The sequence below is a fragment of the Triticum urartu genome, chromosome 7 (assembly GCF_003073215.2).
Source record: "Triticum urartu cultivar G1812 chromosome 7, Tu2.1, whole genome shotgun sequence".
NCBI classification, from domain to species: domain Eukaryota; kingdom Viridiplantae; phylum Streptophyta; class Magnoliopsida; order Poales; family Poaceae; genus Triticum; species Triticum urartu.
Window position 1 is genome coordinate 588,485,142 of NC_053028.1, and position 144,179 is coordinate 588,629,320.

The window sequence follows — 144,179 nt, forward strand, 5'->3', positions numbered from 1 at the left end:
TTGGAAGGGATAACCGAGTTTGGAATAGCCGAGCTCTGCAGTTCTCCCATTGTGAATCCAGCTCGGAAGCGGGAAGTGACTTCTTGATCCTCTTCCATGGCATATATCCTCTTCAAATCGGCCTCCATCTCTTCCTTCGTGGCTGGCCCAAAGAGGCCAACATTGTTGTTTGTCATTGATCTCGGTGCCGGATGAGACACCCGGCTCTCCCCAACCGACTCTTGCGAAGACATCTTGCTATAATCTGTAGCAACAACAGCTCGAAACAAAAAACAGAGGATAATTGCGTGATACGGGAGTCAAAACCCCAGGGAGATTATATAATGAATTTTTACCGACCAGAATACGTGTCGTGTAAGAAAACGGAGTCCGGAGAGCACACGAGGTGCCCACGAGGTAGGGGGCGCGCCCAGTAGGGTAGGGCGTGCCCTCCACCCCCGTGGGGGCCTCGTGTCCTTCCCGGACTGCTTCTTATTTTTCTATTTTTCTAAATATTCCAAAACGGAGAAATATTGCCTTAAAAACTGTCTTGGAGTCGGTTTACTTACCATATCACATACCTATTCTTTTTTGGAGTTTGAAACGTTTCGGAAAGTGTCCCTTATGTATTCCTCCGGGGTTACGGTTTCAATAACATTGGTTTCAACATTTATGGGATTACCTGAGATATAATGTTTGATTCTTTGACCGTTCACCACCTTTAGATTTGTGCCTTCGAAGTTGTTGATTTTTATGGCACCGGAACGATAGACCTCCTCGATAACGTAAGGACCTTCCCATTTAGAGAGAAGTTTTCCTGCAAAAAATCTTAAACGAGAGTTGTATAGAATCACCTACATTAAACTCACCCTTTTGTATCCTTTTATCATGCCATCTTTTAACTTTTTCTTTAAACAATTTGGCATTTTTGTAGGCTTGGGTTCTCCATTCATCGAGTGAGCTAATATCAAATAACCTCTTCTCATCGGCAAGTTTAAAATCATAGTTGAGCTCTTTAATAGCACAATATGCCTTGTGTTCTAGTTCGAGAGGTAAGTGACATGCTTTTCCATAAACCATTTTATACGGAGATATACCCATAGGATTTTTATATGCAGTTCTATAGGCCCATAATGCATCATCAAGTTTCTTGGACCTATTCTTTCTAGACCTATTAACAGTCTTTTGCAAAATTAATTTGAGCTCTCTATTACTCAATTCTACTTGACCACTAGATTGAGGGTGATAAGGGGATGCAATTCTGTGATTAACATCATATTTAGCAAGAATTTTACGGAAAGCACCATGAATAAAATGTGAACCACCATCAGTCATTAAATATCTAGGGACTACAAATCTTGGAAAAACAACTTCTTTAAGCATTTTAATAGAAGTGTTATGATCAGCACTACTAGTTGGAATAGCTTCTACTCACTTAGTAACGTAATCAACAGCAACTAAAATATGTGTAAATCCATTAGAGGAAGGAAAAGGTCCCATATAGTCAAAGCCCCAAACATTAAATGGTTCAATAACGAGTGAATAGTTCATAGGCATTTCTTGACGTCTACTAATATTACCAATTCTTTGAGATTCATCACAAGATAAAACAAACTTACGGGCATCCTTGAAGAGAGTAGGCCAATAAATACCAGGTTGCAATACCTTATGTGCAGTTCTATCTCCAGCATGGTGTCCTCCATAAGCTTTGGAGTGACACTTGCGTAGGATATGTTCCTGTTCATGCTCAGGTACACAACGTCTAGTAACACAATCTGCTCCTTCTTTATAAAGATGTGTGTCATCCCAAAAGTAATGCCTCAAATCATAGAAGAACTTTTTGTTTTGCTGGTATGTGAAACTAGGTGGTATAAACTTAACAGCAATGTAATTAGCATAATCAGCATACGATGGAGCAGTATGAGAAGCATTTATGACATTTAATTGCTCATTAGGAAAGCTATCATCAATAGGTAGTGGGTTATCAAGCACATTTTCTAACCTAGACAAGTTGTCTGCAATGGGTTTCTCAGCTCCCTTTCTATCAACAATATGTAAGTCAAATTCTTGTAGCAAGAGAACCCATCTAACAAGTCTAGGTTTAGCATCTTTCTTTTCCATGAGATATTTAATAGCAGCATGATCAGTGTGAATAGTTACTTTAGAATCAATAATATAAGGTCTGAACTTATCACAAGCAAATACAACTTCTAAGAATTCTTTTTCAGTAGTAGCACAATTTCTTTGAGCATTGTCTAGGGTTTTACTAGCATATTGAATAACGTTCAATTTCTTATCCACTCTTTGCCCCAGAACAGCACGTACAGCATAATCACTAGCATCATACATAATTTCAAAGGGTAAATTCCAATCAGGTGGCTGAACAATAGGTGTAGAGATCAATGCTTTCTTAATTATTTCAAATGCTTCTACACACTCATCATCAAAGACAAATGGTATATCTTTTTGTAATAGATTAGTCAGAGGCCGAGAAATTTTTGAGAAGTCCTTAATGAACCTCCTATAAAATCCGGCGTGACCAAGGAAACTTCTTATACCTTTGATGTCCTTGGGACATGGCATCTTCTCAATAGCATCAATCTTGGCTTTATCAACATCAATACCTCTTTCAGAAACTTTATGCCCCAAGACAATACCTTCATTAACCATAAAGTGGCACTTTTCCCAATTCAAGACAAGATTAGTTTCTTCACATCTCTGCAAAACTCGATCAAGGTTGCTCAAGCAATCATCAAAAGAAGATCCATAGACGGAAAACTCGTCCATGAAAACCTCACAAATCTTTTCAAAAAAGTCATAGAATATAGCCATCATGCATCTTTTAAAGGTAGCAGGTGCATTACATAAACCAAAAGGCATACGCCTATAAGCAAAAGTACCAAAAGGGCAAGTAAAAGTAGTCTTTGATTGATCCTTGCCTGACACAGGTATTTGAGAGAAACTAGAATAACCATCTAGAAAGCAAAAATGTGTATGTTTGGATAATCTTTCTAGCATTTGATCGATAAAAGGTAAGGGGTAATGATCCTTTTTAGTGGCCTTATTTAATTTGCGGAAATCTATTACCATCCTATAACCTGTAATAATTCTTTGAGGAATCAATTCATCTTTATCATTAGGAACGATAGTAATACCTCCCTTCTTAGGGACACAATGGACAGGACTTACCCACTGACTATCAGCAGCAGGATAGATTATACCTGCCTCAAGGAGCTTTAGTATTTCCTTTCTTACCACTTCTTTCATTTTAGGATTTAGCCGTCGTTGATGATCACGAACTGGTTTAGCATCTTCTTCCAAATTTATTTTGTGTTGACATAGAGTGGGACTAATGCCCTTAAGATCATCAAGAGTATACCCAATAGCAGCACGATGCTTCTTCAGAGTTTTCAATAATCTCTCTTCCTCATGCTCTGAAAGGTTAGCACTAATAATAACAAGATATATCTTTTTCTCATCAAGATAAGCATATTTAAGAGTATCAGGCAACGGTTTAAGCTCAAACACGGGATCACCCTTGGGTGGAGGAGGATCCCCTAGGATTTCAAAAGGCAAATTGTGTTTCAGAATATGTTCCTATTTAAAGAATACTTCATCTATTTCCCTTCTTTCATCCATAAACATGTCATTTTCATGGTCTAGCAAATATTATTCTAAAGGATCACTAGGAGGCACGGCAATACAAGCAAGACCAATAATTTCATCCTTACTAGGTAATTCTTCTTCACGGTGTTGTCTACTAAATTTAGAGAAATTAAATTCATGAGTCATATCATCTAAACCGATAGTAAAAACATCCCTTTTGCAATCTATGGTAGCATTAACAGTGTTCAAGAAGGGTCTACCAAATATAATGGGACAAAAGCTATCTTGTGGGGAACCAAGGACAAGAAAATCAGCAGATATTTAGTTTTCCCACACAAGACTTCAACATCTCTAACAATTCCCGTTGGTGAAATAGTATCTCTATTGGCAAGTTTAATTGTGACATCAATATCTTCTAACTCAACATGTGCAATATCATGCATGATTTTTCTATATAGGCTAATAGGTATTGCACTAGCACTGGCACCCATATCACATAAGCCATGATAACAATGATCTCCTATTTTAACAGAAATAACAGGCATGCATACCACAGGTCTAGGTTTATCTTTAGCACAAGGTTTAGCAATTCTAGCAGTTTCATCACAGAAATAAATAACATGCCCATCAATATTATCAGCCAAGAGATCTTTAACAATAGCAATATTAGGTTCAACTTTAATTTGCTCAGAAGGTGTATAAGTTTTAATATTGCTTTTACGAACCATAGTTGAAGCTTTAGCACGATCCTTTATCCTAACAGGCAAAGATGGTTTCTCAACATAAGCAGTAGGAACAATAGGATCATTATAAGTGACAGTCTTTTCTTCAACTTTAATAGGTGCAGCTACTTTTACTTCTATGGGAGGATGATATTTAAACCACTTCTCCTTGGGGAGATCAACATGAGTAGCAAAAGATTCACATAAAGAAGCTACTATCTCAGAGTCAAGTCCATATTTAGCGCTAAATTTACGGAAAACATCGGTAAACATAAAAGATTTAACACAATCAAACCTAGGTGTCATACCTGACTCCTTACCTTTGTCGAGTTCCCAATCTTCAGAGTTGCGTTTAATTCTTTCCAATAAATCCCATTTGAATTCAATAGTCTTCATCATAAAAGAGCTAGCACAAGAAGTATCAAGCATGGTGCGATTGCTATCAGAAAGCCGAGCATAAAAATTTTGAATAATCATTTCTCTTGAGAGCTCATGATTGGGGCATGAATATAACATTGATTTAAGCCTCCCCCAAGCTTGAGCGATGCTTTCTCCTTCGCGAGGCCAAAAATTATATATATAATTGCGATCACGATGAACAAGATGCATAGGATAAAACTTCTGATGAAATTCCAATTTCAATCGTTTGTAGTTCCATGACCCCATATCATCACATAGCCTATACCATGTCGATGCATCTCCCTTCAAAGATAAAGGGAATACCTTCTTCTTAACAACATCTCCGGGTACACCTGCAAGCTTAAATAATCCACAAACTTCATCCACATATATTAGATGCTCATCAGGATGCTTTGTTCCATCTCCTAAAAAAGGATTAGCTAGCTGTTTTTCTATCATACCCGAAGGAATTTCAAAGCAGACATTTTCATTTTCAGTAGGTTCAGTAGGTTGTGGAGCAACTCTTTGCTCTACTGGTTGGGGTGAAGATACCCCGAACAAGCCCCTCAAAGGATTACTTTCCATAGTAACAAGTGATAGTAAATTTCAGCACACTATATAAATTTTTCCTTACCAAATTCCACCTACCAATTGTGCTTCACTCCTCGGAAACGGCGCCAGAAAAGAGTCTTGAGGACCCACAAGTATAGGGGATCTATCGTAGTCCTTTCGATAAGTAAGAGTGTCGAACCCAACGAGGAGCAGAAGGAAATGATAAGCGGTTTCCAGCAAGGTATTCTCTGCAAGTACTGAAATAAGTGGTAACAGATAGTTTTGTGATAGGATAATTTGTAACGAGCAACAAGTAACAAAAGTAAATAAAGTGCAGCAAGGCGGCCCAATCCTTTTTGTAGCAAAGGACAAGCCTAGACAAACTCTTATATAGAGAAAAGCGCTCCTGAGTACACATGGGAATATCGTCAAGCTAGTTTTCATCACGCTCATATGATTCGCGTTCGGTACTTTGATAAATTTGGTATGTGGGTGGACCGGTGCTTGGGTACTGTCCTTACTTGGACAAGTATCCCACTTATGATTAACCTCTATTGCAAGCATCCGCAACTACAAAAAAAGTATTAAGGTAAACCTAACCATAGCATGAAACATATGGATCCAAATCAGCCCCTTACAAAGCAACGCATAAACTAGGGTTTAAGCTTCTGTCACTCTAGCAACCCATCATCTACTTATTACTTCCCAATGCCTTCCTCTAGGCCAAAATAATGGTGAAGTGTCATGTAGTCGATGTTCACATAACACCACTAGAGGAGAGACAACATACATCTCATCAAAATATCGAATGAATACCAAATTCACATGACTACTAATAGCAAGACTTCTCCCATGTCCTCAGGAACAAACGTAACTACTCACAAAGCATATTCATGTTCATAATCAGAGGGGTATTAATATGCATATAGGATCTGAACATATGATCTTCCACCAATTAAACCAACTAGCATCAACTGCAAGGAGTAATTAACACTACTAGCAACCTACTAGCACCAATCCCGAACTTAGAGACAAGAATTGTATACAAGAGATGAACTGGTTTTTGAGAGGAGATGGTGCTGATGAAGATGATGATGGAGATTTCCCTCTCCCGATGAGAGGAGCATTGGTGATGACGATGGCGATGATTTCCCCCTCCCGGAGGGATGTTTCCCCGGTAGAACAGCTCCGCCGAAGCCCTAGATTGGTTCCGCCAAGGTTACGCCTCGTGGCGGCGGAGTTTCGTCCGAGAAGATGGCTTATGATTTTTTCCCATCGAAACACTTCATATAGCAAAAGATGGCCACCGGAGGGCCACCAGGGGGCCCACGAGGTAGGGGAGCGCGCCCCCCACCCTCGTGGGTAGGGTGTGGCCTACCTGGTGAACTTTTTCCGCTGAGTATTTTTTATATATTCTGAAAATGTCTTCCATGAAGTTTCAGGACTTTTGGAGCTATACAGAATATGTCTCTAATATTTGCTCCTTTTCCAGCCCAGAATCCCAGCTTCCGGCATTCTCCCTGTTTATGTAAACCTTGTAAAATAAGAGAGAATAGGCATAAGTATTGTGACATAATGTGTAATAATAGCCCATAATGCAATAAATATCTATATAAAAGCATGATGCAAAATGGTTGTATCATTAACTTTTGAGGTGGTTAAGATCAAAAGCCCATATCATGCTCTGTTTGGACGGCCGGCTTACGCCAAGTTCATGGCTCGGCCATGTTATGTATATCTGCAGCTCAAGATGCTGGGTTATAAAGGCACCATTACAGTACATGGAAGCTGAAAAAAAGTCCTGGAGTGTGAAGAAGGAGATGTCGCTTATGCTGAGTCTGTTTGTGCTACAGAGGAGTTAATGTTTTATAAAGATAATGTTGACCCGGCAGACATGACGTCTTTAAAAAAGCCAACTACGGAGCATGAACCGGTGTTGAAATTCAAGTCAGCTGATGACACCAAAACGGTTGATTTTGTGCCTGGCGACTCATCCAAGCAGTTCATCATCAGTGCCAACTTGGATCCAAAATAGGAAAGCACGCTCATCGAGTTCATCCGTTGGAACCGGGACATCTTTGCATGGAAACCTTCTGACATGCCGGGTGTCCCAAGAGAACTTGCTGAGCACACTCTTAATATTGATCCGAAATTTAAGCCGGTCAGGCAGTTTCTCCAACGTTTTAACGAGGAAAGGCACAAGGCCATTGGAGAAGAGGTGGCCCGGCTCTTGGCGGCCGGGTTCATCATTGTGGAAGTTTTTCACCCAGAGTGGTTGGCTAACCGGTGCTTGTACTCAAGAAGAACGACACCTGGCATATGTGTGTGGATTACACCGATTTGAACAAGGCTTGTCCGGCTGACCCTTTTGCTCTCCCTCGTATTGATCAGATCATTGATGCTACGGCAAGTTGCGAGCGTTTGAGTTTTTTGGATGCATACTCAGGTTATCATCAGATCAAGATGGCAGTTAAGGACCAGGAGAAAACAACTTTCATCACTCCGTTTGGAGTCTTCTTCTATGTGTCTATGCCTTTTGGGCTTAAAAGTGCCCAGGCGACTTATCAACGGAGTGTACATAATTGCGTTCACAATCAGATTGGGCGGAATGTTCATGCTTATGTGGATGATATAGTGGGGAAGTCCAGAAAGGAGGAAACCTTGGTAACAGATCTAAAGGAGACCTTTGATAACCTCCGGGTCTACAAGATGATGCTTAACCCGGCCAAGTGTGTTTTCGGAGTCCCAGCTGGCAAACTTTTGGGTTTTTTGGTGTCTAACAGAGGTATTGAGGCTAACCCAGAGAAGACCAAGGCAATCACATCTCTGGCTAAACCGGTGTGCATCAATGATGTTCAGCGGCGGGCGGGTCGCATCGCGGCCTTAAGCCGGTTAGGGGAGAAGGCGATGGCTTTGTATCAAATGATGAAAAAGGCGGATGACTTCGTCTAGAGTGATGTTGCTAACTCTGCTTTTGAGGATTTGAAGAAACAACTCGCTGAACCCCCGGTTCTTGCTGCTCCAGTTGAGAAAGAGCCATTGTTATTATATGTAGCTGCTAACTCACGAGCTGTTAGTGTGGCCATTGTGGTGGAATGCAAGGAGGCCGGCAAGGAACATCTGGTCCAACGGCCGGTTTATTACGACAGTGAGGTGCTGATTGAATCTAAACAAAGATATCCACATTGGGAGAAGCTCGTGTATGGGGTGTTCATGGCAAGCCGGAAGCTCAAACATTACTTTCAGGGTCACCCAATCACTGTGGTTAGCTCTGCTCCTTTGGGAGACATCATTCAAAATAGAGAAGCTACTGGACGAGTCGCCAAGTGGGCCATTGAACTTGGGTCTCATGGGTTGAAGTATGTGCCACGTACTGTGATCAAATCTCAAGCGCTGGTTGACTTTATTAATGACTGGATAGAGATGCAGATGCCAGAGGAGAAACCAGACAAGACATATTGGACGATTCACTTTGATGGGTCCAGACAGTTGGAAGGCTCGGGGCTGGAGTTGTTTTAACTTCCCCTCGAGGTGACAAGTTTTGTTATGTGTTGCAGTTGATGTTTTCTTGTACTAACAACGTAGCAGAATATGAAGCCTTGCTCCATGGTCTATGAATGGCTAAAGAAATGAGTCTGAGCCGGGTCCGGTGCCTTGGCGATTCAGATTTGGTGGCTCAACAGGTGTCAGGCAAGTGGGATTCCAAGGATCCTCTCATGGGGGCTTATCGCCATGAAGTTGATGCTGTTGCTGGACATTTTAAGCATTATAAAGTGGAACACATTGACCGAAGAAAGAATGAAGCGGCCGATGCCTTAAGCCGGCTAGGATCTCAGTGTAAGCCGGTGCCACCTAACAACTTTTTGGATGTTTTGCATAACCCATCTGTTAAGTTACCTACAGAGGATGATTTGGCTGTTCCTGACCCGGAGGCACAATTGGTGGCGGCTCTTCACGTCATCCCAGATTGGACAGTACCGTTCTTGGCTTACATGACCCAGGGCGAGTTGCCAGAGGATGAGACCCTGACCCAACAGATAACCCGGCGGTCCAAGTCAATGACGATTTCTGACGGAGAATTATACCATCGCAGCGTCACTTGAGCATTTCAGCGGTGTGTTTCTCCTGAAGAAGGCCAAGAAATACTTCGTGAGATCCATGAAGGGGATTGTGGTCATCACGCTGGGTCAAAATCTCTTGTGGCCAAACCTTTTCGTCATGGTTTTTACTGGTTGACGGCTCACGCTGATGCAGAAGATCTGGTCAGTAGATGTGATGGATGTCAAAAAATTTCACGACGAGCGCATGTGCCGGCTCAGGAATTGCGGATGATTCCAATCACTTGGCCGTTTGTAGTCTGGGGGCTTGACATGGTTGGACCTTTCAAAAGGTCGAAGGATAAAAAGACACATCTTTTAGTGGCAGTTGACAAACTCACAAAGTGGGTTGAGGCAGAGCCAGTGAGTAAGTGTGATGCAGCTACGGCGGTTCAGTTCATGAAAAAGGTGATTTTTCGATTTGGTTTTCCACACAGCATTATCACTGACAATGGCACTAATTTGTCCCAAGGGGCTATGGAGGAGCTTTGTCAAAGAGAGCACATTCGGCTGGATGTTTCTTCTGTAGCTCACCCTCAATCTAACGGGCAGGCTGAGAGAGCAAATCAGGAAATCTTAAAAGGGCTCAAGCCCCGGCTCATGGTTCCCTTACAACGGACGCCGGGTTGCTGGGAGAGGAGTTACCCTTAGTACTGTGGAGTATCAACACCACTCCTAATAGGTCCACGGGTTATACACCCTTCTTCATGGTTTATGGAGCGGAAGCGGTGCTGCCTAGTGACATCCGTCATGACTCGCCTCATGTGGAGGCTTATGTTGAAGCTAATAACGAACAAGCCAGACAGGATGCACTTGACTTGTTAGATGAGGAGAGAGACTTAGCAGCGGCTCAATCAACAATTTATCAATAGGACCTGCGCCGTTATCACAGCCGCCGGGTTAAGTCCAGGACCTTTCAAGAAGGTGACCTGGTGCTCCGGCTCATCCAGGATCTGTCAGATGCACACAAGCTATCCCCACCTTGGGAAGGACCCTTTGTGGTCAGCAAGAACTTAAACAACGGGTCATATTACCTCATTGACGTTCGAGAGCACAAAGACTCACGTAAATCGGAGGAGACCCGCTGGCCGTGGAATATTGCTCAACTTCGGCCATACTACACCTGAGCCACCGGCTCTCGTCATGTACATACTTTGACGTTGTATATACTATGATAAGTAATAAAGCAGGACCTCTATCCTTTTTTTCTATTCAAAGGTCATATATCTTTACTATTTTTCATGACTATTAAGGAGCTAATGATATCTGAATTTAGCTTAACATTTCTGGTCCGGCTTATGATCGTATTCGAATCTAGCTGTAAACCTCATGATCACTTCAGGTCTTCTTGTTCAAACATAGGTCATATTTGAACCAAAGAGAACGTAGCTGTCGTAACCCTCTTGATCGGCTCAGAGCCAAACTCACTAGGGGGCTTCTTGATCGTATCTGAATCATAGCTTAACCCCTTTCGGGTCTGACTTGTATCGCATTCGAATCAGGGTCATTAAAAACCTCTCAAGGTCATTTGCGGGCTTCCTGTTCAAATATAGGTCGTATTCGAACCAAAGAGAACATAGCTGTCGGTACCCTCTTGATCGGCGCAACGCCAAAGCCACTGGGGGCTATATGATCATATTCGAATCTTAGCTTAACCCCTTTGGTCCGGTTTACTGGTCGTATTCGAATCAGAAACCCGCCATTTTCAGTTACAAAGTTAATCTATATTGTTTGAAATTTGCTATGTGTCTTACTGGTCTTTATTGTTTCAAATTTAAAACGATCAGCACGGTTTTTTCACCGGCTTGATTATTTGACAGTAAGCCACCAAGGTATGATAGTCATCAGGCGTACAGAAGCATTAACTTCTCAAAAGGACTAGATCATCAACCTCATCACCCGGGTCATATAAACCGGTGGTCTAGAGGTAAAAGATACAGGTATAACTGTTATTTATGAATAGTTGTTTCTGTGTTAATCAAAGGTTGTTTCAACCTTGTTTATTTTCGCATCTGTTTCTGTTTCTTCTACTATGATAAACCATTGGTTATATACCGGTTGTTCTGACCCGTTCGGTGCTAAACCGCCAAGCCAGTTTTTTCTTGTTCTATAGGAAAAGAGCCGAAATATGATAGAGATAACCATAAGTGTGATGCATATATTGACATCAGGAAGCAAAGAGTCACACACGTCATCTTATGCACGATGGCATAGGCAAAATATGCAGTGGTTTCAAGCTAAATTTATTACAAGGCTTCAAAGAGCCCACAAGATGGTTATCACTCTTCCCTCGCCGGTTCACCTCCTTCTGCTGATTGGAAGCTGGGTTTGGACTAGTCAAAACCGTTCATGGCAATGAATTCTGCTTCTTCATCAATCAGGCCAGCCGGATCAACCTCCGGAGCAAACGTATGTTGACGAACCGGCGGGATTAGATCTGTCACCTTGTAAGAGGGAGTCTCCATCTTCTTATTCTCCAAATCAAAACCCAGCTGATATTTGTCAATATTGGTTTCATCTCCAAGAACAGTAGCTTGAGGTCGAACTCCCCTCACGCAGGCAATGAAGTCATCTTGCTCAAATAGAGACCCGTCTTCCTTCACAGTCGGGTACCCCCTCGCAACATCCACCGGGTCTAGATCTGGCACCCAGGCTTTGGAGCGGCTCAGGGCAGTCAAGGCTCCGGCTCTGGCACAGGATCGTTTGACCTCTTGAAACCTGGCGGGTAAGATTGACAGTTTTTTCAGAACATCGCTCAGCCGATTGGGTCCTTGGTTGGCAGGTGAGATGGTGGCAAGTGCTCATTGAGCGCCAGTGTACAATTGCTCCACCAAGGTATAAACCGCCTTCAGTTTGGTCACACTGTCTTGGCTCTGATTTTTGCTGCGTGGACCTATGAGTATTAAAACTAAGGCTCGGCGGCGACTTATATTTCAGGTCAGAAGAAGGTATAAAAGATCAGTACAGATGGCTTACCAAATATGGCGGAAACCATTTGAGACACCTGATTCTTTAAACCGGTCAGCTCCATGGTAACCTCCTCAAGAGCCGCTTCAGCTTTTTCGGCGCGTTGTGTCAGCAGCGTCTTTTCTTCAGCCCAGGATTTCTTTTTGGCAGTCAAGCTGGTTTTTCAATTTTTCTGTCTCAGCAAGACTCAATTGAAGGTTAGAATCAGCAGACTTGATTTCTGCCTCTTGATCCGCCAGCCGGGTCTTTGCCTCAGTTAATTGGGAACCCAATTCAGATAGGGCGTTCTACAAAACATACACAGGTGTGTCAAGGCTTAAACTAAAGTTCAAGATTCAAGTCGCAAGTACTTTGCACTACAATACCACTTGACACTTGGGGGCTAATGTCTGCCAAAACAATTTCTTATGACTCTAATATATTTCAAGTCCTAAGTACCTTACTAAGTAACATCACTTGGCACTTGGGGGCTAATGCATGATATTCAGAAAGTCTCTCAAGAATAAGCCGGATTACAATATTTGTTGGGTTCGGCAAAAGACAACTATGAAGTTAAAGTACTAGTTCATTTATGGTAAATTGAGCCAGCACTTGGGGACTACAGGTGAAGTTTACACTATTTTATTGGACTTTTGAAAGACTTAGAGAGAAAATATCCATCTATATCATAAAGTCTCCAGATCATTCAGGATCATCATCTGAAGACTTGGGGGCTGGCAGAGTATAAGTAAACCAGAGAACATACCTCATATTTCAACTATAGTTGCTTGACCATCTCAATCTCTGATTCACGGCTGGAATGAACATGGTTGAGATAGCCGGACAATATGTCATTATCATTCAGATGACTGTAGTGAGAGATATCAAAACACACTTTCTGTCTCTCCAGGGCTTCTTGTTTAGCAGTGTGCCGGGCTAACACAGTAGGAGTCCGCGGTTCAACATAACGGCTACCAGTGACCAGAACGTCATGATTAGAAGATGATGGCAGGTTAGCTGAACTGGATGGTCTGGCAGTAGAGGGGTTAACAACAGTATCATCAGCTGACGGCTCAGGAGGATCCAATTGAGCATTGGAAGCCGGGTCTTCTGGTGCTTCAGTTCGAGGGGGATAAGTTGGCATGGTCGGTTCTGGTGCAAGGACTGACGGGTCTTCTTCCGGTTTAGTCACGTTGGCCTTTTTGGACTTGGCTTGACCACTAAGAAAGAGGTTATGAGACAGTTAGTACAAAGAGGCAGTTGGAAAGACACGGAGGAAAGATGAATTTTTCCTTACCCAGGGGCAGTCTTGAAGGCCGGAAATTGAGTCTGAGATGAGTCGCCAGAAGAGCGAGAAACCTCCTGCAAAGGTAAAATAAGGTTAGTAATGCAAGAGAATAGACTCATTAATAAAAGCAGAGGATAAAGATAAAAGAGACCTCATTCTGACGTTTTTGAGGAGTTTGTTGTACAATGGAAGGCTGTTCATCGTCGTTCCGGGCCTGACGGTGGCTCTCATGTTGCTGTTTTTTCAAAAGAAAATGAGGGTCCAAATAAGCTAAATGGTGCAAAAACCTTACTTTCCGGGTTACCAGTCGAACTTTCTGTCTTGGCAAATGGGCTGAGTCGGAGGAAATAGTTACCTCTTCTTCTATGGCCTGACTGGCCCCCGTGTCGTCCTGGCAATAGTCAGTGTTAATAAAGATATAAAAAACTGGCCAAGGGAGTCAAGGGCTACCTCCGACTCAGAATCACCATCAAGTTTCAACAGGTCCTCAGCAGTGCTCTTTTTCTTCTTGGACCTCCGGTTCGTCTTCTTGGCAGCTATGGTGGCGACTCTGGCCTTCTTGGTGGCTTCATGATCATACTTGGCTTTCCAGAAGTCAGATTTGGCCTGTAAACAAGTAAAACAAGATGGAAGATCAGGCAAGCATTTAAAACTGCTGAGGAAAATACAAAGAGAAAGAGGTCAGGAGTTTTTTACCTCTGGCGCCGGGTTAAGTTTGCAGAAGGGTTTAAACCAACTTTAGTGCAGTCTTCATATTTGCCGTTCACCAGAAGGGTCGACATTGAAACAATATCTTCCTCAGTTAGTTGAATGGAACTGTGACGAAGAGATTCATCTGGGCCTCCACCACATTCATACATCAATTTGGATCGGCGGCTTAGAGGGATGACCCGCCACGCGACCCAGCAATGAGTCAAATCAACTCCGGTTAAGCCGTTCCCCAGTAAGGCATTAATCCTTTTAATTGATGGAACAAGCTTTTTGCGTTCAGTGGCAATGAGCTTGTGAGGGAGCACAAACTTGGAATCTAGACGATCCGCGCGATAACCCGACAGTGGCTTCTCATTGGCTGGTGAAGTGTCTTGACAGTAGAACCAGGTCTGATTCCAGTCTTTGGGATGACTCGGCAAGACTATTAGGGGGAAGACGGCCGGCTGTTAGCCCTCAGCCGGTCTGCCATCTATCAGCAGGGCCTGCGCCGCTACCACAGCCGGAAGGTCAAGCCAAGATCATTCCAAGAGCGCGATCTTGTGCTCCGGCTGATCCAGCGAACAGCCGGCCAGCACAAGCTCTCGGCCCCTTGGGAGGGCCCCTTCGTCATCAGCAGAGCTTTAGGCAACGACTCTTAATACCTAATCGACGCGCAGAAGCCGAAGGCACGAAAGAGAGACGACTTCGGCAAGCAGTCGGAACGACCATGGAATGCCAACCTCCTCCGAAGATTTTACAGTTGAAATACAGTATGTATCACGCTAACTTTTGTATTAAGTACGAGACAATAGGCCCCCCGAGGAGAGCTCGGGGACTGCCATCTTTTATCTATGAATGAAGAGTATCATGCTTATGACCTTGTCATTTCATTTACTTTTTTCATCTGGCACCGGGTTCGACTAGTCGGCCCGGGTACTGGCCGCCTTGCGTTATATTAGAAGTCCTACCCGCGGTCAGACAAGTAGTGTGCCGGCACCCAAGCCTTCTCTTGCCAAAAGTCGCAGTTCGAAGAACCGGCTGTCCGGCTGGCAACAGTTAAAGGCAGGAAAGGACGCCCACACGAAAAACGGCTAGGGACTAACCGACTAATATAACAAAAGCCGGTTTTTCTCCCACCACCGACCGACTACCAGAGTAGCCGGCTGGCCGGCTTCCATTCACCTCACTTCAGTCTAAAAAATCTCGAGTACTTACCTCCCCAAAGGGGAAGGCGGCAAAGGAAACAGCCTAAGGACAAAAAGCATACGTAAATAGAAGCCAAACACGCACACAATAATATTTACATAAAAGACCTTCAAAAGGCCAGCATTTAACATAGTTTGAATACACCCCCAGTGGGTGGAACTGCGCATGTTTAATAAAATTGTTCAAAAGGCAACAAGCAGGAAAAAACAAGGATGGCAGATTAAGCCAAGGGAGCGACTAGCGAGTCGGGCAGGTCAGTGGAGACGGCAGTGCCGGCTGGAGGAGTGGCCGGCTGGCGAACCTCGGCATGATCACCGCCTCCCGCAGAGGGCGCGCTAGCACACGCCTTGTTGCTGGAGGCACGATCGGGCTGAGGCTGGCTGGCTGCTTCACTGGCTGGCTCAACGTCTTCGCCCTCCTCTCCTTCGTTGTCTTCGCCTTCATCGCTGGAGGCGATCTCCTCTGCCGAGTCCTCACCCGCTGCCGGGTTCAGCCCGAACCACTCCTCCGGCTGGGCAACGCCGTCGTCATTAATTTCAGGAGCGAAGACGCTGATATCAGTGCACTCGGCGATCGTCGAGGCGCGCTGAGCGATAGCCGGCCGCACCTTCTCCAGCTCTTCGTCGGCCTCCAGCCGCCAGGTGCGCAGTTGGTCCAGGTTCAGCCCCGGATACCAGGCTCGGACGAACTCTAGCGCCCGCCCAGCTCCAAGCCGGGCTGCCGATGCCTTCCAGGCCTCGAAGCGGCCATCCGCAACCTCCAGCCAGTCGGCAGTCCGACTCGGGGTGCGGGGAATCGTCTCGCTTGGCCAGAGGGCGGCAAACACCTGCGCCCCGGCGCGCTGGAGGCGGCGGAGCATACGGTGAGCTGGCTGCAGCCGGGCTTGGACCGCCAAGAGTTGCTCCCCGAGCGTCCGGCCCGCGCCCGGCGCGATTTCAGCCCCTGCCTGCCGGCGCGCCTCACAGTGGGCCTCGATGGTTTGGGCGGCGAAGACGGAGTAGCCGGGAAAGTAGTCTGCACGGAGAACAAAAAGCAGCACAAGTCGGAATACAAATCAGGGATCAAGGGGCAAGCAAGGAGTGAAGAAGGTGGCTTACCATCGATCAGATCCTCGATACGATCGAAGCCCTCGCTCAATGCCTGCTTCGCCTCAGCCCAGCCCGCCGCTTCGGTCTCGAACTCGGCCCTCAGGGCGTTCTCGCTGTCCTGAGCTTCCTTCAGAGCTGACTTGTGGCTCTCCTCCTGGTCGGCCAACTTCTTGGCCAGGCGGGCACGCTCCAGGACCAAGGCGCTGTACTCGGCTTCCTTGGCACGAAGGGCGGCCTGGGCCCCGCTGAGCTGCTCCCTCAAGTCGGCATTGGCTCCTGCAAGCATGAAGACAGGAAAAAATTAATAAGGAAGAAGTCGTCAAGGAAGATCCAACCCGGCTGCTCAGCAGTCGGCCCGAATTTCGGGGACTACACCCAGTGGGTGCGCTGACGTGCCCCCACAGGAGATGAACAAAACAAAGCATGCACTCCGGCTGCTGGTCAGATCCTTGGTTCAACGACCCAGCTCCTGAGCCTGGGAGTTGAAGGCGGCAGCGCGGAGGTTATGATACTCCTGGAAAATCAGACAGGAGGCGAGAATAAGATAGTCGTCAAGGAAGATCCGACCCGACTGCTCAGCAGTCGGCCCAAATCTCGGGGACTACACCCAGCGGGTGCGCTGACGCGCCCCCACAGAAGAAATCAAAGAACAAAACAACCCAGGACAGAAGACTCACCCGGATGACGGCCCACGTCGCAAGGAACTCTTGGGTGTATTGCTGCAGCGAGGCGGCCTGAGCTTGAAGCCGGCTCCGGACCTCCTGGGCCGCCGCGTTCAGCTTGCCCGTCGCCCCGCTGGGGGTCCACTCGGACGCGCTGGTGCTGGCCGCCTCCAGGGCCTCCGCTGCCTAGCCGGCGCCCGCAACTTGGTGCGGTTCCGGCGCGGAGGCGCCACCCCCTGTGCGCCGGCGCAATGCTGGCTGCACCTCGAGGCCGGCCCCTGCCTCCGGCTCGCCCTCGGCCGGCTGCTCTGGCACCGCAGCCGATTGGCCGCCTTGGCCCGCTCCAGTCGGCGCTGCCTGCGGCGCCCCCTCCACGAAGATCATGGAGCCCTCCCTCTTCTCCATCACCGGCGGGTCTTGGTCGACCTCCTCCGACGGGGGCACTGGGATGACGGGGGTCACGGCACGAAGGGGAACGACGAGCAGCGGAGGCCGGTTGTGCGAGGCCTCCACATCCGTCTCCGTGGCTGCCGCCTCCGCCCGGGCCTTGGCGGCCACCTCAGCCTGCTCCTTCGCCGCCTGGGCGGTCCTTCGCTCCGCCGCCTCCCGCTCCTCCCGCTCCTCCCGTGCGTTCCGCTCCGTGGCCTCCCTAAGGTCGGGGCGGGGATCCACGCGGCGGGAGCCTGAAGACCCTCCAGTCGGCCCGACTACGGAGCCGCCGGGACCCCACTCAAGGGAAAGCGGTGCCCTGTCCGGCGAGCCAAGAAAGGTTTAGAAGAGTTTCGGTCGAAAGGGATAACAAAAAGTATATATACGAGGCATTCGACGACTTACGCCGAGATCGTCTGCGGCTGTTTTACCGCCTTGCGGAAGCGGGCCACCTTCACGGCCGCCTCATCCCACTTGGTCGCCACCGTGGGAGCCTTGGATTTCTTCGGCCGGCTGCCGAAGAGGATCGACGCGGCCCGACGCTTCTGCACGCCGCCGCAGGCAGCCGGCGCGGCGGACGAGCCCGCACCTTGATGATCAAGCGCCGGCTGGCGGCGCGGGGCGACTTCGACCTCGACATCGTCCGGCCAGTCCTCGAAGCCGGCCCCGAGCCCCGCGCCTCCGGCCTCGTCGCTTTCCCCCACGATGGCGTCTTCCATGGCGGCCGCTCCCACGTCCGGATCGTCGGCATCGTCCGCCGTGTGGTCGTGGAGGAGCTGGCGCTCTACCCCTGCGGCCCCGGTCGTCGACGGAAGAAGAGAGTTCTGCTAAGGGCAAACCGAATGATCAGAGGCCGGCTATCATGAGGCCGTCTACCAAAGGAAGAAAGGAAGGAAAAACTTACGGCAGGCGGAGGGTTGGCGCGGGAATATGGCTCCTTGCCATATCGCCAATCCTCGGCGAGCTTGCAGTTGGAGATGTAGTTCACCATGTAAGACACCTCTGCATGAGGCATCTCCCTGGTGCTCAGCCGGCACGGGTCGCAGCGACCGCTCATCTGACAGATCATGTGAGGCCTGCCTTGGAGGGGAAGTACCCGGCGCTCCACGAAGGCGGCCACCAAGTCGGCTCCGGTCAGGCCCTCCGACTGGATCATCACCCGAAGCCGGCAGACGGCTGCGTTATGGCCTGAGACAACGACCTGGCCCGGTAGCTCCACGAAGGTCGCCTCCCAGCCGGCGGGCCAGCTACATAAGCCGGCAGGTTGACGTAGTCGCCATGCTGGGCGACGTTCTTCACGTAAAAGTAAGACTTCTGCCAGAGTTTCACCGACTGGATCAGCGGGATGGGCGGGAACGGGTTGTTCTCGCCCGTCCGCCTCATGGCAATATAGGCCCCGCAGGGGGCGGGCACGCCCGCGACAATGGTGTCGAGCTTGCTCTGGAAGAATTCCCCCCAGAGCTCGAGCGTGGGGAGGACCCCGAGGAAGCCCTCGCACAGGGTGACGACGGCCGACAGCAGCATCACCGCGTTGGGCGTGAGGTGATGCGGCTGGAGGTGGTAGAATTCGAGGAATGCTCGAAGGAATCCGCTCGCCGGGAGGCCGAAGCCGCGCAGGAAGTGCAAGCGGAAGATCACCCGCTCGCCCTCCTCCGGTGCCGGCGAAATCTCCCTCGTCGGCGCTTGATGAACCCGCACGAAGTTCTCGCCCGGCAGGCGCCGTGTCCGGCGGAGGGACTCGACGTGGTCTTCATGGACGTTAGAGCCATCCCACGAGCTTGAGAGCGCCATGGGAGCAACGCGGTGAAGAGCAAGACGATGCGACGGCGGAACGGCGCAGCAATGGGTGGCAGCGGCGGCGGAAAGAAGAAGGAAGGCGAGGAGGGGTGGAGCGAGGGAGAGCGTGCGAGCCTCTGCCGCTCCCTCTCCTCCCCTACTTATAGACCGGCGCGGCGGAGCCGAGGAGGCGCAGCGTGGGGGAACATGGGGATCAACTGCGCCCACTCCCCCATGTCCCGCGATTATTGCGCCCTGGAGACGTAATAAAATCGCCGCGGGAAGGCGAGCGGTCCGCGTGGGCCGCAGAAGATCCGCGCTCAGGCTGAGGCCTAGGAGTGGCAGGCCCGGGCCTGTGGCAGCGTCCCGTCGCGCGCATGCACTGGCAGGATGTCCTTGCCACGTGGCCCGCGGGATGGCCTGCGGTCAGCTCGCAGGTCGACCGCGCTCCAGCCTACGAGAAACGGGGCTTTCCGAAGACGGCGCACAAGCACAACCGACCCCTCAGGGTAGCAAGCTGACCGAGCTTCTCGTCCCTTTGTCAGTTTCGAAGCTCGCCAGCTTCGGGGACTACTGTCGGAGGAAATAACCATGGGTAGCCAAGCCGGCTCCCCCTGGCCCTTCTGAAAAAATTATTACGAGCCCATCCGGCCCTCAAGAATCCAAGACATGGGGCCGCCTTCCCCTCGCCGGCTGTTTCCCAGGACGACTATCGGAAGGTGTCCCGACTTTAGCCTTCATGAAAAAAGTCACGGGAGGGCCGGCTCCGAGGAGCCGGCTCCGAGAAGGCCGCCTCCAAGAAGCCGGCTCCCATAAAGCGGTCAAGATCGTACCCTCGAAGTCTGCACCCACATAACGGCGATGTGACAGGGCATGGCTACAGTAAAGCTTGCCACCCCCGAATCTCGGAGCACGCCTGGCACAGTGCGCCGTACGGGTGGCCATGACCCGTCCGGCGTGGCACTGTTGCCACGATGACCCTGATGTCATCCACGACGGGCCGCCAGAGTGGCCCACGGGCGGTGGGCCCCTTCAGGCAGAGAGACACCCGAAGGCGGCCCGGCCTCCCCCAGTCGGCCCAAGACAGAGCCGGCTCTCCACAGCCGGTTTTCCACCCCCTCGAAGGGGACGCCCCATTAAGGAGACAAGACGCGGTGAGGCTACAGTGATCACCCGCCGGACGGCGGCACTGTAGCCACGCCCACCTCGGCGAAGCCTTCATCACCAGGATTGAGCAACAGTAACCAGCCGCCGACAAGGCCCTGGACAGTGGGGCCTGCCTGTCGACCAAGGAGCCGCCAGCCGGCGGGACCCACCAGTCGGCGGGCCCCAGCACCCGGCGCAGAAGCCGGCGAGTGTAGACACAGACGGCTGGGCCCCGCACCCAGCTGGATTACCATTGTATCCCCCGGGGGTGGGCCTATATAAACCCTCCGGGACACCCATGCAAAGGGTTGATCCCTGCTAGTTTTAAACACCACATAGGGAGGAGAAGAGAGCGGGCAGAGCCCTTCTTCCTCCCCTCGCCAAATAGCTCAAGGAGCATCGCGTAGCTACTTGTTCATCTAGTGATCATGCAGAGACCCCACAGAACAGCAGTAGGGGTGTTATCTCCATGGAGAGCCCCGAAGCTGGGTAAGATTTGTCGGCGTGCATGTCTTCGCCTCATCCCGCTTCCAGGCACCGGCGACGTCTTACTGGCTCCCACAATGATAAGCCACCCGTTGGCATATGTCGCACCTACCACCCGACAACCAGCGCTGCTTTGGGCGGCTGGAGCAAGAAGACCAGAGGTTGAAAAACACTACGACCGTTGGATGGACATCGTACGGTCTGTCGAGCTAGAATCATGCATATTGACTAAGTTGACAAAGCCCTTCGTCCCCGTCAACTTAGTAGGCCCACTATACTGGGTCCCAGCTAGTAGGGGGAGTATTCATTTTTTTTTGTGTAATAAGGAGGCACTTCCTTGTGTGCGAAGATATAGCTGGTGGGTCCGAGCTGTCAGCGGTGGTAACATTTTTTTTGCGAAATACAGAGGCCGTTTCGGTGGGTCCCAGATGTCAGGTGGAGGAAATCATTATTTTGCGCGTAATAAGGAGGCATTTCCTTGCGTGCGGCCGTGGACCCAGCTGTCAGCCTCTCCACGTAAAGTCCACTTCAGATGCATGTCGGTCGTTGACCACGCTGACCACGCCACGCCGAGAGCACCAGGGCGGTGGACGACGGCGAGTCCTAGGAAGGGAACGACACGGAGGCAGGGAAGACTCGGCCGTTGTTTTTGTTTCCCACGCGGAGGGGAGTACGACTGTACGAGGGTTTACTGGTTCATCTGCCGTCGCCGGAGAATAACACCAGGTGTGGGTGAGTAGAGGGATGGCTAGGCCAGCGATGGGAGTACGGTGGGGCGGTGAGGCCTGCGCGGCAGCACAGCCGGCCGCAGGGAGGAGGGAGCAGGCAGTCCCGCCGGCGCTTGTTTGAGTGGCTCGTGCAGGAAGAGCAGAGATTGAAGAAGCACGACGGCCGTTGGATGGACATCCAATAGTATACAGGCCATCTGTGGAAAAGCCTCAAATCTGTGGAAAACAGCATACAACCCATCTGCCATTATTTCAAATAATTTTCAGCCCATTTGCTAATTCTTACGGGTTTTCTTGGAGCCCATATTCTTTATGTTAGCATTACAGCCCATATTGTGGCCACGGTTAAAAAATTATATGAAATTTTGCATATGTTGGTGCGGTCTGAACTGTTTTTAATCCCGAAATTTCGAGTCACATTCAGACTGATTTTAAAAATAAATGCATATCAATATAAAATCCAATAAATTGTCCACGCATAAAAATCAATGCAATTTAAAATCTCGAAATGAAAAAAAGATATTTGAAAATAATTGTTGGTTTGATGTGTTTTAAAAATGTACATCCCATTTCTCATTAATGATAGGCCATTTTCTCGGCCAGACGAATGAAGGTCTCCTCGTCTTGAAAGATTTCCAGCCCAATAGGCCTGATAAAGCGACTTACTTGACAAATCACAAAAGAACTGGGCTAGCCATTTTCAGAAAGAAAAAAAACTACTGGGCTGGTCTGTGGTAAACATAAAAGAAAAGGCTGTCTAGACAGGCCAGAGTGTCCCGCACAGCCCAGTTGACACCCTTCTTCCGTCTCAAAAACAAATTAGATAAATGCCACTCCAATTATGGTGATTCATAAAAATGCCACTGCAATTTCCAAACATTGAAAAATGCCACTAGAAATGGCATGAAATGGCATTTTTCAAAGCTTGGAAATTGCAGTGGCATTTCTCGGTTACACCAGATTTGGAGTGGCATTTATCAAATTAACCCAAAACAAAAATAACTGGGCGAGCTGCTGGTTCCCTAGTGTCAGCCGCTCGTTGTGCAATTCTATCGTTTATTGACTACGTTGACAATGGCATGGGACCTAGATGTTAGAAATCCACTAGGAGCCATTTTTTATTGGCTTGAAATAAGGAGGCACTTGCTTGCGTACTGCCATGACCTTGGCGGGTTCCTGCTGTCATCCTCTCCACATACAATCATCTCCTGATTGTGTATGCGTCAACTTGCTAGGCCCACAAGTCAGCCTCTAAACCGTGGAGGACAAATACAACCCATTAAAAAAATAACAGCCCATTCCATACGTTCAAACGCAAAGTTCAACATTCAGACCAAAGTAACAGGTCTGATCCACATATAGAGTACTGAACTTCCATGTTTACAACCATCATAGCCAAGTTAACTATCTACTCCCACTAACACTCTAGTAGCGTACAAGTACTAACTTACTCTTAGCTAACTAGACGATGCCGACCGCCATCTGCTGTCCATGCTAAACGCCGGCACCGGCGTCCTCCGCCTCGCCTCAGACTTGCCATAGGTGCGATAGGGCGTGTTGCTCGCGCGCGTTGGCCCTTTCCATGCCCGCGTGGTCCACCGAAGCTTCGGCTTCCAAGCGGGAAACCAAGTTGACGAGCTGGTAGTAAAAATCGGCGTCGCGAACGCGTGCTTGCCTGACAGCCTCCATGGCTATTTGTCAGGCGCCGACCTCCACGTAGTCGTCCCAGTTGCGGGCGCTCTGCTCGCGACTCAGAGCGTCGGTGCGCTACTGCTCCATGTCCCGCTGGCAGCGCAAATCGGCGATACGCTGCTCCTCTGCCAGGCGGTCGCGCTCCAACAACTCCTGCTCCTCCGCCATGCGGTCGCGCTAAAAAAACTCCTCGATCTCCACATTGCCATCTAAAGATAGAATGCCTCCTCCCTCCGTCTGCCTTCTGCTGAAAACCCGAACACTAGTTCCGGCGGTGACCGCCTCCGGCGTCGCCTACCGCGGACGGGCGGGGGCATGGCGGACGTGGCGAGTGATGTCGGGCCGGTGGGGGCTTATGAGGATATGGCGAGTTGGGTCACAGTGGCACCTGAGAAGGCCGGGAAACAGTACTTATAGGCGGAAGGTAGCGCGACGGTCATCGAAATTCAATGCATAATGGCTTAGTGCGCCAGCTTGCCGTGGAAAACTAGAGAAACTGAAATTATGACTATGCCGTCCCGTCCAGTCTGGGTCGCACGCCGGCATGGCGGTCAAACGAGTGCACTCGAATCATCTCCCTCCTTGTCAATAATGATTCCATGGATTTAAAGCGTATATTTTTTCGCATCAGTTAGCTGCCTTAATTACGGCCGGCTGCATGTAGGCACTCAGAATCGCTCGCAGGGAGTATGCAAAGCAGCATGCAACGAGTCGCAGCCGAGGGCACGCATGCAGCCACTTAAATCCCTGGAATTAATTAGGCTTAAACTTATGCATGCCGTTAATTATTGCCATGCCTTGGTCTTGCTGCTTTGCTCATGGGACTAATAAATCCCGGACGGAGGGAGTACCTTGGTTGGTGAGAGGTTTGAATTAAGCCCTCCAAACCGGAAAGGAGGTACTCCCTCCGTTTTTATTTAGTTCGCATATTAGCTTTGGTCAAAGTCAAGCTTTACAAACTTTGACCAAGTTTAGATACAAAAATATTAAGATATACAATAACAAATCAACAACATTAGATTTATTATTAAATGTACTTTCACATCGTATATATTTATTATGATAAATGTCGATATTGTTTTCTCTAAACTTGGTCAAACTTTACGAAGTTTGACTTCAGTCAACTCTAATATGCAGAATAAATAAAAACGGAGGGAGTACTAGTACGTGCGTGATCCGCTATTTATTAGTGTAGGATCGAGTAGGTCGTTTCTTGAATTGAGCCCTGCAAACCGAAAAGGAGGTAGTACGTGCGTGATCCGCTATTTATCCGTGTAGGATCGATAGTGTAGCTTGTCAGTTTCTTCGGAGGTAGCCATTTTTATCCGTGTAGGATCGATAGTGTAGCCTGTCAGTTTCTTCAGAGGTAGGCATTTTTATTCAAAAAATCTGCCACTTCACATCTTGCGTCGCAAATAAAACTACCAGGAGCGCATTTGTAGGCTAGCTAGTGATCAATCAGTAACTTGTAAACACTGAGCGAACAGAAATAAGTAACTGTTAATGCATCTCAATGATTCACAGATCATATACAAATATGTAGCTCCAAAAGGAAAGATCAGCCACTTCGGATCTTGCATTGCAACTAAAACTAACTAGTACGATTCCCATACATAAGATCAACATGTTAATGCATCTCAATGATTCACAGATCATATACAAATATGTAGCTCCAAAAGCAAATATCTAGAACAAACATCTGTTCTTCCTACTAACATGGATGCTTCTCTTGGCCAACATTCAGTACAGACTGAAAGACAAATTTTTTTGTGAAGTCTACAATTCCTCTTGCAAACGTAAGTGGTTTCACCAACAGGTGGAACCATGAGAATGAACCACACATGATGGAGGAACATCCACTGCAATATGATTTGGTCTTCTCTCGATCACACCACGAGACTATTTTCAGAATACAAACTTTAACTTAGGCAAAATGATGCCCATTGTATAATCAGACCAAAGCAATGAAGCACCTAGTGTTGGCCAATAAATAGTACAGTACTACTTTTCTGCAGTCCATGAAGTGACTATCCAATCTTTCTGTGTCTATTTTCAAATGGCACTGCATGCAGTGACTATACTATTATCTTGTGCAGTTCAACCAAAATTGTGGACACTTTGTTTGTTTACCAAATAGCAACGGGCAGACATCTCTGTCTGCACAAATATCAAGCAGCTAGTAAACATATACCACACCTTGTATTTTCGGTTTAAACATGTCTTTTCCGCTTAGCATCTGTCATGTTCTGCACTAGACAATCTGATACAGTTATGTTTTGCCCTGGATAATTTCATACTGAATTGATTTGCTAGTTTAGAGAAAAAAATAAGAGCCTATTCTTCATCAGACCAAGGATATCCATGTTCGCAGTGATAGAAGAGGTGAAATCAATACAACCGAAATTGAGCATCCAATCATTGAATCCTGTCCTGCACCTCCAATGTAGGTCCACCCTACCAATAAATTCACATGCAAACCACTAGTATTACTATCTAATGATAGTACAAAAAGAGTAGCAAGATAGTAGCAAACCATCTACCTTCGTAATGAACAGCTCATAGTGCCACCAATTGGATATAAAGGTTTGGAAAAAAATATGCTCCTAATGTTGAACCAGTTGGACTTTTTGTGTAGTTCCACTAAAATCGAGCATCCCTGTTTGCATAGATATTGAAAGTGTGATTACTCTAAAAGTGGCACTAGTTGAAGCATAGACTCACAAATATAAGCATTCCAATTTCATAATGGGAAAAGGTAGCAAGACTATTTCTAACCACCTGTTTGAAGGAATAAATAAAGCAACAATGGCTGATGTCAGGAAGGCATACATAGTTTTTTCTGAAAAACTGAGCCATTCCTGACCTTTCCTCTTCTTTTAAGAAAATTTTGTGCAGTTCTACTAAAATAAAATGCCATCACCGCCTTGACAATTCAGTGACACTGTACAAAAGGAAATGACTTAACATTACATCATGATGTCAAGTATGTAGTCAACAGGCATTAGAGACAAACATACAGACCTCCTCCGATGTCAGGAAGGCATACGATAACATAATGAACATTAATTTTAACAAAGGTGTGACTAGCTTTACCGGGATAATTTGAGTGAACTCTACACCCTTTGTTCCTTAATATAAGACGTTTTCGCGGTTCAATTTAAAGTACCCAAACGTCTAGTATTTAGAAAAACAGGTAGTAGTTTTCTTGAGCACATATCTGGGAAAGCTTGCCACACTTTATTTATGTCCATACGCTAATGCAACACCATTCGAATACTACAAATATACACTAATCCAGTGGCTAGTGCAACAGTAGAGTAGTTAGTTTAGTACAGGGTACTATACAAGGGTTTTAATAAACAGATTTCAATAAACTCTAGCACTGGAAGGTTTCTATAAGAATTAACAATACAAAATGTAAAGGTAACAAGTTTCAGCATTGGTATACTAGCTCTGCAAGAGCATTAAACCAAATACAAAAGTCTAAAGGTAACTAGCATTATTAACTAATGACAGTATAAAAAAATTGCAAACCATGTACCTCCAAGGTAAATATCATTTCGAACTCGGGGGACCTTAAAAATTGCTATCCCAATCTTGATAATCGATCAAACATAAAAACTTGATCGAACGAATCAAGAGAACAGCCGGAGGAGGAGGTGCCCACTCTTGACCTTTCCTCTTGTCTTCATAATTGTCTGTGCAGTTTAACCAAAATAAAATGACATCAGCGCCTTGGCATTTTGGTGACACTGTACAAAAAAATTAACTTATCTGATGAAAGTGAGGTATGTAATCTATAAGCATTAACAGTGCAAAAATCTGAAGGTAGTAACAAGTTTCATCGTTGGTATACTGGCTGTACAACAACATTAGAATGCCTTAGCTGAAAAATCTTTAATACATCCACAATCAACAGCTAACCCTAAAATAATCCAATGACATTAAATGGCATTGCTTAAATTTATTGGTGGCATTAGACTGAGAGTGGCATTAGTTAAATGTGGCATCACTTTAGCAGTAGCATTGCTTGACTTGACTGCTGGCGTTATACTAACAACAAAAAAGTGGCAATAAGAGCACGAGAGGCCCATTCGGACAGTGGGCGCACCAGTACGATGTACCTCCACGGACGCAGAGTGGTGAGGGAGGTATGGTTTCCCAGAGCAACAAATATCCTGGCAGCATATGTGGATTATGTCCCATTTTTGCTCTCTTTAGCCGCCTTTTTCCTATGAGAGGACAACAAACCGATCGACCTAGTCATTCTCTATTGCGTTGTCATGCCTTTCTACCCTTCTTCAACCAAGAGACACGAGACTTGTTCCTTAGCTACTGATTTTCCCCTTTTCAACCTAGATGCGGGTTTGATGCCTACTCTCATGGACAGTACAGTCTCCCTTCCTTTCCTTATTCAACCCAGATATGGATTAGTCTGCATGAAGTAGGGTTTCCTTTAATAGTGCAAATTATGGTTTTCGTCTGCGTGGCCAGCAGAGCAGAGGATAGCAAATTGGGAAGATGGTGGAGTGGAAAAAGATCCACATGCAAGCATGTGGCAGATGGGGCAATAGAACAAGGTTATGGTTCGAAAAGAGGTAGCATACCTGAGGGTCGGCGGGAAGTGGCTTCGCTCGTGGTCGTCGTCCTCCGGACACACTATGATAGCGAGCTTGGGGACGAAGGCCGTCCCGCGCGGGCGCTAGGTCTGAGAGGACGGCCTTGTCGTCAGTGCATGACCTCGCTTGCCGACGACGAGTGTGTCAACGCTGCACGTCCTTTTCTTCCCCGGCGGATCTGTGACCACCGGTGAGGAGGGAGAGAGGGGCCGTCTTTTTTAGATCTGGAGAGTGGGTGGTAGTGTGAGAAGCAAGTGGGCAGCCCTTAGCAAGAAAGCACTCAAGCTCCAGCCTATATATCTTTTTTATACTACTAGTACTGGAGGTGGAGTAGTGGTAGAGTAGTTTATATTTTCTCTGCGTACAATACCAGATAGTCGTGCTTCAAAACTGACCGGCACGCCATTGAAAAAATAAAGGTCGATAACTAATGCGGCACCGCGGGCCAATGCGGCCAGATCGCATTTTGCACGAGAAATTACACACCATGTTTCCTTGACATGTGGTCTCGTTCCAACATATCAGTGAGACGACGGTGAGTAGTAGGAGTATTTCCGAACGGATGTGTAGGCCGGGGCGCCTCTTCGTGAACCGTGGCAAACTCGCAACCGTCCACCGACTCTGCACCTTTCCCTCTCGATTTGGAACTACTGTCGCACGCTCTTCCTCTCCCTCCTCCATTTTCCTTCATCCCTTCACCCTTTCTTCTGCCATTGTTCGATCATCTTCTCCATGGAGGGAACATGCCGGAAACGACCCCGTTATTCTTGCCCCGATCTGAAAGATGACGTGGTGGAGGAACTCATTGATCGGTGCGGCGTCATCACCTCGGCTAGCATGGCAGGTTCGTTCAAGCCCATTCTCGACTCAACTAATAACATCATTACAAAGAACCCAAGAGTCAAGGAGCGGTTTGATCTCCCCTATCTTCTTCGTTGTGACCCTGATGATGACTGGCGCCGGCACGACGGAGGCCTCGCCCTGTGCAAGTTGATGCCGCTTGATAATGATACGTATGATGTTAAGATACCATCTCTTGAGGGCAAGGCTTGGGCGGGCGCAAATGGAGATTGGGTTGTTTACATTGGGTCCAACTATGAGTGGGAACTTGTGAATGTGTACACTCGTAACCGGGTTCCACTTCCAAAAATCTCAGCACACTGCCCAGAGGTTGATTACACCGGTAATGTACGCACGTTCAAATACGATCATGGTGACTGTATTCTATGGAAGATAGCAATTTGTTGAATTCCCAACCGCTCTTGGAATTACAACAACTATGATGTTGTTGCTATCTTCGACATGCTTGTTGCCATCCTTGATGGTTTCACTCGATGGATATTGCTCAAAAATCAGTTTCTGTACACGGATGAGTACTGTTATGCAATTCAATACGAGCGCCTTGTGTTTGCTGCCACCACTCATGGCACTGTTTTTGCATGGCATCCTCATAGTTTCGGTACATTTGTCTTCCACCGTAATTATAATTGTTTCATCCACATGCATGCGGGTTAGCAAGTTTCCCTTTACTAATTAACCTTCTTCTTGTGTTTCGAAGGTCCTATGAACATCCAACCACCTATACTTGAAAATTTTTATAACCAAGGGGAGATGACGATGGTGATGATCACGATCATGAGGACAAGCAGCGCCCATATACTCTGTGGCGCCTGGCAACTAATTCCGATGGATCACCTCTTCTTGTGTGTATACAACCCACTGATGATGTTACTGCTAAGGAAGCAGGTGTCTCCCATGGTCGCACTCTCCGGACCTATTCCAACACCCGTTGCATGGTATTCGGGATGTATACTAGTGTGCTAGCGCCAACTCCTTCTCCCTGGTACAGAATTGATAGTCTTGGAGAAAACTCGCTCTTCCTTGGACAAAACTGTCCGATGATGGTGAAAGGCGATCCAACTGCTGTTGACACATTTATGAGAAGCAACCGTGTCAATACCTCGGACATTTGTGTGGTTCCCTACCCTGGTAGGGATATAGTAGGCCGCTTCAGCCTGGATGATCAGTCCTGCATTGGTTTCCAGATCGAAAAACGATGGCCCGTCCCAGAGAATCACTTGTGGTTCAAAGCAAGCGTTTCCAACGCCGAGGAATGGTTGAGTTGAAGTTCATTTCATTGCTTGTTATTTGTTGTGTGGTGAAAACTTTAGTATTTATAATGTATCCTCATTGTCGATGTGGGTTGATGACCTGTTGTATGTAATAAAATGATATGCGTGTGATAAACTTACTAAATTTATGAATGGCTTTCGAGTCGCTTCTCTGAGTGAGTGGTGCGACGACGCAAAAAATATTTTCCTAATACATAATTGTACGTGCATTGCAACAGGTTATCGGATGAGGCCAATCAACAATAGTAGTACACTATTTGTACTGGCTTCACATGCTTTGTGCGTCGGGCGGGTGTTTTTACTATAGCCATATGTTAATGTGTTCGTTGTACGTAACCAGCACCTCGAATCCTCAATACTAGTACTATATAGTAGGATTAAGTAGTAGGAGTAGTAGGGTGGCATGGGCCAGAACAAGCATTCACGTCCAGGAGTACGGCACACGCCACCACCACGACATCCATCTGACACCATATTATTTCTTGGAGTCCGTGCTAGAGCAATCTCTTTAACCTCGTTGTTTCTCTAACTTCAGCCATCGCGCGGCGGGCGAGATGGGGGTGTGCCGATAGTCGGTTTCCTTTACTGCGGTCCCACTTGTAAGGCCAACTCCAACGCACGACCCCAAACGCACCTCCGTTTTGCACGGACTCCAATGATAATTTTGACTAGAAAAGAAAGACCAAAGAAAACAAGAACCACAAGAATACATTTTGCTACTCTTGTATGTTGGATTAGTGCCTTCTCGATGCATTCATTGTTGATCTGCGGAGGCTCGATCTTGCGTCCGTGCTAGCTAAAAGTGATAGAACATCTACTAAATTGCGCTCTATCAATATATGGATCTACTCTTCTTCCCAATACAAAAACTTGCATCCATTCTACTCCCTCAGTTGCACAATACATACCTTCTATTTGTCAAAATATATATGTATCTAGACATGTCTTAGTATATAGGTACATCCATTTTTGGACAAATGGAAGTCAAGTATTTTGGAACGGAGGGAGTACACAATAATTTTTTTAAGTTATCACAACTAGTCTAATCCGAGAGCAGAACCGAAGATTTGGTCGGGTTCTTCCTCCTTTTGCCAACACGTGGGACATCCAGCATCCAGGTCGTGTCATGAAAGAAAATAGAGTGGTAGTTGAAGCCACGAGATGTGCATCTTGGGTTAAACTGTAAATAGAATCTTACTACTCTTGAGTAACTCCAAAAGCGGCCACCGAAGATCTTTATTGGATTTGTTTTTCATCACCAGCACGTCGAGGTGAAAGATGTGCAGGTTCAGTGGGTCCTCTTGCGTTTTCACTAACATGTGGGGCCGCATGTGAGCAAACAGACGATGGGCTCCGCGCGTCCGCTGGCTGCCTGAGAAGAGAGATAGAGGAGGGCTGAGCACGGACTGCAGGAAATTTGTTCTGCGTACCTCGATATAGGCTCGATATAGTGGGGTGGCATGGGCCATAACTCAGTAGCATTCACATCTAGCAGTACGGCACACTCCACCCACACGAGTCCCATCCGACACCAATTTTCTTGGAGTCCATGCTACAACCATCTCTTCTCCCTCCTGTTTTCTCAGCCATCACGCGGTGGGCGGGGTGGGGGTTTGACGATAGTCGGTTTGCTCAACTACGGTCCCACTTGTAAGTGAAAATGCAACACCGCACACATTCCCGCTTGAGCGGCGAGCCGAACCAACCGTGTGGGGGTGCGACGCGAACACGGCAGGCTTTTCCTTTTGAACTCGTAACTTGTAAAATTTGGTTCTGCTCCATGGCGCGACCGATAGATAGAAAATAACGATTTCACCTAGAGTAATGAGAAGTTTGGTTCTGGCGCCGTTCATGCATGGAGTACGTACGAAAATTATAAAGTTGATGCGAAAGGTAAGATAATTACTATAGTATCATATACTACTACATTGATTTGACAGAAAGATAAAAATACATACGAATCCATCAACGTTCAACGACATCCTCACGCCCTAGTGCACCGGGTCACCAACCGACGTGTGAGGAGCAGCGGTGTTGGCGGCGAGCTCAACGTGCTTCTGAACAATGCCGTCCAAGGTTGCCCTACGCTCCAAGAAGGACAGCGTCCTATCGTCCTCCTCTTGCATGTAGTAGTCCTTGTGGAAGGTTTGCGCGTAGACGTGGGTGATTATGTCGATGGTGTATTGCTGCGCCAGGCGCTGCGCGGCGAGCGCGACCTCGAGGTGGACATTCTCCGGCGCGACAGCGGGCAGTCGCAGGGCTACCAGTGCGTCGAAGAGGTTGTTACCATAGTGGCCGTTGAGGGTGGCGAGCATCGCGGAGCCTGGGCGCGTCGGCTAGAGGCTTAAGTCAAGGTCGTCCGCAAGCTTCTTGACGATGGTGAACTTGTCGAGGAAACCGACGAGGACCTCATCGAACAAGGAGACAAAGCTGTCGTCCAAGCGGCCCCTCGCCCTGGCGGCCTCAAGCAATACTACCTAGAGACGTTCCTCGGTGCCGGGCGGCAGGCCGGCGTCGTGGACCTTCTGGCACAGCCGGCTGACGCTCACGCTCATTGCCTCCATGGGTCTAGCATAGCTTCTAGTCAACTCATCTTGCGATTCGAGTGATAACTCACCCCTTGGTTAGCGTGTGTAGGTGTGTAGGATTTCGTACTATTCCTCGGCCCTCTACTGCACCTGCCTTTGGCTGTATGATAGGTGGGCCAGCCACCCCCTGGGGCCATGTGTCATTCACCCAAAGGCAGTTGCCGTAAGTCAATGAAGCTGCGTCCCCCTCCATGCCGGTGAAGTATAGTCATCTCACCGGACCTCTAGTTGGGGCCAAACGAAAGAAGTTTGATGTTTACTGGTTTATTGGTCCCCTTTGCATTTTGCGCCAAGTTTTGACCTTTGATTTAACTAATAAAATGTTAATGCATGTAAACAAAAATGTTGTGTAAGTCACCTTACGAAAACCAAATAATCCCAAAATACTTAGGCATGGTGCATTAACTCCCTCCTTGTTTCTTATTTCGTGACATATCAAACAATGAGAGATGTGGGCCGTGCATGCTTTCAATGACTTGAGACTACCAAACATGACATGCAGTGTTTAGTTCATTGCATGTATTCCTATTAGTACTCTAGTTAGGAGTAGCAAAAAAACATTAAGTTCTCTTGCCGATAGGAATAAAACACCATGTATTTATTTACAAAGGGAGTAGTACATTTTTGGTGACATGCATTACTAGATATTGCTAGTCAAATACTAAAATCCAGATGGACGTGGTAGTACTCCTAAATCTAGACGGTGGTGCTACTAGTACTAGTAGTAGTACTACCAATGTAGGAGTAGTAGTAGGAGTACTAGCACTGTACTATCCGTTGGTCAAATTATTACGTGCTGCTCCTCACAGTGAAGTGACAAGACCCTGTGCCGGAGATGACACCTGAGTATAGGCGCCGTGTTCGGCATACCATAGTCAGCCTCACCATCTGCAGTCACTATCATTATGGCTGTAGAGCTAGCCTGCTTACAACTAGCCCTGTTCGACATAATTTCCCGTGCGTAGATGCCCGTGCATTGCACGGAACACCAAGATTGGGGGTGGATGGCTCCGGCAGTGGCCATCGCGCCAGATTTTTCCACGGCCTTCTACTCCTAGATGTGTACACGTATGGGGGTGGATGGCTCCGTTGGATTCAGCTTCAATATTTATCTGTCTATGTGCTAACGGTGGTCAACCTCTTCAGGATGGCTCCCGCTAAGAGCACCAGTCAGAACCAGAATCAAGATCCGCCACCACCTCCACCTCCTCCAGAGGCATGGCAAGCTGTGATGGCCGCAACCAATGCAAACACTCAGCTGATCATGCAAATTCTCCAAGACCGCAATCAAGGCAGTCAAGGGAATCAAGGCAGCAATCAGAGTCACTTTGCTACACTCAACCAGTTCCTTGCTAACGGGCCAAAGACTTTCAGCAATTGTGTTGAGGCAACCGATGCTGACGATTGGTTTGTGGATCTGTGTAAGCATTTTGAGTGCAGCAACGTCAGGCCTGAGGACTTTGTGAAATTCGCTTCCTTCCAACTCAAAGATCAGGCTGCAGAATGGTTCCAGCAGTACAAGGATTCCAAAGGTGGACGTGTTATCACTTGGGATGATTTCCGTCAAGATTTTTGCGCTCATCACATTCCTCAAAGTGTTATTGAAAGCAAGCGTGAGGAATTCCGCAATCTGAAGCAAGGCTCTTTGTCTGTCTATGACTACAACAAATTGTTCCAGAAGCTTGCCCGCTTTGCCAAGCAGGACGTGCCTGATGAGAAGAGCATGATCTATCAGTTCAGGGGTGGTCTTCGTGAAGAAATTCAGCTCGCTCTTGTTCTCTTTGAGCCCTTGAGGTACGATGAGTTCTACAACATGGCACTGAAGCAAGAGGCCGCTCAGTTGAGGTGTGATGCTTCCAGGAAGCGAGTCAGAGATGTTACTCCTTCTTCCTCTACTCAAGTGGCCAAGCAACAGAAGTTTTGGCTTCCTCCTCCTCCGTTCCGTCAGCCATATCAGCAGAAGAGCAAAGGTGGCAGTGGTTCCTCCCACCCACCCAACCCAGGCTTTCAGAACAAAACTTCGTCTCAAGCTCCAAGATCGAGTGCTCTGTATCACCGTCCGCTTTCAGAGGTCACGTGGAACAAGTGCCAACAGAAGGGTCACTATGCCAACAAGTGTTTCAACCAGAGGCGTCTTCCTCCTCCTCCTCCTGTGAGATCGGCAAGTACAGCTGTGGTCAAGCATAACCCTAAGCACGCCAAGGTCAATTTGATGAATGCAGCTCAGGCAAAGGACTCGTCAGATGTGATCATGGGTAACCTTCCTGTTAATGATATTCCTGCAAAAGTTCTTTTTGACACTGGTGCATCGCATTGCTTCATCTCGAGACCGTTTACAAATAGGCATGAATTGGTTTCACAAGTTTTGCCTAGTCCTTTAGCAGTTGTCTCTCCCGGCAAGCGCATGCAGGCTAACTCCATCGTTCCGAATGTTTCTATCACTTTGGGTGACTACAAGTTCCTTTCTTCCCCAATTGTTCTCGGTAACTCGGATATTGATCTTATTCTCGGAATGGATTGGCTTTCTAAGCACAAGGCACATCTTGACTGTGCTGCCAGGTAGATTCAATTGACTCATTCGTCTGAGGATGTAATTGTCTTTGCCGCTCGGGATAATACCATCCGTTTGTTTTCTCTCAATGAGGAGGGTGAATTGGATGCCATCTCTCAAATTCCTGTCGTTTGCGAATACCAAGACGTTTTTCCAGAAGAACTCCCAGGGATGCCTCCAAACCGGCCGGTTGAATTTGTTATTGAACTTGAGCCCGGTACGGAACCTGTGTGCAAACGTCCCTACAAGCTCGGCCCCGAAGAGTTGAAGGAGTTGAAGAAACAACTCGATGAGCAAGAAAGATTGGGTCTCATCCGGCCTAGTACTTCTCCGTGGGGTTGTGGTGTTCTTTTTGTGAAGAAGAAGGATGGATCGAGTCGACTTTGTGTTGATTACCGTCTAGTGAACAAGAAGACCATCAAGAACAAATACCCACTTCCCAACATCAATGAGCTGTTCGAACAACTCAAAGGTGCTCAAGTATTCTCCAAGCTTGATCTCCGTATGGGTTATCACCAGATTCGCATTCGTGAAGAAGATATTCCCAAGACAGCATTCAGAACAAGCTTTGGTTCATATGAATACACTGTCATGTCTTTTGGCCTCGCCAACGCTCCTCCGACGTTCTCTCGCATGATGAACTTCATCTTCAACGCCTACACCAATGACTTCGTTTTGGTCTATCTCGATGACATTCTGGTTTTCTCAAAGAACAAGGAAGATCATGCCAAGCACTTGCGTTTGGTTCTCGATAAGCTCAGGGAACATCAGTTCTATGCCAAGTTCTCCAAGTGTGAATTTTGGCTCGATGAGGTTCTTTATCTTGGTCATATCATCTCTGCCAAGGGCATTTCCATGAATCCCGAGAAGTTATCCGCAATTGTGAATTGGGAACCTCCTCAGAATGTGAAGCAACTCCGCAGTTTTCTCGGTCTCGCAAGCTATTGCCGAAGATTCGTTGAAAACTTTTCCAAGATCGCGAAGCCTCTCTCAAATCTTCTTCAGAAGCACGTCAAGTACGTTTGGTCTCCGGAGTGTGATATTGCTTTCAACACTTTGAAAGAGAAGTTGATCACTGCTCCAGTTCTGACTCCACCTGATGAATCGAAGCCGTACGAGGTCTTTTGTGATGCCTCTATCCAAGGTCTTGGCGTAGTATTGATGCAAGAGAAGAAAGTGGTTGCTTATACATCTCGCCAGTTGAAGCCGAATGAGAAGAACTACCCCAAGTTCTTGCCATGTATAGCTTGTACTGTGTGCCTTCTTTAGGATGTATGCTTGTCTTGCCATGACTTGCACCGTGGTGAGTGCATCGAGCTCGTAAACATGCCTTCGTGAGTTATGTTTCAGCATGTCCTAGTTTTCACTAAGTCTGAAAACTGGTTATGTTTTTGCTATGTTCGTGTGCTTGTTAGTATATTTTGTGATCCCTTTTGGCTCAAGGTCACTAAGGGGATTTTGTTAAGCTTGTTGAGTAGCTCCATTCCTTGTCTTTCTTTGTCATGTTCAGGTCCTGTAGCATGTTGTTTTGTTGCTCCGAAGAGGGCTATATGATCTGAAATTCTAGACAAGTGTTTATTTCACTAAGTCTGAGATCTGTTTTACCATTTGCGTTTTTGCCATGCTTGTTTGAACCTCCTAATCGATGATCTGGCCGTAGCTCAGTGCTAGACTTTTGTTAAGCATCTTGTGTGCATCCCTGCCATGTATTTTTTTGTCATGTTTGGGCGCTGTAGCATGTTCATCTCGTTGCATTTAGGTGCCTACTTGCTGTAAATCGCAGACCGGTGTCATTTTTTGAATCACTTGCCATTTCCAAACCGTAACTCCGATTCCGGCGTTCTTTATATCGTTTTCAAGTGATTTCATCTCATATTTCCAGTGACACCCTTGGAATTCCAAGTTGAGGCCAGGTTCATGCATTTCCTGTCATATCTTGCATTTTGAATCTCGCATCGCATCCCGCATAGCATATCATCATTTCATCATATTGCTTGATCTTGCACGTGGTTGATTGTATCCTTGTTGCTTGTTTGTCTTGTTTGGGTAGAGTCGGGAGACGAGTTCGCTAACGAGGAGCCCGTTGAGTTTGCTTGTGAGGATCCAGTCAACTCTGGCAATTGTGCAGGCAAGACGATCATACCCTCGAAATCACTACTATCTTTGCTATGCTAGTTTGCTCGCTCTTTTGCTATGCCATTGCTACAATGCCTACCACTTGCTTGAAAGCCTCCCAAATTGCCATGTCAAACCTCTAACCCACCTTGGCCTAGCAAACCGTTGATTGGCTATGTTACCGCTTTGCTCAGCCCCTCTTATAGCGTTGCTAGTTGCAGGTGAAGATTGGAGGCCGTTCCTTGTTGGAACATTTATTTACTTGTTGGGATATCATTATATTGCTAAGTTATCTTAATGCATGTTTATACTTGGTAAAGGGTGGAAGGCTCGGCCTCTCGCCTAGTGTTTTGTTCCACTCTTGCCACCCTAGATTCCGTCATATCGGTGTTATGTTCCTGGATTTTGCGTTCCTTACGCGGTTGGGTCATAATGGGAACCCCTTGACAGTCCGCCTTGAATAAAACTTCTCCAGCAATGCCCAACCTTGGTTTTACCATTTGCCACCTAGCCTTTTCCCTTGGGTTTCGCGGACTCAAGGGTCATCTTATTTTAACCCCCCCGGGCCAGTGCTCCTCTGAGTGTTGGTCCAACCTAGAGAACCGTGCGGGGCCGTCCCTTGGCAACTTGGGTTACGTTGGCTCCCGTACGCTTAGCTTATCCGGTGTGCCCTGAGAACGAGATATGTGCAGCTCCTATCGGGATTTGTCGGCACAGCGGGCGGTGTTGCTGGACTTGTTTTACCATTGTCGGAGTTTTCTTGAATTACTGAGATACCGAGTCTGATCGGAATGTCTTGGGAGGAGGTCTATTCCTTCGTTGACCGTGAGAGCTTGTCATGGGCTAAGTTGGGACTCCCCTGCAGGGATTGTACTTTCAAAAGTCGTGCCCGCGGTTATGGGCAGATGGGAATTTGTTAATGTCCGGTTGTAGATAACTTGAACCTTAATTAATTAAAATGAATCAACTGAGTGTGTTACCGTGATGGCCTCTTCTCGGCGGAGTCCGGGAAGTGGACACGGTGTTGGAGTAATGTTTGCGCAGGTTGTTCTCTAGTTTCTCGCTCGTGCTTTGCCTCCTCTTCTCGCTCTCCTTTGCGAATAAGTTAGCCACCATATTTTGCTAGGCGCTTGCTGCAGCTCCACTCATATTTTAGCTTGCCATACCTATAAGCTTAAATAGTCTTGATCGTGAGGGTGCGAGATTGCTGAGTCCCTGTGGCTCACAGATTACTATTACACTAGATGCAGGGCCTGATGATTCCGCTCCAGGTGACGCGTATGAGCTCAAGTGGGAGTTCGACGAAGACTCTCAACGATACTACATTTCCTTTCCCGATGATCAGTAGTGGTGCCCAGTTGGGGGTGATTGGGACCGTTGTCGCATGTTGGGTTCTCTTTTATTTTGGCGCCATAGTCGGGCCATGAGTGCTTGGATGATGTAATGTTATTTATGTACTTGATTGACGTGGCGAGTGTAAGCCAACTATGTTATCTCCCTTTTATTATATTACATGGGATGTTGTGAAGATTGCCTAACTTGCAACATATGCCTTCAATGCGATTATGCCTCTAAGTCATGCCTCGACACGTGGGAGATATAGTCGCATCGAGGGTGTTACAAGTTGGTAATTAGAGCCTTCCCCGACCTTAGGAGCCCCATTGCTTGATCGTTTTTAGCGGCCGAGTTGTGTCTAGAAAAATGTTTTGAGTCATTTAGGAATTATATATCGGAGAGATTAGGAATTCTTTTTACTTCCCAGTCTCCTCATCGCTCTGGTAAGGCATCCTGACATAGAGTTTTGACTCTTCTCTTCTCAAATTTCACTAAAAAAATTTTTAGGATCACGCGGGTATCTTGGAATCGTTCCGATGGTTTTATGATGAGAACATTGTCTTGGTGCCTCTTGTCAGGGGTTTAGTGGAAGTGTCCCGAGGAGATGAGCTCTGAGGTGTTGTCATCATAATTTTATCGTTGCAGTTATGGAATACCTGAGTCTAGTACGCGGACATCGAAAATCTCTTTTGTGCAGTTCGTTGGTGAGATAACCTCGACGCCACCCAGTACTGGGGCGGGAGTTCGGGAGTATCACCATAACTTGTATAACGGATGCTTTTCAAAGGTTGAGGTAGATGGTTTCCGAAGGTTTCTTGGTTATGTGTTGAAGGATGGATACAGCTGGATGTAGGAATTGCTAGTTTGGATGAGATATTATGCTTCCCATGTATCCCCAACACCTGATTGCATAACCGGAAAGGTTCGGGAGTTTCATAGGTGGGAATTCTCATAGCTCTAGTTCTTCTTCCACGGATATTGGTTTGAGATTGGGATTTCTTACCGATTATTCGTTCTTGATCCGTACCTTGTTGATTTATTTATCTACCTTCATTCTTCGTGGCTTCGCAATTTATGGATATGTGACCATTTCAAGAGGAATGCATTCGTTCATTTTGTTCGGATGTGAAGACTATATGTTGCAATTTTTCATTCCGTTGGATTCAGCTTCATTATTTGTCTATCAATGTGCTAATGGTGGTCAACCTCTTCAGGATGGCTCCTCCAATGCGCACGACTCCGAATCCTGATCCGCCACCACCTCCACCTCCTCCAGAGGCATGGCAAGTTGTGATGGCCGCAACCAATGCCAACACATAGCTGATCATGCAAATTCTTCAAGAGCGCAATCAAGGCAGTCAAGGGAATCAAGGCAGCAATCAGAGTCACTTTGCTACACTCAACCAGTTCCTTGCTAACGGGCCAAAGACTTTCAGCAAGTGTGTTGAGGCAACCGATGCTGACGATTGGCTTGTGGATCTGTGTAAGCATTTCGAGTGCAGTAACGTCAGGCCTGAGGACTTTGTTAAGTTCGCTTCCTTCCAACTCAAAGATCAAGCTGTAGAATGGTTCCAGCAGTACAAGGACTCTAGAGGTGGACGTGTTATCACTTGGGATGATTTCCGTCGAGATTTCCGAGCTCATCATATTCCGCAGAGCGTGGTTGAAAGCAAGCGTGGGGAATTCCGCAATCTGAAGCAAGGCTCTTTGTCTGTCTATGACTACAACAAGTTGTTTCAGAAGCTCGCCCGCTTTGCCAAGCAGGATGTCCCGGATGAGAAGAGCATGATATATCAGTTCAGGGGTGGTCTCAGAGAAGATATCCAGCTCGCTCTTGTTCTCTTTGAACCCTTGAGATACGATGAGTTCTACAACATGGCACTGAAGCAAGAGGCTGCTCAGTTGAGGTGTGATGCTTCCAAGAAGCGAGTCAGAGATGTTACTCCTTCTTCCTCTACTCAAGTGGCCAAGCAGCAGAAGTTTTGGCTTCCTCCTCCTCCGTTCCGTCATCCGTTTCAGCAGAAGAGCAAAGGTGGCAGTGGTTCTTCCCACCCACCCAACCCTGGCTTTCAGAACAAGTTTTCGTCTCAACCTCCAAGACCGAGTGCTCCGTACCACTGTCCGCTCTCAGAGGTTACGTGCAACAAGTGCCAACAGAAGGGCACTATGCCAACAAGTGTCTCAACCAGAGGCGTCTTCCTCCTCCTCCTCCTGTCAAATCGACAAGTACAACTGTGGTCAAGCATAACCCCAAGCATGCCAAGGTCAACTTGCTGAATGCAGCTCAGGCAGAGGAATCATTAGATGTCATCATGGGTAACTTTCGAGTTAACTCTTTTCCAGCAAAAGTTCTTTTTGACACTGGTGCATCGCATTGTTTCATGTCAAGATCATTTTTTTCCAAGCATGACTTCGTTTCACAAATGTTGGGTAAACCTATGGGAGTGGTTTCTCCGGCTAAGTCTATGAGGGCTACTTCAATAGTTCCGGATGTTTCTATCATGATGGGTGATTTCAAGTTTCTGGCTTCTCCTATGGTTCTTGGTAACTCGGATATTGATCTTATTCTCGGGATGGATTGGCTTTCTAAGCACAAGGCTCGGCTTGATTGTGCAGCCAGGCAGATTCAATTGACTCATTCGTCTGAGGATGTAATTGTCTTTGCCGCTCGTGATGATACCATTCGTCTGTTTTCTCTCAATGAGAAGGGTGAATTGGACGCCATCTCGCAAATTCCAGTCGTTTGCGAATACCAAGACGTCTTTCCAGAAGAGCTCCCAGGAATGCCTCCGCACCGGCCAGTTGAATTCGTTATTGAACTTGAGCCTAGCACGGAACCTGTGTGCAAACGTCCTTACAAGCTCGGACCTGAAGAGTTGAAGGAGCTGAAGAAGCAACTCGATGAGCAAGAGAGAATGGGTCTCATCCGGCCTAGTTCTTCTCCGTGGGATTGTGGTGTTCTTTTTGTGAAGAAGAAGGATGGTACGGACCGACTTTGTGTTGATTACCGTCCAGTGAACAAGAAGACCATCAAGAACAAATACCCACTTCCCAACATCAATGAGCTGTTCGAACAACTCAAAGGTGCCCAAGTATTCTCCAAGCTTGATCTCCGTATGGGTTATCACCAGATTCGCATTCGTGAAGAAGATATTCCCAAGACAGGATTCAGAACAAGCTTTGGTTCATATGAATACACTGTCATGTCTTTTGGCCTCGCCAATGCTCCTCCGACGTTCTCTCGCATGATGAACTTCATTTTCAATGCCTACACCAATGACTTCGTTTTGGTCTATCTCGACGACATTCTGTTTTCTCCAAGAACAAGGAAGATCATGCAAGCATTTTTGTTTGGTTCTTGATAAGCTCAGGGAACATCAGTTCTACGCCAAGTTCTCCAAGTGTGAATTTTGGCTTGATGAGGTTCTTTATCTTTGTCATATCATCTCTGCCAAGGGCATTGCCGTGAACCCTGAGAAGGTGTCTGCAATTGTGAATTGGGAACCTCCTCAGAACGTGAAGCAACTCCGCAGTTTTCTCGGTCTCGCAAGCTATTGCCGAAGATTCGTTGAAAACTTTTCTAAGATCGCGAAGCCTCTCTCTAATCTTCTACAGAAGCACGTCAAGTACGTTTGGTCTCCGGAGTGTGATATTGCTTTCAACACTTTGAAAGAGAAGTTGATCACTGCTCCAGTTCTGACTCCACCTGATGAATCCAAGCCGTACGAGGTCTTTTGTGATGCCTCTCTCCAAGGTCTTGGCGCAGTATTGATTCAAGAGACGAAAGTTGTTTCTTATACATCTCGCCAGTTGAAGCCTAATGAGAAGAACTACCCCACTCATGATCTCGAGTTGGCGGCAGTTGTGCATGCTCTCTTGACTTGGAGACATCTTCTATTGGGAAGAAAAGTGGACATTTTCACTGATCACAAGAGTCTCAAGTACATCTTCACTCAGCCTAATCTCAACCTCAGGCAAACTCGATGGGTCGAAATGATTCAAGAGTATAATCCGAGTATCGAGTATACTCCAGGCAAGGCCAATGTGATTGCTGACGCTTTGAGCAGGAAGGCTTACTGCAATAGTCTTATTCTCAAGCCTTATCAACCCGAGCTTTGTGAAGCTTTCCGCAAACTTAATCTGCAAGTTGTTCCTCAAGGTTTCCTCGCCAACCTTCAAGTCTCTCCTACCTTAGAAGACCAGATTCGCCAATCCCAGCTTCTTGATGCTATGGCGAAAAAGGTGAAGATTGGGATTGCCAAGAGTCAGTACAAGTACAAGTACTACCGCCTTGATGACAAGGACACTCTTTTCTTCGAGGATCGTATTGTTGTGACCAAAGGTGACCTCTGTAAAGTGATCATGAACGAGGCTCACAATTCTCTCCTCTCCATCCACCCTGGGAGCACGAAGATGTATCAGGACCTTAAGCAAGCTTATTGGTGGACTCGAATGAAGCGCGAGATCGCTCAATTCGTGAATGAATGTGATGTCTGCAGAAGGGTGAAGGCAGAACACCAAAGGCCAACAGGTCTCCTTCAACCTCTTGCCATTCCAGAATGGAAGTCTAACCACATTGAGATTGACTTCGTGACTGGGTTTCCAAAGTCCAAGCGTGGCAATGATGCTATATTCGTTGTCATCGATAAACTCACCAAAGTGGCTCACTTTCTGCCTATCAAAGAGTCGATCACTGCAGCTCAATTGGCAAAACTCTATACCTCTCGAATTGTCCCTCTGCACGGTATTCCTCAAGTGATCTCTTCAGACCGTGGCAACATATTTACCTCGAAGTTTTGGGATTCTTTCCAGAAGGCCATGGGCACTAACATCCGCTTCAGCACAGCTTTCCATCCTCAAACAAGCGGTCAAGTCGAGCGTGTCAACCAGATTCTTGAAGATATGCTCAGGGCTTGTGTGATCTCCTTCGGCATGAAGTGGGAGGATTGTCTTCCTTATGCTGAATTCTCCTATAACAACAGTTTTCAAGCAAGTTCGGGCAAGGCCCCTTTTAAAATTCTGTATGGCAGGAAGTGTCGTACCCCTCTCAACTGGTCTGAAACCGGTGAACGTCAGCTGCTGGGTAATGACTTAATCACAGAAGCAGAAGAAATGTGCAAAGTCATTCGTGATAACCTCAAAGCAGCCCAATACCGCCAGAAGAGCTACTATGATAGTAAGCACCGTGATTTGGTTTCGAGATCGGAGATCATGTTTACCTCCGTGTCTCTCCTATGAAAGGTACTCGTCGCTTCGGTATCAAAGGGAAGCTTGCCCCTAGATACGTGGGACCTTTCAAGATTGTCAGCAAGAGAGGCGACCTCGCCTATCAACTCGAGCTTCCTTCAAACTTTGCAAATGTTCATGACGTGTTCCATGTCTCTCAGCTTCGAAAGTGCTTCAAGACTCCTGACCGCACCGTCAACTTCAAGGACATTGAGCTCCAAGAATATCTCTCTTATCGTGAGCACCCAGTTGCTATTCTTGAAGAGACTGAACGCAAGACTCGCAACAAGTCAACCAAATTTCTCAAAGTCAAGTGGTCACACCATTCCGACCGTGAAGCTACCTGGGAACGTGAGGATCACCTCCATTCTGAGTACCCGGCGTTCTTTCAGTCCTAGATCTTGGGACGAGATCCTTTCATAGTGGTGGAGTGTTGTTGCACCCCGGATGTAACTTTCCCAATTTGTACTCCAACTCTTGCCGTTTCCGGCGTTAAGTTATATTTATTTCCTCGGGTTCGGGTTTTGTCTTCGTGTGTTGTTGTCTTTGTCATGCATCTCATATCATGTCATCATGTGCATTGCATTTGCGTACGTGTTCGTCTCATGCATTCGAGCATTTTCCCCGTTGTCCGTTTTGCATTCCGGCGCTTCGTTCTCCTCCGGTGGCCATTTCAAGCTTTCTTTCGTGTGTGGGGATTAAACATTTCCGGATTGGACCTATACTAGCCAAGCGGCCTTGGTTTACTACCGGTAGACGGCCTGTCAAGTTTCGTATCATTTGGACTTCGTTTGATACTCCAACGGTTAACCGAGGGATAGAAAAGGCCTCGTGTGTGTTGCAGCCCAACACCCCTCCAATTTGGACCAAAACCCACCAAACTCTGCTCCATGTCCTAGAGCGTTCGATCACGATCGCGTGGCCGAAAACCGCACATCATTTGGACTCTCCTAGCTCCCTCTATACCTATAAATAGACCCCCCATTCCAAATCCCGGACCCCCTCCTCAAACCCTAGATCCAACCCACCGCGCTGCGCCGGACAAAACTAGCGCCGACGGACACGTCCGCCGCGCCCGTCCGCCGCCACGTGGCGTGCTGCCATTCGCCGCATCCGCCGCCCCACTTCGCCACCGCTGCCGGCCCGGGAGGCCCAGGAGGGGCCCCCGAGGCCTAGTCGCCCGGCCGCCGCCGCCGCCTCCTCCGTCGCCGCGCCCGGCCGCCGCCTCTGCCGACGCCGCCGCGTCGCCCGGCCCGCGCCCCGCCGCCGCCGCCTCGCTCTGGCCACCGGCGAGCTCGATCCATCCACCTCGGGTTGCGTGCCCGAAACCCTAGATCCAGATCTGGGTAGTTTTTTTCAGTAAGTCCCGGATATTTTTAGTTCATATGCTCATGTTCGCGGCTCCGTAACTTTGCATCCGTAGCTCCAATTCATGCATATAGCATATCAAAATGTTCTTCTAGATGAGTACATCATTTCATTCCATTGCATCATTTTTATTGGAGCTTATCTTGATGCCCGAAATGCTGCTAGAAGAGGGCTACTTGAGTTAATTGTCAGATCTGTTACTCCGTTTAGCATTTTGTCATTTTTGCCATGATTATGTGTGCATGCTATGCCTGTGAGTCCTTCATATGTTTTGTTAAGCATCTTGTTATCTTTCCAGAGGTGCAACCCATGCATTTTTAGGATGTGTGTGGTGACTTGTGCAAGCTTGCAAAGTGAGGCACCCGGTAAATCTGTTTTCAGGGACTTAGTAGTTTTCACTAAGTCTGGGATTATTTAGTTCATGATGCCATATGTTCATGTTGTTTCCTAGTGATCCGTGCCTCTTTTGAGGATGATCAGTAAGGGAGTTTTGTTAATATTGCTATGCTCTATCCATCCATGTCTTTACTTGCAATTATGGAGCCCCCTAGCTTGAGCCAATCGAGCTCTACTTTTGCTTCGTTGTGAATCTGGGCAGATCGTCAACTTGTTTGCGATTTTGCCGATGTTATTGTAGTTGATCCGTGCATGCTATGCCATTGTTCTTGCCATGTATAGATTTTATTTTGTGCCTTCTTTAGGGATGTATGCTTGTATTGCCATGACTTGCACCGTGGTGAGTGCATCGAGCTCGTAAACATGCCTTCGTGAGTTATGTTTCAGCATGTCCCAGTTTTCACTAAGTCTGAAAACTGGTTATGTTTCTGCTATGTTCGTGTGCTTGTTAGTATATTTTGTGATCCCTTTTGGCTCAAGGTCACTAAGGGACTTTTGTTAAGCTTGTTGAGTAGCTCCATGCCATGTCTTTCTTTGTCATGTTCAGGTTCTGTAGCATGTTGTTTTGTTGCTCCGAAGAGGGCTATATGATCTGAAATTCTAGACAAGTGTTAATTTCACAAAGTCCGAGATCTGTTTTACCATTTGCGTTTTTGCCATGCTTGTTTGAACCTCCTAATGGATGATCTGGCCGTAGCTCAGTGCTAGAATTTTGTTAAGAATCTTGTGTGTATCCCTGCCATGTATTTTGTTGTCATGTTTGGGCGCTGTAGCATGTTCATGTCGTTGCATTTAGGTGCCTACTTGCTGTAAATCGCAGACCGGTGTCATTTTTTGAATCGCTTGCCATTTCCAAACCGTAACTCCGATTCCGGCGTACTTTATATCGTTTTCAAGCGATTTCATCTCATCTTTCTAGTGGCACCCTTAGAATTCCATGTTGAGGCCAGGTTCATGCATTTCCTGTCATATCTTGCATTTTGCATCCCGCATCGCATCCCGCATAGCAAATCATCATTTCATCATATTGCTTGATCTTGCACGTGGTTGATTGTATCCTTGTTGCTTGTTTGTCTTGTTTGGGTAGAGCCGGGAGACGAGTTCGCTAACGAGGAGCCCGTTGAGTTTGCTTGTGAGGATCCAGTCAACTCTGGCAACTGTGCAGGCAAGATGATCATACCCTCGAAATCACTACTATCTTTGCTATGCTAGTTTGCTCGCTCTTTTGCTATGCCATTGCTACGATGCCTACCACTTGCTTGAAAGCGTCCCAAATTTCCATGTCAAACCTCTAACCCACCTTGTCCTAGCAAACCGTTGATTGGCTATGTTACCGCTTTGCTCAGCCCCTCTTATAGCATTGCTAGTTACAAGTGAAGATTGAAGGCCGTTCCTTGTTGGAACATTTATTTACTTGTTGGGATATCATTATATTGCTAAGTTATCTTAATGCATCTATATACTTGGTAAAGGGTGGAAGGCTCGGCCTCTCGCCTAGTGTTTTGTTCCACTCCTGCCGCCCTAGTTTCCGTCATATCGGTGTTATGTTCCCGGATTTTGCGTTCCTTACGCGGTTGGGTTATAATGGGAACCCCTTGACAGTCCGCCTTGAATAAAACTTCTCCAGCAATGCCCAACCTTGGCTTTACCATTTGCCACCTAGCATTTTCCCTTGGGTTTCGCAGACTCAAGGGTCATCTTATTTTAACCCCCCCGGGCCAGTGCTCCTCTGAGTGTTGGTCCAACCTAGAGCACCGTGCGGGGCCGTCCCATGGCAACTTGGGTTACGTTGGCTCCCGTACGCTTAGCTTATCCGGTGTGCCCTGGGAACGAGATATGTGCAGCTCCTATCAGGATTTGTCGGCACAGCGGGCGGTGTTGCTCGACTTGTTTTACCATTGTCGGAGTTGTCTTGAATTACTGAGATACCGAGTCTGATCGGAACGTCTTGGGAGGAGGTCTATTCCTTCGTTGACCGTGAGAGCTTGTCATGGGCTAAGTTGGGACTCCCCTGCAGGGATTGAACTTTCTAAAGCCGTGCCCGCGGTTATGGGCAGATGGGAATTTGTTAATGTCCGGTTGTAGATAACTTGAACCTTAATTAATTAAAATGAATCAACTGAGTGTGTTACCGTGATGGCCTCTTCTCGGCGGAGTCCGGGAAGTGGACACAGTGTTGGAGTAATGTTTGCGCAGGTTGTTCTCTAGTTTCTCGCTCGTGCTTTGCCTCCTCTTCTCGCTCTCCTTTGCGAATAAGTTAGCCACCATATTTTGCTAGTCGCTTGCTGCAGCTCCACTCATATTTTACCTTGCCATACCTATAAGCTTAAATAGTCTTGATCGCGAGGGTGCGAGATTGCTGAGTCCTTGTGGCTCACAGATTACTATTACACTAGATGCAGGGCCTGATGATTCCGCTCCAGGTGACGCGTATGAGCTCAAGTGGGAGTTCGACGAAGACTCTCAATGATACTACGTTTCCTTTCCCGATGATCAGTAGTGGTGCCCAGTTGGGGGTGATTGGGACCGTTGTCGCATGTTGGGTTCTCTTTTATTTTGGCGCCGTAGTCGGGCCATGAGTGTTTGGATGATGTAATGTTATTTATTTACTTGATTGACATGGCGTGTGTAAGCCAACTATGTTATCTCCCTTTTATTATATTACATGGGATGTTGTGAAGATTGCCTAACTTGCGACATGTGCCTTCAATGCGATTATGCCTCTAAGTCGTGCCTCGACACGTGGGAGATATAGTCGCATCGAGGGTGTTACACCTCAGCCCCACCTCCATGGCGCCCCCACCGCACCAATTTCACAGCCGCCCTCCTCCCTAATGCCGGAGACACTGTCCATTTGCCGTTGTGCACTGGGCTGTGTGCCTCTTATTCCGTGCTGCTGGTGCTGCCTCGACGACGGCCGCGTGAACCGTACCGAAGCCGATTCACCCCCGCCGTTGTTCACGGCGCCGGAGCGGCTCCAACTTCGGATCCGTCCAGAGTCCTGGCACTGCTTCGGCGTAGCCGTCGACCGTCGCGACATCGCTCTTTCCCTGCCGCCGGTCGCCACTGCAACCGCGCCGGCCTCACCGACTCGGCAGCTGGACCTGCCTACTTCACCATGCCACCAGATAGGTCGCACCCTCATCTCAAATTACTTTATTTAGGTGTCAGTTGTCTGAATTTTTATTCTGGGCCAATCGATTTGCAATGGGAAGAAGCACCCCTCGAGGCGTCGGAGCTCCTAGGCTGCCGGTTGGCTGGTGTCTAACATAAGGGTGCGGGGCCGCAAAGTTCGCCGTGGAAGCAGCGCTTAGATGGCTATCTTTTAGAGTTGCGTGGGTTGATGGTACTACCGCTGCCGGATCTGGATGACGAGGAGTCTTTGTGGATTGGCCCGGGGGCGGCGCAACCATGGCATTGCAGTGGGGGGGAGCGGGGTTTTGGCCGAGGCCATAGACGGTGGAGGCAGGCTGCTCTGCCGTTGGTCGCTGGCTCTTCGGGGAAGATTGCGAACAGTGTCAGCCGGGAGGCACAAGACGGCCATCCATCCAGCGTAGATCGGACAGTACCAAAATAAAATAAAATCGTGTGACCCCAATTTAGTCTTCAGTCAACAGACATGTGACGACTCTCGTACCTTGCTGTTGATCTCTTAGTGTATTTCTTCAGATCAAAGAGTTATGTCGTTCTTAACATTATGCGTTATCTGCATCTTCAGACACACCATCTTCCGTCTCACCGCAGTTGCTCCAACAAGGGAAGCATACACCAGAAGGGAGCTATAGTCCCCACTCAACAGTTCCCTGCATCGAATGCGCGTGCCTCACATGCACAGCCACAACAACCGCAGGGCCATCAACAAGTCAGCACATGATGCTCACTCCTATGGATGGCAGCCAGATAGGTTGTACCCTCATCTTACTTGTGTGCAACATTTATGGCTTTGTTATTCATCTAAGCATGGAAAATAGATCATCACATTTCACTGTATATTCATGCTGATCTCTTACGGGTCTTGTTTAGGAGTTAACGCTGTTCCATAGTTCAGCTAAGATACTTGTTCTTTAGGTAACACTGTTCCATAGTTATCATCCATCAGCCAATGCTATCCCACAGGCTGGTGATTATAGTATTATACCACTTCTAGTATTTCCTATGTTGTTCTTTAATACTTTTGTGTGCCATCTAGTTAATCTTGAGTACAAACGATACATATTCTGTAGCTTTCATCTGTGTTCTCCCTTTAGTTTATGAGACCTGTTGCTGCTAGTTAACCCCATTCCTACTATTTATGTCATCTCCTACAGGCACTCATTACATAAATCTAACAACTAGTTGTCTTCCATGCATGTCAGATATAATTGCACACACTGATATATCCACAAGAACCTCACGGAGCAATGTAAAGGCCAATAAACTTGATGTCAATGATACCCAATATGATGGAACATGCAAAGGCAGTTGTTGGTGTCAAAACCGGTGGATCTCGGGTAGGGGGTCCCGAACTGTTCGTCTAGGCCGGATGGTAACAGGAGGCAAGGGACACGAAGTTTTACCTAGGTTCGGGCCCTCTCGATGGAGGTAAAACCTACGTCCTGCTTGATTAATATTGATGATATGGGTAGTACAAAAGTGGATCTACCACGAGATTGAGGAGGCTAAACCCTAGAAGCTAGCCTATGGTATGATTGTTGATGTGTATGTTGTCCTACAGACTAAAACCCTTCGGTTTATATAGACACCAGAGAGGGTTAGGGTTACACAAAGTCGGTTACAATGGTAGGAGATCTTCATATCTATATCGCCAAGCTTGCCTTCCACGCCAAGGAAAGTCCCTTCCGGACATGGGACGGAGTCTTCAATCTTGCATCTTCATAGTCCAGGAGTCCGGCTGAAGGTATAGTCCGGCTATCCGAACACCCCCTAATCTAGGACTCCGTCAGTAGCCCCCGAACCAGGCTTTAATGACGATGAGTCCGACGCGCAGATTGTCTTCGGCATTGCACGGCGGGTTCTCCTCCAAATTCCATGTACCTGTCGAATAAAGTCTGGTTTCTTGTAGATGTTGCGCTCCTTGGATTCTACGTCCAATAATGGCCGCTTCCCACGTGTCAAACGAATATGAAAAGTCTGAGTGTTTTTACATTCACACCCCTAGCCGCGTAAATGAGCTGCCCTATTTAAGGGGATGAGGATTTAGATCCAATCCACACCTTCTCCCCTCCGCGATTGTTCATCAGAGCGCATCCGACAAAGGTCCATTCCACCATGGCCAGCCGTCGCAACTCCTCCCCTCGCCCTTCCAGCCCTAAGCCTGGATATTGTGAGAGATGTTCCATCCCGCATAGCGAGCTAGTGACGCTCCAGACCAAGGGATTTCTCCCCCCGGCCTATATGGTCCCGGTTTGAGCCGGTCTTGCTGTCTACAACGGCGGAGAGCAAGCAGAGAATGCCCCTAATCCCTCCGAAGGAGAGCGGGTGTGCCTCGTCCCTTACTTAATAAGGGGGCTCGGATTTCCAATCCATCCATTTCTTCCGGGGCTGATGGAGTTCTACGGCCTCCAGCTACATCATCTCACGCCTGCCTCAGTATTGCATATCGCGGGCTTTGTAGCCCTCTACAAGCTGTTCTCGGGTGTTGAGGCTCATTTCGGACTATGGAAGGAGCTATTCTGCCTCGTGCCCCGTTCCAGGAAGGGGTCAATGTATCAAGTGCGCGGAGCCGAAGTGTGGCGCATCGCCGGGACCGGATATCTGTCCGGAACCCCAAAGAAGGCGTCCGAAGACTGGCCCTCGGAATGGTTTTATATAGAAGACGTCCCGCTGCCGGATCCTGTCCGGATCGGTCTCCCTGAATTCAACAGTGCTCCCTTAAAGAAGCGCCTAAGCTGGCGCCCGCGGAGCCCTCAGAGGGAAAGTGACAGGGACATCATTTACCTGATGGGCCGAATAAGATTGTTAGCCCATTCCGGACTAACCATGATCGGGATCATGGCCGAATGCATTATGCAGGGGGTGCAGCCACTTCAGTATAGAAGCCACCCCCTGTGGAACTTCAACGGGGAGGACGACGGCACCCGCTACGGCCGTAAGGGGCCGGATTCAGCTGCCGCTCTACTAAAGATCTTGTCCACTCTGTATAAGGGAGAAGAGGAGGAATTTCTCTGCGTCAACCCGCAGGGTGGATTCTCTATGCGCAATCCCCCAAGCTGGGTAAGTGGTCGCATTTACTTGCCCATTCGTTTTATATTCCCATTGTTAAATATTTAGTCTGACGATTTCAACGCAGGAACTGCGCCGGGCTGTTAAGGAGATAAACAACCCTCCTCCACAACCCGAGGACCCAGGACGGTCCCTCGACCCGGCCTCTCAAGAGGATCCGCACATATCTGTGGAGCTGATTGATGGAGTGTTCCATCAATTGAGCAAGGACAATATCTTGGTGGCCATCACGGCCGATTACCCAGGGCTAATCCTGACCCCCCAGGTAACTGAGATCGAAGTCCCAGTACCCCGAATAGGTATCCACCCGCTCGTGTTTTCAGTTCCCTGATTACAACCAAACTTTGCAGGGGAGGTATTTAAGGCGCAAGGCCAAACTTGCGGCGACAAGCCAACGAGGGTCCGTAGGGCCCCGCGGGCAGAAAAGAAGTGCAGTCCGGACCGAGGTGTCAGCGCAAAGGTATGGCGCGCTCCCTTATCCCAGGTGTTATACCTTAGAGGCATATTGACACTCGCACTTTTTTAAGGACAAAGAGACCTCACTGGACTACATCCGGAGAGGCTGCCAATCGCGCCTCCACGAGCCAGGCTCCGAAGCCTGGTCAGGAGGCGGAGGCGAACGCAAGGCGCGCGCCAGACGCTCCTCCGACGGAGGATGTGGACGGGTTGTCTGCCACCAACTCTAAGGTGGAGAGTGCCATGAACCACAGGCGTCGCCAGACAGTTCTTCGCGACGCTTGTTTCTCCCAAGGGGCGTTAGATGCCTTCAACTCGGGAGATGCGTATCTCCGTGCCGCTCAAAATGGTCTAGCCAGAGCCACGGAGCAGTATGTAAAAGACATACGGGTAAGAAAATTCTGGTAATTATATGTATATACCAGTAGCCCCCGAGACTTGAAACAGTTAGAATAACTGATTTAAGGATCATTTGTGATTGAGGTTCTTACGGAAAAGAATTCCCTACTGTCCAAGGAGCTGGAAGAGTGCAAAGCCCAACTTGAGGTCGCACTAGCCGCGGAAGGGGAGCCCAAGGAGACCCCCTCTGGTAATATACACTTTGAAAGATAAGTATTTTGCAAAGCACAGCTTTGGTGCGAATCTGACAAATGAAATTGCAGATGGCGCCGGATTGAATCCGGAAAGGCAACACCTCCTACGTCAGCTAAAGGCTGGTGAGAGGGTGCTGACAGAGGTGGTGCGGGAGAAGAACGATCTCCAAGATGCCAACACCAAGCTGGGCGTCGAGCTGAAAGATGTTCATGCTCAGCTGTTAGATGTTCATGCTCAGCTGTTAGACTCCGTGAAGGAGAATCAGCGGCTTCGGTGCGGCATATTTAGTAAGTGCTTGAACAAACCTTTTGAAAGAAAGTTTAGAGGGGAAGTCGACTAACAGAGCAATGTTTGTAGGTGTGCTAACAGATCGTCCTGCAGAGGAGATGCCCGGTTCTACGGGTGACCTTCTTCCCGAGCTCTCGCAACTGCTCGATCGAGTTCGGCAGGCGATGCAAGGCGTCGCCCAGGCCCTGTGGCCATCCGTCTCCATGCCCGAAGGTCTTGGAGAGCTTGCGGAGAAGCTAAAGGGAGCACGGCGGTGCTTCCAATTGTGGAAGATATCAGCTTGCCGTCAAGGCGCTAGGGAGGCCTGGGCCATGGTGAAGACGTGGTACGCAAAGGCTGACCCCAACCACATGGCCGAGGTCGGTCCTGTAGGGCCCGATGGGAAGGAGATCCCTGTAAGCTTAGTATACGGCCAAGTAGAGTTGGCCGCAAAGTATTCCCAGCAGGACTGTAAATTAGATAGCCTGTTAGATGGTATTGAAGAGGAATACAACCAGTGAAAATGACTATGTAATTTAATTGGCATTTATAATGCCTTCTAGCCGGATTGTAGATCATTTGTCATGGCCGACCTTTTCGCTTCAGCCTCAGGACCTGACGGTCCGGAGTGTGTCCGAATTCCCATGCGGTTATATAGGAACCAGGGAATGCATGGAGACCAGGCGTAGGGGTCATCAGGGCGTGAACAGACAAGTGCCCGACTAGGTATGTTATATTACATGGTTAGTAAGAAACATCTTCCAGGGAGAATAGTTCCATTAGGGGTTCCTTTCCCTGGGAGGCATGCCCTAAGGTGCATGTCCATGCTGCGAAAAGAAACGCAGGAAAAACATCTGGGGGCATATAGACAAAAATAAAAAAAGATCATCTTTAGTTCACCGACCGAATATTCCCTTAAGAACGCTAGCTTTCGGCTTCACCCAGTCTGAGGTACACGTCCGGCTGACCCGGTAGTAACAATCGCAGAGGTGCTCCCTTTACCACCTAGCCGAACAATCGGGAACGTAGGGGTAAGCACAGGAGCCAGGCAACCCAGCTTGGCCAAAACTTAAGTCATATCGATGCATATAATGGTGAATAAAAGGTACATGCGGAAGTGTGACACATGTGTTGGGCATGAAGCCCATATGAATAAGCTTCTGTTTAAAGAAGCCCCCAGGTTTAATGAGCGCGGATAGCACGTCACTTTATGAGCCTTTAGAGGCTATAAGAGAGAGAGAGAAGAAGAGAAATGTAAGACAGAAAATATATAAAAAATGGACAGAGGAAGGAGACGAACACAGAGTCCAGCGCTAGGCATAGAATCTTCGGAGACGGGCTGCGTTCCATCGGTTTGGCTCGAGTTGGTTATCCGATGCATCCCGCAGGCGGTACGCTCCACCAGTCAGGACTTGGTCAATTATGAAGGGACCTTCCCACTTGGGCTTGAGTTTGTACTTTTTCTTGTCCGGTAGTCGTAGAACTAATTCACCAACGTTGTAATTTTTGGCCCGTACTTCTCTGCTTTGGTATCTTCGAGCCTGCTGTTGATAGAATGCAGAACGGGCTTTTGCCACGTCACGCTCCTCCTCCAATGCGTCCAAGCTGTCCTGCCGATCAAGCTCGGCTTCTCTTTCTTCGTACATGCACACTCGAGGTGAGTCATGTATTATGTCGCAAGGCAAAACTGCCTCTGCGCCGTACACCATAAAGAATGGTGTGTATCCGGTGGTGCGATTCGGCGTGGTCTGTAGCCCCCAGAGTACGGAGTCGAGCTCCTCTACCCAGTGCGTGTTAGATTCCATGAGGGACCGCACTAATCTGGGTTTGATGCCGCTCATGATAAGACCATTTGCATGTTCGACTTGGCTGTTAGTTTGTGGGTGATAGACGGAAGCATAATCGAGCTTGATGCCCATGTTTTTGCACCAGAATTTCACCTCGTCGGCCGTGAAGTTCGTGCCGTTATCAGTGATGATGCTGTGGGGGACGCCGTAACGGTGTACTACCCCAGATATAAAGTCTATCACCGGTCCGGATTCGGCCGTCTTAACAGGCTTGGCTTCTATCCATTTGGTGAACTTATCCACCATGACCAGTAAGTATTTTTGCTTGTGGGTTCCGCCTTTAAGGGGTCCAACCATGTCAAGCCCCCAGACTGCGAAGGGCCAGGTAATGGGGATAGTTTGGAGGGCGGTGGGTGGCATATGGCTTTGGTTTGCGAAGAGTCCGGCATGAATTTCAGCCAGGAGGTTCCGCCCCTCCTCTTCGGAGATGCACCTTTGAAGGACTCCGATAGTGCTTTTCTTATAAAGCTCTCCCTCGTGGACTCTGTAGGCTTTGGATCACCGCACTATGCAACGTGCCTCATTTTGGTCCTCAGGGAGTTCCTGTCTAGTAACGTAGGCGAGGAATGGTTCTGTCCACGGGGCGATAACGGCCATTATTACATGGGCTGAAGGTGTTATTTCATTGGCAGAGCCTCCGATTGTGTCAGAATGTTCGGTGTCGGGCAGTGCGGTTGGGTCCGGGCTGTTATTGTTCGGCTCCCCTTCCCATACTACGGATGGCTTGAACAGCCTTTCCAAGAAGATGTTGGGGGGAATACATTGCGTTTTGCGCCGATGCGTGCCAGGACATCTGCCGCCTGATTATTTTCCCGGGCTATATGGTGAAATTCAAGGCCCTCGAACCGAGCTGAGATTTTTAGGATGGCATTGCGGTAAGCTGCCATTTTTGGATCCTTGGCATCAAAGTCTCCATTTATTTGGGATATTGCGAGGTTCGAGTCCCCGCGCACTTCTAGGCATTGGATGCCCATGGATACTGCCATCCGGAGACCATGTAAAAGGGCCTCATATTCAACTGCGTTGTTGGAGTCCATGTACATAATCTGTAGTACGTATTGAACTGTGTCTCCTGTGGGGGACGTCAAAACGACGCCAGCCCCCAGTCCAGCCAACATCTTGGAGCCGTCGAAACGCATGATCCAATTTGAATATGTGCCGTACTCTTTAGGGAGTTCGGCCTCCGTCCATTCTGCGACGAAGTCAGCCAAGACTTTCGACTTGATGGCTCGTCATGGCTTATAAGTTATGTCGAACGGGAGGAGCTCAATGGCCCATTTTGCAATCCGGCCCATTGCGTCACGGTTGTTTATAATATCATTAAGTGGTACTTCTGAGGCTACTGTTATTGAACACTCTTGGAAGTAGTGTCGTAGCTTCTGGGATGCCATGAATACCGCGTATGCAATCTTTTGATAATGCGGGTACCGTGATTTGCAGGGAGTAAGGACAGTGGACACATAATATACCGGCTTTTGAAGGGGGAATTTGTGTCCGTCCGCTTCTCGTTCGACGACGAGCACTGCGCTTACAACCTGATGTGTTGCTGTAATGTACAACAACATTGGTTCACCAATGTTTGGTGCGTCCAGGACTGGGTTTGTTGCCAGTATGGCTTTTATTTCGTCAAGTTCGGCCGTGGCTGCATCCATCCATTTGAAGTGTTTGGTGCGCCGAAGGAGGCGGTAAAGGGGTAGGGCCTTTTCTCCCAAGCGGGAGATAAAGCGTCTTAGAGCCGCCATGCATCCGGTTAACTTTTGTATTTGTTTGAGGTCCTTTGGGATATCCAGTTGTGACAGAGCTCGGATCTTGGCTGGATTTGCTTCAATTCCTCTACCGGATACAATGAAGCCCAAGTGTTTTCCGGCTGGAACGCCGAAAACGCATTTTTCCGGATTGAGCTTGATGTCGTATGTTTGGAGGTTATCAAATGTGAGCCTCAAGTCATCTACTAGAGATTCGACATGTCTTGTTTTGACGACCACATCATCTACATATGCCTCCACTGTTTTGCCGATCTGGCTTGCCAGACACGTCTGAATCATGCGCTGATATGTTGCGCCGGCGTTTTTGAGCCCGAAGGGCATCGTGTTGAAGCAGAATGGCCCGTATGGTGTGATAAATGCCGTTGCGGCTTGGTCTGGTTCTGCCATCTTGATTTGATGGTAGCCAGAATATGTGTCGAGGAAACACAACGAATCGTGTCCTGCGGTAGCGTCGATAATTTGATCGATGCGGGGGAGGGGGAAGTGATCCTTTGGGCAAGCCTTGTTAAGGTCATTAAAATCAACACACAGGCGCCAGGATTTGTCCTTCTTTGGTACGATCACCAGGTTTGCTAGCCAGTCTGGATGTTTTATACCTCTGATGAATCCGGCCTCCAATAGCTTTGCTAGCTCTTCTCCCATGGCCTGTCTCTTAGGTTCGAAAAAATGCCGAAGAGCCTGTTTGACAGGTTTGAATCCTGTTTGGATATTTAAGTTGTGCTCGGCCAGCCTGCGTGGGATTCCTGGCATGTCTGAAGGGTGCCAGGCAAAAATGTCCCAGTTCTCTCGTAGGAACTCTCGCAATGTGGCGTCGACATCAGGGTTTAACTGTGCCCCGATGGAAGATGTTTTATTGGGGTCCGTTGGATGGACTTGGAATTTGACTACTTCGTCCGCCGGTTTAAAGGAGGTGGACTTGGACCTTTTGTCGAGTACCACATCGTCCCTATTCACCGTAGAGCGCAGTGTGGTGAGTTCTTCAGCCACTAGGGCTTCAGATAGTGCCTCGAGGGCCAGTGCGGCTATCTTGTTTTCAGCGTGGAGTGCTATGTCCGAATCACTAGTGAGAGTGATGATCCCGTTAGGCCCGGGCATCTTGAGCTTCATGTACCCATAATGGGGTATTGCTTGGAAGAGTGTAAACGCTTCACGCCCTAGCAGAGCGTGATACCCGCTGCTGAATGGAGCGACCTGGAACGTGACCTCTTTGGACCTGTAATTATCTGGCGTGCCGAACACCACATCTAGTGTGATTTTTCCTGTACAACACGCTTCCCGACTGGGGATTATTCCTCTAAAGGTTGTGCTGCTTCGCTCGATGCGGTTCCAGTCTATTTCCATTTTTTGAAGGGTCTCCTCATAAATGAGGTTCAATCCGTTGCCGCCGTCCATGAGTACCTTGGTAAGACGAAATCCGTCCACTATTGGACTGAGGACCAATGCGGCTAGTGCTCGGGCTGCTCGGAATTTAGGTTCATCACTGGCGTTGAAGGTAATAGCTGTGTCACTCCATGGGTTTATTGTTGCTACTTGGTAGACTTCGGCAAGGCTGCGGAGTGTCCTTTTTCGCATATTATTTGATGTGAAAGTCTCGAAGACTGTTAATACCATATTGGTGTCTCTAGGGTGGCTTTCTGTGGCCTCCGGAATTAGGAGATTTTCGCCAATTTTGGCCACCTGCCGGAGTATCCAACATGCTCTGAGGCTGTGAGTTGGTGTGGCGTCCTCTGTACTGTGAATTTTACAGGGTCCATTAAGCCATCCTTCCAGTACGGTTCCATGCCCTGTAGAGGGTTTTTGCTTTTTAGTGCTTGACCCGGGTAACTGGTGATGATGCACCCTTTTATTTCGGACTGGGTTTGTATTCAGGGCCGGATTGTCCCAAAATTTTATTTCGGTTTTCCAGGCGCTTTCCATCGCACAGTTCTTTCGTACAATGGACACCAAGTCAGCGAAGCGTGTAATATCACGGCGACTTATGACGTTGAGTATTCCCTTGTCCGTGCAATTATTGCAGAAGATTGAGATTGCGTCTTCCTGACGACAGTCCCTTAGCCTGTTCTTAACCAAGAGGAATCTGGCCCAGTAATGATGTACTGTTTCATCGGGTTCTTGCCTGATTTTGGATAGATCGCTTATGTTGGGGTGCGTGTGTGGAATTAAATCCGAAGCCTTACCTCATCTAAGGCTCAGAGGCCGAGGAATTTCCGAACTCGAAAATTTGGGTTCCTGGATGTTGTCTAATGAATCCAGCCCGTCGCCTGGCTCTAAGTTCAGGTCTTGAGTGATATCCTCCCCTCCGCGGGTATCCGGCTTGGAGGGATCGTGAATCCGGACGTAGCGAGTCCTTAAGATAGATGAAGGGTCGCCGCCCTGTCCCTCTACCACGGCAACGTGATGGGTGACTTGGGGAGAGTTAATCTCTCTCAGATCGGTTTTAGGCCCAATCTGGTCGTAATCCGTAGTGACTCCCAGGGCGGCGAAGCGATCCAAGAGCTCGTTTATGGAGGAAAGCTCCATTGGATCTAACTGCTCAGCGAGTTCCGAGCTGACATGAAGATTGTTTTCGATGGCTCGAGAGGTCATCATCGGCGCAGAAACTGAACAAGCCGTCATAAGAAAACCACCTAGCCGGAGGGTTTGGCCGACAGCCAACGCTCCCTTAGCAACGGTGCCGTCTTTAAAGACGAGGCGAGGCATCCTTCCTGATGGCGACGACACAGAGGAACTCTCAATGAAAGCACCAATGTTGGTGTCAAAACCGACGGATCTCGGGTAGGGGGTCCCGAACTGTGCGTCTAGGCCGGACGGTAACAGGAGGCAAGGGACACGAAGTTTTACCCAGGTTCGGGCCCTCTCGATGGAGGTAAAACCCTACGTCCCGCTTGATTAATATTGATGATATGGGTAGTACAAGAGTAGATCTACCACGAGATCGAGGAGGCTAAACCCTAGAAGCTAGCCTATGGTATGATTGTTGATGTGTATGTTGTCCTACGGACTAAAACCCTCTGGTTTATATAGACACCGGAGAGGGTTAGGGTTACACAAAGTCGGTTACAATGGTAGGAGATCTTCATATCCGTAACGCCAAGCTTGCCTTCCACGCCAAGGAAAGTCCCTTCCAGACATGGGACAGAGTCTTCAATCTTGAATCTTCATAGTCTAGGAGTCCGGCTGAAGGTATAGTCCGGCAATCCAAACACCCCCTAATCCAGGACTCCCTCAGCAGTTCTTCAGAAGACTTGCAGAAAGATGATGAATCCTCTTCACCCCACAAGGTCCTTGCTCTAACTTGGCCTGTGATATGGGTATGACATGCATATAATGTCCTAGAGCGTATCTACTCTGTTGCAATGCCATGTGCTTAGCATGCTGATCATGCATGTAAATATGTCATGCCTTCCTGTTTTTCAGTACCTATTCCATTCATGATAACATGTTTTCAAATTTAAGTACTGTCATTCTACTCTATCGCAATGCCATCTGCTTAATTTGGACATCATGCTTCTGAATATCTTATGCATTGTTATTCATCAGTATGTACTTCAGCTGCCTACCATACCATGTTTTTTTACATTGAAGTGCTGTTCTAGTGCTCTGTTGCAATGCCATCTTATTTTCCCAATCATACACGTGTATGTTTCCTTAGTTATTTCTGTATGTATTCCGCTAGCATACAGTTTTACATTCAACTAGTGATTTTTTGCTGTGTTGTCCTGTCGTATCCCTAGCTCTTACACCATACTCCCTCTGTCCAGATTACATGTTGCCGAAATGGATAAAAAAGGATGTATCTAGAACTGAAATACGCCTAGACCCATCCATTTTTTCCGGATGGAGGGAATACATGTCAATATGGCATGCCTTTCTATTCTTCAGTACCTATTCCATTAAAGCACCATTCTTCTATACAAGGCATGCAAGGGGAAGACGACTATGTTAGAATCTGAAGGGTTACAAACAAGGCCTTTGCAAAAGATCCAAACTCTAGGAGATAATAAACCAACTCCAGTTTTTAAAGATACTGCTCCAGCACAGAGAAACCCAACTCCTACTAATAATAAGCAGATTCCAGTATAGCATGCTGATCATATTTTCTACATGTTTCTTACACATCTCTCTTTTAGAAAATAAGCTTAACAGATAGAAGATTTTCTGCAATGGTATCGTTTATGAGGAAAGATTCTTGCAGGAATTCTCTGTGCTCCAATGTAGATGTAAGTACCTGTTGTATATCACTATATTTTTACATCAACATGTATTTTGTTAATCGGCGTGAATCCAACCTTTATTTGATCTAAATTTAGTTGTAGAAAAATGTATGATTAAAGGCCACAATGTTGATTTTTGCAAGGAAAACTGCCTGGTAGTTTTGCATCCTAAGCTGCATGAGTGTACTATCTCATATCAGTGGGTTTGAATACTTTGGTTCTGCAGTGGGTTTTTTAGTGTTTTTTTACTGTGTTGTCCTGTCGTATCCCTAGATCTTACATCATACTCCCTCCGTCCGGATTAAATGTCGCAGAAATGGATAAAACTAGATGCATCTAGAACTGAAATATGCCTAGACCCATCCATTCATTTTGCGGATGGAGTGAATACATGTCAATATGTCATGCCTTTCTATTCTTTAGTACCTATTCCATCTCTGCTGTAGCATGTTTTATAACTGAATCACCATTCTTCTATATAAGGCATGCAAGGGGAAGATGGCTATGGTAGAATCTGAAGGGTTACAAACCAGGTCTTTGCAAAAGATACAAACGCCAGGAGATAATAAACCAACTCCATTTTTCATAGATACTGCTCCAGTACAGAGAAACCCAATTCCCACTGATAATAAGCAGATTCCAGTGGCCAAAGAACTAGTCCGCTCCAGTCCAGCAAAAGAATGTCAACTCCATTCTAAGAAGCGTGTGCGTATCCTCACATCATGAAAATTCATAGCATTCTGATCATATTTTCTACATGTTTCTTAATCGTTTCTCTTTTAGAAAATAAGGTTAAACGATACAAGACTTCCTCCATTGGGTTCATATTTGAGGTAAATATCTTGCGGGAATTCTCTGTGCTCCAGTGCTGATGTAAGTACCTGTTGTATATCACTATATTTTTACATCAGCATGTATTTTGTTAATCGGCCTGAATCTAACCTTTATCTGATCTAAAATTAGTTGTAGCAAAATGTTAAAGGCGCCAATGTTGATTTTTGTAAGGAAAACTACCTGGTAGTTTTGCATACTGAGCTGCATGAATGTGCTATCTCATATCACGCACATTACTGAATTGTAGTGCTTCTTTGGTTGCCCATTCATTCATTATGTCAATGTTGCTTGTATTACCTTACCTGGCTGATGATAGTTGTGCCATATTGTGTTAATTTGCTGTAGGCTAGTTTCCCAAACGTTCGTTGTGTCAATGTTGCTTTCCTATTATCTGACTTGGCCAATGATAGCAATGCTAGTGTGTTAATTTTGTGCAGGCTGCTGAAGATAAGGAGACACAAACTCTAAAAACAACAAGGCAACCCCATTGTTTCTTTCCAGTAAATCTAGGCCAGGTAATATGGCAATAACTCATGATTAATCTGTTTGGTTCCCGTCCTAATTTATGTTATGATGCAGTGGTCAAGACACTCTCCACAATCAATAATACAAGCCTTCCAAAATCGCCATCTGAATCTGTTCAGTATCCTCTGTCTTGAATGCGACGGAATAAATGTATGTTTGTGAACCAATTAATGGATGAAGCAATGATGGAAATGGTGGATGAATCAGAGGTGCAGAGTCGTGCGACACAACAACTGATCAATGTTTTCAGAGACAGTGTGGCAAAGCAGCAAGAAGTTGCCCACATGCTTATAGGCGTCATCTGTGCTGAGGTTGCAGATTGTGACGTTGTAGATGGTTAGGTTCTTCTCATTTATTTGCACTGGCATCAATCCTTGATTGCCTAGTGGATGTAATTTCCTGTAATATATTCTGGATGTGCATTGTTATTCCCTGTAAGCCATACCTTTGCTCGTCGTAATGGGCTCAAATTATCTAATTTGGCCTAAAGACATGAACGAACTCTGGGCCCATTAAGTTAATGGGCCATTACTAGGCCGAACGTTAATGGTCGGCCCTCTTACCTCCCGGGTCATTAACAGGCCGACATCGAAGCAGGCAACAGGTGGTCCCAATTTATTTCACGGGCCATTAACAGGCCGTTACTAAGTTTGGGCTACATATGGCCCAACTATACTGTAGGCCTTTAGCAGGCCGAAAGAGACAACGGGCTTGTATTGGACCATGAAGAGCATGGGCCGCTAAGAGGCCGAAAGTCAGGTCGTATTGTAAACGGCCCAACTGTGTTGTGGTCCTTTAGCAGGACGAAAGAGAAATCGTGCTAGTATTGGACCATGAAGGGCATGGGCCGTTAAGAGGCCAAAACTAAGGTCCGACTACAAATGGCCCAACTCATTTATGGTCCGTTAACAGGCCGAAAGGCACACAGGGCCGGGAATTGGCCCTACACTTAAATGGGTCGCTAAAAGGCCAAAACTCAGGTCCGACTACAATGGGCCCAACTGATTTATGGGCTGTCAACAGGCTGAAAATGACACCGGGCCAGAAAATGGCCAGACACTTAAATGGGCCACTAAAAGGTTGAAACTCAGGTCCGACTACAAATGGCCCATCAGATTTATGGGCCGTCAACAGGCTGAAAGACACACCGGGCCGGAAATTAGCCCAACATTTAAATGGGTCGCTAAAAGGCCGAAAGATGTACATCCTGAAAATTGGCCCATCCATTAAATGGGTCGTTAACATGCCAAAATCTCATCGGGCCGATATTGAGCCCAAATATATAGCGGGCTGTTAACGGGCTCGAACTGACGATGGGCTGCAATGGTGTCAAATCTTTAACGGGCCGAATTGGCACATCTCGTATGGGCTGTGGGCTTAAATGGACCTGACACAAGTAGGCCTTATATGGGCCGGCCTGCTAATTTTTACTAGGCCGGCCTTTTTCACCGGAATGGGCCACTGTTGGGCCGTGCCACGTGTCGACCTATCATAGGTGCCTCCTATCCAATGAGTGGATGAAATCTATCCCAACGATGAGCCGACACGTGTTTCCTCTAGCTAATGATGATTTTACATGTGGAAAATCCCCATTGGTCAGTGCTGTTAACGTGTTATCGGATCCAAAACCCGACCCGATAGCTTAACGGTGTTCCGTTACGGTGGATGCCACGTGTTGGTCACCCTTGATGAAAGCACTTCTGTGACGCGCAATTTATCGTCATGGAAGTGGACACTTCTGTGATGATAATTTTGGTAATGTCATGGAACACTTCTACAACAGCACAGGTATGACTATCTTGATTCTGTCATAAACTTTTCATGGATGTACATGCATGACAAAAAAGCGACCTACTGTGACAAACACGTATCATCACGAAAGTGTATTTTTTTGTCATGCATGGGATTCATGTGGTCAGAAAAGACAATGACTTCACCATCTTTGGGATTGGGCCGTTCCTCGTCCGGGTCAGGTGCACGGTAAGACATAACATTCTTCCCTAGAAAAAATCATATGGTGAAGAATTCCTTCAAGGTGTCCTCAGTTACTGTGGAAGGGACCCAGTTGCAGACGATCGGTGCTTTTGACGGCATGATGATCAAAAGACGAAATGAAAAGAAAGTAACATGCCGGCTTAAATTCAATGGTGAGATTAAGTGTTGAATGATGATGACGCAAATAAGTAATGGCAGCTTAAGTAAGGGCTAATGTCATATAAGGGAAAAGTAAGCCGGCGTCATAAGCCGCCATGACTAAAGACATTTGAAGGAAACCAGAGACAGAGTTGGCTAAGTGTTGAAGCAAACAAGTTTCCTAATTTCTTGATATTATTCTGGATCAAAGGATCGTTCAAAATAGAAAATATTCTAGACCTAAAAATCTAGCACAGATGAGTTCATGAGCTCTAATGAGGCCTTTGAACCAGAGAAAGGGATCTGTTGGTATTGAGAATGGGCACAAAACAACTACCGCATGAACACATGTTCTCTTTGGATCAAGAAGAAGCCTTAGTGGAAGAAATACAAGGAAACCGTGATGAACTATGAAGAACACGCAGAAACCTAGAAACCCTAATGCGGATATGAGGAGCAGGAAGGTGAGCACTTACAACCATGGATCTTCTGCGGAGGTAGCCGCCGTTCTCTGGACCGATTCAGGTTGATGCAGCGACCAAGGTCGACGGAGACAGAGGTGAAGTGCGACGGCGGCGGAGCTCGAGCAGCGGGAGGGTTGCGACAGGAAGAAGACGAAGAAGAGAGAAGAATGAGAAAGACCGGGGCGAGCCTATTTATAAGGGGATAAGCAAACAGACGGGCGCGGAAATCGAGGAAGACCCAAATAATGACTATCCAACTAAATGGACACCTCGATTCTTAGAAGACATTAAAAGATAAAGATCCATTGAGGATGACGTCATAATAGTTTTTTGTGTTTTTAGAAGATGACGTCATGGCGGGTTACAGAGTTTTTACAGAGATAGGAAGATGGATTTCATCTAAGTATTGAAGATTGACAAGGAACAAAGTTCAAAGTCAACATGGGGAATAATGTTGGGAATATAGCTACCAGGTAAGACCCGCCTAGGAGGGGCCGGGTCAACCCCAATGACGGGTTACAAAAGAAGCCCAATAGTGTTTAAGGCTATAGCTTATTAAGACTTGTAGAAGGCTTAAGCCCAGAGGCGGCTTAAGGCCCAATATTGTAAACTGCCATATGTAAAGAAAGACTTGTAAAGAAAGGCATACAAAGAAGTCACCGAGCCAGACACGTTTTATGAACTAGCTGGGACTCTGTAGGCCGCCAGGCGTCAACCTGTGTATATAAGGGAACGACCCGGTGGCGGCTTAGGCAAGAATCAACAGATCAATAACCAAGCCGGTGAATTCGCTCCTTGGTCATCGAAATAGCAGCAATTCCAACACAACTAGACGTAGGCTTTTACCTTCATCGTAAGGGGCCGAACTAGTATAAAACCTCTCATGTCCTTTGTCCTGATTAACCCCTTTAAGCTTCCTAGTTGCGATGGCCTATGACTAAGTCCTTTCGCTAGGACATCTACCGTGACAATTCCATGACACACGGTATCGAAGAGGCTAGCAATGATGGAAGGGTGAGAGTGCGTATAATCCATGGACTCAACATTAGTCGTAAAGAACTCACATACTTATTGCAAAAATCTACAAGTCATCAAAACCAAGCACTACGCGCATGCTCCTAGGGGGATAGATTGGTAGGAAAATACCATCGCTCGTCCACGTCCGCCACTCATAAGGAAAGCAATCAAAGAACACCTCACGCTTCAAATTTGTCACACAACGTTTACCATACGTACATGCTACGGGACTTGAAAACTTCAACACAATATTTCTCAATTTCACAATTACTCAACTTGCACAACTCTAATATTACCATCTTTATATCTCAAAACAACTATCAAGTATCAAACTTCTCATAGTATTTAATGCACTATATATGAAAGTTTTTATTATACCCATCATGGATGCCTATTATATTAGGACTAATTTTATAGCCAAAGCAAATTACCATGCTGTTCCAAAAGACTCTCAAAATAACATAAGTGAAGCATGAGAGATCAATAAAATAAAACCACCACCATGCTCTAAAAAGGTATGAGTGAAGCACTAGAGAAAAATTATCTAGCTCAAAAGATATAAGTGAACCACATATAGTATTCTAATAAATTCCGATTCATGTGTCTCTCTCCAAAAGGTGTGTACAGCAAGGATGATTGTGGTAAACTAAAAAGCAAAGACTCAAAGCTTATGCCTTCCGGGGCGTCCCCAAGCTTATGCCTTTGGTTGTCCTTGAATTTTACCTTGGGGTGCCTTGGGCATCCCCATGCTTAGGCTCCTGCCACTCCATATTCCAAAATCCATCAAATCTTTACCCAAAAACTTGAAAACTTCACAACACAAAACTCAATAGAAAATCTCATCAGCTCCGTTGGTATAAGAAAACAAACTACCACTTTAAGGTACTGTAATGAAATCATTCTTTATTTATATTGGTGTTAAACCTACTGTATTCCAACTTCTCTATGGTTCAACCCCTCGATACTAGCCATAGATTCATCAAAATAATCAAACAACACACGAAAAACAGAATCTGTCAAAAACAGAACAGTCTGTAGGTTTCGAATAATTATGTAACTCTAATTTTTTGAAAAATTAGGAAGTACTAAATAATTTGTATATTGATCTACTGCAGTTGGAATTGGTATTTTATATCTAAATTATTATGTTTTTTCAGCAAGATCAAACAACAATCACCCAAGAAGATCCTAAACGCTTTACTTGGCACAAACACTAATTAAAACATAAAAAACACAATCATAATAGAGGATAGCTGATTTATTTATTACTAAAGAGGAACAAAAAGTAAAGAACAAAAATAAAATTGAGTTGCCTCCCAACAAGTGCTATCGTTTAACGCCCCTAGCTAGGCATAAAAACAAGAATAGATCTAGGTATTGCCATCTTTGGTATGCAATCCATAAGTGGCTCTCATAATTGATTCATAAGGCAATTTAATTTTCTTTCTAGGAAAGTGTCCCATGCCCTTCCTTAATGGAAATTGGAATCTAATATTTCTTTCTTTCATTTCAATAGTTGCACCAATCGTTCTAAGGAAAGGTCTACCAAGAATAATAGGACATGTAGGATTGCAATCTATATCAAGAACGATGAAATCTACGGGCACATAATTCCTATTTGCAACAATAAGAACATCATTAATCCTTCCCATAGGTTTCTTAATGGTGGAATCCGCAAGGTTTAAATTTAAAGAACAATCATCAAATTCACGGAAACCTAACACATCGCACAAAGTTTTTGGAATCGTGGAAACACTAGCACCCAAATGACATAAAACATAGCCTTCAGGATCTTTAATCTTAATTTTAATAGTAGGTTCCCACTCATCATAAAGTTTTCTAGGGATAGAAACTTCTAATTCAAGTTTTTCTTCATAAGATTGCATTAAAGCATCAATCATATGCTTAGTAAAAGCTTTGTTTTGATCATAAGCATGAGGAGAATTTAACACGGATTGCAACAAGGAAATACAATCTATCAAAGAGAAATTATCATAATTAAATTCCTTGAAATCCAAAATAGTGGTTCATTGCTATGTAAAGATTTGACCTCTTCAATCCCACTTTTACCAATTTTTGCATCAAGATCTGAAAACTCCGAATCATTGGGCTGCCTTTTAACTAAAGTTGACTCATCTCCAGTCCCATCTTTATCTAGATTCATATTGGAAAACAAAGATTTAATAGGAGACACATCAATCACTTTTAGATCTTCTTCATTATTATCATGAAAACTAGAAGAACACGCTTTCACAAAGCAATCTTTTTAGCACACATCCTAGCGGTTCTTTCTTTGCACTCATCAATGAAAATTATCATGTCTTTGAGAGACTCATTGATATCATGCTTAGGTGTAATATATCTATGTTTCAAAAAATCAACATCAAGAGAAATTCTATCCATGTTCCTAGCCAACTCATCAATGTTAGGCAATTTTTCTTCAAGCAAAGCACTGAAATTCTTTTGCGAATTCATAAATTCTTTAACACTAGTCTCAAAATCAAGGGGGATCTTATTAAAATTTCCACGAGAGTTGTTGTAGGAATTACCATAATTATTATAGGAATTACTAGGGAACGACCTAGAATTAAAGTTTCCTCTATACGCGCTATTACCAAAGTTGTTCCTACCAACAAAATTCACATCCAAGGATTCATTATTATTCTCAATCAAAGTGGACAAAGGCATATCATTAGGATCAGAAGAAACACTCTTATTAGCAAACAATTTCGTAAGTTCATCCATCTTTCCACTCAAAACATTAATCACTTCAATAGCATGAACTTTTTTACTAGTGGATCTTTCGGTGTGCCATTGAGAATAATTAACCATAATATTATCTAGGAGTTTAGTAGCTTCTCCTAAAGTGATTTCCATAAAAGTGCCTCCTGCGGCCGAATCTAAAAGATTTCTAGAAGAAAAATTCAATCCAGCATAATTTTTTTGTATAGTCATCCATAATTTCAAACCATGTGTAGGGCAATTACGTATCATTAATTTCATCCTCTCCCAAGCTTGTGCAACATGCTCATGCTCAAGTTGCTTAAAATTCATAATATCGTTTCTAAGAGAGATGATCTTAGCGGGAGGAAATACTATAGATAAAAGCATCTTTGCACTTATTCCATGAATCAATACTATTTTTAGGCAAAGAAGAGCACCATGTTTTAGCACGATCTCTAAGCGAAAATGGAAATAGCTTCAATTTAACAATATCATTATCCAGATCTTTCTTCTTTTGCATATCACACAAATCAACGAAGTTGTTTAGATGTGTAGCGGCATCTTCACTAGGAAGGCCAGAAAATTGATCTTTCATAACAAGATTCACCAAAGCGGTATTGATTTCACAAGATTCTGCATCGGTAGTAGGAGCAATCAGAGTGCTAATAAAATCATTGTTGTTGGTATTGGAAAAGTCACATAATTTAGTATTGTCTTGAGCCATTGTGACAAACAATCAATCCAACACACAAGCACAGAAGAAGCAAGCGAAAAGAAACAAACGAAAAAGGGCGAATAAAACGGCAAAGGTGAAGTGGGGGAGAGGAAAACGAGAGGCGAATGGCAAATAATGTAATGCGAGGGATAAGAGTTTGTGATGGGTACTTGGTATGTCTTGACTTGAGCGTAGATCTCCTTGGCGATGGCGCCACAAATCCTTCTTGCTACCTCTTGAGCATGCGTTGGTTTTCCCTTGAAGAGGAAAGGGTGATGCAGTAAAGTAGCATAAGTATTTCCCTCAGTTTTTGAGAACCAAGGTATCAATCCAGTAGGAGACTACACGCAAATCGCCTAGTACCTGCACAGACAATCAAGAACCTTGCAACCAACACGATAAATGGGTTGTCAATCCTTTCATTGCCACTTGCAGAAGTGAGATCTTATAAAGATAATAAGATAAATATTTTTGGTATTTTTGTTGTATAGATTGAAAATTAAAGATTGCAAAATAAATAGTAAACTAGAATTATAGATCGGAAACTTATATGATGTAAAGTAGACCCGGGGGCCATAGGTTTCACTAATGGCTTCTCTCAAGATAGCATATATTACGGTGGGTGAACAAATTACTTCGGAGCAATTGATAGAAAAGTGCATAGTTATGAGAATATCTAGGCATGATCATGAACATAGGCATCACGTCCGTGTCAAGTAGACCGAAATGATTCTGCATCTACTACTATTACTCCACACATTGATCGCTAGCCAGCATGCATCTAGAGTATTAAGTTCATACGAATAGAGTAACGCATTAGGCAAGATGACATGATGTAGAGGGATAAACTCAAGCAATATGATATAAACCCCATCTTTTTATCCTTGATGGCAACAATACAATACGTGCCTTGCTGCACCTACTGTCACTGGTAAAGGACACTGCAAGATTGACCCCAAAGCTAAGCACTTCTCCCATTGCAAGAAAGATCAATCTAGTAGGCCAAACTAAACCGATATTTCAAAGAGACTTGCAAGGATATCAAATCATGCATATAAGAATTCAGAGAAGAACCAAATATTGTTCATAGATAATCTTGATCATAAACCCACAATTCATCAGATCTCGGCAAACACACCGCAAAAAGTATTACATCGAATAGAACTCCAAGAACATCGAGGAGAACTTTGTATTGAGAACCAAAGAGAGAGAAGAAGCCATCTAGCTAATAACTATGGACTCGAAGGTCTGTGGTAAACTACTCATACATCATCGAAGAGGCTATGGTGTTGATGTAGAAGCCCTCCGTGATCGAATCCCCCTACAGCAGATCGCCGGAAAAGGCCCCAAGATGGGATCTCACGGGTACAGAAGGTTGCGGCGATGGAAAAGTGGTTTCGTGGCTCCCCTGGATGTTTTCAGTGTATAAGAATATATATAGGCGAAAGAAGTAGGTCGGTGGAGCTACAAGGGGCCCACGAGGGTGGGGGGCGCGCCTACCCCCTGGGTGCGCCCTCCAGCCTCGTGGTCGCCTCGTTGCATCTCTGACTTCCACTCCAAGTCTCCTGGATTGCGTTTGTTCCAAGAAAGATCCTCGCGAAGGTTTCGTTCCGTTTGATATTCCTGTTCTGCGAAACACTGAAATAGGAAAAAAAAACAATTTGCACTGGGCCTTCGGTTAATAGGTTAGTCCCAAAAATAATATAAAAGTGCATATTAAAGCCCATTAAACATCCAAAACAGATAATATAATAACATGGAACAATCAAAAATTATAGATACGTTGGAGACGTATCAAACCAAAACGCGGTATAGTGATTGCTTTTTGATCTTCAGAAAGGACCCTGTTCATTGAATCCGATTCAACTAAAGTTGGAGAAACTGACACCCTCCAGACACCTGTGTGCAAAGCACGTCGGTAGAACCAGTCTCATGGACGCGGTCATGTAATGTCGGTCCGGGCCGCTTCATCCAACAATACCGCCGAATCAAGAAACAACTAGTGACGATAAGGAATATGTATATACCCATGCCCACAACTCCTTTGTGTTCTACTCGTGCATATAACATCTACGCATAGACCTCGCTCGGATGCTACCATTGGGGAACGCGGTATTTCAAAAAATTTCCTGCAATCACGCAAGATCTATCTAGGGATGCATAGCAACAAGAGGGGAGAGTATGTCCACGTACCCTCGTAGACCGAAAGCGGAAGCGTTAAGAAACGCAGTTAATGTAGTCGAACGTCTTCGCAATCTGCACACGTTAAGCTCGGTGACGTCCCTTGTCCTCTTGATCTAGTTGAGGCCAAGGGAGAGTTTCTTCGGCATGATGGCGTGTTGACGGTATTGATGAAGTTACCGGCACAGGGCTAAGCCTAAGCACTATGATTATATGACCGAGGTGGGTATCTATGGAGGGGGGTACCGCACACGGCTAAAACAATTGTCAACTTGTGTGTTCTAGGGTGCCCCTGCCCCCGTATATAAAGGAGCAAGGGGGAGGCCGGCCGACCCTTGATGTCTACTACACAACCTTCTTCTTGTAGACGTTGTTGGGCCTCCAAGTGCGGAGGTTTGTAGGACAGTAGAAAATTTGTTGGGGATCGTAGCAGAAATTTGAAATTTTCTACGCATCACCAAGATCAATCTATGAAGTAATCTAGCAACGAGGGGAAGGGGAGTGCATCTACATACCCTTGTAGATCGCTAAGTGGAAGCGTTGCAAGAACGCGGATGAAGGAGTCGTACTTGATTCCGATCTAAGCGCCGAACTACGGCGCCTCCGCGTTCAACACACGTGCATCCCGGTGACGTCTCCTATGGCTTGATCCAGCAAGGGGAGAAGGAGAGGTTGGGGAAGACTCCGTCCAGCAGAAGCACGACGGCGTGGTGGCGGTGGAGGAGCGCGGAACTCCAGCAGGGCTTCGCCAAGCACTACAAGAGACGAGGAGGGAGAGAGGTAGGGTTGAGCCAAGAGGGAGATGATCTCGCATGTGTTGCAGCCCCCAATACCTCAAGTATATATAGGGGAAGGGGAGGGGCTGCACCCCCATCTAGGGTTCCCTCCCTAGGGGTGGCGGCAGCCCCAAAACCCATCTAGGGTTGCGGCCAAGGGGGGAGAGAGGGGGCGCACCTAGGGTGGGCCTTAAGGCCCATCTGGACCTAGGGTTTGCCACCTCCCACTCTCCCTTGCGCCTTGGGCCTTGGTGGGAGGTGCCCCAGCCCACCTAGGGGCTGGTCCCTTCCCACTATTGGCCCATGTAGGCCTCCGGGGCTGGTGGCCCCACCTGGTGGACCCCCGGACCCCTCCGGTGGTCCCGGTAGACTACCGGTGATGCCCGGAACACTTCCGGTGGCCAAAACCATACTTCCTATATATCAATCTTTACCTCCGGACCATTCCGGAACTCCTCGTGACGTCCGGGATCTCATCCGGGACTCCAAACAACATTCAGTAATAGCGTACATACTTTCCCTATAACCCTAGCGTCATTGAACCTTAAGTGTGTAGACCCTACGGGTTTGGGAGTCATGCAGACATGGCCGAGACAACACTCCGGTCAATAACCAACAGCGGGATCTGGATACCCATGTTGGATCCCACATGCTCCACGATGTTCTCATCGGATGAACCATGATGTCAAGGATTCAATCAATCCTGTATACAATTCCTTTTGTCTATCGGTATGATTCTTGCCCGAGATTCGATCGTCGGTATCCTGATACCTTGTTCAATCTCGTTACCGGCAAGTCCCTTTACTCGTTCCGTAACACATCATCCCGTGATCAACTCCTTGGTCACATTGTGCACATTATGATGATGTCCTACCAAGTGGGCCCAGAGATACCTCTCCATTATACGGACTGACAAATCCCAGTCTCGATTCGTGCCAACCCAACAGACACTTTCGGAGATACCTGTAGTGAACCTTTATAGCCACCCAGTTACGTTGTGACTTTTGGTACCCCCAAAGCACTCCGACAGTATCCGAGAGTTGCACAATCTCATGGTCTAAGGAAATGATACTTGACATTTGAAAAGCTTTAGCATACGAACTACACGATCTTTGTGCTAGGCTTAGGATTGGGTCTTGTCCATCACATCATTCTCCTAATGATGTGATCCCGTTATCAACGACATCCAATGTCCATGGTCAGGAAACCGTAACCATCTATTGATTAACGAGCTAGTCAACTAGAGGCTTACTAGGGACATGGTGTTGTCTATGTATCCACACATGTATCTGAGTTTCCTATCAATACAATTCTAGCATGGATAATAAACGATTATCATGAACAAGGAAATATAATAATAACCAATTTATTATTGCCTCTAGGGCATATTTCCAACAGTCTCCCACTTGCACTAGAGTCAATAATCTAGTTCACATCGCCATGTGATTAACACTCATAGGTCACGTCGCCATGTGACCAACATCCAAAGAGTTTACTAGACTCAATAATCTAGTTCACATCACTATGTGATTAACACTCAATGAGTTCTGGGTTTGATCATGTTATGCTTGTGAGAGAGGTTGTAGTCAACAGGTCTTGCCATATTCAGATCCCTATGTATTTCACAGAACTTTATGTCATATCGTAGATGCTTCTACCACGTTCCACTTGGAGCTATTCCAAATTGTTGCTCCATTATACGTATCCGGTATCTCTACCCAGAGCTATCCGGATAGGTGTTAAGCTTGCATCGACATAACTCTTTACGTCGAACTCTTTATCACCTCCATAACTGAGAAACATTTCCTTATTCATCTAAGGACAATTTTGACCGCTATCTGGTGGTCCAGTCCTAGATCACCTTTGTACCCTCTTGCCAGACATGTGGCAAGGCACACATCAGGTGCGGTACTCAGCATGGCATACCGTATAGAGCCTATGACAAGAGCATAGGGGACGACCTTCGTCCTTCCTCTTTCTTCTGCCATGGTCAATCTTCGACTCTTACTCAACTTCACACCTTACAACTCAGGTAAGAACCTCTTCTTTGACTGATATATTTTGATCTCCTTCAAAAACATGTCAAGGTGTGCGTTCTTTGAAAGTATCATCAGGCGTTTTGATCTATCTCTATAGATCTTGATGCCTAATATGTAAGCAGCTTTATCCATGTCTTCCTTTGAAAATCACTCTTCAAACAACTGTTTATGCTTTCTAGAAATTCTACATCATTTCAAATCAACAATATGTCATCCACATATACTTATCAGAAATGCTGTAGTGCTCCAACTCACTTTCTTGTAAATATAAGTTTCTAGCAAACATTGTATAAACCTAAAAGCTTTGATCACTCCATCAAAACATATATTCCGATTCTGAGATGCTTGCTCTAGTCCATAGAAGGATTGCTGGAGCCAGCATACCTTTTAGCATCCTTAGGATCGACAAAACCTTTTATTGTATCACATACAACTTTTCTTCTGAAAACTGGTAAGAAAACTTGTTTTGACATCCATATATAATATTTCATAATCGAAAAATACAGCTAATGCTAACATGATTCCGACGGACTTAAGCATCGCTACGGGTGAGAAATTCTCATCGTAGTCAACTCCTTGAACTTGTGAAAAGACTCTTTCCCACAAGTCAAGCTTCATAGACGGTAACATTACCGCCCATGTCCGTCTTCTTCTTAAAGATCCATTTATCTCAATGGCTTGCCGATCATCACGCAAGTACACCAAAGTCCATACTTTCTTCTGATATATGGATCCTATCTCGGATTTCATGGCTTCTAACCATTTGTCGGAATACGGGCCCACCATTGCTTCTCCATAGCTCGTAGGTTCATTGTTGTCTAACAACATGATATCTAAGACAGGATTACCGTACCACTTAGGAGTAGTACATATCCTTGTCGACCTACGAGGTTCGATAGCAACTTGATCCGAAGCTTCATGATCACTATCATTAACTTCCTATTCAACAGACGTAGGCGCCACAGAAAACATCTTTCTGTGTTGCATCACTCTCTGGTTGAAGTAAAGGTTCGACAACCTCATCAAGTTCTATCTTCCTCCCACTCAATTCTTTCGAGAGAAACTCCTTCTCGAGAAAGGACCCGTTCTTAGTGAAAAAAATTTTGCCCTTGGATCTGAGATAGAAGGTATACCCTACTGTCACCTTTGGGTATCCTATGAAGATGTGTTTGTCCGCTTTGGGTTCGAGCTTCTCCGGCTAAAGCCTTAAGCATCGCAGCCCCAAACATTAAGAAAGGACAACTTTGGTTTCTTGCCAATCCAATGTTCATACGACGTCGTCTCAACGGACATAGATGGTGTCCTATCTAAAGTGAATGCAGCTGTCTCCAACGCATAACCTCAAAATGAAAATGGTAGATTGGTAAGAGACATCATAGATCGCACCATATCTCGTAGTGTTCGATTACGACCTCCGGACACACCATTACCTTGTGGTGTTCCAGGTGGCTTCAACTGTGAAACAATTCCACAATGTCTTAAGTGATTGCCAAACTCATAACTCAGAAAATCCCCTTTTAATCAGATCGTAGGAACATGATCTTATTGTTATGATGATTCTTAACTTCACTCTGAAATTGCTTGAACTTTTCAAATGTTTCAGACTTGTGCTTCATTAAGTAGATATACCTATATCTACCCAAATCGTCAGTGAAGATGAGAAAATAGCGATATCCACCGCACGCTTCAATTCTCATTGGATCACACGCATCAGCATGCATGATTTGCAACAAGTCACTTGCCCGTTTCATTGTACCTAAAAACAGGGTCTTAGTCATCCTGCCCATGAGGCATGGCTCGCATGTGTCAAGTGATTCAAAATCAAGTGACTCCAAACATCCATCGACATGGAGTCTCTTCATGCATCTTACGCCAATATGACCTAAGCGGCAATGCCACGAGAAAGTGGTACTATCATTATTAACTCTACATCTTTTGGCATGAACATGTGTATTACCACGAACGAGATTCAATGAACCATTCACATAGGGTGCATGACCATGAAAGGTATCATTCATGTAAACAGAATAACCATTATTCTCTAACTTAAATGAATGACCATATTGCAATGAACATGATCTAATCATATTCATGCTCAACATAGACACCTGATAACATTTATCTAGGTTCAATACTAATCCCGAAGGCAGATGGAGCGTGTGATGGTGATCTCATCAACTTTGGAAACACTTCCAACACACATCGTCACCTCGCCTTTAGCCAGTCTCCGTTTAGTCTGTAGCTTTTGCTTCAAGTCACCAATAATAGTAACTGAACCGGTATCCAATACCCAGGTGCTACCAGGAGTACTAGTGAGGTACACATTAATAACACGTATATACTTTATTGAAGTTGCCAGCCTTCTTATCTACCATGCATTTGGGGTAATTCCGCTACCAGTGACCGTTCCCCTTACAATAGAAGCACTTAGTCTCGGGTTTGGGTTCAACCTTTGGTTCTTTCACTGGAGCGGCAACTGGTTTGCCATCCATGAAGTTTCCCTTCTAGCCCTTGCCCTTCTTGAAACCAGTGGTCTTGTTAAACCATCAACACTTGATGCTCCTTCTTGATTTCTACCTTTTGCGGTCTTAAGCACCGCAAACAGCTTCGGGATCAACTCCATCCCTTGCATGTCATAGTTCATCACGAAGATCTAGTAGCTTAGTGATAGTGGCTAGAGAACTCTATCAATCACTATCTTATCTGGAAGTTTAACTCCCACTTGATTTAATTGATTGTTGCACCCAGACATTCTGAGCACATGCTCACTAGCTGAGCTATTCTCCTCCATCTTGTTGGCAAAAGAACTTGTGAGAGGTCTCATACCTCTCAACACGGGCATGAGCCTGAAATCCCAATTTCAGCTCTTGGAACATCTCATATGTCTTATGGCGTTCAAAACGTCATTTGAATCCCGATTCTAAGCCGTAAAGTATGGTGCACTAAACTATCAAGTAGTCATCAGGATGTGTCTGTCAGGTGTTCACAACATCCATAGACGACGTTGTAGGGGTTTGCACATCGAGCGGTGCATCAAAGACGTAAGCCTTCTGTGTAGCAGTGAGGACACTCCTCAGACTACGGACCCAGTCCGCATCATTGCTTACAATATCTTTCAACTTAATCTTTCTCTAGGAATGTATTGAAACAGGGAGCTACAACGTGAGCTATTTATCTACAACATCGCGTGAGACGGACTAGTCATCAACGGTGAACATCTCATGTTGATCGTATCTTCTATACGACTCATGTTCGACCTTTCGGTCTTCCGTGTTCCAAGGCCATGTCTGTACATGCTAGGCTCATCAAGTCAACCTAAGTGTTTTGCATGTGTCCTGAGGCCATGCCTGTACATGCTAGGCTCATCAACACCCGTTGTATTCGAACGTTAGAATCTATCCCACCCGATCATCACGTGGTGCTTCGAAACAACGAACCTTCGCAACGGTGCACAATTAGGGGGAACACTTTTCTTGAAATTTTAGTGAGGGATCATCTTATTTAAGCTACCGTCGTTCTAAGCAAATAAGATGTAAAACATGATAAACATCACATGCAATTAAATAGTGACATGATATGGCCAATATCATTTTGCTCCTTTTGATCTCCATCTTCGGGGCTCCATGATCATCATTGTCACCAGCATGACACCATGATCTCCATCATCATGATCTCCATCATCGTGTCTTCTTGAAGTTGTCTCGTCATCTATTACTTCTACTACTATGGCTAACACTTTAGCAATAAAGTAAAGTAATTACATGACGTTTATGTTGACATGCAGGTCATAAATAAATTAAGACAACTCCTATGGCTCCTGCCGGTTGTCATACTCATCGACATGTAGTCGTGATTCCTATTACAAGAACATGATCAATCTCATACATCACATATATCATTCATCACATCCTTTTGGCCATATCACATCACAAGGCATATGCTGCAAAAACAAGTTAGACGTCCTCTAATTGTTGTTGCAAGTTTTTACGTGGCTGGTATAGGTTTCTAGCAAGAATGTTTCTTACCTACGCCAAAACCACAACGTGATATGCCAATTTCTGTTTACCCTTCATAAGGACCCTCTTCATCGACTTCGATCCGACTAAAGCGGGAGAGACAGACACCCGCTAGCCACCTTATGCAACTAGTGCATGTCAGTCGGTGGAACCAGTCTCACGTAAGAGTATGTGTAAGGTCGGTCTGGGCCGCTTCATCCCACGATGCTGCCGAATCAAGATAAGACTAGTAACGACAAGTAAATTGACAAAAACGACGCCCACAACAACTTGTGTTCTACTCGTGCATAGAAACTACACATAGACCTAGCTCATGATGCCACTGTTGGGGATCGTAGCAAAAATTTAAAATTTTCTATGCATCACCAAGATCAATCTATGGAGTAATCTAGCAACAAGGGGAAGGGGAGTGCATCTACATACCCTTGTAGATCGCTAAGCGGAAGCGTTGCAAGAACGCGGATGAAGGAGTCGTACTCGTAGTGATTCAGATCACGGTTGAGTCCGATCTAAGCGCCGAACTACGGCGCCTCCGCGTTCAACACACCTGCAGCCCGGTGACGTCTCCTACGCCTTGATCCAGCAAGGGGAGAAGGAGAGGTTGGGGAAGACTCCATCCAGCAGAAGCACGACAGCGTGGTGGCGGTGGAGGAGCGCGGAACTCCAGCAGGGCTTCGCCAAGCACTACGAGAGACGAGGAGGGAGAGAGGTAGGGCTGCGCCAAGAGGGAGATGATCTCGCATGTGTTGCAGCCCCCAATACCTCAAGTATATATAGGGGAAGGGGAGGGGCTGCGCCCCCATCTAGGGTTCCCTCCCTAGGGGTGGCGGCAGCCCCAAAACCCATCTAGGGTTGCGTCCAAGGGGGGAGAGAGGGTGCGCACCTAGGGTGGGCCTTAAGGCCCATCTGGACCTAGGGTTTGCCCCCTCCCACTGTGACACTCCCAAGAATTTTAATTGGTTTTCATCAAAAACTTTGTTGAATTCTTTTTGAGGGCATTTAAAAATTTCTTTTCCAGAAAGCCCTCATCTTAAAAAACTTCCTTTTCTTTGGCAAGGATTTTATTTTTCATCAAAACTATGGTGTTTGATCTTTTGAAATTTCTTCTCTGTTGGTTCCCCCTCAAATTATTTTGGGAGTTTTAATCTTTTTCTCTTAAAAAGAAACTCTATGAAAATTTGGATTTTGATATCCTAGAAACCACCCATGATCTTTGTATTTTTGCCCATGTGATAAGACCCCTCCAAAACCCTCCCTCCTCCTTGTAATCAACCTAAGTTCTCTGTCCCAACTCATCCAAGCAAGTTTTGGATTTTATTCTAATTATGTTTCCCTCAAAATCATTCTGAAAATTATTTGGAGCCTGAGTGATTTTCAAAGCAAGTACCCTTTTGCTTTTGAGTTTTTACCTCAAACCAACTCTCCTGGATAGTCCTTTGAACCCACAACCCAGAACCATCTTGATCCACTCCTCCCCTTTCCAAAATTTTCAAAATTCAGTCTCTGCAAGTTTGGACCAGATTTGCCAAATTTGGTGAAATTCATATCTACACTTCTCCAAAAATTCCACCAAAATTCAGGCAGCCTACTGGAGCAATGAGTAGCCACTCCACCAAAAATCAGCTCAAGGAAAAATACCCAGAGGCCAAAAACATTCTGTCGAACACCTGAGCTGCACTGTTCCTTTGCAAATTCAGTAAATTCAGACTTCAGTGTTGTTTTTCGTCCGTCAGCTTCACTCACGCGTCGACAGTGCGCTTGGCGCGTTGCGCGCGGCCTCTTCTCGCTGGCCAGCACCCCCGCATGCGCGCTTGGCGTCTTCCCGGCATCGGTGGCGCCCCTGGCCGCCCGCGCCGGCGTGTCTTGCGGCGGCCGAAACCCCGTTACAGCCGACAGGGGACAAGAACGGCGGCTCAACGCCGTTCCGCGCCGCCCATCGCCCCTCTGCTCTCCGCGTGGCCTCATGCGTGCCAGCGCACGCCCGTGGCACCGCCACCGTGGCCGGCAAGCACGGGACGCGCTCCCTGCCGCCGACGGGCCCGCGCCGCCCCGTTCTGTCGAACTCACCCCCAAAGCACCAAACTCCAGCTCGATTAGCACCAAAACGGAACCGTGGACCTCCACGATGACGCACAACGTCCTAATTACCCCGACCAAGCCCTGCGCTGCCGTAATCGTCACCGGAGACCCCCGTTCACGGCCACCGCCTCGGACCGCCTATATAAAGGGCTCCCGAGCTCACCATCGTGCACGCATCATCACCACACCTCACCAAGGCTCTGCCAAGCCACCAGGAGGACCTCGAGGAGGTCTCCTCCCCTAGCTCCGGCCGCCCCGATCCGCCTCGGCCCCCACCTCGATTCGCTCCGGTGAGGCCGTCTCCGGCGCCCAAACCCTGTCTGTTACTCCCTCTAGCTACCAGAAGCCTAACCCCCTCCTCAATTTGATCACTTCAGCTCTCTCCGACGAGCCCCTCGATCACCCGAGCCGCCGTCCGCCGGAGCAAGGCTCGCCGCCGACGTGGTACTCGCCGGCGACCACCACCACCTCCAACCGACGCGGAAGGGTGCCCTGAACACGGAGGTACCCTCCGATCCCCCTGCCTCGCCGTGCATCGCCGTCGGCGACCACTGCGGCTCTCGGACGCCGACGAGCTTCGTCCCCCCCATTTGAATGTTTAAGCCTAACGAGTGGGACCCCACCGTCAGCCTCTCTGTCATCTCTATGTGAAACGTTTTCTGGTAGCGCCTTCAGGCAAAATGCATTTTCCCCGCTGGGCTGGCGTATTCAATACTGGAACGTCTTCTGTTTTTATAAGCTAGCCCCTGGGAACTTTCTGTTTCATTACAGATGAGTCCCTGGACAAAAACCTTTATAACTTTTAAACAGAATAATATTTTTGATTGATTCTTTTTCTGTTCTCTTCAGATTTTTGTCTAGTTTTTTTATCATATTTATTTGAAAAAAATTTGGAATACTTTTTGTGCACCTCGTGGTATTTACGATAGCGCATATATTTTCTTTATACCGTAGATACCGAAGGAGGTGACGGGACCGCAAACTTCACCGAGCTAGGCTCCGACTACTCCGAACCAGGCAAGCATGTTTGAACTTTTGATATGATGAGTGTCTTGGCATGTTTTGCATTTTAGTTAGTCTCATGGCATGTTGAAGAGCATACCCGATGAAGTTATTTCCATGCATTGATGAGGTAAGTGAGTTCGATGATCCATACGTGGATGGATGTGAGTATGAATAGCCATGTGTTGGCATGAGGATGGGTAAGATGGCAGTGTTGTAGCATGCCACTCTTATGCCAGGCCATATGACTACAGTATCAAACCGTATCAGTCCAGTTCCTCCCATATCCTTCCCTGTACTACCACATGTTTTCCGCAAGGAATATGGCTTAGTAAGTTGCAAACCGCTTTCCTGGTACACACCAAAAGGAGAGGCCGGGATGATGGTTCCATGGCCCTGGATTAAAGCCAGTCATCCGGTCAGGGGGCATGGGTGTTTCCGGTTGGGACCGAGAGGGGGGCACCCCTTAGAGCGCGTATATAAATTTGATCCCATGCTATTCGAGATTGTGATCTCCCCGTCTCAAAAGTTTTTCTTGGACGATGTCTAGGGTGATTCCTAGCATCGAGAGGTAGGATGGGTGTGTACTGGTTAGCTGTGTTTTCTTCCGAAATACCGTAAACGGAACTAGTCCTTCGTGACTACGGAAATCCGTTGGCTGTGGGAAATTTTTGTACAAACTCTGCAGAGTCATATATTTCCTTGAATCATCTATTCTATGTCCAAGTTCAGTATCATCTTATCCTGACAAGTGCCAGTTTTGATGACAGAGACTCCGGTGAATCGTATGAGTGCTAATTCCGGTTAAAAGATATTTCCTATGGATGGACTAACCCGTTTATTTTCATGAATTGAATGATGATTATGAGTATTATTTACTTGTGAATAAAAGCCCTTTCTGTGATGTCGCTCAGACGTCCGACTGTGGCATTTCTTTTAAATCCCTTTCTGTGATGTCGCTCAGACGTCCGACTGTGGCATTCCTTTTAAAGCCCTTTCTGTGATGTCGCTCAGACGTCCGACTGTGGCATTTCTTTTAAAGCCCTTTATGTGATGTCGCTCAGACGTCCGACTGTGGCATTTCTTTTAAAGCCCTTTCTGTGATGTCGCTCAGACGTCCGACTGTGGCATTTCTTTTAAAGCCCTTTCTGTGAAGTCGCTCAGACGTCCGACTGTGGCATTTCTTTTAAAGCCCTTTATGTGATGTCGCTCAGACGACCGACTGTGGCATTTCTTTTAAAGCCCTTTATGTGGTGTCGCTAAGACGCCCGACTGTGGCATCATTTTCTTATATTTAATTGTCCACCCTTCGAGGCGTCGCTTCAGACACCCGATCGGTTTTCATTTATGTTTTGGGATTTCAGGAGGACTACCGCCGTTTCCCTTTTCCTTACTTCGTTATGCTAATCTTTTAATGTACATTTGTGAATTAATCGTGATGCATTCATGCATGCATTTTTTATATCTTACGTCCGAACTGTCTTGCAAGTACTGTCAAAGTACTCACTGGCTTGTTGATTTGGCCAGATGCTGACGAAGGCGATCTCATGGATGAAGAGTTCGACAGCGAGTCCGACGCCTAGAGGAATCCCAGTCAGTCTCGTGCGACCCTGGATTTGGTCACTGTATTATATCCGCTTCCGCTACCAAATAAATTCATTGAGCCTCACCTCGACGCTCGATGAGATGCCAGTTTTAGAGTCCTGCATTTCACTCCCCGCTGTGTTTTTCCACCACCACCCTATCCTCGAGTCAGTAGTATGTCTCCACACCACTGTGTCATGTCCGCCATTATGTATAATTATTGGCGTGCTTGTAATAATTTGGTTGAGCAACCGTAGCTCGACCCTGTAATACATTTTATGCTACTGGCTTATTGTATCAAGAATTTGTCTACCGGTAAGGAGAAATTTTCTCATACTGGACTCAAAAGATTGGTTTCTCAATAAATATTTTTATTGGAAAACCGGTCGTGACAAGCTTGGTACCATAGCCAGGCTGACTGTAGGAAGCCACTAGGAGCGATCGCTAATTGGTTATTAGCATGTTTGAGCCTTTTTCTTATTTTCTTGATTGTAGTCATTTTTTGTCAGTCAGCATAAATTTATGATCTGACCATGCAGAATTTTTGCCTACTTTTGTAGATGGCCGACAACAGCTGTGAGTCTCAGACCTTCGCCAACGTGCCCGATGGGTTCGTCAAGCTTCTTTCCTTCATCGTTCAGGTCGCGATGGGGCCATCTGTGCGCCCAGTCTTCACACTCTGCCAGCACCGAGTCAACAACAGTCTGACCATGCACCAGTTCACGGTGCAGTTCAAGGGAGGGCGTGGTGAGTTACGCCGCTTCCGGTTCTTGGGAAGAGCCATGCCTACGGAGAAGCATGCTATGTAGATGGCAGCCCGCGAGGCGATAGCTCGTCTCAGGGATGTCCTCCCCGTGATGAAGACTCGTCGTTACCGTTATCTTCCATGCCATGTGCCCTACACCTGTCACTACGCATTCTCCTGCCCCAGAGGAGAACGAGACGAGGCTTTTGAGATGCTTATTGAGTATCTCCGGGCCCTGGAGGCAGCCTTCGACAACTTGGTGGACGACTTCGTGGCTGCCCGCATGGACTCAGTTCATGGCTGTGCTGCCAACAGGAGGGAGCTCCTACCCACCGCACCGCCACTGACTTGGGTCTCGTCCTCAGCATCTTATGCCCCTACTCGTCGCCTGCCTACCGCCGAAGAGTTCAACCAAGTTATTGCGCCCACTCCAGCGCGCACTGCACCACCCTGCGCGCCCACTCCTATTCGTGTTGCTCCGCCCCTGGCACCCACTCCATCCACTCAGCGCAACACTACACGTATGGAGCCTATTAGCGAGGAGGAAGTCGAGTCTCCAGCCTCGCTACGCCTCACCCTCGGCAGGGCAAAGGAGGTCGTCAACATCTCCGCCTGAGTACGCTTAGCCGCCATGCGATGTACTGCTTTGTATGATATGTTTATATGTATATAGGTTGTGAGTAGTAGCCTGTTTGCGCATCATGTAGGATCTGGAGAAGTGCACTAGCCTAAATAACATGTCAGGATTATGTACGCATATCCTGAGTGACGTATTGTATAATTACCGCTCGCGTGTAAGATATGTTATGAGCAGTCCTTCTCCGTGCGCAAACCAATTTGTTTTTCTGGAGTAAGCTTGGTTATTTGATTTTTAATCGCCAGCTTTATGCATTTCTGGAATGTTTTTGCGACACTTTTTCGCTTTTCTTATGGATTTTACAAAATATATCCCAGAGTGAAAAATGTCTCGTCCTTGGACTCGTTCCATGCCAACCCCACCAGATGAAAATTATGATACAAAACCCAGCAACAATTTCACGCAAGGACAGTCAAGCCAACAGGGAAATGAATCGGCACTTTCACAAATGTGCCGCCTTTATGAGCAAAGTCAGCAACAACATCGGGAAATGATGAACCAAGTCATCAACATGGGAAATCACCATGGACATTATCAGCAGCACTCCAAGTTATCTGAGCTGCAGAAGACACGTCCCCAAACATTTTCTCATACAGACAAACCTCTTGAAGCCGAGGATTGGCTTCGAGATATGGAGAGAAAATTAATTATTGCAAAATGTTCAGATCTCGAGAAAGTATTATATGCTCCGCACTATCTCACAGGAGCAGCTGCATCATGGTGGGAGAATTTTCTGCACATGCACCCCAACGAAAATGATATAACCTGGGATGATTTCAAGGAAGGTTTCCGTGGTGCACATATTCCCAAGAGTATTATGAAAATCAAGAAGAGAGAGTTTGATTACCTCAAACAAAGGAACATGTCAGTGTCAGAATACAACGGTCAATTTATTCTATTGTCCCGCTACGCCAATGAAGAACGTATGACTAGAAGCAAGAAGATGGAGAAATTCCTTGACGGTCTGACGCCCGCGCTTAAATGCCAACTAGTCGTTCACACTTTTCCAAATTTTTAGACACTAGTGGACAAAGCTATCACTCTGGAAAATGAGAGACGTAGCTTGGAGGATTTACGCAAGCGAAAAAGAGACCAGACTACTCTTGCGCGCAACCACCGAAGCAGGACAGATTTTCAGAAAGGTGGGACACACAAGCCTACGACAAACATCTCACGCTCAACCAAGAATTTCCATGCAAGGGACAAAGAATTCACATATCGCCCATGCGTTACTTGCTACGCTTGTGGAGAAGAAGGGCACTACGCCAAACAGTGCCCCAAGCCAAGGAACTCGACCCCGAAGCCAAACAATGGTGGAAATAATTCAGCACCCAAGCGCAACAATTTCAACCCCAACAACAACTACAGGAAGGGTCATCTAAACCACGTAACCAAAGAGGAAGCACAAAACGCTCCGGATATCGTACTCGGTACGTTTCCTGTCAACACAATACCTGCAACGGTTTTGTTTGATTCTGGAGCTTCTCACCCATTCATTTCGAAAAGTTTTGCCTTGCAAAATAATTTTTCGATGTTTCCCTTGGAAAAATCCATGATCATCAAGTCCCCTGGGATTCAGCAAGTTACTCAGAGTTACTCTCAGAATGTGGTTATTGAGTTTGAAGGATTGAGATTTTACGCCAATCTTATTGTGTTGGAAAATAAAGGACTGGATGTCATCCTAGGGATGGACTGGTTAACCACCAACAAGGGTTTTATTGACTGTTTCAACCGGACCGTAATTCTCACGCATCACCACGGGAAGACAATAAAAGTATCATCCAAGGAAAGAAAAATACCCCGGCAGCCGAGATTGAATAAGGTGGATGTTTCTGAGTTAAGCAAGGTTCCAGTGGAATGTGAATTTCCAGATGTATTTCCCGAAGAACTACCAGGCATGCCACCAGACCGAGAAATAGAATTCAGCATTGAGCTAGCACCAGGAACCACTCCCATATACAAGAAACCATACAGAATGGCACCATCCGAATTAATTGAGTTGAAGAAACAAATAAAGGAATTACTGGACAAGGGATACATTCGAGCCAGCTCCTCACCTTGGGGATCACCAATTTTATTTGCCAAAAAGAAAGATGGAACACTGAGATTGTGCATAGACTACCGAGCACTTAACATGGTCACAGTCAAGAACAAATACCCGATGCCACGAATAAATGATTTATTTGATCAGCTCGCTCAGGCCAAGGTATTCTCAAAGATTGACTTAAGGTCAGGATATCATCAATTAAAAGTACGAACAGAAGATATCCCCAAAACAGCCTTCACCTCCAGATATGGACTATATGAGTTCACAGTTATGCCTTTTGGGCTAACTAATGCCCCTGCATATTTTGTTCACCTCATGAACAAAGTATTTATGAAGTATATGGACAAGTTCGTTGTGGTATTCATCGATGATATTCTAGTATACTCCAAGACACCAGAAGAGCACGCGGAACATCTCAGGATTGTGCTAGGAGAACTCAGAAAACACCAATTGTATGCCAAGTTCAGCAAGTGCGAATTTTGGCTAAGACAAGTAGGCTTTCTAGGCCACGTGCTGACCCAAGACGGTATCGCAGTGGACCCGGAGAAAGTCAGGGCCATACTTGACTGGAAGGCACCAGCCAGCGTAACTGACGTACGAAGTTTCTTGGGAATGGCAGGATATTACCGCAGATTTATTGAAGGATTCTCCACCCTAGCCAAGCCAATGACGCAGTTACTCAAGAAAGACAAGAAGTTTGAATGGACAGAAGCCTGCGAAAAAAGTTTCCAGGAGTTAAAACGGAAATTAACTACAGCACCGGTATTAATTGTACCCGACATACACAAGAATTTTGAAGTGTATTGTGATGCGTCCAGAAAGGGTCTCGGATGCGTGTTGATGCAAGAAGGCAAGGTTGTTGCATACGCTTCACGACAACTCCGCAAGCATGAGGAAAATTATCCCACTCATGACTTAGAAATGGCAGCAGTCATTCATGCACTTAAGGAATGGAGGCATTTCTTGCTTGGGAATCGATGTGAAATTTACACGGACCATAAAAGTCTCAAATATATTTTCACTCAGCCAGAACTAAACTTACGGCAATGACGTTGGTTGGAATTGGTAAAGGATTATGATGTTGGTATCCACTATCATCCAGGAAAAGCAAATGTAGTGGCCGATGCTCTTAGTTGGAACCACAGCTCCGACGAAAACAGTCTGCAAAGCTTGAGACCGGAATTCCAACAAGAATTTGCCAAAGTCAACTTGTTAATGATCGTGGAAGGCACCATATCAAACTTGGAAATGAAGCCCGACCTTGTGGAGAGGATTAAAGAAGCTCAGCCTGGTCACCCAGTATTGAAGGAATTAAAAGAAAGGTGAGTATAGGCAAGGCCTCGGAGTTCATCATAGGCAATGATGGAATATTACGGTACAAAGACAGACTCTGTGTGCCAAACATAGAAGGCCTCAAACAGCAAATCCTAGCTGAAGCCCACACCACTCCATATTCAATCCACCCTGGAGGAACCAAAATGTATAAGGGTATTCAGGAAAGATTTTGGTGGCACGGTATGAAGAGGGACATAGCCACATTCGTTGCATGTTGCGATTCTTGTCAACGCATAAAAGTTGAGCATCAAAAACCAGCCGGACTACTGCAACCAAACAAAATACCTGAGTGGAAATGGGATGAAATAGGGATGGATTTTATTGTCGGACTACCTCGGTCACGACACGGGAATGATGCCATATGGGTCATCACCGATAGATTAACTAAGGTGTCACATTTTATCCCAGTGAAGACAACCTACAACACTCAGAAGTTTGCCAGGATTTATCTGTCCCGTATAGTTTGTCTGGATGGAGTCCCGAAGACTATAATATCTGACCGAGGCACTCAATTTGTCTCGAAAGTGTGGGATCATTTACAACAGGCTCTGGGAACTCAATTGGCCTTCAGTACAGCCTACCATCCCCAGACTGATGGACAGACTGAACGCGTAAACCAAATTTTAGAAGACATGCTAAGAGCATGTGTCCTCACCTATGGAACCAGTTGGGAAGAAAGTCTGCCATATGCCGAGTTCGCATACAACAACAGCTACCAGGCCAGCCTGCGAATGGCACCTTTTGAAGCCCTATACGGACGGAGGTGTCGTACCCCGCTAAATTGGTCAGAGACCGGAGACAGCCGTATCTTCGGCCCATACATGCTCAAAGAAGCCGAGGAAAAAGTCAAGCTAATCAGGGACCGACTCAAGACCGCTCGAAGCTGACAGAAGAGTTATTACGATCAGAAACATCGTGGGGTCAATTTTGAACCCGGTGAATTTGTGTACCTACGAGTATCACCTATGAGGGGACTACAACGGTTTAAGATTAAAGGGAAGCTAGCACCAAGATTCATTGGACCATTCTGCATAGTGGCACGAAGAGGCACTGTAGCCTACCAGCTAGACTTACCCAAAGAGTTGTCCGACATTCACGACGTATTCCACGTCTCTCAATTGAGGAAGTGCGTAAGCAAACCAGAGAAGCAAGTATCCCATGAGAACATTGACGTGCAACCAGACCTCACTTATCGGGAACGCCCAGTAAAAATATTAGCGGAATCTGAAAGGAGGACCCGACAGAAAACCATCAAATTTTTCAGAGTTCAGTGGAGCAATCACACCGAAAGTGAAGCAACTTGGGAAAGGGAGGATTTTCTTCGGACAGAGCATCCACACTTATTTAAGGATCAGCTGAAATCTCGGGGACGAGATTTTTCCTAAGGGGGTAGGTGCTGTGACACTCCCAAAAATTTTAATTGGTTTTCATCAAAAACTTTGTTGAATTCTTTTTGAGGGCATTTAAAAATTTCTTTTCCAGAAATCCTTCATCTTAAAAACTTCCTTTTCTTTGGCAAGGATTTTACTTTTCTTCAAAACAATGGTGTTTGATCTTTTGAAATTTCTTCTCTGTTGGTTCCCCCTCAAATTATTTTGGGAGTTTTAATCTTTTTCTATTAAAAAGAAACTCTATGAAAATTTGGATTTTCATATCCTAGAAACCACCCATGATCTTTGTATTTTTGCCCATGTGATAAGACCCCTCCAAAACCTTCCCTCCTCCTTGTAATCAACCTAAGTTCTCTGTCCCAACTCATCCAAGCAAGTTTTGGATTTTATTATAATTATTTTTCCCTCAAAATCATTTCTGAAAATTATTTGGAGCCTGAGTGATTTTCAAAGCAAGTACCCTTTTGCTTTTGAGTTTTTACCTCAAACCAACTCTCCTGGATAGTCCTTTGAACCCACAACCCAGAACCATCTTGATCCACTCCTCCCCTTTTCAAAATTTTCAAAATTCAGTCTCTGCAAGTTTGGACCAGATTTGCCAAATTTGGTGAAATTCATATCTACACTTCTCCAAAAATTCCACCAAAATTTAGGCAGCCTACTGGAGCAATGAGTAGCCACTCCACCAAAAATCAGCTCAAGGAAAAATCCCCAGAGGCCAAAAACATTCTGTCGAACACCTGAGCTACACTGTTCCTTTGCAAATTCAGTAAATTCAGACTTTAGTGTTGTTTTTCGTCCGTCAGCTTCACTCACGCGTCGACAGTGCGCTTGGCGCGTTGCGCACGGCCCCTTCTCCCTGGCCAGCACCCCCGCACGCGCGCTTGGCGTCTTCCCGGCGTCGGTGGCGCCCCTGGCCGCCCGCGCCGGCGTGTCTTGCGGCGGCCGAAACCCCGTTACAGCCGACAGGGGACAAGAACGGTGGCTCAACGCCGTTCCGCGCCGCCCATCGCCCCTCTGCTCTCCGCGTGGCCTCATGCATGCCAGCGCACGCCCGTGGCACCGCCACCGTGGCCGGCAAGCACGGGACGCGCTCCCTGCTGCCGACGGGCCCGCGCCGCCCCGTTCTGTCGAACTCACCCCCAAAGCACCAAACTCCAGCTCGATTAGCACCAAAACGGAACCGTGGACCTCCACGATGACGCACAACGTCCTAATTACCCCGACCAACCCTTGCGCCGCCGTAATCGTCACCGGAGACCCCCGTTCACGGCCACCGCCTCGGACCGCCTATATAAAGGGCTCCCGAGCTCACCCTCGTGCACACATCATCACCACACCTCACCAAGGCTCTGCCAAGCCACCAGGAGGACCTCCAGGAGGTCTCCTCCCCTAGCTCCGGCCGCCCCGATCCGCCTCGGCCTCCACCTCGATTCACTCCGGTGAGGCCGTCTCCGGCGCCCAAACCCCATCGATTACTCCCTCTAGCTACCAGAAGCCTAACCCCCTCCTCAATTTGATCACTGCAGCTCTCTCCGACGAGCCCCTCGATCACCCGAGCCGCCGTCCGCCGGAGCAAGGCTCGCCGCCGACGTGGTACTCGCCGGCGACCACCACCACCTCCAACCGACGCGGAAGGGTGCCCTGAACACGGAGGTACCCTCCGATCCCCCTGCCTCGCCGTGGATCACCGCCGGCGACCACCGCGGCTCTCAGACACCGACGAGCTTCGTCCCCCCCATTTGAAAGTTTAAACCTGACGAGTGGGACCCCACCGTCAGCCTCTCTGTCATCTCTATGTGAAACGTTTTCTGGTAGCGCCTTCGGGCAAAATGCGTTTTCCCCTCTGGGCTGGCGTATTCAATACGGGAACGTCTTCTGTTTTTATAAGCTAGCCCCTGGGAACTTTCTGTTTCATTACAGAAGATGAGTCCCTGGACAAAAACCTTTATAACTTTTAAACAGAATAATATTTTTGATTGATTCTTTTTCTGTTCTCTTCAGATTTTTGGCTAGTTTTTTATCATATTTATTTGAAAAAAATTTGGAATACTTTTTGTGCACCTCGTGGTATTTACGATAGCGCATATATTTTCTTTATACCGTAGATACCGAAGGAGGTGACGGACGCAAACTTCACCGAGCTAGGCTCCGACTACTCCGAAAACCAAGCAAGCATGTTTGAACTTTTGATATGATGAGTGTCTTGGCATGTTTTGCATTTTAGTTAGTCTCATGGCATGTTGAAGAGCATACCGATGAAGTTATTTCCATGCATTGGTGAGGTAAGTGAGTTCGATGATCCATACGTGGATGGATGTGAGTATGAATGGCCATGTGTTGGCATGAGGATGGGTAAGATGGCAGTGTTGTAGCATGCCAGTCTTATGCCAGGCGATATGACTACAGTATCAAACCGTATCAGTCCAGTTCCTCCCATTTCCTTCCCTGTACTACCACATGTTTTCCGCAAGGAATACAGCTTAGTAAGTTGCAAACCGCTTTCCTGGTACACACCAAAAAGGAGAGGCCGGGATGATGGTTCCATGGCCCTGGATTAAAGCCAGTCATCCGGTCAGGGGGCATGGGTGTTTCCGGTTGGGACCGAGAGGGGGGCACCCCTTAGAGCGCGCGTATATAAATTTGATCCCATGCTATTCGAGATTGTGATCTCCCCGTCTCAAAAGTTTTTCTTGGACGATGTCTAGGGTGATTCCTAGCATCGAGAGGTAGGATGGGTGTGTACTGGTTAGCTGTGTTTTCTACCGAAATACAGTAAACGGAACTAGTCCTTCGTGACTACGGAAATCCATTGGCTGTGGGAAATTTTTGTACAAACTCTGCAGAGTCATATATTTCCTTGAATCATCTATTCTATGTCCAAGTTCAGTATCATCTTATCCTGACAAGTGCCAGTTTTGATGACAGAGACTCCGGTGAATCGTATGAGTGCTAATTCCGGTTAAAAGATATTTCCTGTGGATGGACTAACCCGTTTATTTTCATGAATTGAATGATGATTATGAGTATTATTTACTTGTGAATAAAAGCCCTTTCTGTGATGTCGCTCAGACGTCCGACTGTGGCATTTCTTTTAAAGCCCTTTCTGTGATGTCGCTCAGACGTCCGACCGTGGCATTCCTTTTAAAGCCCTTTCTGTGATGTCGCTCAGACGTCCGACTGTGGTATTTCTTTTAAAGCCCTTTATGTGATGTCGCTCAGACGTCCGACTGTGGCATTTATTTTAAAGCCCTTTCTGTGATGTCGCTCAGACATCCGACTGTGGCATTTCTTTTAAAGCCCTTTCTGTGATGTCGCTCAGACGTCCGACTGAGGCATTTCTTTTAAAGCCCTTTATGTGATGTCGCTCAGACGTCCGACTGTGGCATTTTTCTAAAGCCCTTTATGTGGTGTCGCTAAGACGCCCGACTGTGGCATCATTTCCTTATATTTAATTGTCCACCCTTCGAGGCGTCGCTTCAGACACCCGATTTCAGGTGGACTACCGCCGTTTCCCTTTTCCTTACTTCGTTATGCTAATTTTTGAATGTACATTTGTGAATTAATCGTGACGCATTCATGCATGCATTTGTTATATCTTACATCCGAACTGTCTTGCGAGTACTTTCAAAGTACTCACTGGCTTGTTGATTTGGCCAGATGCTGACGAAGGCGATCTCATGGATGAAGAGTTCGATAGTGAGTCCGACGCCTAGAGGAATCCCAGTCAGTCTCGTGCGACCCTGGATTTGGTCACTGTATTATATCCGCTTCCGCTACCAAATAAATTCATTGAGCCTCACCTCGACGCTCGATGAGATGCCAGTTTTAGAGTCCTGTATTTCACTCCCCGCTGTGTTTTTCCACCACCACCCTATCCTCGAGTCAGTAGTATGTCTCCACACCACTGTGTCATGTCCGCCATTATGTATAATTATTGGCGTGCTTGTAATAATTTGGTTGAGCAACCGTAGCTCGACCCTGTAATAAATTTTATGCTACTGGCTTATTGTATCAAGAATTTGTCTACCGGTAAGGAGAAATTTTCTCATACTGGACTCAAAAGATTGGTTTCTCAATAAATATTTTAATTGGAAAACCGGTCGTGACACCCACTCTCCCTTGCACCTTGGGCCTTGGTGGGAGGCGCCCCAGCCCACCTAGGGGCTGGTCCCTTCCCACTATTGGCCCATGTAGGCCTCCGGGGCTGGTGGCCCCACCTGGTGGACCCCCGGACCCCTCCGGTGGTCCCGGTACACTACCGGTGATGCCCGGAACACTTTCGGTGGCCAAAACCATACTTCCTATATATCAATCTTTACCTTCGGACCAATCCGGAACTCCTCATGATGTCCAGGATCTCATCCGGGACTCCGAACAACATTCGGTAACCGCGTACATACTTTCCCTATAACCCTAGCATCATCGAACCTTAAGTGTGTAGACCCTATGGGTTTGGGAGTCATGCAAACATGGCCGAGACAACACTCCGGTCAATAACCTACAGCGGGATCTGGATACCCATGTTGGCTCCCACATGCTCCACGATGATCTCATCAGATGAACCACGATGTCAAGGATTCAATCAATCTCGTATACAATTCCCTTTGTCTATCGGTACGATACTTGCCCGAGATTCGGTCGTCGGTATCCCGATACCTTGTTCAATCCCTTTACTGGCAAGTCTTTTTATTCGTTCCGTAACACATCATCCCGCGATCAACTCCTTGGTCACATTGTGCACATTATGATGATGTCCTACCGAGTGGGCCCAGAGATACCTCTCTGTTACACGGAGTGACAAATCCCAGTCTCGATTCGTGCCAACCCAACAGACACTTTCAGAGATACCTGTAGTGAACCTTTATAGCCACCCAGTTACGTTGTGACGTTTGGTACACCCAAAGCACTCCTACAGTATCCGGGAGTTGCACAATCTCATGGTCTAAGGAAATGATACTTGACATTAGAAAAGCTTTAGCATACGAACTACATGATCTTTGTGCTAGGCTTAGGATTGGGTCTTGTCCATCACATCATTATCCTAATGATGTGATACCATTATCAACTACATCCAATGTCCATGGTCAGGAAACCGTAACTATCTATTGATCAACGAGCTAGTCAACTAGAGGCTTACTAGGGACATGGTGTTGTCTATGTATCCACACATGTATCTGAGTTTCCTATCAATGCAATTCTAGCATGGATAATAAACGATTATCATGAACAAGGAAATATAATAATAACCAATTTATTATTGCCTCTAGGGCATATTTCCAACAAAATTTCCCTCAAGTGGATGACCTAAGGTTTATCAATCCGTGGGAGGCATAGGATGAAGATAGTCTCTCCCAATCAACCCAGCAACCAAATAACAAAGAGTCTCTTGTGTCCCCAACAAACCCAATACAATGGTAAATTGTATAGGTTCACTACTTCAGCGAAGAGATGGTGATACAAGTGCAATATGGATGGTAGATAAAGGTTTTTGTAATCTGAAAATATAAAAAAGCAAGGTAACTAATGATGAAAGTGAGCAAAAATGGTATTGCAATGCGTTGAAACAAGGCCTAGGGTTCATACTTTCACTAGTGCAAGTTCTCTCAACAATAACATAATTGGATCATATAACAATCCCTCAACATACAACAAAGAGTCACTCCAAAGTCAATAATAGCAGAGAACAAACGAAGAGGTTATTGTAGGGTACGAAACCACCTCAAAGTTACTCTTTCCGATCAATCCATTGGGATATTCCTATAAGTGTCACAAAGAGCCCTAGAGTTCATAGTAAAATAACACCTTAAGACACAAATCAACCAAAATCCTAATGTCACCTAGATACTCCAATGTCACCTCAAGTATCTGCGGGTATGATTATACGATATGCATCACACAATCTCTGATTCATCTATTCAACCAACACAAAGAACTTCAAAGAGTGCCCCAAAGTTTCTACCGGAGAGTCAAGACGAAAACGTGTGCCAACCCCTATGCATACGTTCACAAGGTCACAGAACTCGCAAGTTGATCACCAAAACATACATCAAGTGGTTCACGTGAATATCCCATTGTCACCACAGATAAGCACATGCAAGACATACATCAAGTGTTCTCAAATCCTTAAAGACTCAATCCGATAAGATAACTTCAAAGGGAAAGCTCAATTCATCACAAGGAGATATAGGGGGAGAAACATCATAAGATCCAACTATAATAGCAAAGCTCGCGGTACATCAAGATCGTGCCATATCAAGAACACGAGAGAGAGAGAGAGACAGAGAGAGAGAGAGAGAGATCAAACACATAGCTACTAGTACATACCCTCAGCCCCGATGGTGAACTACTCCCTCCTCGTCATGGAGAGCGCCGGGATGATAAACATGGCCATAGGTGATGGATCCCCCTCCGGCAGGGTGCCAGAACAGGGTCCCGATTGGTTTTTGGTGGCTATAGAGGATCGCGGTGGAGGAACTGCCGATCTAGGTTATTTTCTGGATGTTTCTGTATTTATAGGATTTCACGCAATGTATGAGCGCGAGCCATGGACATAGCACTATGGCTGGTGGTTGTGGAGAAGACAAAAAAGGAGAAAGTCTCACATTGACACGGCTAATCAACGGGCTATGGAGATGCCCATCAATTGATGTCAATGCAAGGACTAGGGATTGCCATGCAACGGATACACTAGAGCTACAAATATATGAAAGCTCAACAAAAGAAACTAAGTGGGTGTGCATCCAACTTGCTTGCTCACGAAGACCTAGAGCATTTTTAGGAAGCCCATCATTGGAATATACAAGCCAAGTTCTATAATTAAAAATTCCCAGTAGTATATTGTAAAATCCCAATTTTCAGTTTGGATGTTATACCTAGGTCATCAGATGCATATCATATTTTATTTGCATTTTGGTTTGATCTTAGAAATCTTAAGGAACTCAAGGACCCAAGGAGAGAGTTGGGGATTTCATTATTTTCATATTTGAATTTTTCTCAAATTTGAAAAGAGGATCATTTTGGATTTTAATATTTTTCTCTCTGAAATATTTCCAATATTAAAAATAAAAGAGAGGGGATAAAAGGACTTCTCCAAAATAATAGAAATATTGGAGGAAAAATGTTAAAATAAAATAAATATTTTATTGGATTTTATTCGAGGTTTTATTTGAATTATAAAAAATATGCATTTTTTAAAAATTGCATTTTAGGCCAGAAAATTGTTCACTTTGTTTTAAATATTTTATTTAGACGGCAAAAACTGTTTTTGGCATTTTTACATTTTTTTATGATTTTCTTCGGTGAAATTTATTTTATTAAAAAAACGCGAACCGACCTAGGTGCCGGCAAGGGCCGGGACTCCGAGGCGCCCCGCCGCTGCCAACCTTTAGAAGGCGAGGCTCGAGGCTGCCAGCCCAAGCCGCACCACCGCGAAACCCTAGCCACCGCCGTGCCTCGAGATCCGTGCCGCGTCCCTCCGCCGCCGCCTCGCGCCGCCGCCACCGCCCCGCGCCGTCGCCGGAACCCGACCCCGCTGCCGCTGACCGGTTTTTTTCCAGGTTTTCGTCGGGTTTTTTCGGTAAACCCTAAATCTACTCCCGTTTTTTATAGATCGGTTTTTCTCGGTTTTTCTTCAGTTAGATCTATTCTGCGAATGTTCGTTCATTTAGTTGTTATAACGAACGAATTCATTCATTTGTCTCTGTTAGCGGACATTCGTCCAATAGATTTTTCTTTTCCTGTTTTATTTTCACCAGGGACCTATTCACGATTTTTTATTGCAAATTAGCCCCTGATCTTCAAACACTCACAACTTTTTAACCGTTCATCCAAATCTAGTGAAACCAACGCCAAAATTTTTGTCTCGAACCCCTCTTTCCAGTTAACCTAATTGAACATGATTTTGATAATTTAAAATTTGGTTGCTAGCAGATTTGAATTCGAACTCCTTTTTATCGTAGTTTGAGTTTCGTAGCTCCGATTTGTGTGTTTCTTTAGTTAAACTTTCAATTTGGACTTTCTAATATGAGTTTTACCCTTGCACCTATTGCTTGAGTGCTTGTGTATGCTATTGTTTGTTTGTGATAGAGTTTCCGGAGTGCGAAGCATGCTACTATGAGTCTCTAGGGTTTGCAGATCGTTAGCAAGGCAAGTAACACTTTGATCATACCCCTTTATTTCCCAGTTTTTATGCATTAGTTTCAACCCTCAAACATTACATGAGTAGGATTGATAACATGGGTATTGGGAAGTAGATGATGAGGTAGAACCTATTGTCCTTTATATGAAACCCTAGGAGTTACCTCTACGTTATGCTTATACTACTATCACTACAAAAAAAGAAGACACATCCGTGACATTTTGGGCCGAACGAATTTTTTTTCTGTCATACTTATGAAACTTCTATGACGATAATTGTGACAAAACCCAGTATCATCATAGATGTGGTGGACTCCTAGTTCTATGACAAAAAATCATGACAGAAAATGTGCTTTTCGTCCTGGGCGGGCCGGAGCCCCAGCTGCATGACATTCTTTGGGCCGCCATGACGGAAAAAACCATGGTAGAAGCGAGGGCGAGGAAAATATCGGGGTATTCCTAGTTACAGTGGGTGGTCGAGGCTGAGCGGTGCATAGAGGTTTGTGCATTTCTCTCGTACACGCATGCGCGTGGGTGCGAGGCGTTGGGCTCTAACTGAACCCGAGCGAGGTGTTCGCCTACTGAACCCGAGCGATTGCATTGCAGGCTACGCGTTACTGAACCCGAGAGATTGATTGATGGCTGTTAATTGAACTCGATCGAGCGGTTCCTTCCTACTGCTGCTAACTGAAGCCGACTGATGCTGCTCTGGATGAACAGTGAGCGTTGCTGGGGGGGTTTGGATGAACCGTTCCTGATGGGGGTGAATGAACTGGACCCCGTGGTGTTGCCTCTGGATGAACAGGACCCTGATCGATCAAGCTGGTTGGGGCTGGATGAACAGGACCGCGTGGAGGGCTAGATGAACAAGATGACCCCGTGGAGGGCTGGATGAACAGTAGATGATGGAGGGATGGATGAACAGTAGCCCGTGGAGGGGTGGTTGAACAGGAGCCTGTGGAGAGGGCTGGTTGAACAGTAGCCGATGGAGAAGCACGCGGTGGAGGCTGGATGAATAGGAGCACGTGGATGATCAGTCGTAGGTGGAGGCTGGAGGAGGTCGACAGTGGATGAACAGTAGCCCGTGGAGGCTGGAGGGATCGATGGTGGAGATGAACAGTATCTCGTGGAGTCCCGTTTTGCGGTACGCCACATCCCTCCCGATGAACATGACCCCGTTTCGACCCTAGCGCTCCAACACAGGTCAGTTTCCTCCGTTTTGCGGTACAACACACCCCTCCCAATCAACAGGACCCCATTTCGATCGTAGGAGGTCCGTTTCCTCCATTTTGCGGTACGCCAGACACCTCCCGATGAACAGGATCCCGTTTCGAACGTGGACGGTCGAACACAAGGCCGTTTCCTCCGTTCTGCGGTACGCTAGGCCTCGTTTCCATCGGCTGTTCCATCCAAGCCGTCTCGATGAACACGACGACGCATTCCGTTCCGACCCAGCCGGTTGGCTCCCCATGAACACGACGACGACGCAGTTTCTCCGTTCCGACCCAGCCATGTACACGAGCCCTGGCCGTACGTATGCGCGAGTAGGCGTTCGAGACCCCGCCTATATGTACGTACATGGCCGTATTTTCTTTCTTGCACACTGGCCGCTGTAGGTACGTGTACATGCTACATGCGCGCCTCTACTATGACACGTGCGCGCTCTACATCGACCAGTATGTACATACACGTTCACGACCAGAATGACAATGCTACGTACGCTTCGACCAGGAGGGTGCCGACTGTCACGCACTTCCTTGCATGCAAAGATATAGCTGGTGGGCCCCAGCAGTCAGGGGGGCGAATCATTTTTTTGCCCGGACGCACTTCCTTGCGTGCGAAGATGTAGCTGGTGGGTCCCAGCAGTAAGGGGGAAACATTTTTTTCGTGAAATATGGTGGCCCGTCCGGTGCGTCCCTGCTGTCAGGTGCAGGAATAATTATTTTGCGCGTAAGGCACTTCCTTGCGTCTGTCGTGGACCCAGCTGTCAGCCTCTCCACATACAGTACTCTTCCGATGGAAGTCGGTCGTTGACCACATTAACCACGCCGCGCCGAGAGCACCAAGGTAGTGCACAACGGCGAGGCCTAGGAAGGGGACGACGTGGAGCCAGGGAAGACGCGGCAGTGGGTGCCCACGCGGAGAGGAGTACGAGGGTTCACTGATTTAGCAGCGGTGTGAGGCTGCCATCGCCGTAGAATAACAGGGGGTGTGGGTGAGTAGAGAGATGGCCTGGCCAGCGGTGGGAGTAGTAGGCGGTGGTGAGGCCTCTGCGGCATCACAGCCGGCCACGGGATGCAGGAGCACGCGACACGACCGACGCTGGTTTGGGCGGCTAGAGCAAGAAGACAAGAGGTTGAAGAAGCACTACGGCCGTTGGATGGACATCGTATGGTCACTGGACCTATAATCGTTCATATATTGACTAAGTTGACAAAGCCCTCTGTCCTCGTCAACTTAGTAGGCCCACAAGTCAGCCTCCCACTTTGGTGGGTCCCAGCTGGCAGGGGGGTATTCATTTTTTTGTGCGCAATAAGGAGGCACTTCCTTGCATGCGAAGATATAGTTGGTGGGTCCGACCTGTAAGCGGAGGGAACGTTTTTTCGCGAAATACAGAGGCCCCTTCGGTGGGTCCCAGATGTCAGGTGGAGGAATCATTATTTTGCGCGTAATAAGGAGGCATTTCCTTATGTGCATCTGTGGACCCAGCTGTCAGCCTCTCCACGTACAGTCCACTTCCGATGGATGTCGTTCATTGACCACGTTGACCACGCCGCACCAAGAGTACCAGGGCGGTGGACGATGGCTAGCATGTGAAGGGAACAACCCAGAGCCGGGGAAGACACGACAGTGGCTGCCCACACGGTGGAGAGTACGAGGGTTGACTGGTTCGGTTGCCGTCGCCGAAAAAAACAGGAGGTGTGGGTGAGTAGAGGGATAGACAGGCCAGGGATGCGAGTATATGATGGGGCCGTGAGGACTGCCCGGCAGTATAGCCGACCACGGGAGGCGGGAGCAGGCGGTTCCGACGGTGCTGGTTTGAGCGGCTAGGGCAGGAAGATCAGAGACTGAAGAAGCACGATAGCTGTTAGATTGACATCTAACAGTCTGACACTGTTAGAGTCGATTGTTGACTAAGTTTCCTTTTTGAGAAACCTTGTGTACGCATGAACTTAGTAGGCCCACAAGTCAGCCTTCAAATCTGTGGCAGACAACATAGAGCTCATTTCCTATTTTTTAATAATTTGCAGCCCATTTGCTAATTCTTAAGTAATTTATTACAGCCCATTTTCTGTCCAGGACCACGGTCAAAAAGTTCAACCTTATTTTGCATATTTCGGTGGAGTCCGAACTTTTTTAATCCCGAAATGATAAACATTTTTAAGAACTTATTGATTTGCAAAAAATCGTTTTGTTTTTGTAAGCAAATAAGACGTGCGACAGTTGAGTTGGTTTAAGGGAAAACTAGTGGTAAAAAAATCAGCGTTGGGAGGAAAAACGACAACAAAAATAAGGATGTAAATATGAAAAGGGAATTTTATGTATTTTCAATATAATGATACGTGTATATGAACTAGTAAAACTATAGGTAGAGATTAGAAAACGGATGTAGGACATGCGTTTCAAGAGGAAAATAGAACTGGGCTGTGTGTTTTATTCACTAAAAAAACTGGCCGCGGATGTTGTAAGACAAAATATAACTAACACTGGCGGGCCAGAGGCCAGTAGTTACCTGCTGGATCTTTGTGCCCCGTTGTCGTCATGGGCTGGGCCTATTAAAAACAAAACAAAGCCTGGGCAGTCTATAGCCTAGTTGAAACTTGGTCGACCTGAAAAAACAATATACGTGCTAAATAAACAAGAGATTCTGCAAGTACAGACTAATAACTGGGATGCAGCAGGGATATTGTTTTTTCATCGTTATAAGAAGTGCATGCACTTGTTTCGAAAAATTTGGAGAACTGGGAATTCAAACGGCGGGTGCTTATGCTAAACATCAAATAAAAATCAGGTGCCTGAAAATTCGTTTTGAAACAACTGATTCAGCTTTATATCCACATCGACCCTCGACATGATGGATGGAAATGCCAAGTTCATACCAAAAGATCGTTAACAACAATACCAAATTGCGGGCGACAAGGTAGTACAAGTAACAATGCCAAACTAACTTATAATCTTTTTACTCCTGGCCCTAGTGTTTGTATGGTAGAAAATCCTGCAGAGGACCAGCTCCCGCTCCTTTTCTTGCTCCAGGTCACCGAGGTGGTACTGGTGCATCACCCAGTTGGTCCTCTGCTGGTGAAAGTTTTTGTTGGTGTGTAGTACGAGAACCTTTTTGCTGCCCGTCTGCTGGTCGTTGACCATCACCGACAAGGTATTGCCGGTGTTGTGCCACATCGCGTGCATGCCACACTCCGACTGTATCTTGCAACGCGTCCACATGCCCCTTTTGAACGCCCTAGAATTGCGCTCGAAGAAATGCTTGCTTAGGCCACTCAATGTGATACCTGCAGTATTGTCGAATACAAGTTTTAGTGTACATAGTTGGCATTTTCATAACATCTTTGGCATGTTGTTGTCACTTGTTTCACTTTCTATTAACTATAAAATTGTAATTGCTTCACCAGGTCTGCGTCTAAAAAGAAAAATAGAGCTATAAACAAAGGTATATGTTTGTGCAAGTAGACGGCCGATCGGTGTCTTACCTAGAAGTTTCTCAGGATGGGTGTAGCATATGCCGTGCTCGCTGTCGATGGTTGGTATGAACAAATCGATGAGAGGGTGAGATCTCGCGCTGTCAGCACTCACTTTGGCCTCAAGGTGCTCGATCAGCTCTTGATCCGTGGAATCAAACTTGACTCTAGCCGGCAGCACCCGCCAATCCTTCTTCGACTTGCATCGGTTAATTCTAGTTATATGGTACTCAATGTATGATCAATCGACTGTTTTAAGTGAATGATGAAAGATTTCGACAGATAAGTGGTACTCCAAATCTGATGTCTAAAATACCCGAACACGCCGCCGGGATTCTTGTGTCACCTCACGCGTAGCATGTTGTCATGTCAATTCAATGTGTGGACATGATGAATAATTTGACCGACGTATACTAGTACCGCTACTGTACTACTTGTGCACTCGATCCCAAAAAGGTATCTATCCTTCAAACTAGAGGAGTCCTTCAAACTAACAATAGTACATAATATCCAACAAAAGAGGGTCGTGCTACAGCGGCAGAATACATGGCTCAGTCTAGCTATCAGTACGAATCAAGTTGTGCATATTTGTTGTTCGCATGAACCACCTCGCCGCATGTCGGGTTTGCAAAAGCCATCCATTGCATGGAAGCTTGATGCCTTTCACACACTAAAGATTATTTGGCAACAAGCTGTGTCGACGAATCTCTGGATATGGTGATTCATGAAACCCATGGTATGATGTGTAAACACAGTCCCCCTGGTGAATGGAAGTTGCATAGCACGGTAATCATCGCCGGTGATATGATCGATGATTGGTTGGATGATCGGATAATTGAGCCCGAGGAACATGGAGTGGTTGCCGAGGCTGTAAACCCGCCTCCAGTTGAATACGCCTAGCCATATGGAGCTGGGATCTTTCTTGAACACAAAGCAGCCATAGCCATCAATGTCACGAATGCCCCAGGCATTGTACTGCATCAAATGACCGCTGTCAGCTGAACGAGCAATAAACCACCTCCCATCGGCTGGTATGATTCCAGGTCCTGGAATCATCAAGGCCAGCGCATTTGTGTCTGCTACAACTATTCAAATTGGAGACCAAAAGGACAAAAATAAACAATCATGTTCAGAGTATGTGTGGAATTAAGATTATTATAATAGTGACACATATCATAGACAGAGAATTTCAATGCCATGGTCATAATCATGCCCCAAGTTAAAAAAATAAGCCAATGGCTTTCACATTCTAGCAATATGTCATGGTTCAAACATCATGTAACAATGAGAGGAAAACAGCTATGACAGAGCCTACTCATATTCTACCATATCACTTACCACTACTACTCTCATATCAACTCTAAGAAATAACATGCGTTGTTTTAAAAATCTTGGAAATGAGAGTAACATATAGCAATCGTGATGTTATGCTCATAATGTCTATTCTAATAATAATTAGATGCCAATTGTTCTCAAATCAACTCTAACAATAACATGTGTGGTCTAGGAAATGAGAGGAACATATAGCAATGATGTGGTTATAGACATACTATCTAAATTTGTAACAATGAACAGGTAGTCGTATTCATAAGGTAAAGATGAGATGAGATAGAACAATTACACGACGATAGATTCCACCAGTATAGGCAGCCAATCTGTGCGTCGACCGCATAAATGATGCCATCATGCACTACAGCATCAGACAGAAATGTTGTGACGCCCCTGATTTGACCATACGCTAATCATACATGCATATGTGTACAATCAAGATCAAGGACTCACGGGAAGATATCACAACACCACTCTAGACACAAATTAAAATAATACAAGCTTTATATTACAAGCTAGGGGCCTCGAGGGCTCGAATACATAAGCTCGAAAACACAAGAGTCAGTGGAAGCAACAATATCTCTGTACAAACATAAGTTAAACAAGTTTGCCTTAAGAAGGCTAGCACAAAAGTAGCAACGATCGAAAAGGCAAGGCCTCCTGCCTGGACCTCCAAACTACTCCTCGAAGTTGAACTCCACGTAGAATCATCCTCGGGATCCTCTGGCTCCTAGACTCCATCAAATGACCGCAGTAACCGGGAAAAGGGGAAAAAGAAGTAGGAAAGCAATCATGAGTACTCATCCAAAGTACTCTCAAGCAAGGATCTACACTACATATGCATTGGTATTAATTAAATGGTAGTATCCGTGGACTGAACTGCAAAATCCTATCGAAGACTACGCTTCTGGCAACCTCCATATTGAAGCAGTAGAAGAGAATTGATGGGAAGTTCACCCAGTATCATCATATAGCGTAATCCTACCCGGCGATTCTCTCCGCGTCGCCCCGTGAGAGAGTGATCACCGGGTTGTATGTGGCACTTGGAAGGGTGTATTTTATTAAGTATCTGGTTCTAGCTGTCATAGTGTCAAGGTACAACTCTGGGTCATCCTTTTACCGAGGGTCACGGCTATTCGAATAGATAAACCACTACTAGGAAAAGGCCTACTAATGGCGCACCTAATTTGGCCATTAATGGCGCATTAGTGGTGCGCCATTAGTAGCACGCCATTAGTATCTGGTATACTAATGGCGCACCCCAGATGCGCCATTAGTATATACAACAGTGCGCCATTAGTATGCCTCCCAGGGGGCCATGTATACCCAGGTGCTTTGGCATACTAATGGCGCACGACAACAAGATGCGCCATTAGTAACTTCGGCATACTAATGGCGCACTCTTTAATGATGCGCCATTAGTATCGTTTGGCATACTAATGACGCACTATGATGTGATGCGCCATTAGTATGAATATTAGGTTTTTTTTATTATCTATTTTTCTGTTTTTTGCACAGGTTACAAAATGTATAATTGGACAAAATATAGACAGCACACATGAACAACAGATTCATCGAATACAATAGAAGATTAGTCTGTGAATACAAGTCATCATTTTAGTCTCCGAATACAAGTCATCATATTAGTCTCCGAATTGAAAAGACCGAACAAAGATAGAACATTATATTACAAGTCTCGAGACCGCGAGTTTGTCTTCACATTACAAGTCGATATCGATCATCTAAACTACCATCACATAGAAGAGAGCTGCGGTCATCACGATGAGCATCATCACGATGAAACTCGTCTTCATCCGGATCCTCCAACGCTCCCTCCCCTCTCCCGCTAGATAGCGGGCGTATCTAGATTTGGCCTCGGCCCTAGATAGGGGACCAAGCAGACTCTCGCACACGTTCTTCGTGATATGCATGACATCAAGGCTGTGAGGCACACGGTGGATCTTCCAGTACGACAAGTCCCAGAAAACAGACCTCGTTTTCCATACCTTCAGCAGCGGCTCTGGCGCCTTTCGCTTCTTTCCTGGCTCTGGCGCCTTTTGCTTCTTTCCCAGCAGTGGGAAGTCTTTCCAATTTTTCAACAGCTCGTCTATTTCCTCGCCGCTCCTCGTACGCGGGCGTCCTCGGGGTTCGGTTTCACCATCGAACAGATCCTTGCGTTTTCTCCATGGGTCATCGTCGCGAAGCCACCTTTGATGTCCCATGAACACGGTTTTTGAAGACCCGGGATCTCTATCTAGCTGGCGATACGTTGTGTCATCCATGCACCTGACGCATCCAGAAAATCCGTGGACCACCTGCCCCGCGACATATCCGTAACCGAGATAGTCGTGCACCATCGTGAGCAGCACGGCTCTCATACGGAAATATTCTTTCTCTGCGGCGTCCCACGTATTGGCTGGCGTTTTCCACAGCATGTCAAGCTCCTCTTTCAGCAGCCCCAGATACAGATTGATGTCGTTCCCTGGTTGTTTCGGTCCTTCAATTAGCATACTCATGTGAATGTACTTCCTCTTCATGCACAACCAGGGGGGAAGGTTGTACATCCACACAAACACAGGCCAGGTGCTATGTGTGCTTCTCTGGCTGCCAAACGGATTGACTCCATCGGTGCTCGCGCCCAGCACGATGTTCCTTGGATCGTTCCCAAATTCTGGGTTTTCGAAGTTCAACGCTTGCCACTGGCTCGCATCCTTAGGGTGACTCAACATCTTGTCTTTTTTATCTATCTCCGGATCATTTGCGTCATCTTCTCGCTTCTTCTCCTCCCTATCTGCGTGCCAATGCAGGAGCTTTGCTACCTTAGGGTCCGCAAAATACCGCTACAGACGAGGAGTGATTGGAAAGTACCACACCACTTTTCGAGGAGCTTTCTTCCTCTTCTTGTATCGAGTGACGCCGCACACCGGACATATGGTAGACTCCGCATGCTCGTCCCGATAAATGATGCAATTGTTCATGCACACATGGTATTTCACGTGCGGTAAATCCAGAGGACACACGATTTTCTTCGCCTCCTCCAAACTGGTCGGGCACTTGTTCCCCTTGGGAAGACGTTCGTGCCAGAATGACATGTTCTCGTCGAAGCATACGTCGGTCATTTTGTGTTTTACCTTCATCTCCAGAGCCATGAGCGTTACTTTCAGGCGGGTATCCTCGGGCCTGCATCTTCATGATCATGCCCGTCGTCTGCTCCGGCATCTTCCTCATCATCATGTCCTGCATCTTCTACATAATGACTGTGTACAGCATCACCGTCGTGATCATCTCCTAGGGATTCTTCGTCTTCTCGCCTGCCCGAGCCGCGGTGGTTGTCTTGCTGCCCTTCCTCATTTCTTGCCCGGCCCCCATGGACGACTTCGTAGTCATCTTCATCACCTTGCCACCGATAGCCATCCATGAAACCACGCAAGAGCAGGTGGTCCCGCACCAGCCCGGATTCCGGGTCCGCAATAAGGCTCTTCAGCTTGCATCTTCGACACGGACATCTTATCTCCGTCTCGTTCTTTTGAAGCATCTCGGCCTTCACGGACCTCAAAAACCTATTCACGATGCCTTCGGTCATCATGCGGACCATGGTCCCCTGCGGGGTAGAGCAAAACGATATTTTAGAACCAAGGAAAAATTTGGCATGACTTTCCCTAAAAATAGGACCAAAAAGAATGCTTAATGCCAAAATTCTCGCCGAAACGGAAATGAATCAACATTCCGGCAAAATATTGGCAACTATCGCATTTCAAATACCAGTACACCTCCAAACACAAACACATATGCAACACCACAAACATATGCAACACCACGAACATATATAGATCTAGCTAGGCCATAAAAAGTGCATGTGCACATTGTTGTAGGGAGAACAACATAAATATAGCTTCCCCCCTTACTCACCTATCAAAACAAGGTAATTTAACCACTTAAATTGAATGAATCTATGGTGGAAATGAGGTGAAAAAGAGGAGGCACCCGAGACAAGGAGGAGGTGGAGAGAATGAAGTGGGGGGAAAGTGAGTGTGGGTAGGAGAGGTTGTCCAAAATATCTTGTTGCTGCCCACTTACTAATGGCGCACCAACTCTGGATGCGCCATTAGTAATCCAGGTTACTAATGGCGCACCTTCTGGTGGTGCGCCATTAGTAGTTTTGCAAAAAAAATACTAATGGCGCACTGTCCCATAGTGCGCCATTACTAGTTTAAACTAGTATTGGCGCACTTGGAACAGTGCGCCATTAGTAGTTTTGCAAAAAAGGGACTAAAAATATAATAAAAAAAACAACATTAGTGGCGCACTTTCCGGCAGGTGCGCCATTACTAGTTACAACTAGTAATGGCGCACTGTGTCTGGATGCGCCATTAGTATGTTTGGACAGGCGCACTAGTTAAAAAAAATATTTTTTTGATACTAATGGCGCACCCTGGGCCAGGTGCGCCGTTAGTAGTTTCAACTCTAATGGCGTATCAGAAGGTGGTGCGCCATTAGTATATACTAATGGCGCACCGCTTGTCTGGTGCGCCATTAGTGTCAATCCCATCTATAGCCCTTTTTCTAGTAGTGAAATTCCCTGCAGGGGTGCACCACATAACCCAACATGCTCGATCCCTCTGGCCGGACACACTTTCCTGGGTCATGCCCGGCCTCGGAAGATCAACACGTCGCAGCCCTATCTAGGTACAACAGAGAGGTCAGCATGCCAGTCTAAATCCTATGGGGCAGGGGTCTGGGCCCAACGCCCATTGCACACCTACACGTTGCGTGGGTGGCCGGTGAGCAGACCTAGCAACCTCCATTACAAAGGAAGTTGTGTTACGCTCTCCAACCCGGTGTGCGCCGCTCAGTCGCTGACGTTAAGAAGGCTTCGGCTGATACCACGATGTCGAGTGCCCATAACTGTTCCCGCGTAGTTGGTTAGTGGGTATAGGCCAGTGGCCAGACTCATATCAAATACCAAGATCTTGTTAAACGTGTTAATTGATGTAACCGCAGACACCGACCAGGGCCAGGCCCACCTCTCACCTAGGTGGTCTCAACCTACCCTGTCGCTCTGCCACAAAGTAACAGCCGGGGGCCGTCAGGAACCCAGGCCCACCACTACCGGGATGGAACCACCTGTCCTTTCAGGCCCCACATCGAAATCACTTGCGGGTACTCTACGAGCCGACCCGACTTGTCACAGCCCTAGCTCAGCCCCTGTTGCCTTTGTTTGTTCCTCATGTCATCATGTTTACTTTTCAAATGAATTTGAAATGGGGATGACAGAACCCCCATCACCCCCCCTTAAGCCAATTAGGGTTTACTAAAACCTTTTTCAATGAACCCAAATTGGCCTTCTAAAATGTTCAACATCTTTGCCTTCGTCTAGAACCTCTGACAAAAATGGTGCACACTTTTCTAGTGCAACATAGGGTCACTTCATTAAATCATATAATATTTGCATTTGGGCATTTAAATGCTATAAAATATTTAAAATGCCCAAATAATCATAAACTAAAATATTTACTGTTGGATATATTCTAAACAGTAGCCATGATTAGTTTCATGAATTTTGGAAGTGTTTAGTTATTTTAGTAAAGCCACAAAGATTACGGAAAAATAGAAAAAACCAAAAATAAGAGAGAGAGAGAGAGAGACTAACCTGGGCCAACTCACCTATGCAGCCCTCCTAGCGGCCCAAGTGGCCGGCCCAGCCCCCCATCGCCCCTTCTAATATTCCTCCTCTGCCATGAGGACAACCAGGTGCGTGGCGAGCGCCGACGCTACTCTGGCCACCTCCTGCTTCCTCCCCGGACCTTCTAGCGATGCCACAAAGACGCCCCGTTGCCCCTCGCTCCTCTTCCTCACTCTCTGCTCTCTCCTTCGCCCTCTAGTCCCTTCCATGAGCGCGACCGAACGCAGTCGTCGCCGCCAACGAGCTCCCCCACGGCCACAGCCATCTCTGAGCCTCTCCAACGCGCCCCCGAGCTCCGCCGTGATGCCCCGGTCCTCTCCACAGAGCCACATGACGCTGGACGCCCTGGAGCACGCTGAGATCACCGACGACCCTGCTGTGAGCTCCTCTACCGAACCCCTCTCTCTCCGCAGTCGTTCTCCTCCTCTAGCCCTGCTGTCCACCGGAGCCGAAAGCTCACCTTCTGCTTCGACTCTCTACGTTCCCTTCTCGACTGATGCGGAGTGATCCGGATCACGCAGATCTGTACTTCGCGTCGGGCACCGAGTTCTTCCTCACGGGCCGCACACATCCCTCTGTAACGTCACATCTCCAACGCGCCGCACCTCCTTTCCGAGCTCTCTGCCGTGATTCGTCCTCCCAGCGTCCTCCTCCTTTCCAGCTATCGGAGCTGCACTTGCCCACGCTCTTGTGATCTGTCTCCCTGCTGAGTCTCAGTGCTCCGCACGATCATCCAGACGATCTCCCTCAAGTCTGTGAAGCTTCATTCTACTGAATCTCCTCTCATACGTGGGTCCGCCTTCACGTTCTCTCCTTCACTACTGCTCCTGGCTGTTCCACTCGGAGCTCGCAAGTTCGGACTCAACCGAGTAAGCGCGATGGGGTCTAATACCATCCAGTTGAGCTATGGTGCGCATCCAGATGCGTCCTAGCGTCTCAAGCCGCGTGACCGTAGCAGCCATCGTGAAATCCGCAGGTGACGCGACGCTAGTACATCTGCCAGTCTTTTTATGGCCCACCGTACTAGAGACCTCTATCACTAATATGTGTTCGTGAGGCGTCGCTCCGTCCTCACCGCGAAATCTATCGGTGCGCACCTGCCTGGGAGTGGGTGTCTGGCTTTGAATAGTGCAAGTCTTCCGGATTATGGAGTCGGTACCATCGTGGGGTCATTGGCAGATATTGACTGGGAGTGACGCGTAGGCGGGCATGTGGTCTGTCACTGCATAGTTGTACTGTGCCGGAATTGTTGCATGCAGCAAGTTTCTAACGCCAGTCTTGTCCACGCGTACAGTGTGATCCAGAGCGCTGCCGTTCGCGTGCATGATTTTATGGTCAAGCGCGTCGGCGCAAGGTTTCGTGTGATCTGTCTCTGACGTGACAGCGCATTAGCCTCTTAAGGTAATTTAATCGCTTGTATGTGAGATTAGGTGCCACTGTGTGCGTCAGAACATACAGGCCAGATCTGCCTCGTAAGACTTCATTGCTAGTGTTTCTCATCTAATTTGAAGTTTAAACTAACCTCCGCTGGGTTCTCACAGGTGCCAGTTTGACTTGACTCAGTCAACCACATTGACTGACGCGACCAGACGGTGTGACACGAGGTTTGCAGGCCTAATGCCTGACGTTGGATTCCTGTTGAAGCCTGACACCCACCGCTAAGCTCAGTCTGACGGCATGAGACATGATGACGATCTTTTGGGATGTGGCTTGCAGCGTAGTGAAGCCGACTCGTGGGTATCGAGCTTGCTTCAGATTTGACACACTGTGGCTCGAGGAGGCTGCAGGTGAAGAGACCTTGCTGACATCACAGTGATGGCTAATCGGGACGCAGTTTCAGAATTTTCTGGATGTGCTCTAAAGAATCAATTGTCAGAAAGAGTCTCCCCTTTATATTATCTATTCTTAGACAGGCCCAAGACCATTCGAGAACCGCATATCCTCCGAATGCATGGAGTAATGAATTGATAGTGTTTAACCAAATGATTAGAATCCAATTCTACCGATCTATACATTTTCACATGATGCTCGCATGTTAGTAAGCAACTGTGTGTTACTGGAGAGATCGTGGATGTGAGCGCCAAATCTATATACCAGGGTCTGCGAAAACGCGTTCGCACATATGGTAAAATTGTGAAATTGTGACATAGGCGTTTCCAAACGCCAAACATACATTTCAGACCCCATTGTTGCTAGCTGCAGTTAGGTGGTCCAAAGTCAGGAGCATAGAAGAATTGTGAGGGCCCATGTCGATCAATCATGAATCATATTGGTGGCCAAGATAGACCATGATGATCGTCGTTTCTTTCTGTGTTTGCTTGTGTCTGGTCGCTCCCCCGGTGGGCAGTAGAGAGGAACGCACGCAAAGATGATTTTCGAGTTGAGGAGATGAATTTGATGCACATGAAAGCACGCGCTGATGCTATGTCGATACCGAGAATGCCTATAAATTACGTATGAAAGCATGTCCAAGGAACATAGGATGATGGAGCAGAAGATGCGGCAAAGAGGCAGACGAACGCCCCTGTGGTCATTCATGTACGATATAACTCAGAAAGATGGTCAGGGCCCAGAGATCCTCTCGCCTACTGCTAAAGTAGCACTCTCGCTTCATTGGTTACTTGGAGAGGCACGCGTAATACACAAAAGTGACAACGAGGAGAGAGCCACTTGTCGACGAGAACTATATCGCGTATGTCTTGAGCCCTGTTACGCCCATACCTGGCTACTGTTACCTGTAAGGGGATAGAGCACGTAGACCACGGAAAATAAGGTTTGGAGGTGGCAAAAGAAACCCACGCTCTAGTGCTTGTGCAGTTAGCTGGGCAGTTATCGATTCGGAGCACTGTGTGTGCCAGAAATCTCACACTACTCGATGCGTTGTCGTAATGTCATGCACCGACTTACTTGACTTAGTCGCTTGTGTTTCTAGTAGTCGGACGAGCATGTGTGCACGTGTCAAGTTCACCACTCGGGTGATGTAACCGTTGAGATACGCCTGTGTGTGTCACAACTCGGATCCATCAAACGTAAGTAGATGTGTGATACATAGAGTAGTGTTCTGCATCACAGCAGACAGTTGGTGTGGTACTTTCCAATCCATCCTCTCTGGTAAGCGGTATTTGCGACACCTAAGGTAAGAAGCTGCATCTTGGTACAATGGTAATCTGATGGAGAGACGCATAGATTAGGATGGAGGATTCCATGGTGGGTTGTTTCATTGGAACCGTCTTTAAGCACCGAGATCTGTATGTGTGATTCAAGAACTAGCTACTACCAGGCATTGGGCCCGAAACCAATGGACCCTCTCGGCTTCTTAACCACTCTAGTCCTCTGTCCAGGAGTTGCAACTAGTTTCTGGTGTTTATAGGATATGTGTTGGCGGCCGTGCGTAGCGCTGACCCTTGGGGTGGGCTATGATGCGGTAGATACACCATGGCACGGTGTACCGAGTCGCCCGTTTGGTGTCTCGGGAACACTGTACACATCGTTCGGGGCCGTATGTGGAAACCTCGGCCGGACTACCTGCGGATGAAACCTGGATTGGCGATAAACCTGGACTAGAGACTTGAGTATTTAGGTAGGCCGTGGCCGACACCCTCGTTGGGCTTTCGATTGAAGGTTGCCGAGTACATGTCGTGTAAACGGCGGTAAGTGGTGAGAGCGTGTGTGAAGAGTGGTGAGAGCGTGTGTGAGGTAAGTGGTTAACATCATCTATTCGAATAGCCATGTCCACGGTAAAGGTCTACTTGGTTGCCTATACAGTTCATAAAGAAGTGAATGTGGATACTCTAAAATACGCAAGATAAGCGTGAGTGCTATGGATGGCGTTCTCGTAGGGAGACGTAAGCGGATCCATAGTGGTGTATTGATATGGTGAATATGTGGACTCGTGTGCGCCACCTCAAAGAGTTACTTGCAGTAGTAGTTCAGGTTAGCCACCGAGTCAAAGCTGGTTTCCTGCAGTTAAACTCCACCAGCCCCTTTGTTGATACCGATGCATATGTAGTTAGTTCTGATGTAAGTCTTGTTGGGTACATTTGTACTCACGTTTGCCTATTTTATGTTTTGCAGAGAGATGTCAGTCTCGCTAGTAGTTCCATGTGGATTTCGTTGTTTAGCTTGATACCTCAGCTACGATCTTGTGCCCTCGGCAGGGTCTTGTAGATAGTCAGACTTCTCAGCCTTTTTCATTTGTAGATGTCTGTACTCAGACAAATTAAGCTTCCGCATGTGCTTGTTGCTTGTATGCTCTGTATGTTGGGGTCATGAGACCCATGTTTGTAATACTTGGCTCCTCGGAGCCTAATGAATAAATACTTGAGTCGTAGAGTTATGTTGTGATGCCATGTTGTATTTACACATATTCGAGCATATTGTGTGTATGATTGAAATGCTTGGTATGTGTGGGATCCGACAACCTAGTTGTTTATCCTTGGTAGCCTCTCTTATGGGGAAATGTAGTCTTGTGCTTCATGAGCCATAGTAGTCCGCTACAGCCCGGTTCACCGGAGTTGCTAGCAGCACTACTGCTCCGGAACACTTGACTGGCCGGCATGTGATTCACTTCTGTCAGGACCCCGATTCTAAGTCACACCGATCTAGCCTGTAACACCTCATATCACTTTGCGGCCTCACGCACGGTATTCCCATGGGTGTCACCTTACCATGGCCCGGGACCGTTTGCGCCTTTTGGCTCACGTATATGATAGTGTCGCTAGCATCCATATGACAGAGAACCCGGGCCGACATGATTAGTCGTGAACCCAAAGTGGCACTAACTTACGGGAACAAGCATACATGAATCAACATCGAGCATGTCGGTCAGCAGCATGTGAAGCCGGGCTGTAGCACTGGGTTAACAGGACTCCGGGAACCCGGCTATAGCAGGCTAGGCAGGACTCCGGATGTCACCGCGTGGCATTTCCCCGAAGGGACAGACACAGGAACGAAGTGAATCACGTGCCGGCCAGTCAAGTGTTTCGGAGCAGTAGTGCTGGGCTAGCACGACTCCGGTGAACCAGGCTGTAGCGGACTACTATGGCTCATGGAAGCACAAGACTACATTTCCCCATAAGAGAAGCTACCAGGGATAAACAACTAGGTTGTCGGATCCCACACATACTAAGCATTTCAATCATACACACAATATGCTCAATATGTGCAATACAACTAGGCATCACAACAAGACTCTACGACTCAGAGTATTTATTCATTAGGCTCCAAGGAGCGAGATATTACAAGCATGGGTCTCCTGACCCAACATACAGAGCATACAAGCAACAAGCACATGCGGAAGCTTAACATGTCTGAGTAAAGATATCTACAAATGAAAAAGGCTGAGAAGCCTGACTATCTACAAGACCCTCCCAAGGATACAAGATCGTAGCTGAGGTAACAAGCTAAAAGTCGAAGTCCACGCGGAACTACTAGCGAGACCGAAGTCTCTCTGCAAAACATAGAATAGGCAAACGTGAGTACAAATGTACCCAGCAAGACTTACAATAGAACTAACTACATATGCATCGGTATCAACAAAGAGGTGGTGGAGTTTGACTGCAGCAAGCCAGCTTTGACTCGATGGATCCGCTCCCGTCTTCCTACGAGAACGCGATCCATAGCACTCACGCTTATCTTGCGGATTTTAGAGTATCCACTTTCACTTGTCTATGAACTATGCAAGGGGTCCAAGTTTCCATATCCATGGAATCCGGCTATTCGAATAGATAATGATAACCCTGCAGGGGTGTACTTCTTCAAGCACGCTCTCGCCACGTACCACCATGTACACATCAGGTATCTCGGCAACCTTCAAGCGGAAGCCTGGCGAGGGAGTCGGCCACGACCTGACTAACCAAGAAGTCTCTAGTCTAGGTTTATCGCCTATTCGGGTTCCATCCGCAAGGAGGTCCGGCCGGGGTGTCGCTCGCGGCCCTAAACGATGTGAGCAGGGTTCCCAAGCCCACCATCCAGGTGCCACTTGGTACACCGTGCCACTGTGCCTAGTCTGTCCCAAGCCCACCTGTATCGGGTGCCACTTGGTAGACTACTAACACTACCTACAAACACCAGAAACTAGTTGCAACTACTGGACAAAGATCATGTTGATTAATAAGTCGAGAGGGGCACTTAAGCATTCCAATGCGTGGTAGTAGCTGTTCATGGATCACAAAAACAGAACTCAGTTCCTGAGGACGGCTGCAATGAGACAACCCACCATGTACTCCTACATGTCCTCTCACCGCTACCTTTACCAAATCGTGTTCACACACTTAGCTCTCAACGGTAGGACATGTTCACCACATTCCAATTCATCCCCGATGAATCAGACCTGACTCAACTCTAAGCAGTAGCAGGTATGACATACAAGAATGAATGATTAGGCACATTAGGGCTCAAACAACTCCTACTCATGCTAGTGGGATTCATCTATTTACCGTGGAAATGACAAGTCATGCAGAGGAAAAGGGGTTCAACTACCGTAGCATGCAATAGTTGAATCGTTGTTGTCCTAATGCAGTAAAAGAGAGCAGGAGCGAGAGAGTGGGATTGTATCAGAATGAACAAGGGGGTTTTCCTTGCCTGGCACTTCTGAAGATAGTATAGTTCTTCATCAGTGTCATCGATCACATCGTCGGAAACATCGTCTACTAAGAGGGAACAACCATCGGAAAACACAAAAGAAACAACATTCACTGCAATGCACAATCAAATGAATGACATGTCATGTTAAGGAACTGAATTGACCTAATGCATCAGTAAGCCAAGTTAATTGAAGTGGAATTCAAATAGGGTTAAACTCCAACTCCAAATGCTAGTTCATAAATTGCCCTAATCATGATTTATCCTATTCAGTGAGGTTAACTTGTTCAAACATGCATGAAAGTACCATAAACAGATTCTTCATATTTTTCTGATCATTTTTCATATATAAATTATTTCATTCTGAGCTAGAGTTGAATTAATATGATTTTTAGAAGTTTTGGGTATTTTCTGAAAATAATAAATCATTTCTGATTTATTTCAAAATTCCAGAAAGTATTTACTACGTCAGCCTGATGTCATTCTAACATCAGCAGGTCAACGGTGCCAGCCCAGGTCAAACCTGACGGCTGGGACCCACACGTCAGTGTCTCTGGGCTGGAACAGAGGCTGACCAGTGGGCAAGGTCAATGCTGACTGGGCAGGTCAAACCTGACATGTGGGGTCCGCAAGATTAGTACTAAACTAAACAGGAATTAAACTAACCTAAATAGGCACAGGGGCCCACATGTAAGTGAGTAGTGTGGGGGTGATTAGCAGGGTCATTAGTGCTAATGATGGGCCACGTCAACATCGCCAGAGTTTGGCCGACGGCGACCAAAACGACGGCGACGCGACGCAAGTTTGAGCTACGGGCGGCCACACAACACGCTGAAGGGCTCTACGGGTTCCTGGCGTTGCGGCGCTTCTAGTGGTGGTGGCAGGTGGTGCTGGGGTGGCCGGAAAGTGGCCGACGACGAGCTTTAGTGGCGGCCGTAGCTCGGGCGAGCTCGGGTTCGAAGCTGCAGTGGGTGTGGCGATGCGGGCGTAGCACCTACGGCCTCTGCGTGGTGCGATGAGCACGTGGGTGTGCTCAGTTGGGGGCTACGGTGACTGTGGCCATGGCGGCGAGGGGCTCAGGCGGTGGCGTGATTCGGTCATCGGCAAAGCGGCGGCTATGTCGAGGAAAAGAGCACGGGAGAGTGGGGAAAGAGGCAGGGGCTGACGGCGGTTTGGATGAAGGAGACGGTGAGTGTTGGGTTTCGTAGTAATTTGAAAAAATTTCCTACGCACACGCAAGATCATGGTGATGCATAGCAATGAGAGGGGGAGAGTGTGATCTACGTACCCTTGTAGATCGACAACGGAAGCGTTAACTTGGTTGATGTAGTAGTACGTCTTCATGGCCCGACCGATCAAGCACCGAAACTACGGCACCTCCGAGTTCTAGAACACGTTCAGCTCGATGACGATCCCCGGACTCCGATCCAGCAAAGTGTCGGGGAAGAGTTCTGTCAGCACGACGGCGTGGTGACGATCTTGATGTACTACTGTCGCAGGGCTTCGCCTAAGCACCGCTACAATATTATCGAGGACTATGGTTGAAGGGGGCACCGCACCCGGCTAAGAATATGATCACGTGGATCATCTTCTGTGTCTAGGGGTGCCCCTTGCCTCCGTATATAAAGGATCCAAGGGGGGGGTGCGGCCGGCCCTAGTAGGAGGCGCGCAGGAGGAGTCCTACTCCTACCGGGAGTAGGACTCCCCTCCCTTTCCTTGTCCAAGTAGGAGAGGGGGAAGGAGAGAACGAAAAGGGGGGGCGCCGCCCCTCCCTCCTTGTCCAATTCGGACTATGGGGAGAGGGGGCGCGCGGCCTGCCCTGGCAGCCCCTCCTCTTCTCCACTTTAGGCCCATGAGGCCCATTAACCCCCCGGGGGGTTCCGGTAACCCCCCGGTGCTCCGGTTTTATCCGAAACTTCCCCGGAACACTTCCGGTGTCCGAATATAGCCGTCCAATATATCAATCTTTATGTCTCGACCATTTCGAGACTCCTCGTCATGTCCGTGATCACATCCGGGACTCCGAACTAACTTCGGTACATCAAAACTCATAAACTCATAATATAACTGTCATCGAAACCTTAAGCGTGCGGACCCTACGGGTTCGTGAACAATGTAGACATGACCGAGACACGTCTCCGGTCAATAACCAATAGCGGAACCTGGATGCTCATATTGGCTCCTACATATTCTACGAAGATATTTTACCGGTAAGACCGCATAACAACATACGTTGTTCCCTTTGTCATCGGTATGTTACTTGCCCGAGATTCGATCGTTGGTATCCCATACCTAGTTCAATCTCGTTATCGGCAAGTCTCTTTACTCGTTCCGTAATACATCATCTCACAACTAAATCATTAGTTGCAATGCTTGCAAGGCTTATGTGATGTGTATTACCGAGAGGGCCCAAAGATACCTCTCCGACAATCGGAGTGACAAATCCTAATCTTGAAATACGCCAACCCAACATGTACCTTTGGAGACACCTGTAGAGCACCTTTATAATCACCCATTTACGTTGTGACATTTGGTAGCACACAAAGTGTTCCTCCGGCAAACGGGAGTTGCATAATCTCATAGTCATAGGAACATGTATAAGTCATGAAGAAAGCAATAGCAACATACTAAACGGGTGCTAAGCTAATGGAATGGGTCATGTCAATCAGATCATTCACGTAATGATTTGATCCCTTTAATCAAATAACAACTCTTTGTTTATGGTTAGGAAACATAACCATCTTTGATTAACGAGCTAGTCAAGTAGAGGCATACTAGTGACACTCTATTTTGTATGTATTCACACATGTATTATGTTTCCGGTTAATACAATTCTAGCATGAATAATAAACATTTATCATGATATAAGGAAATAAATAATAACTTTATTATTGCCTCTAGGGCATATTTCCTTCAGTGAGCTCGGGGGCGGCCTGATGGCGACGTACGGGCGATGGAGATCTCGGTCAAACCGAGGTTGAAGACAATGGCGTGGAGGTGATGCAGGGCGTCCGGGCTCGATTCCTTCGGCTTGGGGAGGCGGAGCTCAACAGCGGTGCTGGTGGACACGACAGAGGGGTGAGGAGATGGTTGTCGTCGCGGCAGCGGCGAGCGGCGGCGATGGTGGCGTTCGGTGGTTCTGCGCAGAGAGAGCAGTGGAGGGGGGTGGACACGGGGAGATTGAGGAAGGGGCCAGGGGGTCTGCGTGGCAGCGTTGGAGGTGTCCAGGGCATCGGGGACGCAGGCAGTCAGGCAGGAGGTGGCACGGGCGCGTGCCGGCATGCGGCGAACACACGCCTCGCGTCCTTCTGGCGCGAGGTGGGAGACGACTCGCAACGTGGGATGGGCCACCTGGCTTTGCCCAGTTGGGCTGCTACAGTGGTGGGCTGTGCAGGTAAGTTCTTTGCCTTTTCTATTTTCTATTTGTTTTTGTTTTCTATTTTTTTGTAGTTTGTTTTGAGTTTGATTTTCAAACAAACCAATTTTTATGCTTCTGAAAATTATTATGTGGACTTAGGAAACTAGTTCAGAGCCACATGCAAATTTTCAAAATTATTGGGCTTATATCTATTTTATAGTAAATATAAACCCAAATCAAATAGCTAGTGATTTAATTCAAAGGCCCAAGAATAATTATTTCTGTGATTCCAAAAATATTGGTTTGAGTTATAGCTCTTGCCTATATTTTCAGAGGTCAGCAGGAACATTTTGTTGGGCTCATTTGAAATATTTTAATGTTGATCATTTTTAAAAGATTTCTGAGGCTTGAGAATTCCCTCAATTCAATTTCCTTGAATTTAAGATGATGCATGGATGCATATGCAATGACATGCAAAGGCCAAAGCTAGGACTGTGACAACTCACCCCCACTAACAAGAATTTCCTTCCATGATTCAAGACGTGAGGTAAGAAGACAGAGGGGACACAAAAGCCGACATGATCTTCATGATCCAATTGCCCTTCTCGGAGATGGTGATTCATTGCTCCAATTGATCTTGACGTCTTTGCTATCGAGATATTCATCCAACATGATGATGACGGAAAGAGACTCTCTACCGAAATCGATCTTCTTGAAGATCGAACAACTCATGATCAACTTATGGGGTGAGATGTTGGAACATCTGTCGAGCTGAGACACAAAACACATATCGAGAGGGGAGGAAAGAAACATATGACGAGGTTTGAATTTGGCAGGCTACAATTCCACACTTGACTAAGATGGAGCATGAATTTCAAAGTAGCAAGGAGATAATTGCCATGATTTCGTAACGGGATACCTTAAGGAAGGTGACTCGTGGAATTATCCCTTAAGTGGCAAAAAGAATTACTTTTGATACATAGATCATTGGAACTTTCTATACCAGCCTAAGGCAATTTACGAGCGATCGTGTGACGGAGTTCAGGAGAGAGACACGCTCGGGCTAGAATGGATGATGTGAACTACCTAGTTGAAGACAATGCAAGGGATGATTTTGCTTGCGCGTGCTCTCAACAACTTGAGCATTTCCATATTCATCAAGGTTCTACCAACATACGAGTCGAGGATCCTGGCAACACATCTTACTACCTTGACGAATAGTGATGGACAATGCATATGCATAGAAAGACAACCCTTTCTCAGATTGCACCTTAGCAAGGCCAAGGGAATGAAATCTGGATGATCGACCGAGAGACATTTAGCACTCCGCTTCTAATGTTCTCCTTGATGTACTGGTTACCATGGTCATGCTTTAAAGCATCAACATAGCCATCAAGTAGTGGTCGGACTTTGGAATACAATAGATCCATAAGGAACAACTTCTGGAGTAAATCCTATGAAATCCTTATGGGGAGGTGGCCAACTTCCTCAATCAAGATACTACAATAATAGGTCTTCCAGCTGGGTGTGTTGGCCATGACATCCACTTTACCGGTTACAGAGAGACCAATATTATAGTTCTTGGAGTGTGTTCCAACCATCATATCTGCCTGAGACCAATAAAAAATGAAAGTTTGCAACACAAATCGATGAGATGACGTTGCGAGACTCTCGGGGGAATGAACTACGGTAGTAAGCTCCAAAAAATGAGCCGGTTCTGCTACAAGCATGTGAACACGCTGTCCTAGACAAGCATGCTCACCTGGTAGTCTTACAATCAAACACTACCGATTTCAGGGGGAACCATCAACGAGGATATCGAAGTCCTTGCGTAAGTCTAGCTCTTAAGAAGAAACTTCTTCTCCTAGAACAAATCAATGAGTGGCTTGGTGTGCTAGGGACACATATGGACTGGAGGTAGCGAGCCTATCAAACCATAAAATACTTCACTCATGCATGACTAACTTGGGATGACTCCAAAGGAAGCAAAACAAGCTTTCTCGAATCCACGGCGGCAACTTGCATCAGATGCACATGAATTATAGGAAGTCACATATTTCAACCGGACATATGCTTCATGAACGGGACATCAGGGCAATTCTTATAAAGTTTCCAACACTAGTATAATGTTCAACATGAATCATGGGGGAGACAAAATGCTGCTGATGGGCTCAACAACAACTCATCAGAATTTCCATATCACTGGACTTCCACCATCATGTGAACACAGTGATATCATTGGTCAGACCAAAAGATGTAATGGTGTATACTCGAGGGATGAACCACGAGTAAGACAAGATTATGAACATCATTGGTTCTAATTTGATTTGACGATAGCCCACACTCAAATCAAAGGATTGATAAGACAATAGCGCCAACAATTGATCACGTGGATCAACCGATGAAGGTATTATCTTTCTTCACCACGGATACAAGATATCCCTTAGGGATGAGCGTGGTAGGACAAGCTTTTATCTTCCAACTCTCCAGTTTGTTGTTAAGCTTAACCAACTAGCTCAGGGGTATCCAACACAGATTCTTGGAGAAAAGGGTGGCTACAAGAAACCAACTTGATCACGAATTCAACATAGCGATTAGGTGACAGCCTGGTGATACCTCTGAGAAGATATTCGGAAAATCACGAACCACCGATATGTCACTAAGCTCGAGAACAATCTTGCTTTTCAGGGCAAGACGATATGATCAAATAAGCAAGGAATTCAATCCTAACTCCAAGATCGAATAGTGCACTAGAAATAAGGACAAGGTAGCATGATCGATCCTAGAATAGTGATTCGATAACCAACACTCTAAGAATGATAATAATGTCCATAACTACCAAGCAACACAGTTGCTAGGAGTATTGATTTCACACATCATGGTTCAGTTGTCAGCATTCCGGTTACAACAACACGGGACCGAGGAATGAATAATGATGGAGAGAAGTATCACTGCGTCAAGAGTTCATAAGAGGCGGTGCAATTCTCATGACATTGCTGGCAGAAAGATGGTAACACTCCAAGGTAGAATAGAGCAAAAGCTAGATTGGCATTTTGATCCGCGAAATACAACTACTTTGACCCAATCCTAGAAGTGGACAAGGTACTGGAGTTTGTTTCTCCTAGTCATTCCGGAATAGAATGGCTTGACAGACCACAAGAATAATAGGCATCGATGAACACGAATGCACAACTATTCCTGACTATCAATTTATAGATGATGGTCGGAATACAGCTGAGAATGGACAACTCAAGGAGCATATAACATTTTGAGTTGTGGATTCATGGGTTAGTATGTCGAATGAGTTCAACATTTTTCTTTCGGATAACCCATGCAGAAAGGTAGAACTGGCAGAATCACAATTATGAATGGAGAACTCCTCAAGAGTACTCTAATGGTGATCTTTTGGTTCAAAGAACTTCTGCCTTAATGGTTCATGGTATTTGGAAGAAGGAAATACCACGGACCTCGAGGACTATCGCAAAGGTTACTAATATCCTAAAGGAACTAGCAACAATATCAACACGAAGTTAACAGAGTGATTCTTGGGTCAAGAGCACAAGAGTAGAATACCTATTACTAAATGGCATCACCGGATGCTTTGAAGAATGATGGCCAGAATCATCACACTGGGGATACGAAAGCATTTCTAAATTCTCGAGGACACCTAGGGTCATAATACTAACTCCAACATACACGTCAAGGCAACGGAGTACCTCAACACACCGATTAGTGTGCTTAATCTGGCCCAAAATACAACGGGAACATGGAGGAAAGATTTGCAAGTGCATCAGACTGTTTAGAAACCTGGGAAGACTCGGACAGCATAACGGCTGTAATTGCTCAAAAAGATTTGAGACAACGTACAATTATGCAGCATAGCCACTCAGCATCACAAACCCAAGGTACTGAGGCCAGCTATGAACATATGGAAGTAGTAGGAACTGAACTGAGGCTTGAACTCAACAATCCTAGGCAACAACAGTTTAGTAACACGTCATCGTGAGAGATAGAAGAGAAGCCTAGTTCTTAACCCCATAGAAAAGATAAGATGACTCAGATCAGAAGGTCATGAGGATAAGGAGTAAAAAGAGCCTTACGTTCCCCTCCACAATCAATTCCCTTATATAACTAAAGCATTTCTAGACACGACTTCGACCAACTTGGCTTGGTAATCCTACAGTCAGTTAGGCTCTGATACCAAAGCTGTCAGGACCCCGATTCTAAGTCACACCGATCTTGCATGTAACACCTCATATCACTTTGCGGCCTCACGCACGGTATTCCCACAGGTGTCGCCTTACCATGGCCCGGGACTGTTTGCGCCTTTTAGCTCACGTATATGATAGTGTCGCTAGCATCCATCTAACAGAGAACCCGGCCGACATGACTAGTCGTGAACCCAAAGTGGCTCTAACTTACGGGAACAAGCATACATGAATCAACATTGAGCATGTCTGTCAGTAGCGTGTGAATCCGGGCTGTAGCACTGGGCTAACAGGACTCCGGGAACCCGGGCTGTAGCAGGCTAGGCAGGACTCTGGATGTCACCGCGTGACATTTCCCCGAAGGGACAGACACAGGAACGAAGTGAATCACATGCCGGCCAGTCAAGTATTTCGGAGCAGTAGTGCTGGGCTAGCAGGACTCCGGTGAACCGAGCTTTAGCGGACTACTATGGCTCATGGAAGCACAAGAGTACATTTCCCCATAAGAGAGGCTACCAAGGATAAACAACTAGGTTGTCGGATCCCACACATACCAAGCATTTCAATCATACACACAATATGCTCAATATGTGCAATACAACTAGGCATCACAACAAGACTCTACGACTCAGAGTATTTATTCATTAGGCTCCGAGGAGCGAGATATTACAAGCATGGGTCTCCTGACCCAACATACAGAGCATACAAGCAACAAGCACATGCGGAAGCTTAACATGTCTGAGTACAAATATCTACAAATGAAAAAGGCTGAGAAGCCTGACTATCTACAAGACCCTCCCAAGGATACAAGATCCTAGCTGATGTAACAAGCTAAACGTCGAAGTCCACGCGGAACTACTAGCGAGACTGAAGTCTCTCTGCAAAACATAGAATAGGAAAACATGAGTACAAATGTACCCAGCAAGACTTATATCAGAACTAACTACATATGCATCAGTATCAACAAAGAGGTGGTGGAGTTTGACTGCAGCAAGCCAGCTTTGACTCGGTGGCTATCCTGAACTACGACTGCAAGTTACTCTGTTGAGGTGGCGCACACAAGTCCACATATTCACCATATCAATAATCCCCAATGGATCCACTCATGTCTCCCTACGAGAACGCCATCCATAGCACTCACGCTTATCTTGTGCATTTTAGAGTATCCACTTTCACTTGTCTATGAACTATGCAAGGGGTCCAAGTTTCCATATCCGAGGAATCCAGCTATTCGAATAGATAATGATAACCCTACAGGGGTGTACTTCTTCACGCACACTCTCGCCACTTACCACCATGTACACTTCATGTATCTCGGCAACCTTCAAGCGGAAGCCTGGCGAGGGAGTCGGCCATGACGTGACTAACCAACAAGTCTCTAGTCCAGGTTTATCGCTTATTCGGGTTCCATCCGTAAGGAGATCCGGCGGGGGTGTCGCTCATGGCCCAAAACGATGTGAGTAGGGTTCCCAAGCCCACCATCCGGGTGCCACATGGTACACCGTGCCACTGTGCCTAGTCTGTCCCAAGCCCACCTGTACTGGGTGCCACTTGGTAGACTACTAACACTACCTACAAACACAAGAAACTAGTTGCAACTCCTGGACAGAGATCATGTTGATTAATAAGTCGAGAGGGGAACTTAAGCATTCCAATGCGTGGTAGTAGTTTTTCATGGATCACAAACACAGAACTCAGTTCCTGAGGACGGCTGTAATGAGACAACCCACCATGTGCTCCTACATGGCCTCTCACCGCTACCTTTACCAAATCGTGTTCACACCCTTAGCTCTCAACGGTAGGACATGTTCACCACATTCCAATTCATCCCCGATGAATCAGACCTGACTCAACTCTAAGCAGTAGCAGGCATGACATACAAGCACGAATGAGTAGGCACATTAGGGCTCAAACAAGTCCTGCTCAGGCTAGTGGGTTTCATCTATTTACTGTGGCAATGACATGTCATGCAGAGGAAAAGGGGTTAAACTACCGCAGCATGTAACAGTAGAATCGTTGTTGTCCTAATGCAATAAAAGAGAGCAGGAGTGAGAGAGTGGGATTGTATCGGAATGAACAAGGGGGTTTTGCTTGCCTGGCACTTCTGAAGATAGTATAGTTCTTCATCGGTGTCATCGATCACATCGTCAGAAACATCGTCTACTAAGAGGGAACAACCACCAGAAAACACAAAAGAAACAACATTCACTGCAATGCACAATCAAATGAATGACATGTCATGTTAAGGAACTGAATTGACCTAATGCAGCAGTAAGCCAAGTTAATTGAAGTGGAATTCAAACAGGGTTAAACTCCAACTCCAAATGCTAGTTCATAAATTGCCCTAATCATGATTTATCCTATTCAGTGAGGTTAACTTGTTCAAACATGCATGAAAGTACTATAAACAGATTCTTCATATTTTTCTGATCATTTTTCATATATAAATTATTTCATTCTGAGCTACGGTTGAATTAATATGATTTTTAGAAGTTTTGGGTATTTTCTGAAAATAATAAATCATTTCTGATTTATTTCAAAATTCTAGAAACTATTTACTGCGTCAGCCTGACGTCATTCTGATGTCAACAGGCCAACCACACCAGCCCAGGTCAAACCTGACGGCTGGGACCCACACGTAAGTGTCTCTGGGCTGGAACAGAGGCTGACCAGTGGGGCCATGTCAATGCTGACTGGGCAAGTCAAGCCTGAAACGTGGGGTGCGCAAGATTAGTACTAAACTAAACATGAATTAAACTAACCTAAACAGGCACAGGGGCCCACATGTAAGTGAGTAGTGTGTGGGTGATTAGCGGGGTCATTTGTGCTAGTGATGGGCCACGTCGACATCGCTGGAGTTCGGCCGGCGGCGACCAAAATGACGGCGGCACAACTCGGGTTTGAGCTACGGGTGGCCACACAATGCACGGAAGGGCTCTACGGGTTCCTGCCGTTGCGACGCTTCTAGTGGTGGTGGCGGGTGGTGCTGGGGTGGCCGAAAAGTGGCCGGCGCTGAGCTTTAGCGGCGGCCAGAGCTCGGGCGAGCTGGGGTTTGAAGCTGCAGTGGGCATGACGATGTGGGCGTAACACCTACGGCCTCTGCATGGTGCGGTGAGCATGTGGGTGTGCTCGGTTGGGTGCTACGGTGACTGTGGCCACAACGGCGAGGGACTCAGGCAGCGGCGCGATTCGGTCGTCGGCGAAGCGGCGGCTATGTCGAGGAAAAGAGCATGGGAGAGAGGGGAAAGAGGCAGGGGCTCACGGCGGTTAAGATGAAGGAGACAGTGAGCTCGGGGGCGGCCTGATGGCGACGTACGGGCAACGGCGATCTCGGTCAACCCGAGGTTGAAGACGATGGCGTGGAGGCGATGCAGGGTGTCCGGGCTCGATTCCTTCGGCTTGGGGAGGCGGAGCTCAACGGCGATGCTGGTGGACACGACAGAGGGGGTGAGGAGATGGCTGTCGCCGCAGCAGCGGCGAGCGGTGGCGATGGTGGCGTTCGGTGGTGCTGCGCAGAGAGAGCAGAGGAGGGGGATGGACACGGGGAGAGTGAGGGAGGGGCCAGGGGTCTGCGTGGCAGCGTTGGAGGCGTCCAGGGCGTCGGGGACGCAGGCAGTTAGGCAGGAGGTGGCACGGGCGCGTGCCTGCGTGCGGCGAACACACGCCTCGCGTCCTTCTGGCGTGAGGTGGGAGACGACTAGCAATGTGGGATGGGTCGCCTGGCATTACCCAGTTGGGCTGCTACAGTGGTGGGATGTGCAGGTAAGTGCTCTGCCTTTTCTATTTTCTGTTTGCTTTTGTTTTCTATTTTTTTGAAGTTTGTTTTGAGTTTAGTTTTCAAACAAACCAATTTTTATGCTTCTGAAAATTATTATGTGGACTTAGGAAACTAGTTCAGAGCCACAGGCAAATTTTCAAAATTATTGGGCTTATATCTATTTTATTGTAAATATAAACCCAAATCAAATAGCTAGTGATTTAATTCAAATGCCCAAGAATAATTATTTCTGTGATTCCAAAAATATTGGTTTGAGTTATAGCTCTTGCCAATATTTTCAGAGGTTAGGAGGAACATTTTGTTGGGCTCATTTGAAATATTTTAATGTTGATCTTTTTTAAAAGATTTCTGAGGCTTGAGAATTCCCTCAATTCAATTTCCTTGAATTTAAGATGATGCATGGATGCATATGCAATGACAAGCAAAGGCCAAAGCTAGGGCTGTGACAACTTCATTCCTGTGTCTGTCCCTTCGGGGAAATGTCACGCGGTGACATCCGAAGTCCTGCCTAGCCTGCTACAGCCCGGGTTCCCGGAGTCTTCTTAGCCCAGTGCTATAGCCCGGATTCGCACGCTGCTAACCGACATGCTCGATGTTGATTCATGTATGCCTGTCCCCGTAAGATAGTGCCACTTTGGGTTCACGACTAGTCATGTCGGCCCGGGTTCTCTGTCATATGGATGCTAGCGACACTATCATATTCGTGAGCCAAAAGGCGCAAACCGTCCCGGGCCATGGTAAGGCGACACCCGTGGGAATACCGTGCATGAGGCCGCAAAGTGATATGAGGGGTTATAGGCTAGATTGGTGTGACTTGGAATCAGGGTCCTGACAGCGTTGGTATCAGAGCCTGACTGCCTATAGGATAACCAAGCTAAACTGGTCGAAGTTGTGTCTAGAAATGCTTTAGTTATGTAAGGGAATTGATTGTGGAAGGGAACGTAAGGCTATTTTTACTCCTTTACCTTATGCCCTTCTGATCTGAGTCTACCTCTTCTTTTCTGCGGGGATTAAGAACTAGGCTTCTCGTCTTTCTATCAGGATCACGTGTTACTAATCCGTAGACTCGTAGGATTGATGGATTCAAGCCCGAGTTCGGTTCCTACTACTTCTGTGTGTTGACTATTCATCTCAGAACTTTGATATTGTGATGTTAAGTGGTTATGGCACCATTCTGCAGGATGTCTCAAATAATTTTGAGCATTTACAGCCGTTATGCTGTCCGAGTCATCCCAGGTCCCTAAGTAGTCTGATGCATTTGCAAATCCCTTCTTTCCGTTCCCGATGTTCCTTTGGGCCAGTTCAACCACACTAATCCGTGAGTTGTGGTACTCTATTGCCTCGACATATATGTTGGAGCTATTATTATGACCCTAGGTGTTTTAGGGAGTCACCTAGTAATCTAGCCATGTTTTGTGTTCCGGTGTGATGATTCTGGCCACCATTCTCGAAAGCATCCCGTGATGCCATTTAGTAGTAGGTATTCTATTCCTGGGTTTTTGAACCCGAGATTCACCCTACTTACTTCATGTTGATAGTGTTTGCTCGTTCCTTTAGGTTATTAGTAACCTTTGCATCAGTCCTCGAGGTCCGTGGTATTTCGTTCTTCCAAATACCATGAACCATTAAGGCAGAAGTTGTTTGAACCAAAATATCACAATCAGAGTACTCTTGAGGAGTTCTCCATTCATAATTGTGATTCTGCTAGTGTACCTTTCTGCATGGGTTATCTGGAAGAAACCTGTTGAACTTGGTTCGACATATTAATCTATGCATCCACAACTCAAAAAGATATATGTCCTCTTGAGTTGTCCCTCTTCATTTGTATTCCGACCATCGCCTATCAATTGATAGTCAGGAGTAATTGTGCATCCGTGTTATCGATGCTTATTATTCTTGTGGTCCGTTAAGTCATTCTATTTCAGAATGACTAGGAGAAACGAACTCCAGTACCTCATCCATATCCAGGATTGGGTCAAAGTAGTTGTGTTCTAAAGTCAAATGCCAATCCAGCTTTTGCTCTGTTCTACCCTGGAGTATTACCCCCTTTATGTTAGGATTGTCATGAGAATTGCACCATATCTCATGAATTCTTGACGCGGTGATACTTCTTGCCATCATTTTTCATTCCTCGGTCCCGTGTTGTCGCAACCGGAATGCTGGCAAGTGGACCATGATGGGTGAAATCAATACTACTAGCAACCCCATTGCTTGGTAGCTAATGGACAATAATTTCATTCTTAGCATGTTGGTTATTGAAGCATCATCCTAAGATGGATCGTGCTACCTAGTCCTTATTTTCGGTGCAATCTTCGATCAATGAGATAGGATTGTGGCAATCCATCACTCTCTTGCTCCCATCGTCTTACCCTGAAAAGCAAGAATGTTCTCAAGTTTAGTAACATATCGGTGGTTCATGATTTTCTGAATGTCTTCTCGGAAGTGTTACCAAGTTGTCACCTAACCGCTATGTTCAGTTCGTGATCAAGTTGTTTTTTGTAACCAACCCTTCTCCAAGAATCTGAGTTCGATACCCTGAAATGGTTGGTTAAGCTGAACAATAACTTGGAGAGTTGGAAGATAAAAGCTCTATCCGACTTAGTTCATTTTAGGGGATATCTCGTGTGTGTGTTGAAGAAAGATGATATCTCCATCGATTGGTCCTCGTGATCAGTTGTTGGATCTATTGCCTTGTAAAAACTTTTACTTGAGTATGGGCTATCATCAAGTCAAATTAGAACCAACAATGTCCATAATGTTGTCTTACTCGTGGTTGATCCCTCGAGCATACACCATTACATATTTTGGTCTGACCAATGCTATCACTGTGTTCACATGATGGTGGAAGTCCAGTGATATGGAAATTCCGATGAGTTGCTATTGAGCCCATCAACAACATTTTCTCTCCCCCATGATTCATGTTGAACATCAACCTAGTGTTGAAAACTTTGTAAGCAATGCCTTCGTGTCCCGTTCATGAAGAATATGTTGGATGAAAGAAGTGACCTTCTTCGGTTCACGTGCATTTGGTGTAAGTTGTCGTCGTGAGTTCGAGAAAGGTTGTTTTTGTTTCTTCTGGTACCATCCCAAGTTAGCTATGCATGTGCGAATGTATTCTATGGTTTGGTAGATTAATTACCTCCATTCCATATGTATTCCCTAGCACACCAAGCCACTCATTGATTTGTTCAAGGAAAAGGGGTTGTTGTGCGAATACTAGTTCATGCACAAGGACTTCGATATCCTAAATGATGGTTCCCCACCTGAACTCCGTAGTGTTTTGTTGTAAGACTTCTACATGGTCATGCTTGTCTTGGACAACGTGTTCACATGTATGTAGCAGAACCAGCTCATGTTTTAGTTCAATTCCAGAGAATCTCGCAACATCGTCTCGTTGGTTTGTGTTGCAAACTTTCTTTCCGGACATGTTGTCTGAAATATTCCGTTACCAACCAGATCTGAATCTCAGGCAGATATGATGGTTGGAGCTATTCCAAGATTTATGATGTAGGTCCCGACAAGGTTGATGTTCTGGCCGACACACCTAGCCGGAAGATCTATCGTTGTAGTATTTTGATTGAGCTATTTGACCATCTTCTCCATGAGGATTTAGTGCAACTTATTCTAGAAGTTGTTCCTCGGGGGTCGTTGTGCTCTCAGTTTCCTCAATTATACTAGAACCATTCAAACAGTGGAATCACTCTCTACTGTTGAGTTTATCCCCAGTTACTAGAATCATTCCCAACATTTGCATTTTGTTCCCAGCTTGCACCGCCATTGTGCCATTCTATGTTGGACTACCTTCTCGGTAATTCCTGGTCAGGATCATCTTCAACAGTGGTACTACCATGGGTCCCATCCATTTTCGATGATAAGAAAAATCATCCATCGCGTTGTCTTCAACAAGGTAGTCCACATCATCCATTCGAATCCGGATATGCCATTCCTTTGAACTCCGCCAAACGATCGATTGTGATTGCCTTAGGGTGGTATAAAGAGTTTCAATGATCTAGATATCAAAAATAATTCTTTTTGCCACTTAAGGGAATAATTCTACGAGTCACCTCCCCTAAGGTGCCCCATTATGGAATCATGGCGATTATTTCGTCGCTATCTTGAGATCTTGCCCCCACCCTCTTCAGTGTGGGATTTCTACCAACCCAGTACTCCCTCCGTCTGCGAATAAGTGTACATCTAGCTTTTCTCCTAAGTCAAAGTTTTAAAACTTTGACCAACTTTATAGGAAAAAGTAACAGCATTTATGGCACTAAAATAGTATCACTAGCTTTGTTTTGAAATGTAATTTTGTAATACACCAATTTGATATCATATATGCCACTACTATTTTCTATAAAGTTGGTCAAAATTTTAAAACTTTGACTTAGAACAAAATGTAGAAGTACACTTATTCGTGGACGGAGGGAGTAGAACCTTGTCATCTACCTCTTTCCATCACTCCTAATGTGTGATTCTTGTCTCAGCTCGTGAGATGTATCTATGTCTCATTCTGTGAGTTAATCCTGAGTTGCTCGATCTTTGGGAAGATCGATCCTTCTAGAGTTTCTTTTCCCTCTCATTGTCATGTTGGTAGGAGTTCCTAGAGCAAGACTTCGAGACAATGATGGTGATCGAATCAACGTTCTTATGGAGTGCACCCTGGATCGTGAAGATTATGTTGGTTTGCGTTTCCCCCTTCATCTTGCCCTACGCTTGAATCTCGAGACGAGATTCTTGTTTAGTGGGGGTGAGTTGTCACAGCCCGAGCTCAGCCCCTGTTGCCTTTGCTTGTTCCTCATGTCATCATGTTTACTTTTCAAATGAATTTCAAATGGGGATGACAGAACCCCCAGCACCCCCTTAAACCAATTAGTGTTTACTAAAACCTTTTTCAATGAACCCAAGTTGGCCTTCTAAAATGTTCATCATCTTTGCCTTGGTCTAGAACCTCTCACAAAAATGGTGCACACTTTTCTAGGGCAACATATGGTCACTTCATTAAATCATATAGTATTTGCATTTGGGCATTTAAATGCTATTAAATATTTAAAATTCCCAAATAATCATAAACTAAAATGTTTACTGTTGGATATATTCTAAATATTTAAAATGCCCAAATAATCATAATATATTCTAAAATATTCTAAACAAAGATTACAGAAAAATAGAAAAAAAAAAGAAATAAAAGAGAGAGAGAGACTAACCTGGGCGAACTCACCTATGCAGCCCACCTAGCGGCCCAAGTGGCCGGCCCAGCCCCCAGCGCCCCTTGTCATCTTCCTCCTCTACCAGGAGGACAACCAGGTGCGTGGCGAGCGCCGACCCTGCTCTGGCCACCCCCTGCTTCCTCCACGGACCTTCTAGCGATGCCACAGAGACGCCCCGTTGCCCCTCGCTCCTCTCCCTCACTCTTTGCTCTCTCTCCATCGCCCTCTAGTCCCTTCCACGAGCGCGACCGAACGTAGCCGCCACCGACGACGAGCTCCCCCACGGCCACAACCATCTCCGAGCCTCTCTGACGCGCCCCCGAGCTCCGCCGTGACGCCCCGGTCCTCTCCGCCGAGCCACATGACGCCAGATGCCCTGGAGCGCCGTCGTTGATGCCATCTTCGCCCTCTGCACCGACGGCCGTCGTCGACCGATTCGTCGTCACCAGGCCATCCCCAAGCACGCTGAGAACACCGACGACCCCACCATGATCTCCTCTACCGAACCCCTTTCTCCCCGCCGTCGTTCTCCTCCTCTAGCCCCGCTGTCCACCGGAGCCGAAAGCTCACCGCCGCCATGTTTCTTCACCGCCGTGGCCAGGGCCACTGCAGCCCGCGCCTAAGCACGTCACCGTGCACGGTGAACCCCCAGGAGCGCGTAGCACCTGCCTGTTTATCCACCTAGCGCCCCGTAGCGTCGACCCCGTCCACACCCGAACTCCGGCCGCCGCCGTGAGATTGTTTCCGGCGATCTCCGGTCATCCCGCGACCTGCCCCTACATCTTCTGGATGCGCGGGCGCAAGGCCTATGACATGGTACCCTCAGCAAGCCAAATCGACGCACGTAGCGTGTTTCCTAGACACGCCGCCGTTGATTTGGTCGTCGCCGGCGAGGTTCTGGTGACGCTGACGTGGCACCATTAGTTTAGGTACTAATCGTGTTTAGTTAGTTCCCCGTGTCGATGACATACGGGCCCCATTGCCTAATTAACCTAGTTTATCATCTGTTTAGTTTAAACTAACCCCGCGGGTCCCACAGGCCAGTTTGACCTGGCCACGTCACACGTTGTCTAACCCCACACGTTAGAGTTGACTAGCTGACGTGTTTGTTGACCTGACCCCACCTGTCAGTGACCCAGACAGCACTGTGTGACTGACCAGTGGACCCCACTGGTCATGTTTGACCTGGTCAGCCGCAGTTGACCTGCTGACGTCATGGTGACGCAATGCTGACGCATTTAATAATTTTCTGGATTTAAAATAATTCAGAAAATTGCCTAAACTTCTAAAAAACATAGAAAATCAACCGTATCTCCAAATGAAATAAATTATATATACAATGATCAGAAAAATCCAATCTATCCATCTGTACCATTTTCATGCATGTTAGAACAACTTATGGCTACTGTTTAGGCCAAATCATATAAATGGCATCTAAACCCTCACATATGGAGTTTGAATTTGAACCTAGGGTTCAAACCAACTCCATTTAACATGTTGCTAGCTGCATTAGCTCAAATCACAGCATGTTGGCATGTCATGATCATGGATCATATTGTGCATTGCATGGATTGTGTTCTTTCTGTGTTTGCCGGTGGTTGTTCCCCCTCGGTAGACGATGTTTTTGACGATGAATTCGATGACACCGATGAAGAGCTATATCATCTTCAGAAGTGTCAGGAAAGAAAAACCCCCTTCTTCATTCCGATGCAATCCCGTCTCTCGCCACTACTCTCTTTTACTGCATTAGGATAACAACGATTCAACTGTAACATGCTGCGGTAGTTGAATCCCTTTCCTCTGCATGACGTGTCATTGCCACAGTAAATAGATGAAACCCACTAGCATGAGTAGGATTTGTTTTGAGCCCTGATGTGCCTACTCATTCATGCTTGTTTGTCATGCCTGCTATTGCTTAGAGTTGTGTCAGGTCTGATTCATCGAGGATGAATTGGAAAGTTGTGAACATGTCCTACTGTGTGTGAGCTAAGTGTGTTGAACACGATTTGGTAAAGGTATCGATGAGAGGCCATGTAGGAGTACATGGTGGGTTGTTTCATTGGAACCGTCTTTAAGCACTAAGATTTGTATGTGTGATTCAAGAACCAGCTACTACCATGCATTGGGCCCGAACCAATGGACCCTCTCAGCTTCTTAACCACTCCAGTCCTCTGTCCAGGAGTTGCAACTAGTTTCTGGTGTTTATAGGATATGTGTTGGCGGCCGTGCGTAGCGCTAACCCTAGGGGTGGGCTATGATGCGGTAGATACACCGTGGCACGGTGTACCGAGTCGCCCGTTTGGTGTCTCGGGAACCCTGTACACATCGTTCAGGGGCCGTATGTGGAAACCTCGGCCGGACTCCCTGCGGATGGAACCTGGATAGGCGATAAACCTGGACTAGAGACTTGAGTGTTTAGGTAGGCCGTGGCCGACACCTCGTCGGGCTTCCGCTTGAAGGTTGCTGAGTACATGTCGTGTAAACGGCGGTAGGTGGTGAGAGCATGTGTGAATAAGTACACCCCTGCAGGGTTAACATCATCTATTCGAATAGCCGTGTCCGCAGTATAGGACTACTTGGTTGCCTATACAGTTCATAGACAAGTGAAAGTGGATACTCTAAAATACGCAAGATAAACGTGAGTGCTATGGATGGCTGCTACGTCTTGAGCTTGCGTTGGTTTTCCCCGAAGAGGAACGAATGATGTAGCAGAGTAGCGTAAGTATTTCCCTCAGTTTTTGAGAACCAAGGTATCAATCCAGTAGGAGCCCACGCTCAAGTCCCTCGTACCTGCACAAAGCGATAGTGACTCGCAACCAACGCAATTACGGGTTGTCAAGCCCTTCACGGTCACTTACGAGAGTGAGATCTGATAGATATAATATTTTTGGTATTTTTGATATAAAGATGCAAAGTAAAAAGTAAGGACAAAGTAAAAAAAGCAAAACAATATTAAAGTTATGGAGATTGATATGATGAGAATAGACCCGGGGGCCATAGGTTTCACTAGTGGCTTCTCTCAAGAGCATAAGTATTCTACGGTGGGTGAACAAATTACTGTTGAGCAATTGACAGAATTGAGCATAGTTATGAGAATATCTAGGCATGATCATGTATATAGGCATCACGTCCGTGACAAGTAGACCGAAACGATTCTGCATCTACTACTATTACTCCACTCATCGACCGCTATCCAGCATGCATCTAGAGTATTAAGTTAAAAACAGAGTAACGTTTAAGCAAGATGACATGATGTAGAGAGATAAATTCATGCAATATGAAATAAATCCCATCTTGTTATCCTCGATGGAAACAATGCAATACGTGCCTTGCTGCCCCTTCTATCACTGGGAAAGGACACTGCAAGATCGAACCCAAAGCTAAGCACTTCTCCCATGGCAAGAACTACCAATCTTGTTGGCCAAACCAAACGGATAATTCGAAGAGACTTGCAAAGATAACCAATCATACATAAAAGAATTCAGAGAAGATTCAAATATTATTCATAGATAGACTTGATCATAAACCCACAATTCATCGGTCTCAACAAACACACCGCAAAAAGAAGATTGCATCGAATAGATCTCCACAAGAGAGGGGGAGAACTTTGTATTGAGATCCAAAAAGAGAGAAGAAGCCATCTAGCTACTAACTATGGACCCGAAGGTCTAAGGTAAACTACTCACACTTCATCGGAGAGGCTATGATGATGTAGAAGCCCTCCGTGATGACGGCCCTCTCCGGCGGAGCTCCGGAACAGGCCCCAAGATGGGATCTCATGGATACAGAAAGTTGTGGCGGTGGAATTAGGTTTTTGGCTCCGTATCTGTTCGTTTGGGGTACATAGGTATATATAGGAGGAAGGAGTACGTCGGTTGGAGCATCGAGGGGCCCACGAGGCAGGGGCGTGCCCCCACCCTCGTGACCGCCTCTTTGACTTCTTCGAGTAGGGTCCAAGTCTCCTGGATCACGTTCGGTGAGGAAATCATGTTCCCGAAGGTTTTATTCCATTTGGACTCCGTTTGATATTCCGTTTCTTCGAAACACTGAAATAGGCAAAAAAAACAGCAATTCTGGGCTAGGCCTCCGGTTAATAGGTTAGTCCCAAAAACCATATAAAAGTGGAAAATAAAGCCCAATATAGTCCAAAACAGTAGATAATATAGCATGGAGCAATCAAAAATTATAGATACGTTGGAGACATATCAATGGCGTTCTCGTAGTGAGACGGGAGCGGATCCATAGTGGTGTATTGATATGGTGAATATGTGGACACGTGTGCGCCACCTCAAAAGAGTTACTTGCAGTAGTAGTTCAGGTTAGCCACCGAGTCAAAGCTGGTTTCCTGCAGTTAAACTCCACCAGCCCCTTTGTTGATACCGATGCATATGTAGTTAGTTCTGATGTAAGTCTTGTTGGGTACATTTGTACTCACGTTTGCCTATTTTATGTTTTGCAGAGAGATGTCAGTCTCGCTAGTAGTTCCATGTGGATTTCGTTGTTTAGCTTGATACCTCAGCTACGATCTTGTGCCCTCGGCAGGGTCTTGTAGATAGTCAGACTTCTCAGCCTTTTTCATTTGTAGATGTCTGTACTCAGACAAATTAAGCTTCCGCATGTGCTTGTTGCTTGTATGCTCTGTATGTTGGGGTCATGAGACCCATGTTTGTAATACTTGGCTCCTCGGAGCCTAATGAATAAATACTTGAGTCGTAGAGTTATGTTGTGATGCCATGTTGTATTTACACATATCGAGCATATTGTGTGTATGATTGAAATGCTTGGTATGTGTGGGATCCGACAACCTAGTTGTTTATCCTTGGTAGCCTCTCTTATGGGGAAATGTAGTCTTGTGCTTCGATGAGCCATAGTAGTCCGCTACAGCCCGGCACTACTGCTCCGGAACACTTGACTGGCCGGCATGTGATTCACTTCGTTCCAGTGTCTGTCCCTTCGGGGAAATGTCATGCAGTGACATCCGGAGTCCTACCAAGCCTGCTACAGACCGAGTTCCCGGAGTCCTGTTAGCCGAGTGTTATAGCCCGGATTCGCACGCTGCTGACCGACATGCTCGGTGTTGATTCATGTGTGCCTGTCCCCGTAAGATAGTGCCACTTTGGGTTCACGACTAGTCATGTCGGCCCGGGTTCTCTGTCATATGGATGCTAGCGACACTACCATATACATGAGACAAAAGGCGCAAACGGTCGCGGGCCATGGTAAGGCGACACCCGTGGGAATACCGTGCGTGAGGCCGCAAAGTGATATGAGGGGTTACATGCTAGATCGGTGAGACTTGGAATCGGGGTCCTGACACGACTTTAGTCACCACCATGTATCATGTATAATAATTTAGTATGTATATACCCGTGATCACCTCGCGAAGTGACCACGGCCCGATAATATAGCATAGCAGACGGACAAGAATGTAGGTCCACTGATGGAATACTAGCATCCTATACTAAGCATTTAGGATTGCAGGTAAAGGTAAGAGCAGATGTAGCAAAGACAGGCTATGCATCAGAATAGGATTAACGGAAAGTAGTAACATGCTACACTACTCTAATGCAAGTAGTAGAGAGAAGGAATAGGCAATATCAGGTTATCAAGGGGGCTTGCCTGGTTGCTCTGGCAAGGAGGGGTCATCAACACCGTAGTCGGACTGGGGTCGCCAGCAGTCTCAGGGTCTATCGGAAAGAAGTAACGGAGGGGGAACACAATAAATAACAGAGCAATCAAAAGCATCACAAAGCAAGACATGGCAATACGCGGTGCTATGGGTGACCTAACGCAATGCTAGGCGATATAGGTGAAGGGGGAAAACATCCGAGAATGTTTTCCCGAAGTTTCTCATTTTCGGACAGACGGACCGCAGGGGGACGGTTGCCGGTTTGCTATGCTAGGGACATGTGGCGGATGAACGAACTACATAGTTGGATTCGTCTCGTCGTTTTGAGCAACTTACATGTACAAAGTATTTTCATCTGAGTTACAGATTATTTTATATTAATTTTCAAAGTTTTATACATATCCTGAAATTATTTTAATTCGAATTAAAATCAGAAAATACTGTTGTCACTTATTGCTACTTTAGCCAAAGTGTATGAAAGTGGGGTCAGTGGGTTGGGTTGACCCAGTCAAAGGTTGATTGGTCAACAAACGAATAGTGTTAAGGCCACATGTCATTGACATAGACATTTTGTTTAAAAAATGCTTTTTTCTCTTAACTATAAGTGGGTCCACATGTCATTGGCACTAGTTGTATGTAGGGATTTATTTACTGTTAATTAAGTGGGACCTTATGTCATCTGTACATAGACTATGTTTTCCACTAATTGATCTTAATCTAATCTACTTCTAATCTAAATAGGCCGCATCCTGGGCAGTAGCAAGCCGATGCATGGCTACACACAGGCATGCAGTAGTAGAAAGTAGCCGCAACGGGCCATAGTAGTGGCAAGCAGCAGCAGGCACGTGGCCTCGCGCGCACGCGCAAGGCACGACCAAGGCCCGGCCGGCGCGCGGGCTGGGCGCGGTCGTGGCCAGCAGCAGTGCACAACAAGCAGTGCTAGCGGCAAAAGTAGAGCAGTAGTGATGTACTCCCTCCGTTCGAAAAATCTTGTCCCTCAAATAGATGTATCTAGCACCAAGTTAGTGCTAGATACATCCATTTGAGAAACAAGCTTGGGACAAGCTTTTTTAGACGGAGGGAGTAGAAGCAACAGAAGGTAGCAGCATTAGCAGCATGAGAGCAGCAGAGAAGCTGCGGACAGAGAGCAATGGCAGCAGGCGCGCACATACGCATTGCGCGGGAGCTCGGACGAGCTCGGGGATGGCGGCTACGACAATGAATCAAGGGGGAAAACAGGGGAAATGAGGATGGAGATCACAGTGAGCCTGTAGGTGTGCATAGCGGGCTCGGGGGAGGCTCAGAGGCGACGAGTTCCGGCAATGGCATCGGCCGTGCAGAGAAGGGGAACGACTCGATCTGATCAAAGCATAGGCACTCGAAGGGGAACGACTCGATCTGATCAAAGCATAGGCACTTGGCTCACGTTCTTCAGCATAGAGGAAGCATCGGAGGCGGGAGGAGCTCCTGGAGCAGTCCTAGGCAACGGGAAGGACAATGGCAACGGGATCGACGAGGGCCATGGCTATGACGGTGTTGGGCACATCCAGAACGGGACGAGGGATCGAGAGGAGGGGCGAGTGGAGGCTAGGGTTTGCAGGGGGATCAATGGCGATGACTTTATAGGTGGCGGGTGGCCGCCCCGGCGCCCCTGCCTCCTGTAGCGAGAGGTGGGAGGCAAGTGGGGGCTTGGCCTGAGCCATTTTGCTAGATGGGCCATGGGGGTCAGTTGATTAGGATTCTTTTCTATTTTACTAGAACTTTCCATTTACATTTTTGTTTATTTATTAAGCTATTGTTTTGTACTTTCTTTTTGAGCCAAAATACCTTCCTTAAATGTAAAACCTTGCCATATAATTTCTATGGACTATTTGCACTGCCAGAAAAAGTTTGGGTTCAAAATAATTTATTAAGTTTGATTTTGTATTTAAATGGGATAAAAAGGTGATGTTGGTCCACTGTTTTAATATCGAGGGGCAATTTTATATTTAAAAATGTTAATTCTTTCATGAAAAATTAATAGTGAATATTTGCAACCCACCCGACATTTTTGTGTTGCTGCTTGAAGAAATAATAATTTGACTTTATATTAAATTTGAATTGGAATCGGGTTTGGATCAAAGTGAGGTTTAGCAAATTAACTGTGATGACATGGCACCAATTAGGAGGGGATTACTGTAGCTTAATTAACCGGGCATTACAATTCTCCTCCACTACAAGAAATCTCGTCCAGAGAATTAGGAGGTAGAGAAAAGGGGGAAGGTTACGGTTACGAAATTCTAGCGAGTGTTCTTGGTCTTGGTTGCTCTTCTCGAAGAAGTTGGTCCCTTCGGTTGACGTCTTCATTCTTCTGCTCCTGGTCATCATCATGAAGTCGGCATCCTTTCTCCAGGATCTCCATCATACTTATGAAAAAGATTAGTGTGAAAACTCGGGATGGAGGAAGCTCAACACGTGTTAGGTACCTAGGGCTATCTTAGTGAACGAGGCGTAGAGGCATCTCTCGAGTTTAAATTCAAGAAACTTGTCAAGAGCAAGGTAAGAAGGTGCAATACAAAATTTCAAACGGATAAGTAATCGTTCAATGTCCGAAACAAAGTGTGAAGGGGTCCAGAGCAATGAGAATAAGTATTGCGTATGATACCGAAACATATATCTGACGGAAGATAGCTCGCGGAATTACATACGAGGTAAAATCCAAAGGATAAACTTTGGAAACAGGGATGTACAGGAGAGTCAGGTTTCGACCATGTGGACCTGTGGGTTATGGGCCCACCATGTGGGTTAAAAGTAGGAAGGGCACTGACATCTTGCATGGTCATGATAGCAAGGCATGTCAGAGAATAGCATGTCAGTTATGACATCAACAATGTCGGTACCAAGGGCGAGGGGCGAAGAGAACCATTTTCCTGCTCGTTGAACAAGGCAGACCATTAGGCAAAGTTCTTGTCCATCGGTGGCTACCGAAATGTCATCAACAATAGTAACAGGGTGTTGCTGATAGAATCGTACACCGAGGTGTTTAGATAAGTAGGAGAACGTTACTGCTTAGATCAGATAGATCACAAGAAAGGTTAAACCAAACAACGGAAACGAAAAATATGGTTATCAGATTAAACCGTACAATAGAAAGGAAAATGTGTTTAAACACATATTTCATGGGTATATCCTTCCCAAGGACAAGCAGAGCACGATATCCATGCCAGGATAGAAGTGGAAAACCATTTAGGTAAGGGGAGAAGAAGTTCATGACATTACGCAAAAAACAGTGTTTGAATAATTGATAAAGACAATTTAGCATTGTGCTTCAAATGTTCTTATCGATGATCAGAGTACCACAAACATGCTTCAAGATAGCATTGACATGGTCATGAAGTAAGGGTCAGAATTTGGATACACAAAGGATCCATCAGGAACAACTTATAGAATAAGTCTTATGATTTGCTCATGGAAGAATCTCTAACCTTGCTAAAAAGGGAACTATTATAATAGGTCCTATGGACAGGTGTGGTAGGCATGACATCATCTTACCGGATCAAATAAAAGACCAATGTTATAACTCTTGGAAATATATTCCAACCATCATATCTGATCGAGGTTCAGATCTGATTGGCGTCAGGATATCTTAGACTCTGGATGCCTGAGAAGAAAAAGGCGCAACTCAATTTGATGATATGCCATTGCAAGATTCTCGGGAAATAAACTATGGAAGCAAGTTCCGAAATAAGAGACCATGGAGAAGATGAGGATGTGGCTGATGGACACGGCGACAATTTATCGGGATTCCAACAAGATGGAATTCCACAATTATGTGAACAAGGAGATAATATTTATCAGATCAAATGGTATAAGATAATGATGTATGTTCGAGGAAAACATCCACAGTTAAACATTGTTTCAAAGGTGCACTTGAAATACGGGCTGGGTTGCACGACCAACGTCAGAATGGCGGTTTAGCAACTAGCACACCAAATTGGAATTATTGTCCATTAACTCTAAGTCAATAGGGTTGCTAGAGATATTAAATTCTCACAACAGAGTTCACTCAACACGGAGGCCAAGAAGAGAATGGTGATGGCGAGAAGCATCACTGCATCAAGAATTTCTTAAGAGGTGGTGAAACTCTCACAACATCTTTAACAAAAAGGCAGTAATACTTCAAGGTAGATCATTATACAAGCTGGATAGCAAATTGCATCCACAACATGAACAAGTTTGTGATGAAAGGAAGATAAGGATGTTGTCGACGGTAACTCAAATTACCAAGGGACGAGGATGGCACTTATCATCATGAATTTGATTGATATCCTGGAAGGATTCAAAATGTTGATGATGATCATGAATTTTTTTGCCGAGAGGCTCCACGAAGAATCAATCGAACAGTGACAGCATCAAGCAAAAGGACTGATGCAGCGAAAGATTATTGGAACCATGGATACAACACCAACTCGGAATCAAGCTTGCTGTTCAAGGTGAAATGATAAGACAAGGAAGATCGATGTAACCTTTAGCTCATCGTTGAAACTTGTGCTCCGAGAATAAGGACCAGGTAGCACAGTTAAAATTTAGCATGATAACAATATAGCCGACCAGGCTTGGGATGACGTGAAGGGTTATTAAACTCGTAAGCAAGAAAATTACTTAGCGTTATTGAATATGAGTGCGGACTCGATTCACTATTTGGTGTTCTCGGTTGACAACCCAGGACCCAGGAAAATTGGAATCGGTGAGAAATAACAGTTGATGAAGAACCCATAAGAAGTTGTGCAGTTCCGTGATAGTCTCGAGATACCACGGGGGTAATACTCGACGACAGACCAAAGTAGAGGTTGGACTGGGGTATTGCTCTGCAGAGGACAAGTGCTTAAACTTTCACGAGAAATGGTATTTAAAGGAGAACATGGTCAGAACCACGATTGCATAAGGCCAGATCCCAGATATAAGATGAATTTATACCAAGGGAATAATTAATTAACGAGAGGCTTCCATGATAAGATCTATATCGTGTCCATGGGCATGAATACAAAGTTTAAGGTCGACTCCCACTTCTCCAATGCATGACCATTCATTCACCTCTCGCTTTGCGAAAATGACATTAGTTGTTGAAAGTTTTACCTAGTGCAATACCAGATAAGTATGACCCATGAAATCTTTTAGGTTCACACAAATTAAGGAAGGCATAGGTTCAACCCATCAGGGCATCGTACAAACATATACCACAAACTTCGGGAGTAAATAACACAAGCTCGAAAGTAGAGCATGATTGACAGAGCAAGGGATACAATTTACCAAAGGCATTATGTATCCAAGGAAAGGCTCACATGCTTATTGAATACGAAGGACGTTGTCAGATAAAATCTAACAAAGGATCTGGTGGTCCACAAGGGATTTGACGTGAGCATCGGTACTCAACCGGAGGAATAAACAATGCGAAGGCATTGGATTATAGAAGCAACTGACTAATTCAAAGCTCACATGTAAAGAAATTATGATTTCGAAATCAAAGGATCAGAAGCAAACACTCTGATTAAGAATGGATAAGTTGAGTAAGCTTAGGGGTAAACTCGACAACAATTTGATTGGTCGATACCCAGCTCATGTTCAAACTGACACTCGGCCGGAAGGATGAATTCTAGGATTTGACTGAAGAATGTGAGCATTGACAAACATATCGAATCAACGGAATCAAGTTGATAATGACAAAGGATGCCAATAATATTATCAGACTTATGGGATTAATCATAATGCAACAAAGCAAGAATTTCAAGAGCAATAGGTTGTTGAGGATTTTCGGAAGATCGAATGGTATTTCAAAGACTTTTTTGAACTATATGAATCAACTGGGGATGAGCAGATACTCGATAAGTGCGAGAAATTATCTGTAGGGGTATTCAGGTGGTAAAGAAATACAAGGCAGTAGGCTCAAAGTATTCTCGAAACAATAAAAAGAATTTCAGGGTATCTTGTATTAACAAGATCAACAGGGAATGATAGTAAGAATGGCAAGTGTACGTGGCTATCCATAGAGGTTTACCAATGGAAGAAAATTGCAAAAATGACGGGCACAAAGTCTCAAGAGAACATCAGAGGGTATCTTCGGAATCTTCTGGTGCAGCAGGCGATCATCTGTGATAAGGGGCTCT